A 144179-nucleotide genomic window follows, 5' to 3' on the forward strand; every position below is an offset into this window, starting at 1 on the left:
TCAACTTATTCCAAAAACACCAAGGATACTTTCAGATAGCATTTTAGACTGCACACCATGATTCATCAACTATAATATATGGGATTGCATTGTATGCTAAGTCAAAAATAAATAAATAAGAGGTTTAACAATGTGAATTAGATTTTAATCTGTGTTGTACAATATTTATGTTAGCACAGATATTTTCTCACAAAGTCACTTTAGGTTGAACAATGGAGTTGTGCAAAGGGTAAAGCAACACTATTATTAGCTACGCTTGTTAGTTATCTAAGTGTTATTTATTTTATAGATATTTATTTGTGTACATCCTGTCTTTATCATTTTTTAAAATAACTCAAGTCGGTGAACCTAGCCAACGCACATTCCTCCTCTTATTTCCTTATAACAACAATTCTGTGAGAGTGATTGGCCCAAAGTCACTCAGCTGGCTTTCATGGCTAAGGTGGGACTAGAACTCACATCTCCTGTTTTGTAGCCTGATGCTTTAAGCACTAGACCAAACTGGTTCTACTGTTATAACAACATATTTATTGTTAAGATTTATTCTGGACAGGGTATAAAGTAAAACAACAAAACCACCTCCCTTTTTACAATCCTGAGTTGTAATATAGAAAAGTGTCCTTTTACTGCCTGTTCCACTTGCATCAACTCATTAGTTAGTCTTTTAAGGTACACCAGATGTTTACACCAAAGTCAAGAAAACTAAAACTACCTTATTATCGGCTTACACAAATATAATCTTGCAACTCTGAATGTGCTTCCCTTGTCCCTGAAGATTTAAGACTGAAACACTTTCTCAAATTCTCTTCTTACTTTGAGCTGATTTTTTCCCTTTCTTTTCTTTGATCATGGCTTCTGCTTTTCCTCCTGTTTCTTGAGGTTATTCTCACAACCCATAACAATATTTAACTTGTTGGTTAGCAGAAGAGTTAGAAATGGTCCCCAAACAATCATACCAAATGGTTAACAGATTCTGTACAGATAATGGGGGTTTGGGATAATGGATTTTCAATTAAACTACAACTCTATTGCTCAGAAATATTTTGGCAATCTTTTTTTCTGCCTTAAACGAGATTTTATAGATGGATTTTTTAAAATAGCCCCAGTAGATATAGGGTCTTCCTATTAAATAAAATAGCCTGCATTATATAATGTTTTATACCATATTTTGTGTAGTATTCTGTTCATTTCAATGCGCTCTCAAAAAAAATTGAAAGTATGTCCTTGTGTCAGTTACCATGTACAGAGCACTTAGTAATTTATATTTAGTAAAAATTTTAGAGATTGAAACAGAAATCCAGTTTTTAACATTTAATTAATTCTAATGCAAATCATACTTAACTTTTAAAAAGAAATGCTAAATATTTATTTTTGAAGTTTAAATAACAATGAATACATTGAATGCAGTTGGGATGGGGCATTCACTGCATACTTGGTAATTTCCTCCAATTTTTGTATATACCATTTTGTATATACCATATTCATTCAAGTCTAGGCAGATTTCAACCTTTTTAACTAGAACCCAAGTTCGCCAGCTAGAGCAAGATGAGAGGGAGAGAGGAAAGATTACTGGAAAGGATATAAAGCTGCCCAGAGTTTTTCCAAATAGATGGGTAGCAAAATACATACCTACAGCATATGGTACATACAATACATACTGTAAACTTGTAAAGCATTTTACATTTGGCTCGAGGCTCATAAGTTAATTAAGGCATCTTTCGGAAACCTGACACATACATACATACATACATACATACATACATACATACATACATACAGTACATACATACATACATACATACATACATACATACATACATACATAAAACATAGAATTAACAAACAATCCTATTAGATAGGAGTACATAAGGAGAATGTACACTGGAATAACCTGTTTTTACTCTAGTGCAAATCATTCAGACCTTCACGTTTCTCCAATCCTTCCTTACTACAGCACTCAGAAACAGATGGGCAGGACTGAAGGCTTGATGATACAACATCAGTCATACCACTTCAGCAAAATATGTAACATCGACGTGCTAAAATGCAGTTTTTTCCATCAAAGCCTACTACTTTGCTTATAATCCAGGCACACACAATAATAATTAGATATTTGCTGTGAATTTAATGTTTTCTGAGCTCAGCAGGGAGCAACATGTTTTCTTTGTACATTTTGTGCCCACAGTGTGGCTGCTATCCATTTAAAATACTCCCACTTAACCTAGAGTGTACGTGATAATTTTATAATTCAAGCCAGGAGGAAACCACTAAATTCATGCATCTGACCTCAAGCATCACAAAGCTCGCAAGCATACAGTCATCTGCTTACTGACAATCAAAAGATAGCAGCAGAAACCTCAAGATCTCAAGGAAGGGAAACAAACACAGTGAAAAATAGTCTGTATTTTCCAGCCGTTTTCTCCAGGAGTCTCAGTAATCCAAGGGGCATTCCCATGAGGGCATTACTGACCCTTCAAGGGGCAGCCCTTGAAGAGTATTCGGAGACTTCAACTCGTCCAGAATGCAGCCGCGCAAGCGATTGTGGGTGCACCTCGGTACACCCACGTTACACCTATCCTCCGCGAGCTGCACTGGCTACCGATCGGTCTCTGGATACGCTTCAAAGTGCTAGTCGTAACCTATAAAGCCCTTCATGGTATTGGACCTGGGTACTTGAGAGACCGCCTGCTGCCAATTACCTCCCAAAGACCCATTAGATCACACAGGGTCGGCCTCCTCCGGGTTCCGTCCACCAGCCAATGCCATCTGGCTACTACCCGGGGGAGGGCCTTCTCTGTGGCAGCTCCGGCCCTTTGGAACGAACTCCCCGCAGAGATTCGGACCCTCATCTCTCTCCAGGCCTTCCAGAAAGCCGTCAAAACCTGGCTGTGCTGGCAGGCCTGGGGTTGACGAGTTCCCCTCCCCTCTCGACCTGTGTGGCTGTGTGATTCTTGGCTATTTTAACTGCTTGTATTGTGTTCTATGTTCCCTTTCCCCCCTTTGAGTTGTTTGCCGCCCTGAGTCCCTCCCGGAAAAGGGCGGCATATAAATAAAACAAATCTAAAAAATCTAATCTAATCTAATCTAATCTAATCCTTTATATTGGTCCTAATCCAGGCACCCATTTGTCAGCAGGAGATAAAAAGAAGTGGGAGAAAGTGAGCAGCATGCAGGCTTCCAAGAAAAAAAAAATTCAAGAGAGAAATAAAATCTATCCAGAAGTCAGAACTCAGCAATTGCACATTAAATTCATCCCCAACTAATGTGCTTGCAGCAATGAATCACTGTCAATATGTTAACATCTTTGCAGAGTGGCTTTTCTCTTTAGCTCTGATAAATTCAGTGTCCTTAGGCTATACATGTTTCAGATAGGATAAGAATGCATCTTTTAATTCCTCCATACAGCCAGCCAAAAATCTGTCTTAGGGAAGACCAAGCATTTCTTCCATAAAACTATGGGATTGGAGGAAAGAAGAATCACTCACCCACCACCCCCAAACTTCAGATAAAGCTTCCGGATTTCCAAAAGCAATTGTAAGATTTGTGCCTTTGAAACATATCCAGAGGAGAATTATAAAATCTATGGCAGGAGGGTGATTACCTGAATTGTGTTTGATTAAATGTAAAAATAAGTGATAGGGAATCAACTTTAGTTCTTGTCCTGGCCCTACAAACTGCTATTGAGAATGTAATTCCAGGCCACTTAAATACGGTCCAGAAATAAGACATGATGAATTATAGCTCTGCCTGGAAGCAGATAAGAGCCCCGTGGCACCAGGAGCTTTGTCAATGGGAAGCTGTTGAGGATTCCAGAATGTAATTGAATAAAATGTAATGTAGCTTTTTGAGTCATTGATTGTCCTATGTTTACAACCTTGTATTTTTATTTGGTTTTAGTGTATCTCTTGTTTAATTCATTTTGAAACATTTTATTTTTATCGACTTGACTACCATCCTTTGGCACAAATGTTAAATATGCACCCAACAAGTCAATTAACAACTGGTAACTGAGCTATGGCAGATATTCAATATGCCTCTTTCCAGTTATTACAAAAAATAGGAGGTTGATTTACATAAAATAAGTTCCCATTTTCTTCTTTTTATGGATCAATCTCCTGGATCACAAGGCAAATAGAGCAAATATAATAAATTGGTAACAATTCTTTACAAATAAGAAAATTGCTTCTTATGGGACTCACAGCCCTACCTTCTACTGGAAGTTATTGACAGCTAGTTGCCACCAAATGTATGATTACTATTCACCACTTCCACCCAAATGCTAAGAGCAAATGTAATTTTAGGCAATTATTGTTCAGATGAGGACTGGGTGCACGTACCAGAAGTGAATATATCAAAATCACATGTTTTTGAAAAACATGCCTCAGTTTGCTGCTGAAAGATTTCCCTTTTTATGACCTTAAGAAAGTTTCTAAACTGGTAAACAAATTGATTGATTGATTTAAAGGGTTTGTTTAAAGACTTAACCAAAAATGATGGGGTTTAATTTGGGAACATATTACTTCCAAAATTCAGTTTTGGTACTGCTTGTGAGAAATAAACCCATTTGGACCAACTTAATGGAGTACTTTCTGCAACTGGTCTATTAATATTCTCTCCTTTAACATTAAGAACAGAGAAATTCACTCACTTTCAGCAAGGACAAGATAAACAGATCCACAGTTTTTCCAGGATTATGCTCCCAACTGGCAGTGGAAAAACAGCAGCAGCAGCAGCAACAACAACAACAATGATAATAATATTTTAAGAACTTTATTTTTCTTCTAATACAAGTAACAGCAAAAGCAACTCTGTTGGCTTCCTAGACATCATTTTGCATCGTCCAAAACACGTGAGGTCCAATATTATTCTGGGCTATTGTGGATATAAATGGTCATAAAAACAGTTGATAAAATATTCAAAGAAAATTGCATTAATTTTTTTTTTTTAAATCCTTGGAACTGAGGGGGGGAAGAAAAAAAAACTGAAGTTCTATTAGCATTTTCTTTGAAAATCTAGCAAAACCTTTTTTTTTTTTGCAATTTTGGAAATATTCTTAAACTAATTAATATCTATTAATTTATGCAGTAAAAATATGGTAAATATAGTAACTTCAACATTTTAATCAAGTCTTATGTAAGAAGCCTTCTGTATTCAGAAAGCACACTCAGTAAAGGAAAAATTGGCAGCACATTTGTATTCCCCAAAAAATAACAGCATGATGGCTTTGTTAAGAGAAATGTTGTCCTTCAGTCTGTCACTCATAAGAAACCCAAATACCTTTAATTGTTTTTTTAATGTGAAAGTTTCAAACATAAAAGCTTAAGTCTTCTATAGAGTTCCAGTCTTGCTATTCAGGGGAAAGTCAATGCAGTTTTCCTGACAAATAAATAAAAGTGGTTGGCCACTACCTTCTTTCAACGCATGCATATACTTGCACTCAGCTTGGCATATTCCCCATATTCCCATTAAAAACTATTTAACTAAATTGAACCTGTTTTCTATGTAGTTAAAATAAACATAGAAGGATTCTAGAATAATAATTTTAAAAGATAAAAACATTGCCTTCATGTTTACAATATGAAAGATACCAAAGAAAATGGGATAAGGAGATAAGAGGAATGTGAAATTCTAAGACTGCAGTTCTTACACACATTTTATGGTGATGACTGGTTAGAATTAAATCAGGAAGGGAAGCAAAACCTCACCTCTGGCCTCTAGTATCCTGCACAGAGGTGGAAAATTGTGGTGCAGACTGACTTCATTGCAATTCTCACAATCTTATCCTTGGCCAGGGTAGTTGGATCTACTGAAAGTTACAATTAAAAAGTGTTTAGAAGATTCCCCATTTCTATACAGGTAGTCTTCAACTTACAATGGTTCATTTATCCATCATTCAAAGTTATAACAGCACTGAAAAAAGTGACTTACCATTGTTTTTTGCACTTACTACTGCCACTACTACTGTGATCAACATTCAGACTCTTGGCAACTTACTCATATTTACTCATACATTTGCAGTGTCCCAAGGTCATTTGATCCCATTTTGAAAACTTCTGAAAAGCAAAGTTAATGGGGAAGCCAGATTCACTTAACAAACATGTTACTAACTTAATAACTGCAGTGATTCACTTAACAACTGTGGCAAGAAAAGTAAAATGGGGCAAAACTTCCTTAACAACTGTTTTGCTTAGCAACAGAAATTTTGAGCTCAATTGTCATTGTAAGTCAAGGAATAGCTGTAGTTTATGCTAGAATATGCAGTGTTAAGTACTCATCATTTGCATCATATTTAATGTTACTTTCTCATGCACTCTGTATGCCCCATGTTTCCGGAGGTCCATTCTTCTAGTTACTACTATTTACCGTATCAGATGCACCTCCCCGCCCAAAAAAGAGCATACAAATGTTGGTGCAACTTATACACTGAATACAGGCCGTTTTTCCCAAAAATGGAGGAGTTTTTGCCTTCCCCCAACCCCCCACAAACATTCTCCAGGCTTCAGCGGGGCTGGGGGAACACAAAAAATGCAACCGTTTTTGTGAAAAATGGCCCATTTTCCTTTTTTTCACAAATGGGGGTGTTTTTGCCTTCCTCCAGCCCTGCTGATGCCTGCAGAATGCACCTTGGGGCCAGACAAAACTTTTTTTCTTATTTACCTCTTCGAAATCTTGGTGGGTCTTATACACTGGTGCATCTTATAGTGTGAAAAATATGGCATTTATTCATGTACATTTATTTACCATCCAATTCCAGTTGCAACATTAAATCAAACAGATAACAAAACTAAAATAAGGGGTCCTTGGTGCTCTCTGAGCTTGCTTGTTTTCTTGCAGATGTTTCAGTACCCTAACTAGGTAACATCATCAGTGCTAGTAAGGAGTGCAGTTTGCTGTCAATTTATATTCTGGTGTCTTACTTGTCTATGTGGATGGGGGCGGTCTTAGAGATTCTTTGCTTGGGCTGTTTACTGATGGCTCTTTGGCAGTTTCTTGATTGGGGTATTGCTTAGTTGATTGGTTGGAGTTAACCTATGCTGATCTGGATGCTGATTATTGGTGTTAAGGTGCTGGAATCTTTTTCTCTTTTGGGCTGGTTGATTGTCTCTTTTGCATAATCTATAGATATTGTTAATATTTATGTATCTATTAATGGCTGATTTGTCAGAGTGCCAGGCTTCTAAAACAGTAGTAGTAGTAGTAGTAGTAGTAGTAGTAGTAGTAGTAGTAGTAGTAGTAGTCAGTAGACAGCAAAATCAACAACAACAACAAAAAGCCCAGTTGCTATTAAACAAATAACAACCATCAACCCCAGGCCTGCGATCAAAGACAGATTTTCAAAGCTTTCCAGAACTCCAGGAGAGAGGACACTATCCTTATTTATGGGGAAATGCTCTTCCCAAGGGAATGGGCCTCAACAGAGAAGGCACACTTCCTCATCTCCATAATATATGTAATGGAGAAAACCTGGAGTACACTAACTCTGCTGAAAAGTTGTTATCGTTATTATTCCAGAATTAATGTAAAAACTACAAAAAAGTGATTGCTAAGCTTTTTACTTACATCTTCAATACTGTTTCAACACCAACCTCAGTTCTTTGACATTTGGGGAAATATTTGGAATCAGTAAACAGACATGCTTTCAGTTGTTTGCGCGGAGTCTTCTTTGGGGGCCAGGAAACTTACATACAGATTGCAGAGATAACACAATTTGCCTGTATGCAAATTGCTGTGTACAGGGCTTGCAGTTGTGCCCTATTTCAATGGAGGCAAGAATGCATAACTAATGCCAAGAGCAATTGCTAACACCCACAACTTGGCTTTCGGGCTTGCTTGCTTGCTTGCTTGCTTGCTTGCTTGCTTGCTTGCTTGCTTGCTTGCTTGCTTGCTTACTTACTTACTTACTTACTTACTTATTTAATAAGTCATCACAGAAAAGAGCAATAAATATTAACCATTGCTTTATTTTTGATACTCATGATCCTGCTTCTTGCTTGAAGATCCTTGTGAATGTGTTAACTATTTAGCTGCAACAAAGTCACATTGCCTGCGGTGCACACCATGAGGAAGCTAGTCTACATTGCACCCTGGTTTTCAGGTCTTCCAATGGTGCATTCATTGGTACTGCAACTGAGTCCACCTAATTTGCTGCTGGTCATCCTTTTGTTTCCTTTCATCTTTACCAGAATTATTATATGTAGAGTATACATGTAGAAGATACATTCATAGCTCTTTGCATAATGTGTCAAGCTGATAATTTGAACCTGGTCATTTGTGCCTCAAGTGAAGTCTTGGGTTGATTTATTTGGTAATTGTGTGTGTGTTTTCATGGCTGTACTTTGTGCATTTTGATGCTAATAAACCAATGCAATATGAATAAAATTAAGACATGGCCCTTCATTCAGAATACAAATATATGGGCATACTCTATCTTGGTAAGAGGGTATTTCCACTTACAATGAATTTGTCATTTTTGCATTCTTTTTAACTTTCTGATGGTAAATCACTAGGAAACAGAGCATGTGAAGAGGACAAAGCTATGCTTCTTCAGAACAAAAAGTTAATTTACTTTAAAGCAAATGGAGCAAACCATATAAAGATATTAGCATTTGAATTATGTCTCTCATCACAATATATAACTAAGACACAAAGAAGAAAAGGAAGGAGCTGTTCTTGGTACTGAATCATGAGTTACTGTGGAGTAATAATTGTGCACAGTAAACAAAATGAGGGTAAAAAACAAAATAAAAAAATAAAAAATAAGGGTTTCAAGTCCTTCAGTTCTATCAGAGATTTATTTTTCTTTCTTGCTCAAGATGTTTATAAATTATAGAAGGTAATAATCTTACTTGTTTTTAAACATATAGAAATTTAATTTTAAATGAAGTTAAATGTGAACCTGGCATTCTGCAAACAAGCTGCCAGCATCCAGAAACAATTTATTTTTAAAACTGCCTTGGGGACTATAACATTTTCTCAGAGAATAAAAATGGTGGGCAGCTGCAATTTGCAGTATGTCCACTTGTTCAGTAAAATAGACAAAAGCAAACTGTGTTTTGCAGAGATAATCATTACAAGTTTGGCTTTGTTAAATAGGTGCATTATCACTGACCACAGTTACTGTAGAAACTATCTTTTAATAGTTTAATAAGTAACCTATAGTTTTAATAAGTAACCTGACCCCCAGAAGAATTTTGCTGGAATTCCTCAGTATGTTTTGAAAATTCAAATATGCCCATTAGTCTACACTTTTGTTGTATACACACTACCTGAATAATTTGTTCAAGAATTTAAAGAAGCAGTAACAGATTTTCACTCAGGCCAAAATATTCAATCACACTTTTTTCATAATAAACATATTCAGTGCTTCTTCAGCAGCAATTATCTTTTATGTTTGCCATGTATAGTGAGGTCATTTTAGTGGAATTCTTCTCATTCTAAATCAACAAGAGATTTCAGTGACTCAGTGGTATAACAAAGGGTAATTTAAAGTCTGAAATCTAAAACATACCTAGGAACTGAGGTTTTACCAAGGGTACAGATAAAGATGACACTAAGGAAGGGTTTTGAAGAAGATAAAACTTCCTCTTCTATAAAGCTCATTGTACCGTCACAACCCCAAATTTTTACCCCATTCATCTATAAGAGGAAGACTATTCTCACTTTATTTGAAAGAAAGATAATGATTGTTCTGTTCTTCTTTTGGGCCAGATTAATAAAGTGGAACAAAATAGATTTTCAAGGAACAGAGGCCCACTGCTGAGTCCTTACTGATCAAATGTGAAGGTGACATCAGTTGCCTAAAAATGCATTAGTTCAAGGAAAAAAAGCCAGTTTGGTTTGGTGGTTAAGGCCATCAGTTCAAATCCTGCCTTAGTCATAAAAGCCAGCTGATTGACCTTGGGCCAGGAAGTCTTTCTCAGCCCAATTCACATAACAGAGTTGTTATTGTGGGGAAAATAGGAAGAGGAAGGTACTTTGAATGTTTTCATAGCTTTATTTATTAATTTATTTTAAAAAATAAGTGGGAAAGTCCTAAAGAGCTATACCCAAAGTTTTACATTTGTAAAAAGTTCAAAGTCTGGCTTGACTATTCCTAATTCCAATCAGGGCTGTCAAAATGGTTCAGTGCTCAAAGAATTGTAAATTACTGGTAAATCTGCACTTTGGATTATTTATATCAATTTGTACTATACTATACTGTTCTGTCGTTCCCCCCCCCCCTTCTTGGCTCTTAACAAACGCAGGCAGACAAAACTTAAAAGGAAGTCTTTCTTTATCAGTTCTCAGTTCAAACTGGCTTCGAGCCCAGAAATAACATGAATAGAATTCTCCGACAAGAATGCAAAACAAAAGACTCTTACAAGCACTGCAGTTCTTCCACAGTCTTCATGGATCAGGTTTACATGAAACACCAAAGCACTTATCCAAGTGTAACAGGCATAAATCACGATTAATAAGCAAGCAATGTTGTACAAACCAAGGCACGCACAAAGGAACGACATTGACTCCAGCGACTGGGGCGTGGCAGCATCCGTCCTTTTATCTCCAAACTTCCTCCCACAAGCCTCAGCTGCATACTGAATCTTGTATCCCGAAAAAACTCACAGCAGAACTGCTGAGTCACAACACTATACTATACTATTTATACTATACTATAACTATATATAGTATATCAACTATCTTGTTTCCCTGAAAATAAGACCTCCCTGGATAATAAGCCCAATTGGGCTTTTGTGTGCATGTTCTAAAATAAGCCCTCCCTGGAAATAAGCCCTCTCTGAAAAGATTGCAACAAAGCAGCAGTCATGAGGTGAATATGCTCATCGCCTCCTGCACCTCAAAAATAATAAGACCAAAAATAAGGCCAGGTGCTTATTTTGGGGGGTCAAAAGAAAATAAGACCCTGTCTTATTGTCACAAAAAAACATGGTATATATATATATCAAATTGTCTACCAAAATTAGCAGAGCCACTCTGGTTGGAGGAATTAAAAGCTTTAGCCACAAATTGAAAAATATTTATTACAACAAAGTCTGTCTATAGAATCAAAGCTTCGGACTAAAACTGAAAGTGTCCTCTGGAAATAGATTGCAATTATTCCTAGTGTAAAAACCAAGGGCATAATCTATCTAACATTCAAATCTGTTACGATCTATTGATTTCAATTGGAAAGATTTAGGTAAAAGGTAAAAGTTCCCCTCGCACATATGTGCTAGTTAACCTAGGGGGTGGTGCTCATTTCCGTTTCAACGCCAAAGAGCCAGCGCTGTCCAGAGACATCTTTGTTATCATGTGGCCAGCATGACTAAATGCCAAAGGAGCACAGAACGCTGTTACCTTCCCACTAAAGATGGTTCCTATTTTTCTACTTGCATTTTACATGCTTTTGAACTGCTAAATTGGCAGAAGCTGGGACAAGTAGCAGGCGCTCACTCCATTATGCAGCGCTAGCGATTCTAATCGCCGAACTGCTGACCTTTCTGACTGACGAGCTCAGTGTCTTAGCCACTGAGTCACTGCTCAGATTTAGAATAAATTTCAGATTCACTCAGATTTAGAGTGAATGGTTAATATTTCCTGCTGAAATAATATGGGTTCAAAAGTCCTACTATTTTTTAGGTGCATGGCCAAATTCAAACTTACCTGTATAATACTTTGCCAATATGGTTGCCCAATCAACATGCTCATTTCCTTGAAATATCTCTTTGACAGTCCCAATAGACTCAGCATAGATTATGTTTCTACAAAAAAAAAAACAGCTCCCAGTTTTAGCTGAGATTGATTGATTTAATTTGCAGAAAAAGAGCTATTTCAGCCCCATTACTGAAATCAAGTGGAACGTCAGTAAAACAAGAATTCAACCCAGGAATTTTTGCAACAGAGACAAATAGGAAGAAGCATTTCAAGACCTGGCCTTCTCTAAGAAGGGGAGGATTTACTCCCCGCAATCCTCATTTTCTTCTGCTTAAGGCAATGCTGACTTAATAAAAGCTCACAAATGACCTTTTATTTATTTATTTATTTATTTATTTATTTATTTATTCAGGTCTCCCATTCTTGCTTAAAGCTTTGATTTTTATCACAGCTGCTTGGCCAAAATCATTCATTTCCTCAATTTGGCTCAGTAATTATATTGAACAAGCGCCAAATGAGGCTGTTTTCTGTTCCTGCTTTTGTTATGTTTGACACACGTCTAAAGATATATCCACAGCTGGCCCTAAGGCCCCTATTTTCTCCCTACTGCTCAGAGACATACTTGGGATATTATTTTGGGATTTTGCAATATCAGCACCACTGAGTACTAAAAATAATCCAAACCCCCTCTTCCAGCTGCTTCCCTTTTTCATCAAATTAGAAGAAGGCTCGTGGTAGCCAATTGGCCAGGCTTTCTCTTTTTGTCTGCATGCCAGTGCCTTCTGGTCCAACAGAGCTTCTGGTCTCATATGACCAGGTTCCTAATGTTACCTTGAAACTATCTGTTTGTCCTAAGCATTGATAACAGCTGTGTGGTTGGAAGAGATTCATTTTAATATCATTCTAAAAATGTTATATGTCTGTTAATTGACCTGTGGATAAACTTTCACAGGTTGTCCTTGACTTATGACCCCAAATGACCCCCAGTGATACATTTGTTAAGTGAGTTTTGCCCCATTTTGTAACCTTTTTTGACACAGTTGTTAAGTGAATCACTACAGTTGTTTAGGTAGTTAACAACACGGTTGTTAAGTGAATCTGATTTCCCACTGACTTTGCTTGTCACAAAGTCGCAAAAGGTGATTACGTGGCCCTGGAACACTGTAACTGTCATAAATATGAATCAGTTGCCAAGTGTATACATTTTTATCATGTGACTGTGGGGATCTTGCAAAGACATTATGGACTTTTTGCTGAAAATGGATAAAAATAAATACTGTATTTTTCAGAGTATAAGTCACACTTCCCCCGCCCATAAAAGAGGGTGAAAATTTGGGTGCATCTTATTCACCAAATGTAGCCCTGCCTATCTGCTGTCCCCCACCCTTTGGCCTCAGCCTCACAGAAATTTGCCTCCTTGCAGCAAACAGCCTGTTTCAGTTTCAGCTTCAGCACAGCCTGATTAGCATAAGCAGCTGGATTGGCCTCCCAACCACCAGCTGTTTCAGGCTGCAGGGATTGCCATTGCTTATTGCCGCCTCCATGTGCCCCATTTTTGGCTTCCACATCCAATTTTTGGCCTCTGTGCACCCCATTTCTGACCCATGCCAGATCCCCACCACCCAGAATGGGCAAAAAATGGGGCATGTGACGGCTGAAAATGGGGTGTGCAGAGGCTGAAAACAGGATGAAGAGGCCAAAAATGGAGCATGCAGAGGCGGCAATAGGCTACGGCAATCCCTGCAGCCTGAAACAGCTGATAATCGGGGAAGCCGATCCAATGAACAATCAGCTGCTTGTGCTAAATAGGCTGTGTTGACAATGAAAATGAAATGGGCTGTTTGTTGCAAGGAGGCAAATTGCTGAGAGGCAGAGGCAGAATTTTTTTTCTTGTTTTCCTCTCCAAAAGCTAGGTGCATCTTATACTTTGGAGCATCTTATACTCTGAAAAATATGGTAGGCGATTTTGGGATTTATTGATTACAAAAGCTTGCTAATTAGAAGAAAAGAACTATAATATACAAAGTGGGAGGGTGGAGTTGATCATTTTTATGTTTGTTACAGCTACAAAGAAGATTGTACAAGTCGCTTCTTTAGATATCTTCCCTTTTTTAATCCTTCACTTTTCTTTTACCTCTTTGTAACTTCTTCTATTTGTTTGTCTAAGTTTCTAAAGTTAAATTTAAAAATATTTTTAAAATCTTTCAATAAAACTTATTTGGGGAAAAAAGAGTTAAAGGCAACATTTGAAACCAAATATAGTAAAGGTGAGATGTGTTTTTCTGTAAGTGCTATATTATAGTGACTATCTTGGAGATCAGAGTGCGGTCAAATAGGATGTGGTTAAAAAAAGGTCAAAAGATGGCAGTGTGCCCACTTCTTGGTTCACTGTATTTCATGTATTTCAGATCATGCTGTTGTGGCCCCTTAAATCGACCAAAAGAGGAGTGGTGTATTTGAGTCAGTACATACTTGTATGTAACCTTGCTAAAACTACTTCCATCCTGACAGCTATACAATGGAGAAGCAAAATCTGTTGTTTAGCAGAGCAGAGCTATAAATATCACCTCCCATGTTCCATTAGTCAAGGAACAAAGTCCCACAAACCTGCCATGTTATTTTGGCATAGGAAACACAAACACACACACACAAACACACACACACAAACATGCTTCTCTTTCTAGTCTTGGTAGTAATGGGCAGCTGAAAAAGAATTTCTCTCTGACAAGAAAAGCTATGCTCAGAGATTTACCGGCAGAGATTTCGTCTGAATTTTCCATATCAGAAAGAGGAGCCATTTATAGTCCTTCGGAGAGAGAAAGGAAATTGTAGCTGACTCTTTTGTTGGGATGTCAAATTAATTGAAAATACAACTATATAATGTGGGCATGTTGTGTCTACATATTTAAATCCTAAACATATGGTAGAATTTGAGTTGTTATGAATCCGGAAGCATCTCAAATTGTTTTAGAAACAAGGTTTCTAAGAAAGGTTAACTGTAGTGGAACTAAGATATGTGTAAGTGATGACAAAGTTAAAACTGCATTTCTAATATTCTGGCCTTCTAACTATCCAACCATTTAGGCTGAAACTCTGAGAGATACTTTGTCTCAATGTGGATACTATAAAGCAGGGCTGTCAAACTCGAGGCCTGCTAGCCTGATATGTCATGCACTGGCCACACCCATGCTTGCTTCAGCGAAGGGGAACAAGTCCTGATATGCCATGACGACGCAAGTTTGATATCCCTTGCTATAAAGTTTCTATGTCATACCAGCAGTCCATTAGCAATAGCAATAGTAGTTAGACTTATATACCGCTTCATAGGGCTTTCAGCCCTCTCTAAGTGGTTTACAGACTCAGCATATTGCCCCCACAGTCTGGGTCCTCATTTCACCCACCTCGGAAGGATGGAAGGCTGAGTCAACCTGAGCCGGTGAGATTGAACCGCTGAACTGCAGATAGCAGTCAGCTGAAGTGGCCTGCAGTACTGCACTCTAACACTGCACCACCTCGGCTCCAATGACATTGAACACAATTTTTGACCCATGGATAACAGTTAAACTAGAGTTGGGGGGAGGGGGTGGGGTATAGGGTAGACCAGCATGAGGCAACTATGATCTAGTTCAGTGTATTTCAAAGTTGGTGATTTAAACATGTACAAACTTCAACTCCCAGAGTTGTCCAGACAGTATTCTGAGAGTTGAAGTCCATCTGAAATTTGCCAAGTTTGAAATACACTGTGTTAGCTGATGTTTATCCATTCACTACTAAGAACTGTGGTTTTTTTTTGGGGGGGGGGGGTGGAACTCTCTGACACTTGAACCTTTCAGTGCAGATTGGGGTTTAACACAATAACATTCAACATAAACCAGGGCTGTCCTGCCTCACGTCCCATTGCCACCATCATCATTTTACCACCTATCCATGTTTCATTAAACCAGAGGTGGGTTGCTCCCACTTCAGTTCGGTTCGGCCGAACCAGTAGTAGAATTCAGGCCTGGGTCGCAGAATGCAGGCCTGCCACACCCCTGAACCAGTTCCCTCACCACTGCTGGGCCATTGCCATTTTGGTTTTTAGTGACTGCACATGTGCAGCTCACTGTAAATTGTTCTGTGCATGCGTGAAAAACAATTTACCTTGAACAGCGTACACACCTGCAGTGCATGGAAGTTGCAAACCGGTAGTAAAACTAGCAGCAACCCACCCCTGCATTAAACCATAGGTACTCAACCATAGGTACTCATAAGTACTTAATTCAATTACCCTGTTACTATAACATAGTAAGCCATTAACTAATTCTACAGGCCAACTTTATGCAACATTTAGGTTAAACTACGGCTGAGTAATTCGTAGTTCAAAAATGTTTCTTAAGAACAGAGCCAATGTAATATATACCTGAACTGTGGTATTTGGAACAAAAATATATTTCATTAAAAATGCTAGTTTGAATACCCTTCCAAACTCTATCAGTGCAGAGTCAGAACACAGAAAATAGCCTCAAGAAAACAACAATTTGGCAAAAAAAAACAGGTTTTTGCTTTTCTTCAGCTATCTGCTGAAGAAAAGCAAAAATTAACTAAATGTATCCGCAGACACTGCACTAAGGATTGGTCTCTCCAAATATCCTCCATAGATGATTCACACAAATTTCATCAGAAGCAAAATTGAATAGAATTGTTATGGTCTAAAATCAAATTAGGATTTTTTAAAAATCTTATTGCCTAATATAATCACCACCCTCCTGGCCATATACAACTAGCACCCAGAATGTAACAAGGCTCCAACTGTTTTCGACCAAAGAAACAGGAAAATCAGCTTGTATGAATAGAATAGAGCAGATGTTGGTCATTCTTTACACACCAAGAATAGATTCAGTTTATTTTAGTATACAGAATATGTGTTCAATAAGCTTTTTTCCTTGGATGGGATTCCAGAGCCTTTCATAGCTTAACATAATTGAGAAAGCCTTGTAAATTTGGAGGTGAAATTTTCTGATAGGATATTCTTGGATTACAGTGTAGTGCAAAATATAGCACAACACTATCCCTCACCGCAGGGCCCTTCACCCGGGTCTGATGCTCAGGGTGTGGCCTCAAGGGATATCGGGCATGGTAGACCCAGACCAAAGCGGGGGCATGCACATCCGTCGCATTGGCCCAAGTCCCCCCATCCGACCCATCATCCTTACAGTCCACCAAGTACTGGAATCGTTCCTTTAGCCATCTCGATTCCTCAATCTTGGCCACTTCGTGCGTTAGCTGGTTATCCGCCTCACGTGGTGACGGCTGGGGGTGGAGACGGTTGGCAGAGAGGACAAGCCAACCTCTCAGGGATCAGGAGCGACTGATGGAACACCAGGTGCACTTGCATCGAGCGTGGCAGAGTCAGGCAGATGGAAGATGCCACGTGGACAGCCACACGTGATCCCCCACAGCCAACTCCGGCACCACATGCTGAGACCTATCCACCACCCTCTTGTAGTTCTCCTTAGCTTGCTTCAGATAGTGGCGCGCCACTTGGTGGACTGCCTGGAGCTCCGAGAGGAAGTCATGCACTGCGTGGACTGGAGAGTCGACTGGGGTAAGAGGGAAAAAGCAAGGGTGATACTCGACGTTAGCCATGAAGGGTGTCATCCATGTGGAGGTATGATGCGAGTTGTTAAACACAAATTCCGCCACGGCCACGTACTCCACCCAGTTGTTCTGCTGCTGATTCACGAAGCAGCACAGGTATTGCTCCAAGATCCCAATCACCTTCTCCATCCCCCCGTTGGTTTCAGGATAGTGCGCCAAGGACAAACAAACCTGGACGTCTAGAGCCTCCATCAGCCCTTTCCAGAACTGGGCCATGAATTGCGTCCCACGGTCTGACACGACCTGATCAGGTAGGCCATGCAGCTGGAAGATGTACTGGATAAACATGCAGGCAGTGGCGTGGGCTGTCTCCGACATGGGATGAAATGTACCGTCTTTGTGAGCATGTCCACCACCACGAGAACCGTGGTAAATCCCAAAGACGGAGGCAGTTCCATCAGAAAGTCCATGGACATGGCTCCCCAGGGTCTGTCCGGGGTCGGCAATGGCTGAAGCAGGCCTGGATGAGCTCCCGTCGCTGACTTGGCCTGACAACACTATACACAAGAGGTGACATACATCTGTATGTCGTGTCACAAGCGGGGCCACCAGAAAGTACGGGAGACCAGGTTCAAAGTCTTGAAAAGGCCAAAATGTCCCGCTGCCAGATTGTCATGACACTGGGAGAGAATAAGTCCCCAGAGGGGTCCCACGGGCACATAGAGCCAGTCCCAGTACCTCAAGAAGTCATTGTTGAAGGTCCACAGGGAGGCCAGGCCTACCTCTGCCCTCAGTTGCTCCACACACTTGTCACACCGCTGCTCATCCCGTATCTGAGACCAAAAGTACACGGGCTCCTGAACTGCAGTGAAGGATTCGACGGGCAAAACTGTCCGGGGTGGAGCGAGTCTGCAGTGTCAGAGTACAGGGCATCTGCCCTTTGGTTTTGCACACTCAGGATGTAGGTCACTCTGAAGTTGAACCGGGCAAAGAACAGAGATCACCGGATCTGGCACTGGTTCAACTTGTGCGCTGTTGTCAGGAACTGTAGATTCCTATGGTCCATCCAGACCTTGACTTGATGCCTGGCCCCCTCCAGGTGATGCCTCCAGGCCTCAAATGCCACCTTAATGGCCAGTAACTCCTTCTCCCAGATGGTGTAATTGCGCTCGGAGGGATTGAGTTTCCACGAGAAGAAAGCGCAAGGGAAAAGGCTATCGCCAGGGACGTGAGCCTGCAGTAACACCACCCCCACTGCGATGTCAGACACGTCCGCCTCCACTACAAACGGACGATGAGGATCAGGGTGCTTCAGGAACAGCTCCTTCATGAAGGCGTGCTTCAGGGCCTTGAGTATGTGTTGTTCCATGGGCCCCCAGCGAAAAGACACTTTCTTCTGCAGGAGCCGAGTGAGGGGCACGGTCAGGAAAGCAAATCTGGGGATGAAGGTCTGGTAGTAGTTGGCAAACCCGAGGAGTTGCTGGACATCCTTCACTTGCCGAGGAAGTTGCCAACTGCGCAATGCCTCTTCCTTGCCTAGCTCCATCGCAATTCCTTCAGGGGAGATACGGTGCCCCAGGAACTCAATGGTAGTCTGCCAGAACTGACACTTCTCCAGCTTTGCGAACAAATGATGCTCCCGGAGTCATTGCAGGACCAGGCATAGTCAATCGGGCAGTCATAAGGCCGGTGCGGCGGCATTTGGTCTGCCTCCTGCTTGCTGAAGACATCCATGAACTCCGCTAACTCTGGTGGCAAGGACACCCCAGGCGAACTGAGCACCTGGCCTGCACAGAGGTGATGGGTGTGGTCGACACATTGCAGGGACAGAAACATCACCAGGTTCTGGGACCAATAAATCTGAGGGTCGTGGGCCCACAGCCAAGCCAAGCCCAGGACCATGGGGAAATGCAGGCCTGAAGCAATGTAAAACTGGATGGCCTCCTTGTGATCCCCGAGGACCAGATGCAAGGGCTGCGTGGCGGCCTTGATATGCCTAGACAGAAGTACCTGGCCGTCAATGGTCTCGACCAGCATCGGTGGGTCCACCAGACACAGAGGGACGGCATACTTGTTTGGAAATGCCGCGTCCATAAAGTTCGTGGTAGCCCGGAATCAACCAGAGCATGGTCCGGAAGCCCTGGCGGACTACCAGACAGGAGAACGTGTGCTGCCAAGATCAAGTGTTGGGGAGGGCCACCAATATCCGTCTCCGTGTGCACCCGAACTAAGGTCTCCCTCAGATCTGGCTCCACCTGTTTCCTGACAAGTTGTTCCGTAGCTAAGGGGAGGCCACAGACCTCACAGCCCCCCTACTCTTCTTGGGGCAAACTGTGGCCAGGTGTCCAAGATGCCCGCAATAGAAGCCCAAGACCCCTGTCCATCTCAGAGCGCGACAAGAAGGGTTTGGCGGTGCCAAAATCCATGGGCTCCTCATGTGGAGCTAGGGTCTCCTGCAGGAGCAGCACCCCCCTGGTCTCCTGGGACGCGTGGTGAGGCCCCCGCCTCTGCAACTGGGCGTCTATCCGGAGGTGCAGGTGGATCAGCGCATTGAACGTCGGTGGCCTGTCCACCCGCACCATCTCATCCTGCAAGTCGTCCAACAGCCCATCTTGAAAGGTGTCCATGAGGGCTGCCTCATTCCAGGCCGAATCTTGGCTAAGGAGCTGAAATTCGCTGACATACTCCTGCAAGGAGCCCCGTCCCCATTGCAGCATCTTGAGCAGTCTGGTGGCTGTTTCCTCCTTAATGGGGTTCTCATACATGAGTCTGAGATGCTCGCAAAATCCCCTAAAATTGTCCAGCAAAGGGATAGCCTGGGACAACAAACTAGTAGCCCAATGAGCTGTGGAGCCTGAGAGCAAGCTGATAATGAATCCCACCTTAGCCCGGTCAGTGGAAACGTTCTCCACTCTCAGACTGAGAAAAAGCTGGCATTGTCCCAGGAAAGCTGGAAACATGGCCTGGGTGCCGTCAAACCTGTCAGACACGGCAACTGGACATTTCCTCCAAGGCTGGGTGGGGGAATAACAGGCCCTTGAAGCTGAGCTATCTGGCCAGCCAGCAAAGCCAGCTGCTGTGCTAGTTGAGCGTTTTCAGCACGGAGCTGCTCCATGATGGCTCAATGTAGCTTTTGTTTTGTATGGGGCAGGACAGAAACTGTTCTGACCCCACCCCTCTGACCTGCAAATCACCCAGACACAGCCTTGGCTTTTTGCCACTCTTTAATCATGGATTTATCTGACCTTTGGCTGAAGGCCCTTTGGCTGAAGGCCCAGACAAGACTCACATGCAAGACTAGTTGGCAACAACCCAAAATCCAACAGGCACAGATACAAGACAGACAGAGTATTCCAATACTGTTTCAAATGGTTGTGTCCTGCAAATGACCCCTCCCAACTTCTTCACTTATATACTCTCTTGGGAAGGGTCAAGCCACAAGCTCCTTAATTATCGTCTCTGAGTCTGCTTCCGCAGCTGCTGCTTCTGTTTATCCGCCCTTCTTTGTCTTGCGTCAAGAACAAACTGTCTTGAATCCTCCCCACTGCTCCAGGCCTCAGGCGCCTCCTAGTGGCTAACCAGCCTCTCTGGTCTCTGCTCTGAGTCTGAAACCTGCCCAGGGTCCTCCACATCTTCCCTGGAAAATTCATATGGTTCCTCACTATCTGAGTCCATCAGCAGCTCAACCGGATCCTGCTGGGCCATAATAGATACCTAGCAGGACATAAAAAACATAAACTTTTGAGATGAAAATACAGATTTGGAGAATAAAAATGGTTAGATTTCCATACTAACCCATGGAAATCACATTTGGCCAATAAAGAATTATATTCCTATTCCTATTCTATTCTATTCTATTCTATTCTGTTCTGTTCTATTCTATTCTATTCTATTCTAACCTATTCTCTTCTCTTCTATTCTAAAAATGCTGATTCTAGGTTATTGTTTAACTAGCTTCAGCCTGAAAGACAAAAAGTGGAAGACAAGAAGATGGTTGGATGGTAGCAGCAATATAATGATCCAATACCACCTTGATTCACATAATTTGAGTTGGTGGCCTTCCAAATCTAGTTAACAAATAAAAAACAGCTCAGAAACACACTTAAAATCCTAACTTTAAGTGTATGAAAAAGTGAGAAAGGAAAAGAAGGATGTTTGAAACTAGTAGGTTGTCCAGCCTCCAGTTACAAAGAGTAGCCAGCAGTGAAGAAGGAAGGACAGGAAGCTTTGTATAAAGAAACACCAGAGTGATGATTGACAGCTACATCAACTTGATGTGAAGAGCTGAAAGTTTCACCTGTGAAGAGAAGGAGTTTGAAGATCAAGCCCAAGGAGAAAACAATGCTGAGATGAGAGGAGAGGAGAACAATGCTTTGAAGGGTTGGTCCATAAAAGCAGCCACAAAAAGCATGTTGACATTGGCAAAAATAAGTAGAAGGAGCACAACTGGAAAGGGTGCAGTAAGGATAGTTACTCGAAGCTGCTTGCTTAGTGTAAAACTTCTATTCTGCTGCTGTGCCTGTAGTTAATGTATAGACACTCTTTCTAATGTTATAAATAAAATCTATGAAAAGTTCATCATTGTTTTAAAATCTGATTAGATATCCAAGAAGGGAGGTAATTTTCCCTTAGAGCCCTAATGATGGGAGGTTTAATAGCAGATATGATGAGAATAAATTCTTCCGAGTTCAAAAAGATTTTGAGAAATCTCTGTGGGAAGATGCTTCTCAAAGCCTAGTCACACTACTCACTTCTGCTAAAACAGCGACTTCTGTTTTAGAAGAGTGTACACAAAAATAAAGAGTTTTGGTTTAGCACTGAAACACCATGAAAATATAATGTTCAATGTAATAACATTATGGAAGAAAAGATACAATACTTACACAATCTAAAAAAAATTACCCAATCAAGTTTAGTAGCCATAGGGCGAACAGGAAATGAAAGAATTGTGATTTAATGTAGGAAATCTTTCTGGAATCTGATACATCCCTGGCTATTGAGAAGATAACCATGTGAATTGTTGACCATGGTCACATATTATGCACAATATGCTAAGTAAAATATTTGCTTTTGCTTTGTGATGAAGAGTCATGATTTCCATTTTGCATTTTTGCCACTGACTCCAGTGAGCAAGAAACTATAGCAACATTTTCACCCATAAACCACATTTTACTATCTACCCTGAAAGCTACAATGTAAAAATGATGCAATTAATTATATCTGTCACTCATTGTGTCATTAAAAAAAAGAGAGCTAGATCCAAAAGATGTATTTTGGTCAATTATTTAGCAATGCTCTGTATAGAATGTACATCTTACAACAGTTAGCTCATTTTCCCAAGCTTGAATGCCTTCTTATTTAAATTAGCATTGTCAATTGATATTCATTATGCAAATTAACATTAAAGATTTAGCTGAAAAATTTCCACTTTACAAATGTAAAATATCCATAACCTGGATACCTCTGAAAGAAATATTTCAGTAGCATTAAGAAGTACAATACTGTTAGACAGAATAGTGCAGTGGGATTTCCAAACCTTGTTTGTTAAGCCCTGAAAAGAAAGAGTAGCTGCACAAAAATTGGTTGTGTTCACATGTACATTAAGGCATGATTTATTGAAAGACCCACATCTGCCTGACTATCTTTCGGCTAAAGTACAGTATGATCTATTAGTTTCTGCAGGCTATTGATGTAATAGTGTTCAGGTAAGGTTTCCTTTGAGTCAATATTAAGGTTTCCTTCCTCAGTTCTTGATGGGTTCATAAATATATGGATGTATTTTTCTGGTCATTGTCACTTTTCCCAATAATTTTTTTTCTTCCTACTTTAATTTACAGTTCTGATACTTAGCTTTTCAGGTCAGCCGAAGTCTATTATTGTTAGAGGAATCAAACAGAACTCATATTTATTCCCTCCTACCCTGAAATGCTGAAATGTAATTAGAAAAAGAATGAGCTAGCACATTTAGAGGACATGGCCATTGAAGCCATAGAACATTTGATAAGATACTTTCACTGAATCTATGGAGGCATTTCTTTGCAATTCATGAAAGATAAACCAGGAAGGAGATGGAGTGCTCTGTGCTCCAAGTGATTGGCAACTGCTAGAATTTTTGATGCAGCCTGAAAAATCATAAATCCAGTTGTGAGTATTCTGGCTCGTATCGAGCATAAACTTCCAGAATTCTGCTTCATGAGATTGCAAACCAAGGATTGGATTGTAAATATGAGTATGAATCTCTCTCAGAGAACTCAGTTAAAAGTGCAGAGCTATTTAGATATGGTCAGGCAGATAAGTAAGCATCTACAACCCCACTAGTTTAGCCTTTGTTTGGTGCAGTCAGATATCTCTATAAGGCTCCACTACAATCAAAGTCAATGAAATTGTGAACAAAGAATACGGAGAGATATTCTACAATGACCTAATGGGTAAATGTTTTATAAGCCATCATTTCCAAGAACTATGTTTTGGCCTCTGACTTTATCATATTGCTTTGGTCGTGTTTACAGGTGTACTAAAGGGTATGTGTGTTTGTGTGTGTGTGTGTGTTTGTGTGTGTGTGTTTAGAGAATGTATATAGCTGCCTGTTGTGACTCAGCAGACGTCTCCTGTGAGTCTTTTTGGGATGCAAGTTTAACAATGCAGCTGGGGCTCGTTAGTGAGTCTTCTGATGATAAAAGGACGGATGGTGCCACGCCCTGGTTGTAGGAGTCAACGTTCATTCATTCGTTCAGCATTCATCGGTCCTGATTTGTAAGAGACACTTGGAGAAATGATTTTGCTTTCTGTAACCCTGATTCAAGGAGACACTTGGAGAAGTGAATTGTTTTGTAAGAGTTTTCTTTTGTATTCTGTTATCTTCTCGTCAGATACTTTGTTTATGTTTATTTTTGGGCTCGCAGCCAGTCTGAGCCGAGGACTGATAAAGTTATTCCCTTTTACGTTTGTGTGCCTGTCATCTGTTAACGAGCGAGGAAGGGGGGACAGAACAGCTGCCTATATACATTGACCACAACAACTCTATGTGGCTTACAAGCAATACAGCACAAAGGAACGTGTTGACTTTTAATCCTTGAATCAGGGCACTTACCAGCCAGTGCAGTCAGAAATTAAATTTATAACCTAAAGTAAGGATGGGTGAAGAAGAAGGGTTCTAATAGGCTTCCATGAAAAATCATATAGCTCGATTAAATTTCAGGATTCTGTCTGATTATTCAATTTGTGATCACTAAGAGTCAACCTTGATTTGATGGTAGATATTCAATTAATATGTGATAGTATTTGCAGAATAGTCTCAGGTATAGACTAGGAGCAAATTCCTTATTATCCAGATGGCTGGGGAGCAGCCAACTTGCTTTGCTAGGGCTGGACAGTTTTGTGACTTAGGTGGCAAGTTCTGTGCCAGGCATTGGACTGAGACTGGTTCTCTGGGGAGCCCTTTTACCTCTAGTTGAGAATTGTGCAAAACATGTAACATGTTCAGTGGTTCATGTTAATACTCAAATTAAGACATATTTATATTGTCTTTGAGCCAATCTTGACTCCTGATGGCTGCCCAGACAAGTTCCTGCAGTTTTCTTGGAATGAGGTTTGAAACTGGCTTACAGTGATTTTTCCCCCCTAGAGCTGAAAGAGGGACAGTAAGGTAAAGGTAAAGGTTCCCCTCGCAAATGCGTGCTAGTCATTTCCAGGTCTAGGAGCAGTGCTCATCTCCGTTTCTAAGCTGAAGAGCCAGCGCTGTCCGAAGACATCTCTATGGTCATGTGGACGGCATGACTAAACGCCGAAGGCATTTCCCACCACAGTGGTCCCCATTTTTGTACTTGCAGTTTTTAACGTGCTTTCGAACTGCTTGGTTGGCAGAAGCTGGGACAAGTCATGGGAGCTCACTCCATTACGAGGTGTTAGGGATTCAAACCGCTAAACTGCCGACCTTCTGATCAACATGCCCAGGATCTTAGCCACTGAGCCTCTGTGTCCCCAGAGAGACAATGGCTGATTGTCAGATTTGTCCCTAAGGCTAGATAAGAAATCATGGTGGTTTTCCTGTCTCTTGCCCTGTGTTTTTAAGAAATATGCCAGACTTGTTGTGAAATCAGGAAAAAAAGATGGCAAAATAGCAATTCACAGGATTCATGTTGAAGGGCAATGCTCTCAAACGAAAAGCCATTTAGCTGAAAAGCAAACATAAAATGCTTGATTTTATATTAGATTTGGACTCCATTCCAAAGAGCTGAAACTCAAGTATTGATTGCATAATAATGATTTCCACATACAGCAAGCAGTTACCTTGTTACATAAAATAAATATCAATACAGATGATAATTTTTTTTATTCAGAACAACTCATGTGCTTCTACAAAGGTCGCAGAGGGAAAGGTTTTAGTTAAAATGAATGCAACCATCCAGTGCTTTATTTATTTTTTATAAATAATAATTTATCTCTTCATTTGAAGTATTCAAAATTATTCAGAAAGAAGGGCCTCATAAAATGCCAATACTTTCCAAAGTATCTCTTTGAAGTGATTTGTGTGGCCCTCATAAAGATTTATTTATTAATATTTTATGCAACCATCTCCCCTATAAGGTGACTCTGTAAAAATACAAATGGATATATTGCAGAGATCTTTCTCCATCCAACACAGATACACTATTCCATCATATGGAATATATTTTGGAAGAAAGAATCAACATATAAATGATGAATGGCTATATGCAAGCATTTCATGAAACTGTTTCCCCTCATTGGACAATTTCATTACACTGAACCCTCAACAATATATCTGTTGTTGGGTTTAAAGCCCCACAAATTCCATTTTTAAAATTAGTTATTTTCCACTTGAGTTTTTATTATTTTGTTTCAAAGCCAAGTGTGGAATAGCAGAAACCAACAGAAGCTGAAGGATACTTGCTGTGCCTTAATTGTTCCCTTCTTGCTGGGATTGTAATGAGAGTTTAGGGTTTTGATCATAAAGTTTATCTATATGAATAGTCTTTAACTTCTGTGTCATGTATGCCACAGACTTGGCTGGGTGTGCTGCAATTGCTTTCTTCATCTCCATTGCTTGTTTTCATTCACAAAAAGATAATGGTGGTAGATGCGAATATTCAGACACACATACACATACGCACGCGCGCGCGCACACACATACACACGTGTGCATGTGCTCACACACAGAGAGAAAGAAAAGGGAGGGTGGGAACATATTTTCTATTCACCCCACTCCATTACAATGATTATTTTGAACTACTGTTCAAATCCTTCCTAGCTCTTCAAATATGGCACCAGTGTTTATGACTATTACTCTAGTTGTTCTATGAAGTCAGTAAAACCTCAGCACTGACAATCCTGCAAACATTATTAAAAATAAAATCTCATGCAGAATCAGAAAACTGCAATGCTAAAACATTGGGCAGGCTTTCAAACTATATATTTTTTACAGTTTTTAAGTGTCTAGATCAGTATTTTTCAACCTCATCTGAGAAACTATAAACCAATCAGCTTGACATCAATACCTGGGAAAATCCTGGAAAAAGATAATCAAGCAGTGGATTTGTGAGCACCTATAAACAAACAAGATGATTACTAGAAGCCAGCATGGGTTTGTTAAAAACAGATCATGCAAGACAAACCTTTTTGCCTCCTTTAATAAAGCGACTAAATTAGTGCATCAGGAAAATGCTGTTGCTATAGTATACTTGGATTTCAGTAAGGCATTTGACACAGTAGACCACAGCCTCAGATGAATTCACAGTTGGATGTCCAACCAAACTCAGCATGCCATCCAGAGGTGATATTCAGCAATTTCTGAAAGGTACTGGAGAACTGGTAGCGGAAATTTTGAGTAGTTTGGAAAACTGGCAAATAAGCTGGCAAACTACCTGCCAGCTGATCTTATTTTGTTGCCCTGGACAGGAGAATGGAGCTGGAAAGCAGGTTAGTGGGGTGGGGAGGGAATGGGGATTTTGCAGTAACCTTACACCAGGAGTGGGGAGGGAATGAAGATTTTACAGTATTTTTTCCCTGCCATGCCCACAAAGCCACACCGACAAAGCCACACCATGGCAACAAAGCCATGTAGTAAAAAATATTGATCCCACCACTAATGCAGTCCTCAATGGAAATACATGCAGTGGGATATCTCAAGGTTCTGTCTTGGGTCTAGTGCTCTTCATAAGTGATCTAGATGAGGGGATAGAAGGGGAGCTCATCAAATTTTCAGATGACTGCAAACTGGGGAGGAAGAAAGGATTGCTAACACTTTAGAAGATATATTCCCGATTCAGAAGGCTCTTGAGAGACCTAAGCTTTGGGCCCTGTCTAGCAAGTTGTAGTTCAGTGGAAAGAAAATTAAGCTTCTGTATTTAGGCATGAAAAACCAAATGGATAAGTATAGAATAGTGTGCAGAGAAGATAAACAAAGACAATAAAATGTCTGGAGATTAAATTGTATCATGAACAGTTGGGTAACTAGGAATATCAAGCCTACCAAAGAGAAGGATTGTGGGGTACATGACAACTGTCCTTTAGTACCTTTGGGGCTGTCAAGAAAAGATTGGGTCATTTTATTTTCCAAAGCATCCGAGGGCAGGACAAGAAGCAATGGGTGGAAGCTCATTAAAGAGAGATACAATCTGAAACCAGAAAAAATTTCCTGACAGTGAGAACAATAACCGTATTCAATGGAGTTGTGGGTGCTCCATTGCTGAAGGTTTTCAAGAAAAGATTGGATAGCCATTTGTCCAGGATAGTATAAGGTATCTTAGCTTAAACAGAGATTTGGGCTAGAAGGCCTCTGAGGTCCTTCCAACCACTCTATGATTCTAAGATGTGTAGTCTGATGGTTTATAAAACCTTTAGCTCTTAGTCATTGAAAAATAATTCATCTGAATATTCTTCACTCGCATGTTATTTACTGTATGGTTGTAGTGGAGTTAGTAGCTTTATGCAGACATTTGAGTACAACAAATGAAGCCTGACCTAATGGGGGTGTAGGAGCCCACTCTGATCTGGTACTTCTAACATTATAGAACACTGTCTCCTTTTTTGTTGTTACAAGTGAAGCAAGCAGTTGAAGAAGAAAAACATGCACTGGCTGATTATTTAAAAGAAAGTCAAGAACATCTATTAATCGAAGTAAAGAACAAAAATCTACTGAAGGTCCAACAGACGAAACAAGAATACAGAAAAGATGCGATAAAATCAAGAATGGAGAGTTGGCAGAACAAAGCACTGCATGGCCAATTTCTGGAAAAAATAAAAGATAAAGTGGACAGTGAACAAACTTGGTTATGGTTAACAACAGGTACATTAAAGAAAGAAACAGAGTCACTAATCCTGGCTGCGCAAGAACAAGCTATCCGCACAAATGCCATTAAGGCCAAAATCGAAAAATCCTCTGATGATGCCAAATGCAGACTTTGCAAAGAAGTTGATGAAACTGTTGATCACATACTCAGCTGCTGTAAAAAAATCGCGCAGACTGATTATAAATTGCGGCACAATTCAGTAGCACAAATGATCCATTGGAATTTGTGCAAAAATTATAATATTAAAACAGCAACAAACTGGTGGGAACATCAGCCTGAAAAAGTCACCGAAAATCAGATGGTCAAGATCTTGTGGGATTTCCGTATACAAACCGACAAAATACTGGCGCATAATACACCAGACATCACACTGGTTGAGAAAAATAAGGTCACAATCATAGACATCGCAATACCAGGTGATAGCAGGGTCGCCGAGAAGGAACTTGAAAAAATCGCAAGATACCAGGACTTAAAAATCGAAATTCAACGACTATGGCACAAACCAGCAGTGATAATTCCAGTGGTAATTGGCACACTGGGTGCTATTCCAAAAGCACTGGAATTACATTTAAAACAGTTAAAAATTGACAAAATCACCATCAGTCAAATGCAAAAAGCCGCACTGCTTGGATCTGCACGCATATTACGAAAATACGTTACGACGTCCTAGGCCCCTGGGTGGGGCCCGACTAGTAACCAATGCCAAATCCGGCGAAACAACTGGCCGCTGTGATACAATTGTATAATAATAATAATAATAATAATAATAATAATAATAATAATAATAATAATAATAATAATAATAATAATAATGAAGCTGATGAAACTGTTGATCACATACTCAGCTGCTGTAAGAAAATCGCGCAGACTGATTATAAATTGCGGCACAATTCAGTAGCACAAATGATCCATTGGAATTTGTGCAAAAATTATAATATCAAAACAGCAAAAAACTGGTGGGAACATCAGCCTGAAAAAGTCACCGAAAATCAGATGGTCAAGATCTTGTGGTATTTCCGTATACAAACCGACAAAATACTGGGGCATAATACACCAGACATCACACTGGTTGAGAAAAATAAGGTCACAATCATAGACATCGCAATACCAGGTGATAGCAGGGTCGCCGAGAAGGAACATGAAAAAATCGCAAGATACCAGGACTTAAAAATCGAAATTCAACGACTATGGCACAAACCAGCAGTGGTAATTCCAGTGGTAATTGGCACACTGGGTGCTATTCCAAAAGCACTGGAATTACATTTAAAACAGTTAAAAATTGACAAAATCACCATCAGTCAAATGCAAAAAGCCGCACTGCTTGGATCTGCACGCATATTACGAAAATACGTTACGACGTCCTTTAACTGCTTAGCCATCCCACCCCCTTATATGGGTCATATCTACTTTGAATTTTATGAGATGATGTTGCTAGAATTGTTAATATTCCTCTCTTTTCAGATGCTGTATGAGATCACTTTATGACAATATACACTTTTATTTGGAAGAAGAAGAAATCATTAATTTGAAAACTCAAAAGAGGCAGCAGTTGCTAGTAACAATATTTTTAAAAGTATTTTTAAAAGAAGAACCGAGGTGGCGCAGTGGTTAGGGTGCAGTACTGCAGGCCACGTCAGCTGACTGTTATCTGCAGTTCAGCGGTTCAAATCTCACCGCTGACTCAGCCTTCCGAGATGGATGAAATGAGGACCCAGACTGTGGGGCTATATGCTGACTCTGTAAACCACTTAGAGAGGGCTGAAAGCCCTATGAAGCGGTATATAAGTCTAACAGCTACTGCTATTGCTATTGCTATGTGTCTATGTTACCGTAACCTTATATTAGTTTCAGGGAAATGGAAATCATGTTCCTTCTATTTTAGAGTGGAAAAATTACACTTGATATTATAAGTAATTATTAAAGGTAATAAGTGCTACTTTGAAGGAAAATCTTTCTGGAAAGATAAGTTGAATTGAATCAGAGTTTAATCTTCAGAATCAGCAATATTCTTGTGTGCATTGTAACATCATGTATATATCAAGACAATAGCACTCAATCTTAATCCATTTTTTAAAACTTTGTAATGAAGAATTCCAAGAGTGCCAGAAAAAAGGACAACATAAGAAAATTCAGCATTTTCTCTTGCAGAGCATTCAGGTTTCTAAGCAGAATCTCATATTTTAAGAAGAAGATTATGGGACAATGCCTTTATCCATAATTGTATTTATATAATAATGATTGGTTTACAAATACAAATCAAACTATAATACCCAGATTAATCTCATTTGCAATTCACAGTGATAAGAGTTTTTTTTAACCCATTCATATCTGGCATGAAGCACTGTAAGCAAACATTGTCTATCATTGAGTTAAATTTAGACATAAAGTGAAGATCAAATATTTGCCAAAATATTGTATCCTTGATTTTCAATCAGCCTCTCACATTCAACGATATGTTTTGCCTTAAAAAACCTTGGCCCATGGTTAAACTGAACCATTGTTTAGCACAGTACATTAAACTACCTATTCTTATTTGGAACTGTTCAGAGAAATTAGAGCAAAGGCTTATACAAAAGAATTATTTATAGCCTGACACATATGTTCTTTACAAATACTCATTAATAAATTGCTTAAAATCTAATAAAATCATCAACATTATAAGCTTTTTGTTGATGCACTGGGTAACAGCTTCAGATGCATGGGCAGTTAACTGCACAGTTATTTCTCATCCAACTTCTTGTTGGGGGAAATTACCAGAAACTTAGCAATTCTCCAACTGGAAATGGCATATATGATTTATGCCTTTTGAATTTCAGTCAGAGCTGATTTCTTCGACTTGGCATCCTTCAGATGAATGGGATTGTTGCCTAGGAATGCTAAGAGGCTGCCAACTGACAGAGCAAGGCAGTGCCAGTCTGAGAAAGACTGAGTTGTGGATTTAAGAGAGGGGGAAATAAAAATAATATGAAATCAGTTCTGAAAACTGAGGCACAACTTTCAAATAATTTATGGAATAATATGCCCTGAGGAGAAAGACAAGGGCAGAGGCAAATCATGACTAAAATACCAGAATGCCATATTCAGATGAGAAAATGTTGTTGATAGAAAGGCAGCTATGAGAAGAGGAGAGGAGAGGAGGAAAGGGAAGGGAAGGAAAGGGAAGAGAAGATGCTACCAATTTAGCAGGAAAATTGCCCAACAAGGCACTATATCTGCTGGTAGGAATCATAATCTTGTTGATATGGGCTGAAAGTGGGAGCAATAAAAACAGAGCCACCCTGAGAGCCTTTACAAAACAATTTCCTTCATTTATGAAGACCGGCAACAGGGTGGAAGAAAGTACTGACAATTTTCCCCATCCTTGTCCTTCAACAAAACCTTGTTTTAAGTAGAGAAGTGATGATGAGTCACTTCAGCAGCAAAAAAAAGTCTTGAGTGAGTATATTAATGGCTATCCAGAAATTTCAGCTGTCATTCTGATTTAGTAATTTGAGTACACATTATACCAGGAAAAGAGGTTCACTGGAAAAGTGCTTAATACACAATAAGATAGTTGGTCCAACTGGCTCAAAAGATCTGTTCTGTAAAGATTAAGGAGGAAAAACTTCAAACTTGGGATCCTCCACCTATCTTGTGCTGATTTGTGAATCTGAAAACCCATTATTATCTCCCCTATAGGCATTGCCAATCAAAAACTGGATATTAATCAAAAATAGGTTGAGTAACCTAACCACCCTCTTCATCTTTTCAAGGGCCTGCCTGTTGTTTCTGCTTACATTCCTCTTTCCTTCTTTATGAATCAGTATCATACTTATATATAAAACACTGTTTTGTTTTCCAAGGATGTCTTTGGATGCCTTTCCATTTGAAGCCCAGAATTATTTTTGGAGACGCAGATTTTGCTTGGAAGTATGTAAGCTTCCCTTATATTGTTCCTTAAATGAGATCAAGACTGCAGAATCATCTGTGACAGAGGGCGAGGTGAAAATTGAGAAAGGGGATTGGACTTGTTTTAAGATATAATTTTCCTCAATAACTAAATGAACAAGTAAAATGTTTTTATTCCTATGTTTAATTAGAGTCTTTTTTATTTTATTATTTATTTATTTATATCCCACCTTTATTGTCTTTACAAATAATTCAAGGCAGCAAACATATTCAACACACCTATTTCCCCCACAATGAAAAATCCTGTGAGGTGAGTTGGCTGAGAGAAAGTGTGACTAGCCCAAAGTCACCGGATTGTTGGGGGCAGTATGCTGACTCTGTAAACCGCTTAGAGAGGGCTGAAAGCCCTATGAAGCGGTATATAAGTCTAACTGCTATTGCTATTGCTATGGCTAATGTGGAACTTGAACTCCTGATTTCTAGTGTGATATGTACTAGATCAAACGCTGTATCTAGTTTTAAGATTTGGGTAGAGAACAGATCTTGTTTTAGGTCATACTTGTGCAGACATGATGAACATTCGAAAGGGTTCAAGAACTTTTAAATGCCTCTGTAACTTTTGAATTTCTTTAAATTGCTGGAAGGTTAGCAGTAAACCATTTTTGGTGTTTGAGATCATGAGGTGTCTCTGTTTATTGTACATGAAAGATAAGAAAGAGAATGACTTTTCAGAAGTCACCACCTTGGGTGAAGCCATCCACAGTTATCATGTTTGCTTGAAGAAACCAAAAGAAACTGAGGAGTATAGTTCTTAAAGTAAACCAGCTTAGGACCCTAAATGTAATAGCAAATCTACTACAGCTTCAAGACCTCGTTATTGACTCTGTAGTAACCATATTTTGGCACACAGTCTGCACAGGTTTACTTGTTAATAAGTGTTTATCAAGCTTTTTGCAAAAATAAAGTGTTTAGGATTACAACATGTATTTATATTTCATGTTTCTCAACCACCCATCTCCCTCAAGTGTAATATAGGAGATCACAAATAGCAAGGCAAATATGAAATGCTAAGAGCATAGCTCCATGGTAAATGTTTCTGCTACTCTGCTTTTGGGGTTAATTTCTGGAAAATTTAATCTCCCTGCCATCTTTCAGACACCAATGCAAAGCGCGGGGAACATGATTGCAGCCATTATTTAATTACGGTATGCAAATCAGCCCAATCTCCTTCCCCATTTACCTTGCTTGAATTAGCTTCCCATAAAATAAAGTTAAATACTATTAAAGTTACATAAATTATCATGTATTATACTAATAAAAACAGTATGCCAGGAGCTAGATAGTACATTTTTTTTCTAGGAGTTTGTTTTGTACTAAACTTTCTTTCTTTGACATGTCGTTCCTATGCTTGAACTCCCGACATCATTTGGTTTCCCACTTCCCACATACGAGCTTCAGGCTTAACTATCAAGGTTTATAGGATTTTAGGATGATATTAGTATTCCCTTGATGTTATATATGCAAATGTTCCCTGTTACCAGCTCTCTGATTGGCTGGTCATTTGACAGTTGCTTTGGGCTCGAGTATAAATACCCTGACAGTTGCAGGGACGTTTTGAATCGCTTGTCATCTCGCAATAAACATCTTACTCTCTGATTCCATGGCTCCTGCGTCTCTGTCCCTCTCAAACATATACAACACTTGACAATAAGAAAGTAAACACAGTTTGATACCCTTTGGTTTTCTGGAAGCATTTTCCATGAAGGTGAACTCATATGAACACTAATGAGGTCATTTGAGTGCCTTTGAATATCATACTTCAAAAGCAGTTTCCAAGCAGCTTCAAACATTTTGTTCTAGTTCATATAGGACAAGGGCAGGTTTTTTGGATATATTCAAAAAAGCCTCAATGATTTCCCATGTAGCATAGCTTATTCTAGCTGGTTGCTAACAATGTTGCCCTATGTATTATTTTTGCATTCTTTTCAACCTTGCCTTTACTTTGTTAATTATTTCTAATTTCCCCAAGCAGTAAGGATGCCAGGCAGGATTGTTGGTTTTTAGTTTCCTTTGGATGAAAGAAATGGGGTGACTACAAATTGAAACAGTATAGATACCTTTAGTGATCTGGTAATGCAGCAGTTGAAGTGGCCTCACAAATTTTCCATTTCCAAAAGCAAAATGCAAAAAGAAATTTCGGATCCCAATCCCTACCATTAGAATGGTAAAGTAGAACTGCCACATTATACAATTGTGGGAAAGTAAACTTGATTGGATTTCACTTGAATGCCTCCTATCATCACCTAAAGTGGGTGTCAGAACTGCACAAGAGTTTATCTGAACAAAGAAATTTAATGTGGAATTTAATTTACTTTTTATTTAAAAAAGTAAAACAAATTACTTATTTTGCCAAGAAAGCTACATGGACATCATTATTACCTCTTGATCTGAGAACATATTTACCTTTTGCTCAAATTCTCTGCTCCAGTGTCTTTGATGTGTGGTTTGTTTTATCCATACATGGAAACCAGAGGTGGTATTCAGCAGGTTCTGACCAGTTCTGGTGAACCGATAATGGAAATTTTGAATAGTTTGGAGAACTGGTAAATACCACTTCTGACTGGCCCTGCCCCATCTATTCTCTGCCTCCTGAATCCCAGCTGATCGGGAAGAAATGGGGATTTTATAGTATCCCCTGCAGTGGGGTGGGAATGAAAATTTTACAGTATCCTTCCCCTGCCATGTCCATAAAGCCACATCACGCCCGCCACGCCATGCCTACAGAACCGGTAGTAAAAAAATTGGAATTCCACCACTGGTAAAGACCTAGTTTTATAATTGTTTGTGATCAACTGCTGTGCTAGCTGTCTAAGATAGCATTAAATCAACCCATGAAGAAAAATTACATCATCAGTCCAAATGGTCTCCTAATCAAATGGGTTATCTTTGCCCATTACTAGCTCATCCTTCTTGTCCATTTCTAGATAGATCTTCTTTTATTTCTTCCTTCTTCCTTTTTCAGAGACCATAGTCATTACTCACCAATGACTATTGGGAATATTGCATCAACCTTCTTTAAAGGGTTGTTTATGTGTTTCCAGTAGGAAGAGTTTGTAAGTATCACAATGTATTTGTGTCCAATGTGCCAGTAATTAGAGAGATCTTAAAAGGAGCATATTTTAAAAATGCCTTATTTGAATAGTTTCACATAAGTTTCAGACTTCATGCCAGACACAGCAATCAATTTCTACTTTCCAAAAACTCATCTGTGCATTGTGTGATGAGCTAACAGCAAGACCAGCAAAATTAACTAAGTGGTTAACTGCAGAGAACAAAAAAAGTAATGTCTACTTCTACTGCAATTTACAGCAATCAAACCTTATAAGATTGTGTTCAGGGTTATAAGTTTAAGCTTTTCCCTTCCACTTTATGAGTCAGTGGATATTTCACTGGTTCTTTCAAACACACTGGAGATTGTTGCAGCTGTCAGTCTGGGCTGAGAAGTTCTGGTTCCCACCCCTCCAGCTTCAGTTTTGTGATGACCAGATTATGTTTCAACAGAAAAAGGAAGCATTAAACAGACTGTATGTTTTTCTTTGTGAAAATTTAGGCACTGCCTGAATGGCTCACAGTGTCATTTATGACAAATAAATAATAATACGGGTAATGTAAGTGTGTGAGAGAGTTCATGACGTGGCAGACACCTGGTAACAAGGTCAACCAATGAATAGGCATAGCAACTAAATCAGCCAATGAAGGCTGTTTGGAAACTGAAAAAGTATTTGCTGTGTGAGCAACGAGGAGACAGCAAGGAGCCTGGGCGTGGCTTAGCTTAACTTCTGTACTAAAGCTGCATACTGTGCTGAGCTCTGAACTAGTCTGCTGCTCTGAACTGAAACTGAAACTGTTCTCTCCTCTGCCTGTGTTTTGTTTGTATTTGCTACCATATTGGAAAACTTGCTTTTGATATTGTATATTTACGTCATGTGTTATATTTCATATATAAAGAGAAGGTAATGAATCCTGCTGAATCAGTTACCTGTATGTGCTTTCTGGATGTGATTACTGCTGCAAACTCTGATAGATAGCCCTCAACTTAACAATTGTTCATTTAGTGACTGTTCTCAAGATACAAGAGCACTGAAAAAAGTGACTTACCATCATTTTTCACATTTACAACCTTTGCCGCATCCCCATGGTCACATGATCAAAATTCAGACGCTTGGAGACTGGTTCATATTGATGACGGTTGCAGAGTCTCTGGGTCATGTGATCACTTTGGGGGATCTTCTGACAAGCAAAATCAATGGGGAAGCCAGATTTCCTTGACAACCATGTTACTAACTTAACAACTTCAGTGATTCACTTAAAAACTTGTCAAGAAAAGTTGTAAAAGGGGGCAAAATTCACTTAACAACTATCTCCCGTAGCAACAGAAATTTTGGGCTACATTGTGGTCAAGGCTATGTATAAATAGTAACCAGTATAGAACAAAAGAAGCTAGGATCCAGTCATTCAATACAAAAGCAGACAAAAACATATCACCTTAACATGTTCATCTTAACTCAAGGTCTGAAAAAAATAAAAACTTCAAGGCTTTCTGGCATGCAATGGAGAACTCCAGGCCCCTAGTGTTAAAATCTGACTAGTCAGCTTATCTGCTGTTCTAAAAAATATTAATCTTTATTTTTTTATGTGCCTTGTCGCCATATTTTATTTTTTTAATATATATTTTTATTTATTTACAAACATACAAAATACACACAAACAAAACTTAGACGTACACTACATTTACACAATACAGTACAAACAGGAACTTCCTGTTCTTTTTAAATAGCAATTACAAGTTGATACAATTCTCCTTATGTTATTTCCCCTTCTAGTATATTTCATTTACATTTCACCATTTTTAACCCTCTTATTTTAAATATTAAACTTTAGATTACCCATATAAAAACTAGCATTGACTCAATTCAACATACAGAATGCAGATTGTCTATTAGATTTAGGGTGCTTCCATTTTTTGGTTTGGTTGGTTTTTGTAGTGTTGAATTTTGGATTGGAGCCTAAATAAAACTTATTCTGGCATTTTTAATTCCCAGGGACTGCATTTTAAGAGTGGCCCAGCACAAAGGATGTGAGTTGTAGACAGAAGTTTAACTCCCAGTTTAGAAATTCACTCACTCACTGAAATTGCCCCATAGCTGTTTTTAGCCACATTTATTTCCTTTATAAATAAAGTGAGGAAGCATTTAATGATTCAGAAAGTGTATAATATATAAGCTATATTTTATTTCTAAAGGATTTTATCTAGCTCAAATAATTCCCCGTGGATCGGAGGGATCTCTTCTATTCACTAATAAGAACAATGCTGTTAAAATTGAGAGAGTTGAGTGGCTGTAAGGAAAATAACTCAGTGGGGCTGCAAGGGGGTCTAAAAAAAAGATAGTAGAATAGAATAGAATAACAGAGTTGGAAGGGACCTTGGAGGTCTTCTAGCCCAACCCCCTGCTTAGGCAGGAAATCCTACACCACTTCAGACAAATTGTTATCCAACATCTTCTTAAAGACTTCCAGTGTTGGGGCATTCACAACTTCTGGAGGCAAGTTGTTCCACTGATTAATTGTTTTAACTGTCAGGAAATTTCTTCTCAATTCTAAGTTGCTTCTCTCCTTGATTAATTTCCACCCATTGCTTCTTGTTGTATCCTCAGGTGCTTTGGAGAATAGTTTGACTCCCTCATCTTTGTGGCAACTGTGGCAGCAAGTCAACTGAAACTTTGTCGCTTTATTTTATTCAGTTTGTATGCCACACATTCTTTTAAAATTGTTTGCTGGGCAAAGAATCTTAAAATAATTTCAAAATGATTAAACAACAATTAGAAATTAAAACTTCCATCATAAATACAAAAATTAAGATATGCAGGAGCCACGGAAGATATCACAACCAATAGTCGTTAGCACAGCCAAGAGATGGGACCCTTCACACACTCAGGGCAATGGGCTGGGGAACAGAACCAGAATCTTTTAAGATCTTATGAAAGATCAGAAGGGTCAGAGCCATTCTAACCTTTTGTACATGATGTGTGATATTGATCCATTACAAAAGGGACGGGGATTCACTTGTGTTGAACAACAATGGTTATCTTGGCTTTTTGGGATCTCCTTGCAGATTCCACTGTAATAACCCCATATCTGAGTTAGTGTGTCATGGTGAGTTAGTTATTTCAAACCTGAGAACTGTGCAGCTTGTGATAAGAGGTCAAATAATAAGTTAAAAAGAGTTCAGACAGCTTCAATGGTGGAAGGACTACAGGAGAACTAAGTGAGTAGTATTGACTCTTTCATATGGCATGAAAAGTGAACATCACTCACTTAATCCTTAAAAAGCCAACATAGATGGCTGTGCAATTCATTTTTATCAACGCCACTAAAAAGAAAAAAAAAGTATCTGCACTGGAATAGACTAGAATTCTTGACCTACTATCCTACTGGTACTTACTACTGAGCCGAGGTGGCACAGTGGTTAAATGCAGCACTGCAGGCTACTTCAGCTGACTGCAGTTCAGCAGTTCGGCTGTTCAAATCTCACCAGCTCAGGGTTGACTCAGCCTTCCATCCTTCCGAGGTGGGTAAAATGAGGACCCAGATTATTGTTGGGGGCAATATGCTGACTCTGTAAACCGCTTAGAGAGGGCTGAAAGCCCTATGAAGCGGTATATAAGTCTAACTGCTATTGCTATTGCTATTATCCATTTTTCTCTGAAGAAACCTACACAAAACATATTTGTTTTTGACAGATCAACGCAAAGAACACTTATTTCTAAACACTGTTACTGCATATATTTCAGAAATATACACTGGTAAATATATAAGTAGTCCTTGACTTGCAACCATTCATTTAGTTACTGTTTCAAGTTACAACAGCACTGAAAAAGTGATTTATGACTTGTTTTCATATTTATGACTGTTGCAGCCTCCCCATGGTCATGTGATCAAAATCTGGGCACTTGGTAACTGGTATTTATGACAGTTACATTGTCTGGGGAGGTGGGGGGTGTCATGTGATCACAATTTGTAATTTTCCCAGATGTTTTCCAACAAGCCAAATCAATGGGGAAAATCAGATTCACTTAATTGCAGTGGTTTCCTTAATGACTATGCCTTTAAAGGTTATAAAATGTGGCAAGCCTCACTTAACAAATGTGTCACTTAGTCACAGAATTTTTGGACTCAATTGTGGTTGAAAACTTGCCAAATGCAATGGGCCCATCAACGAACACATTGACTTAGAACCAGCATATGAATCAAAAGGAAGTGGACTACCACCTCACCAGCTGAATTTCACATCTCACAGCAACCCGTCAGAAGTCACAAGACCAGAATCGGTCTTGTGATTCAATTAGTCTTGTGATTCAATTCGACTTATGTAAATGAACAAGACACTTCACCTCAGGCCCACTGAAGATGTTACCTAGTTTGGTAAAGAAACATTTGGGAGCCAAGCTTGGAGGACAGATCTCTACGTAAATCTAGAACCCGAGCTTTGAATATTCTTTACAATTTCGAAAACCATCTGTATATTACATAACAAAGAATAACATCAAATATTTTTTTCAATTTTAAAAAAAAACTTAGATAATTAACTTTTATGAACTACACAAGCCAAAGAATTGTATGCAAGAATTGTAACATTAGAAAAAGCTACAAAAGAAAAATGGAGACAGAGTTTTAATGAATTTGTTTTCATCTATTTTTCAAAAAAGAAAAAACTCGAGGTCAAAGATAAAGAGGGTATTCTCCTAAATACCTTTGCAGACAAGGAACTGTGGGGACTCAATATTTGTAGAAGGCTCTCCCCCTCCCTCTACCTTGTGACAACACGTGTTTTGCAAAGCATGTGTTTTGCAAGTTTTAATGCTGAAATCTTCCTCATTCAGATTATGAACAAGTCTCATACGTATGTGAGAAGACTTGAGTTTGACTGCACTCTTGTGGCAATGCAAGGCACTACGTATTATTTATTTTTCTATTTCTTGGTACGAAAGAGAAATAAAAAGATCATGTTTAAATATAATTATACTATTTTAATATTCATAACTGTAACATAGGATGAGTTAAGACATGTAACTTGCACAAGCATCTAATGGATGCTAACCCAGTTGTTAATGTAATTGTGAAAACAGAAATCTAGAAGAGATCTACATAAAGTTTTTTTTAATGTACGTTTACATCATCCAATAATAAACACAAAGAACAGTCTAGATTTAATGATCCCCCATTCTATTTCTTTATTATTATTTTTTCACATCTTTACTTTGCATTTGCATAGCATGGTGCACAGTACTTGAAAGATATTGGAAGACTAACTGTTGAAGTTGAACTGAATGGGCATTTGAAGGGATGGAACCAAAAAAGTGGAAAATGGAGCTGCAGTTGTACAATTGTGGTTTCTATCTTTTTCCTTTTCCTCTCTCTTCCTCCTCCTCCTCCTCCTCCCCTCCCCTCCCTCCCTCCCTCCCTCCCTCCCTCCTTCCTTCCTGACACAAGTCCTTCCATTTTGTAGCAACATGACATTAGGATGGTGTCTTTGAGACAGGCATATTTGTGCTTACATCTTTGATTACGCTTATCCATTATACTGAATCAAAATGAGCTGAGTGTGATCTGAATCTGGGATCTTTATTTACAAATCACAATTTCTAGTTTAAATGTTATTTCTTTTATTTGTTATTATTACTGTGAAGCCAGATCATTGTGGCTTATTCAATAAAGTTTCAATAAATAAGACTAGGCACATTCAGTGGATCAACATAATCTTTCAAATTATGCACTTGATCTTTGGCTATCTTTCAACTTTGCTAAAGAACTAGTCATACAGTATTTACAAACTGGGTCTTGTCATCCCAGAGCAGGATGGTTATATTAATTATAAGACAAATGTCAAATTTTGAAATGCTATTTTACATATACAATAAATTTCATTCAAGTGATTCTGAGAGAGAAACAGAGGAAAACAGATTCTGGCTTCATTTCCTATTGTTATATGTGATTCCCCCCTTTTTTTTCTTTTTTATCATGAATACAAAAAAAAAAAATTCCCATTCTGCCATTTCAATATGTTATCATGTTCTTTCCCACAAAGTCACCGACTCCCCCAGTTGTGTTGATCCCTAGCTTTTCACATTTGAGCAGAATGATGAAAATACATTACGTGATTTTCAGACCCCACTTTTGCAATAATGGAATTGAACCACCTTGTTTTCTTATTTATGCATTTAGATTCAGAAAAGGAAGTGGTGAAACTGAGCTGCTTGCTGACAGGTTTTCTGAGAAAGAGACTGTTCAGCTCATACCGGAAGCTTTGCTGTCTTCAGTTGCAGCACACTTCTAAGAAAAGCCCAAAGCCAGGAGTTCAACTTATTTTAAATGAATTTCATGGATCTGACACATTTTTCCTGTCTCCGTTGCTGCTGAGGAGGTTTCCTACAGTGTGTCACAGCCGAAGATTAACATGTTTTGCTTCCTAACTAACTAACCAGAAACAGAAATGGATTTACGAAGCACGCCCTATCGCTCCGAAGTGATCCGCTGGTCGCCCAATGACTTGGCTGACTACTTTAGGAGGGTAAGTTTCATTTTAATTGAACAGTATCATCTTTAGCATTTCCGATTAGCATTCCCAATTTTCTTCATTGGAAAGCCTGAGCTTCTTCTGTCTGTTTTCCTCGTATCCAGAAAATATATTTTTCTGTACATATATGTTTTTAGGTAATTTTAGCTTTCCAAAGTGATCCTTCCCAAAGAGTTTTAGATCTTAGCTTGTATCTAGGTAGAAATTGATTTATTTTATTTTATTATTATTTATTTTATTATTTTATTTTATTTTATTTTATTTTATTATTTTATTTTATTATTTTATTTTACTTTATTTTATTTTACTTTATTTTATTTTACTTTATTTTATTTTACTTTACTTTATTTTATTTTACTTTACTTTACTTTATTTTATTTTACTTTATTTTATTTTACTTTATTTTACTTTATTTTATTTTACTTTATTTTATTTTATTTTACTTTATTTTATTTTATTATTTGTTGCACTCTCTCCACTTATCTGTAATAAAAGCTTGGAATTCTACAAGTTGGCAATAAAGTCATCTGGTTCCTCTGTAAAGTGTGAGTGAATGTCTGCCATTCCAGATTCAAGTTATGAGGGGCCAGATTATTTACATCCAATTTGTCTCCTGATCTAAATCTATCTATGCTTGAAGGCAAGACTAATTCTTTTTTTTTCTTGGCCTACACATTCTTCCGAGAGAGAGAGAGAGAGAGAGAGAGAGAGAGAGAGAGAGAGAGAGAGGGAGGGAGGGAGGGAGGGAGGGAGGGAGGGAGGGAGGGAGGGAGGGAGGGAGAGGGAGAGGGAGAGGGAGAGGGAGAGGGAGAGGGAGAGGGAGAGGGAGAGGGAGGGAGAGACGGAGAGGTGGGGGGGACAGCATTTCTTCCTCAAAGCAAAGCTTGGAGCTTAGCTGACACTTGATTTGGAGGGCCATGATTAAAAGCTTTAAAACAAAAGACACATTTCTCACCATTAATTTCCTGGTGAGAAAAAGAAGCATTTGGTTGTGCTTTCTTTTCTTTTTCATAGCCTGGTGTTTTAGCTTTTTAACTATTGGAAGAAAGATAAGAACCAAATTCCAAAGACAGTGGCGGATTAAGCTCACTTTGCCCTAGCCACTGACAAATCTTGGTGCACCCCCTTTGTACATACTGTACAAATCTTCATTAGTTTTTTTCTTTCTTTCTCAACTTTGTGGTGCCCCCTTTGGGCCTGGTGCCCTAAGCACATGCTTAGGGGTTAATACACCACTGTGCAAAAAGTTTTTGCTGTGCTCCATTTTGCTGTACTACACACTGTGTAGCCAATATGGAATGCTGCTTGTGTTTGCCATAAAATGCCATCTCCCCTTCCCCCAAATTGAATTACAGGGTGCATAGATTGCGTAGTATACTGCAGAGCCTTGAACATGGTTTTTAGAGCCAACAGTGGGCAGCATTAAAAACAGTTTAATTCCAGAATTGTTTGTAGTCTCACTAGGTTTCTTCCTATTTTTCCATCCCTTTCTGTCAATCACTCTCTGTTTAATACCATGTTAACTATGATAAGTGACGAGGTAATACATAGACACCCCAAATAGTAACCCCACAGTATTAGGGCCAATAGTTCAGGCTCAGCTTGATGTAGCTTTCAGGAGACATAGCACTTCCTGCCTTGACTCCACTATGTGACTACGACAGCTTAATTTATTTTTCCTACAACTCATAGCAATGTGCTTTTGCAGATGAATACCATGTTAGCAGTCAGAGAGAAGTTAAACCAAGTGGCAGACTTCATTAGAGTGGAGTGGAGACAGCAGGAGCACTGACAATTACACTACCTTGGACTTACAGGTCTTCTAGCCTTGACAGATTCAATTAGTCTCTTTCAGCTTTATTATACCCCCAGGCAATAGTCAAGAATAATCAAGCTCGAGTGACAACTTTGCAGTGGCCCAGCAGCAGAGTACAATTCTGTGTAGTTCAAATGAATGTACCGATTAAGCCCTTTGTAAAACTTGAGGATGGATTTTTTGTTCTTCTTTTTTTTTATTAATTGCTTTTGTGTTCTCCAGATATACCCTTCTTGCATTGCCTTTTGTGGTCTATACTGTTTTTATGAAAAAATCTCAGCAGACAACCAGCTTTTGCACATTCTAGTTTTGCACAAAAGATTACACAAAGCCACAAAATATTGTGTTTGCTGAAAGAGCTTGATTTACATGCCTTCTGCATCTTAAAAGTCAAATTTCTTTCATGTGGTTCTCCATTATAGTATGAGCTGACAATATTAATAGGTGATGGATCTCATCTTCTTTCTCTTACCTGTTTCTTTACCTGGAGGTCGCTGGCGATTGAACTTGGAAACTTCTGAAAATAGCATATGATCCATTAGCTTCTTCCAAGTGACCATATTTTCTTGGAAAACACAAAGGACAAATCTAAAAAGAGAACAAATATGAAAGTGGTTCATAAGCATAAAAAAACCAATTGTTTATATTTATAACTTTGCCTTACAAAGGACAAGCCAAGAGCAAGACCAGGATTTTTTTTAAAAAAATACACAAATCTAAAACTCAGCTTTCTGAAATAAAGGACTGTTCTTCGTAATAAAGGATATCTGGTCACTTATCCCAAATACATCCAGAATTGTAAGAGCCAAGGTGGCGCAGTGGTTAAATGCAGCACTGCAGGCTACTGCTAGATCAGCAGGTCAGCGGTTCAAATCTCACTGGCTCAGGGTTGACTCAGCCTTCCATCCTTCCGAGGTGGGTAAAATGAGGACCCAGATTGTTGGGGGCAATATGCTGACTCTCTGTAAACCGCTTAGAGAGGCCTGAAAGGCCTATGAAGCGGTATATAAGTCTACTGCTATATTGCTATATTGCTATATAATTCAGACAAAAGTCTTGTATTGGTGTTTTGTTGTTGTTGTTAGTTGCGAAGTTGTGTCCAAACCATTGCGGCCCCATGAACAACACCCCTCCAAGCCTTCCTGTTCTCTACCATCCTCTGGACTTCATTTAAGCTCACGCCTACTGCTTCAGTGACTCTATCCAGCCACCTCATTCTTTGTCATCCCCTTCTTCTTTTGCCCTCCATCAAGCTCTTCTCCAGTGAGTCCTTCCTTCTCATTAGGTGGCCAAAGTATTTGAGTTTCATCTTCAGAATCTGGCGTTCTAAAGAGCAGTCAGGGTTGATCTCTTCTGGACTGACTGGTTTGATCACATTGCAATCCAAGGGATTGTACTTGATTTTGATTAATTTAACATTAGTACATCGATGTTTACTAACATTAAATCAGTCAAATGAGCAGCTGGTGATTTGCTAATTTTCAAGACCTTCAGGTTTTCAGAAACGAGCTCTGTTATCATTTGCACTTGGCTGTTCCTTTGTTTTGAACAGTACTGTCCTCAGCAGAATTTAGGATGATTTCAACAACTTCTCCTTTTTTCCAGAATTTGTAAATATTTATCTGATGAAAGAGCTTTATCATTCTGTCAGTAAATACTGTAAATGTGATTCCAAAACCAAAATTACACAGATAATGACTATTCTATTTCTAGTGCTCTGTTACACTTTTTAAAGCACCAGTGAGTACTTCTTATGACAACACCGACTTGCACTTCATAAACAAAAACTTTTTCCCATATTTCTTGGGGCAATTACTCCAAATGGCTCTGCCTAGGTGGAGTGCTTTCCACATGTATAACTTTATGCATCTGGATTCTCACTCTTTTCGTTGTAGGAATGTGAAGTATGACTAGGAGCTTGACTGCCAGATGGAGACTGATATAAGGAATTTATTTTTATGGATACATGCTCTGCTTTTTAGCAGAGTGGATTTCTAGAAATAGAGTTGTTTGTTGTGGGGTGCAAATCTTATAGTTCAAATATTTTTGAAAGTGGTTTGTCCGAATGTTACCCATGATAATTTAGCATCAGGTAAATTAGGGGCTGACTTTTTCAGCACATTGGTGTTTAAAGCATTAGAGAATTCTGAATTAATCAGCAGTGGGTTGCTATGCAAAGTCCTATTCAACTTCTGGTCTTCCTGCAGCTTTAGTTGCCATATTTTCAATTTAGTGGTTGATCATGCGATCAGCAATAGAATAGCATAAAATATTCTTTATTGGTCACGTGATTGGACACACAAAGAATTTGTCTCCGGTGTATAAGCTCACAGTTTACATACAAGTAACAAAGTGATAGATCATATATCATAGGTCATAGTTACAATCATTGATCAAAAGATACGACAGCAAATGATAAATTATAAGATACCAATAGGAAAAGGCAGTAGGATAGATGAGAAAGATGAGAAAGATGAGAAAGGTGAGATAATGATAATAACAATATAACTTCCTACATCGGTAAATATATTTAGGCCTAAGACAGTGCTGTGGGAATTAGGTGTTCAGCAGAGTGATGGTGGGGTGTGGAATTATCTTTGTGTTTAATTGTTTTGACATGCAATGCCTTATAGCGACGGCCTGAGGGAAGAAGTGGAAACAGTTTATGTGCAGGATGTGAGGGGTCTGTAAATATTTTTTCAACCCTCTTTCTGGTCCATGCAGTGTAGAGATCATCAATGGAAGGCAGGCTGGTTGCAATTGTTTTCTCTGCAGTCCTAATTATCTATAACTAACAATGTGGAAAGTTGTTGCAAACCCATCTTAGTATTTTCTTCTTGTGTCTAGCGCTAGATCATCTTTTGTATAACTTTAAAGAAGTAGTTTCTTTAGATGTCCTTTTCTTGGTACTACTTTTCAGTACTTTTCAACTTGAGCAACATGTTCAGTCCTTACAGGCAGAGGTCAATTCAATCAATCTAATTGCTGCTGCAAGAAACAAGGATATAAGTGAGATGTTCTATGTTTTGGTTCAAGAAGAGAGATTTCAGTGAGTCAGGAAACTCTCATGAATTCAGTGTTCACTGTATGAATATAATGTAACCTGTAATGAAGTATACTGAATTCGTTTAAAAGTGAACTTAAATTTAGAAAAAAAAAGAACATTGTTTCCATCAGTGGTGGATTTCAAAATTTTTAGAACCTCTTCTGTAGGTGTGGCCTGCTTTGTGGGAGTGGCTTGCTGGCCATGTGACCAGGTGGGAGTGTGTTGCCAGCCATGTGACCAAGTGGGAGTGGCTTGGCAGTCATGTGACTGGGTGGGCGTGGTCAACTTGTAAAATGTGGTGAAACTCACTTCACAACGCTCTTGTTTAGCAACCGAAATATTGGCTCAGAAACTCTGGCATTTGAAGCACATAAGTCTTAAAGCTGTCAAGACCCTTGCACCCCGAACCCTTTAGAACCCCCCCCCAGGGGTTCTAAAACTTGATAGCTTTAAGACTTGTGGACTTCAACTCCCAGAATTCCTCCTCCAGTCATGTTGGCTCAGAAACTCTGACATCGAAGTGTGCAAGTCTTAAAGCTGTCAAGTTACAAGACCCTTGCACTCCTACCCCTTTAGAAAAAAAACCCAGGGATGTTCAAACTTGACAGCTTTAAGACTTTAAGATTTAGATAGGACTCTTAGAGGCAGGTGGGGTGATTGGTGAGCCAGCCAATCAATGAGCGGCGGGCATGCGTCGGGAGGAAGCTGGAACCAGTTCTAAACGGCATGGTAGATTTGTGGAACCTCTTCTATAGAAGAGGTTAGAACTGGCAGGAGAGAGAGAGAGAGAGAGAGAGAACACATGGCTGGCAAGCCACTCCCACAAAGGAGGCCACACCCACAGAGTAGGTTCAAAAAATTTTTGAAACCCACCACTGCTCTGTAGTGTGACACACCTCCTCTGGTTGAAATCACAGCCACTAGCAATGGCCTAATGAGACTGTTCTGCACCCAGATTTGTTTTTGGGTGGTTAGGTAATGTCTATGCACAGGAGAAACCATTAAAATATTATCAATATTTGTAAACTTTTGCCATCCAACTCTGGATAGTATACAGCGAGGAAAACAAGATGACCCAAACTAAACCAAATTGCAATATTAATTGTTTACCTATTAATATAATGAATTCCACTATTACTCAAAGGCATATCAGAATAGGACAGTTTTTAATTGCCTTAGAGAGAATCGGGAAGCAAGGGGAAAATGCTAGCTAAGGAATTCTGGGAGTTGAAGTCTACACGTCTGAAAGTTGCTGAGTTTAAAAATACTGCTTTAGAGATATTACTGAAAACAACTGGCTTCCTGGCCCACATTGGGTAAACCTCTTAAAGCAATAGGAAGCTCAGCAAGCCCTCACTAGATATTTGGACATGATGGGTAGACTCATTTATATGAAAAGTGGTAGGTTCCTGATATCTCTGAGTGTTATGTCATTTGCAACTTTATAAGTGATACTTTAATAACTCTGCAGTAGCAAGCTCCTGACAGTGGTTTAGCAGTTGCATTCTGTATCAGCTGTGAGTTGTCTCCAAAGCAGAGGTGGGTTGCTGGTCCGGATTGGGCAAACTGATAGTAGCGGTGATGGGAGGTTCCACCCAACCGCCCGGATGCATGTGCAAGAGCATGAGAGCGAACCCATAGTAAAAAAATTGGAAATCCACCACTGCTTCAAAAGCAGATCCACATAGAATGCCTTGCAGTAATCCAGATGTCTACTAATCAAGGTGGAAGTTATCTTTGTTGGAGCATCCTGAGTGAATTTTAACCAAAGCTTATCATTAATAAAGTTTATTTTCATTTACAGTTAAACTTCAAGGATTGCGAGAAAGTTGTGAGGAAACTTAACATAACTGGACAAAGATTTCTGGTAAGTTTTTCAATACTTTCATAAATTTACAGAATATAGAGTTGGAATTAAACATAAGGATTATTTAATCCAATTCTCTAGAAAGTCCAGGAAGACCATTTAAACCTTGCTACAATTTTCAGAAAGATATGTCAAAAGCTACAATTTTTAGGTATGCAATCAGTTAATCAATCAATCAATCAATCAATCAATCATTATTGATGGATAATAAGTAAGCTAATAAAAACAAAGAGTTATCAGTGAATAATTAGGAAAGAAGGTGAAGGAACGAGGAAACAGCATGTCTTGCAAGTTACATTTAAGCAAATATCACTCTCATGTGACCATTGCAATTCTATTTTTATTTTATAATAAGCATCCTCAGTAACCAAAATGATGGCATGTGCCTAATTATAGCATGCTGCTTTTTTTGTGTGTTTCAGAACATGTCTGAAAATGATATTCAGAAGTTTCCAAAGCTAAAAGTTCCGTAAGTAAATCACAAGCATTTTAAAATCTGATTCTGTCACCATTAAGCTGATGCTAAATATGTGGAAAAGAAAACCATCACAATCTAATTAAAAGGAAAACTAATTCCTTGAATATAGGGATGCAGTGGCTCAGTGGTTGAAACACTGAGCTTGTCGATCAGAAAGGTCGACAGTTCGGTGATTCAAATCCCTAGGACTGCTTAACGGGGTGAGCTCCCATTACTGTTCCAGCTTCTGCCAACCTAGCAGTTTGAAAGCACATAAAAAAATTCAAGTAGAAAAATAGGAATCACCTTTAGTGGGAAGATAAGAGCATTTTTTGTGCCTTTGGCGTTTAGTCATGCCAGCCACATGTCTACGGAGACATCTTTGGTCAATGCTGGCTCTTCAGCTTTGAAACGGAGATGAACACCACCCCTAGAGTTGGGAATAACTAGCACATATATGCGAGGGGAACCTTTACCTTTACCTTAATTCCTTGAACTGGACTCACTTGAGAAGAACATAATGCTGGGAAAGATTGAGGGCAAAAGAAGAAGGGGACGACAGACAATGAGGTGACTGGATGGAGTCACTGAAGCAGTCAGTGTGAGATGATGGTAGAGGACAGGAAGGTCTGGAGGAACAATGTCCATGGGGTCGCGATGGGTCAGACACAACTTCGCAAGTAACACAACAACTATACCTTGAATACAAGTTCTGCTTATGCTCACTAGAGGCTTTCCTCCACCACTCCCTGGCTCAAACTGTCTTGCCCTGGATCATATAAAATTAATTTCCTTTCCATGACAATGTAAACATGAGGGCAGAAACCGATTTCTGAAAGAGATACAGCATTGGCCCAAACAGGAAACACTACTGGAATCTACTCAAGGAATAGATACAACCCATACAACCTTTTCTAATTTAAACAACTTGATCAGAATACAAACTGAGTTTATTTATTTATAAATAAGTATACCTAAAATAAAGACCTTGGGTAAAATCTAACTTGTGTTGGATTTAGATTTCATTAAAATCGGTAAGAATAAGTCACGGCCACTTTTTTGTCCAAATTACTATGGGACCATAAAGAAGTTGAATTAGATGCCATTGATGCCATTAGCATTTTCTAACACTTATTATAGAATTAAATGTAGAAAGGAATAGAAATAATGATATTATTTTTATAGCTAACTATAATATCATTTTTCTTCCTTATATAAAGCTGGTCCTAAATCTCCAATTTCAATTATATTATAAGAAATGTCAGGAACATCTAAACCTTTCACAATTTTTTTTTTACTTTTCACATCAGGAAAGGATAAAGGTGTATGGAGAGCAATTAATTGTGTTGGTATAAACTAGATTTACTGATGCTTCCTTTTCTTATCTGCTTCCTTTAATGTTTTCGTTTACTACTTCTTTCTTCAGTGCTATGTATTATGCCACTTATTACCCCAAAAGGGAGCAACATGTTTGGGTTTGTAAGAATGCATGTCTGAAATTTAATTGTTGTCAAGCAAAAAATGTTCATTCCTGTCTTCTATGGTAGGCAATTGATATGAATATATAAATTACATAATCCAGTGATATTTTGACTCACAGGATTATGGCTTTTAAAAAAAACACTAAATCATCCTGACACTATTATTGTCCTTCTTTAATTGCTTTAGAAGTGATATAGTTGTACTGAAGTTCTACTACATGCATTTTTAAAACCTAAATTATTGCTCTGGGATCTTTGCAAATGCATGCAACAATTTATTGAGGTTGTTTCGGTACATTTAGGAAATATAAATAATATTCTGGTACAAATGCAACACTCTGTAGAATTCCAATTTCTGAAATATGTCATAATTGTTCCTGGCTGCTCCAAATATATCCCAGAACTTTTCAGGCATCCTAGGCAGAACCCTTCTGCGTGAGAATTGTGAAATATTAGTATCAAAATATATCAAGGGCTCCAGGATGTAGAGAGCCGTAGTATAAGAACGCTTGCTTGATCTTTTCTGCTATATTTTGATATGGTTTTTCCTTTCAGTAGCATGTGTTTTCCTGTCTCAGCTTTAGTATCCAAAATAGCTTCAAGATCACATGTTTTACAACACACAATATCACTTTTTTAATTCCACCCACATAGTAGTTCTTGAGGGTTTTTTCCCCATTTATAGTTCTTTTGCTTTTTTTCTCAACCATCTCAACAATGGCAATGTTAAGAGTAGGAGGAAGAATGTTGGTCTCGTAATTGATAAAGAATTACTGTTTTTCATAGGCATTATACAGGAATTATTCAGACTGGCCAACCAGAGGCTCAGATTGTTTTGGATAATGAAAAAAAAGCACCAAGAAAGTTTTGTTAGTGTCTGCCCAAAATTGAAAACATAGCACCTGAGTCCTGATAGTCATACTTCTGCCACAAATATTCTGCGAGATTTGATTAACATGCATGAACTAAGTCAAAGAGAAAAGAGAGAAGACTTATAAGAAGCCTGTTTATTGCATGAGGTTTGGATCCCCTGTACATACATGGCATAGCTTAAATCTTGTGAACTCATTTTGCATTGTGGTCACTGTTTGTTCTCTGATTGTGTTCTGCTTTATTCCAAACACAGAAAATACTTTGCAAATGCTAAAAAGTGCATTGTGTGTGGCCTTAACAAATAGTGTTGCTGTTGCTCATTCAGGTTTCTTTATTTGCTTAAGAAAAAAAAGACTCCCAAACCAATTGCCACTTAGGTTTTTGTTTATTGTTCATGAGATTTGTTGAAATATATCTGTTGCTATTGACATCTCTGCTAAATTTAGTTTTATTGCTTTTTTCTGCAAGCAGAAGTTTCAGAAACCATCTTTAATGGTTGCCTCCACTGTTTGCTAGGAATTTTTGTTTTTAATATTGTTTAAGTTATTATCCCCTTGGTCGATTTTATATGTGTGGCTAATACACAACAGATACCTATCTCATGTTGCTCCATTAATTTTAAATACCCAAAGATAAGAGCTCTAAAAATGTTTTTAAATTTTATTCAGTTGGAACACAGAACGTTCAAATGTTATTATATTTCACTTTATTGCACTATGCATCTGTCCACCCATCCACCCACTTACATGTTTGTCAAGACCAATGAGTATAAATTTGTGGATATAAACTCCATATCACACAAAAAAGTAGACAAGATAATAAAAAGCAATGAGAGTCATATACAATTCCAATCAAATGTTATTATCTCATTTCCCATGTCCATTCATTCACATCTTATACATACATGTAGTGGCTGAATTAATCCATTGTACTAAGCAAGTAAAATAGTTTGTTTTGTTTTTGTTTAAACTTTATATAATTCTTGTAATTTATCAGTTGTGATTTGTGACACAGAGCTATAATTCACTTTGGATTACTTAACAGACTGTGGTTTAAACAAAATATGTGCTAATACTATATGTGGAGCCAGCATCCTTCCTTCCCTTTCTTAAATGTTTATATGAATATACATGTGTCAGGAGACTTATGCTATATTGCTTATGTGCCATTAAGTTAATGTTGACTCTTAGTGACCACATAGATGGATTTTCTCCAGAATATTAGATCATCTAACATGGAATCTAACCACCTTGCTGCTGATTGTGCCTTTTCTTTTTCATGTCACCCTTCTTGGCATTATGAACATCTCTAGAGAGTTACGACTTTGCATAATGTATCGAACATATAATAAATTCAGCCTGGTCATTGCATGTCAAATGAGAACTCTGAATTGATTTGTGCTATGATATATTTGCTTGGTTTCAGGAGTCTTCTTCAACACCGAAGTTCAAAAGCAACCAGAATTCTTTCTATTTTACAGTTTCAAACCCTAATTTTCAATTCCGTAAAGTTTCACAGAAAAAGCATTGTTTGCATGATTCTGATCTTTGTTGGTAAAAACACATCCCAGATCTGAATATCTTTTTCAAGGTCTTTATCACAATTCTACCAAATGCTGATATGTGGCTTTTTAAAAAAATGCCAGTTCCTTTAATTTTTCATGATTCTAAACCAAATACTATTCAATATTTCAGTAACTTGATTATCAATTTTAAGGCTGGTTGCTATATATATACATACATACATATTATCAACCATTCTTTTTTCAATCAAAATAACAGAGACTTAAAATTGTTTTACATTAAAAAATACAATTTGCTACAAAGAAACTACTCAGAAGAGGAAAGTTCATGCTTCAAGTAACCTTGAAAAGGCTAGTGCCCCTGAAAAGCCTTGGAGTTGAGTGTTCATTAAGTTGAGCTCAACAGCTTTTATCGTCTTAGACACATCCTTGTAGTTTTCTTGCAACAGTAGGGTTGTTTTTCAATTGTTCATTGTTTTTCATTGTTTTGCCTCCAATCCTGAAGTTCTCTATGATCTCCTATCCCAATGTTAATCACTGTTCCTACTTAGTTCCCAAGCCCAAGTGAGCATATTGTTGTTGACTTAGGATGTCTTGGTTTCTCTACTGGGAAACTGCTAAATGGCTAGATGGCAACTACTAGATGGATGTTTCTCCCTGCTTCTCTTAGGAAATGAAGTTCCAAAGTCAGGCTATCTGGAGGGCAGGAAAACAAATAATTGTAAGGTCTGGAAGCACAGACAGCTGAGTTGTTACTAATCCAAGAGGCAGAATCTGAAATTTCTGTGCCTAAGGAAGCCAGGGGACATCAGCCTGCCCCATTAGATCTCACGAAGAAGGCATGCTATGGCACCTTTAGCTAAGGGACCTAAATTTGCAGAAGACATGCCTTCTTTGCTGCGGTGCCTGTCTTATAGAACTTCCTTTCCTGGGAAACTATACTGGTCCCATCGCTTTTGAATTTTCAAAAGACTGGGTATGCTGCTAGGCCTGGACTTCTCAGGAATCAGAGATTTGTCTTGATGGCTGATGAGGTCATTTTTTTAATCCTCCCTTAAGTACTTTGGTTTTTATGATGTTTATTACTATGGCTTTTTATCTTTTTATTTGTTTTTATAATGGCTGATTCATTAATTTTTATGTGCCAAGTTGCCTTATAGCAGTATTGTAAGTGATAGCATAGTTAGAATGTAAACACTTAAGCCTTTGTTTCGTTATCCTCGCTCTTCCCACACCACACACACACACCCCCCGTACCAAGATCTGCAGACATACAAAAAGAAAGGAAGTAGAGAATAGAGGAACTGGAGGAAGGAAGAGAAACTTCTCCATTGAGCATTTCTGTTTTAGTGTGTTTTAACTTTAGAATGTTAAGTGAATTCCCTCTAGTTTAAATCTGCTGATTCTAAAATTTTGCCAGATAGTGCTTTCAATTAGCATCGGTGAAGAATCATATTCTATGTGCAGTTTTTAAGTCTGAGTATTAAGAACGAGCTACTGAACTGTTCAAAAAGCATTGTTGCCTCTTTCATTAGACCACTGAACTGTTCAAAAAGCATTGCTGCCTCTTTCATTAGACCATCCAGCCACTCCAAAAATTCAAAGAATCTCTGCTTGGATTCAGTAAGTGGTTGACCCTGACAGCTTCCTCACCAGGGATTTATATTAATTTACAACTTCATCCAGCCATTGCTGTGGTGCTATCAAGTCTACCTTGATCGATAGTGATTTATGAAATGTGACCTATTTGGGGGGCATCTGTTATCATTTGCTTTATATATATATTGTGTGCGTGTGTGTTTACTTACTTGATTTATATAGCCACCCACCTCACTTTTATATGACACCAGATGGCTTACAATAAAACAAATAAAAAAATAAAACACATAACATAAAACAACATACTGTAAAAACACATAGCAGCTGGGCATGATATAAACTATCATGTTATAAATCTCTTAGATTTTCCCCCTCAGGGCAAAAGAACTGTTGAGAAATGAAATGAGAGATACAATGTAAGAGAAAAGGGATGGGAAGTTAGTGGGAAAAGAACATGGCCACTATTTATCTTGCTAGAGGAGAGATTAGAGATTGTTTCTCTCTCAATGGAAAATATCCTTGGCTGATCTTCAGTTTTTTTCAGAATCAGGAAAAGCAAAAGCACATCTCCTTCCTTTGCTATTCTTCTGATATAAACCCTTGATTTGGATTCCCCCACATGACTCTAACAGAGGTAACTTTCAAACATTGTTGCTTCTCATCAGTCTCTCCAATCTCAAAAATCTTTTTTAAAAGCCTCAGTGAGGCCAAGTGACTTTTGCAAGGCAGGAAATGCAAGTAGAAACAACACCGGTTTTCATTTCATAACCACATTGTCTTGCTGATCGGGCGAAGGCCCAATAATGTGAATTCTACATTACCTGACTTTTGTTTGAAATGCTTTTGGATGGTGGCTTTCTCTCAGGTAAGAGCAGAAAAGAGAGAGATTGCCAATCCGGTAAGAACATGCAACAGGATGCAGTGGGCGTGCAGGTTTTTGTTTTAATTCCCTCTCTCCCTCTGCTCTTTTGTGGCTTGTTTATTTGTTAGTCATCTAGCCTCAAAGTTCATTCAGCCTTTTCTTATTGCTAGTAGGAGACTGTTTTCCATTACCATCTTTCCATATGGTTCTTCTTCCATATGGTTCTTCTATCTTCCATTACTGCTATGATCACAGTATCCCCATCATGTGACCAAACCTGGACAAAGTACTCCAAAGTTTTACCAAAGCAGGATAAAGTGATACTAACACTTTGTGTAATCTTGATACCCTGATTCTGTTGATGCAGCCTAGGACTGCATTGACATTTTTGGCAGCTGCAACACACTGTTGGCTCATGCTTAAGTGATTGTGTACTAGAACAGTGTGTAGATCCTGTCACAGTTACTGCAGTTCTATACCTGTGCCTTTTTTCTTTTTTGCTTAAGTATAAAACATTAATTTCTCACTACTGAATTTTGTTGGATAGGGCCCAGTGATTAAGTCTGTTAAGATTCTTCTGGATCTTGACCCTATGTTCTAAAGTGTTAGCTATTCCTCCCAGATTTGTGTCATCTGCAAATTTGATGACTTCTCTTTCTATCCGATCTAGTCGATCTATCTCCATAAATCATTTATGGAGGTGGATGGATGGATGGATGGATGGATGGATGGATCAATCAATCAATCAATCAATCAATTCCAAGCCACAGTATAAAACTCCTTTTGCTGTTTTTAATTTGCATTGCTAATGTTGCATTTGTATTGCTTTTTTTCCTCTGCATTTTGAACAGGATTGCTTCTTTTCCCAACTGAAAATTCTAGATTTGATTGTGTTGTTGTTATATGCGGTATCAGCCTAAAATGATTTGAATCCTTGGATGTTGAGTTCTTTTTGTTGACTGATATGATTTGGGGTGGGGGAGTTGGGTGTGTGGTATGGGCAATTGTGTTTACTCACCAAGATTAAATTATTCAATCCTTTAGATGACTTGATTTTGAATTCTGAATACCTGTAGTACATTGATCGGGCTGAAGAGAGTAAGGGACAAGACTGTTTTCTTCTTTTAGTCATCTAAACTCCAATGTAGTTGTGTCAATCTACTGCTGAGAATTTTCTGCAAATGTGCCTTACTATTTTTTTCCACTAATGTTAAACCATAATAAGACCTTTGTCTAATATAACAGAGATAAATAGATGGATATATAATGATCTTGGTGTACAAGATTTCATGCAACATATGATGGAACCTTTGATCAAAACCATATGGAATGAAAGAGAGCAATGAAGTGATGTGTGGGTTAGAGAGCCAATTTCTTGAAGTTCAAATGAAGTTCTGACAGGGAATGTTGTATTTTTCTCTGTAGATGCCCAAGGGTAAAGCATTAAGGAAGGAAGGTCTGTGATGGTTTAAATCCATATAGTCATATGGGTACTTTGGCAGGATGAATAGTTTATGAATCCCCAATTTATCAAGTCTTGCAGAGTTGCAGTTGCTCGATTTCTTTTTTTGAAGGTCTGAATCTAGATTGCTAGCAAAAATTAGCTTGAAAAACTACAGCAACATGTATCTTCCAGGTTGCAAAATCAATAAGCTAAAGGATCTCCCAATAAAACTCAGCTTAAGACAATAATTAAGTTGATAAATGCAAACACTTGTCATAAGAAAAATTAGCCCAGTTACAAATCCCTCTACTTGGGCTATTTCTACATGAATCTGGACAAGTCTATTTTCTGGAGTCTAACTCAAGAGATAAGTGGCACTGAACTGCAAGGGTAAGAAGTTATTTATTCACCATGTACATCTCCTAAGCATTAAGGATTTTTTTGAAAGTGTGAAATATACTGCAGTGGTAAAAACTGAACTATATAGATAACCTTTGTTGTTGTTTTTTACTGCGGGCACACTGACACACATTAAAAATGAAATTCTGTTGCCTACTCTCAATAGTGTACACATACATAACACATATATACACGTTATTACACAGACAAACACACACAGACACACACACACACACACACGTATCTACATACCTCACACACAAACAAATATGCATACATACATGCATGCATGCATACATACATACATACATACATACCCACCCATACACCTATATATCTATCCATGTATCCATATATCTATACCTTTACCTATATCTATCTCTATCTATCCAACCATCCATCCACCCACCCACCCCTCTCTCTCTTTCTCTCTCTCTCTCTCTCTCTCTCTCTCTATCTATCTATCTATCTATCTATCTATCTATCTATCTATCTAATCTATCTATCATCTACCTATCTACACATTAATCACTGCCCATCTTGAATACATGTCAGAAAGAGGAAGCTTGAGAGGTTGTAAGATTATAAACAATAATTTCTTGACCCGTCATGTTGCAATTACACTGCATGCATAAATGTATAGTTCTGCATTTATGACCACTTTATAAACCATCAACAAGCTAAAAGGAAAAGAAAACACTGAAAGGGAAATTTGGTCTTACCAGTTCCTTCTTTATAAACATAATTTTTAATTTAATTTAAAAGATTACTTAATGCATTTTGAGTAACCTTCTCCCTATGCAAAAATAACATTAACCCAAAATCTGAGAGGCTTCTTTTAAAGGTGACAGTGGTTTTTGAAATAGTAATTAGTTTAATGGACAGGAAAAGAAACTTCTAAAAGCTCAGTTTCACATATACAGTAGATATAGATATACTGTAAAACGTTAGTGAGAAGGTAAGAGGGCTGACCTTTAAACTGCCTCTGCCTCATTTTATTTGACACCATTTCATTTCATTTAATAGACATTGAAAGCTTACCAACTAATTCCAACTATAGATCCTTGCTTGTTACTCTCTTTACAAGCCAAGATCGTATCCAAACACAAACATTAGTTTGCAATCCTCTGTAGAAACCTGATTAATTTTTCAAAGAAAAATAAACAGTGAGCCCTTCAGAAAAGTATTGCATTAAATCAACGTACATTTATGAGGCTAGACTTTGCAGGATATTGTTGGGCAATGGCAGTTAAAAACCTTTAATTCAAATATCTTCTTAGGGAAAAATAAAAGCACAAATATGTCTACATGGAGTCAAAATGTCAACATCCAAAAACAAGTTCCAAGGAAACTAAAATTGTTGTCTCAGTAAATATGATGTTTCTTGTTAATGCATTCTGGAATATCTAGTTAAAATATGATTTCATTTCAAATTTAATATCAAATATATTGAGATACACATTTACAACTGTGAGAATGAACTTTGTTGAATATTGAAGGAAGATACAACAGATATTTTATCTGGGAACATAAACTAGGAGAATATGCAGCAATGGCATAATTAAACCACAAAGATCCATAACAGAAGTTTAACCAGAGCCAGGCAATAATGGATTTTGTACATGTAATCCATTAAGGAACAAATACAAACATCTACAATAAGCTTTCTGTCTAAATGTTTATAAATATTGAATATTGGTTGTAGTATAAAGAAAGGGAAACCAACAAATGAAAACTACTTTTCCATATGAGCATAAAAATATAGATTGTCACTATATATTACCCACACAGAGAGAGTGAAGACCTTAGCATTAAGCATTAAACTCTCGGTTACAAACCTTTTTTTATATTTTAAATTGTTTCATTCATTTTGCAGTTGTACATCAACACTCAGCTATTGGGCATCCTTATTAACATTTTAGAATCCATATTAACACTGACATAAATGTTTTTCTCCTTATCTTTAAAGGTTTAACTTATCTAAATTCATCATAGTTTAAACATTTAAACATATAAACAGTTCTTTTTCTTTTTAAGTCTTGTTTTGCACTCCCTTCCCCTCATTGTTGTAAGCCGCCCTGAGTCCCCTCAGGGAAAAGGGCGGCATATAAATCCTCAATAAAATCCTAAAATAAAATCCTAAAGTTTATATTGGATACCACTATTTCGTGCTAATATTTGTATTATGTAATGTAGTAGCAGCATCTTATAACAATTACTTGTGGAAGGAAAATTATGTTAATGTAGTTGTTAAAAATTTAGAAGGCCAATGTATGCTAACATACTGAGAAAAGGATTCTGCCTCTTAATTCCTTTAAAACTCCTTGTGGACCTACTCTATTGTATCATAGTTATATCCTAATAGACTCACTGACCTCATTAGGCATAGGATACATTATGAAATACCTGGCTGCCATATATAAGCACATGTGCCACCACATTGCTTTTGATGTGTATGTGTGCCTATTACAGTCTTGTAATCCCTTGCTCTGTTTTCTCTGCAAGAGGGAAAAAAGAAAAAAAAGTGTGACAAAGACTTATGGCAATCATATGATTGAAGTAGTCTCCAAAGGTCATGAACGTGGGCATTGGTGGTAAAGTTATTTTTTCAGCAACATCATCATTTGGAATGGCACTGATTAAGGCAGTTGCTAAGCAAAGAACACCTATATTTTAATTTACAATAGTCTTCCAAGAAAGACTGTAACTTCTTCTCTTGTGAAGCCTATTTTTGCCTCTAGTGCTATCAATAAATTATTTTGCACTTCAACAAAATATGCCTTGCTTCATACATACCATGTATGATTACATGGAACTTTTATGTGTTTATTATTTACTTTTGTTTGTTTTCTTTCCTTCTTATTGCGTTAAAGATTTAAGCTTGCCTTACTATTTAGTAAGTATTATAATTGCATGGTATGTATATGGTTTAAAATTTAATATAATACAATACAATATAATACTTTGACTCTTTTGCTAGGACTCATGTAATTGTTCTGTTCAATATTATATTTTTTTTTAGAAAATGGAATAAATCCAGCTGATGTTGAGCCAGTTACTGGATATAGTATGTTAAACCAAATTTAACATATTATATCCAGTTTAATATAATGATCATTATATTAATAGCTCCTTGTTTCTTTTCTCATCTCAGCATTCTAAGCAAGTTAAGTCAGGAAATAAATCGACATGAGGAAAAAAGAAGCATCTTTCCAAAAAGGTAGGAACAGTTTAGTACATTTCTGTTGTAACAATAGTAAATGAAAACTTTCTGATTACTTGCTGCCATGAGAGGGCAGGAGAGGATGCGAATCCAGCTGTTAGGATGAATGGAACCGCTCTCAACTGTTGTCGCTTGATGCGATATTGTCAAACCACATCCAAGGAAGGAATAGCAAAAGCAAACTTAGTTCAGCCCAAATCATCCAGCATGGATCAAGAAATTGAATTTTAAAACTCAATATGAGTGGCATTAACATATTACAACAGACCACATTTTATTAAACACCAGCAGAAACTATTATGTTAATGAGTGTATGACTTCACACTTACCTTCTCTTGAATAGATGCTGGGTTTTTTCACCCAATTCAGCTGTGCAACTATTGCTGATAGGGACAAATTATCAGGCATTTCATTCTTGGTTAGCACACTGAATTAGTTAATCTGAAAGTTCCTCTGAAAGGCTTTAATATTTTCAGTTTCACCAGCAGATTCCAAAACCAGTTCCTAAAACAGAAACTTGATACCTTCTTTTTCTTCATTGGGGACAGCCTTCCTTTCCAATATAATTTTCAGTTCTACCATTTTTGGCCTGATGCCTTGCCCATATCCTGCCATAAAAAACTAGGTAGGGAGGGGGACCAATGGGGGGAAATAAGGTGGGGGGGGAGTGACATTGGGAGAAAGATCAGAGATGTACAGAACCAGTTTGTCCCAGTCTTCAAGGCCATGACACCTGAGCAGCCTGGGAATGGAATATGGATTGTTCTAAATATTCAAGTGATTGTCACAACACCTATGCCGCTTGCCATTGGCCAAACTTGTCAAAGAGGAAGACCTGGTTTGGCTGGTGGTAGTGGAATATATAACCCTTTGCATTGGGACATTAGTTCTAGCCTGACTTTACTGCAGCCAGTAACCTTTAGTAAAAGAACCTATCAATTCAGCCAAGTGGAGTTGAAGGTCTTTCTTTCCTAAGGGAGCTTACCAGGGCAGGTCTGACACTATATGTAGCTGTACTTGAGAAGGCTCACTTATGAACTATTTTCATCTGTGAATTTCTTTTACAACAAGAGCTTAGATTCTTTTTCATACAGAGGCAGGAAGTAGACATTGAAAGTCAGTAACATGTACTTCTTTGCAAAATGTTAATGCAATACTCAGAATGCTTCTGAGTATTTTTGGCCTCTGCAATTAGCACCCAACGAGTGAAATGAAGTGTTAGGGAGTTTCACAATACAGTGTTGTTATGTCATATATTGTATTGCTAATTAGTAGATCTTCTTTCAAGAGCAAAGGACTTAAGGCAGAAATAATATGGCCCTCCATTTGCAGCAACCCCATTCTGACTCTAGTGTTGAACACATTTCTTGAAATAAGTATCATTAATTTCAGTGCCTCAGGCTTTTAGTCTCATTAGCTTCATAGCTGATGCCAATGGTTTGCACTAAAAAGACAGCAAAAAAACCTCCTCTTTAAAGAAAGCTCAGCTTGTGAGAGTGTTTTTTTAAGCATCTGAATACTTAGTCTGAGAAGAGACAAAAACTGCACAAATACCTGAACAATATATCTGCACATAAGAAAAACTTGTACAGCTGATTGGATGTAAGAGGGTGTTTCCGTAAAGGCAAACACTATCTAGGAGTGTTTAGAATGGGTTGTGCTGGCAAAAGCTGGAAAAGGTACCATTTTTTGGATGCAAAGAAAGAGAGATGGAACTGCCCTTTAGCCAAGGCTGGATTGGGAACAACATCACATATTCATATCCTCCATAAATGGTAATCCAGAGCAATCAGGACATTGGAATTAACTCGGGGGTGAAATTCAGTAGGTTCTGACAAATTCTGGAGAACCGGTAGCAGAAATTTTGAGTAGTTTCACTGGTCTCAGAGTGGGATAGGAATGGAGATTTTGCAAGATCCTTCTCCTGGAGTGGCATGAGAATGGGGATCTTGCAGTATCTTTCCCTTACCACACCTACCAAGCCATGTCCACAGAACCAGTAGTAAAAAAAATGTGAATTTCACCACTGAATTAACCGTCAGGTGCAAGCAAACAGAACTGCTCATGAATTGTCTCGAACAGACACTTTATTGTTAGGCAAGTACGTTACGAGAATTTCACCAGACTGAGTGCATTCCCTTAGGAATAGCAAGACAAGGCTTCAGGAATTAACATCTCCCACCAGTTTAGTTGGAGATTCCACCATATATAACCCAAATTTCTTATCATTGTCACCACCTAAAACACTAATTTGCTTATTTACTTTTCTAACAGGACGCAGATACAGAAATCTCCTGAACATACAGGTAAAAAATTCATGCTTATAACCAGTTTTTAAAAAAATATATTCCTACTCAGTGGTATGGATTTATGCTATGTTGGTCATATTTCAGTGTTACAGAAATCAATGCAAAATGTTAAAACATGGTGTTTAATTTAAATGATTTCCAAGAGAAATAAATGAAATCAATTTACCTTGAAGCCAACAGTTTGATACATAATAATGGCATTTAAAACAATGAAAGTTGAAGAGCAGAAGTGTTAAATAAAATTTAGCACAAGCACTACTTCTCCTTCGATGCCATACTAAAAGAAAGAATTGGATTTCTATTTTACAGCTGTAAACCCATTCATAGTTTAGGCTTCCACCAAAGCAATGTAAATTGAACAGATAAATAAAGCAGGACTGTTTACAAAACTTACATATTGCTCATGGTTCAGACTTATCTTTCTCTTCCATTCATTTTGATTGGCAGGCCTAGGATTAAAGGCTTTCGTTCAAAAAAGATAAAAACAGCTTGCATCATTGCAATGCAAACTCCACCCCTTTCATACTTGGGTGTGATGCCACAGTACACATTCAGAAGGGGTGGAAGTCACAACATAGTGCTACATTTGTTATTTGATCTTTTGAAACTATGATTACCCAGAATCAAAACAAAACTATTTAAGAGGCTTAGTATTGTATATTGTTTCGATACTGATTAATCATAGGCACTCTTTTCACTTCAGTGTCAACTTTCTCCCTTAACCACATGATTTTGCTCTAAAATCCCTCCCTCTAGCCCAATGAGACAATTGTAAGTCATGTTGAGTAAGAATATAAAAATTGAATATAATTTTTAAAAAAGCATCAAGGTGTGTGCAATACAACTTCTCTCCAGGCTTCCAGCTAGAGATATGAGAGTAGAACAGGCATTCACTATTTTATTTAAAGAAGGAGAAGGATCACTTTAGCACTTCTCTATTTTAATAATATTCTGAAATGTATATTTAATTGAAGATGCAATAGTTCTGTTTTTCCTCATTGTGTGTCCAGAAAATGATGAAGGATGTAAACCGGATTTTCATTACTTATTTGTCATTTTACCTATATCAGTCCATTTCAATTATTTCCTGGGACAGTAATGGAAATAGTTCTCTTTACAAGTTACATATTCAGCAGGATTTGTCTTCTTTCTATCTGGGTCTTCCTGGGGTCTTCCCATGTGTTTCACATATTTTAACCATTGAGATGTTCAAACATCTCAAGATGTAGGAGGGACTTCCTAGAAAGCCAAGCAGAATCCTGATAAGAGACTAACTATATTCCTGCCTCAATGATTATCATGATCCATGATTATCTTTATGACTGGCTGATACCATTCTGAAAGGGAAGAGCAGTAAAACAGAGGGGGGCGGATAGCCATGCCTATACCAAATGGACGTTCATAAGCCAAGAAATTAAAAGATGCTTGCTCCTGGGGAGGAAATCTATGGCAAATCTAGACAGCATACTTAAAAGCAGAGATATCACCCTGCCAACAAAAGTGCATATAGTCAAGGCTATGGTTTCCCCAGTGGCAATGTATGGCTGTGAAAGTTGGACCTTAAGGAAGGCTGAGTGCCAAATAAGTGAGGCCTTTGAACTATGGTGCTGGAGAAGACTCTTGCAAATCCTTGGACTGCTCTTTAGAAGGCCAGATCCTGAAGATGAAGCTCAAATACTTTGGCCATCTAATGAGAAGGAAGGACTCACTGGGAAAGATAGAGGGCAAAAGAAGAATGGGACAACAAAGAATGAGGTAGCTGGATGGAGTTACTGAAGCAGTAGGCATGAGCTTAAATGGACCCAGAGGATGGTAGAGGACAGAAAGGCCTAGAGGAACGTTGTCCATGGGGGTTGCGATGGGATGACTTCGCAACTAACAACAATAAAGTCAGGATGACACTATTCAGTGGTGATGCAGAACAGACATAACACAGGCAGGATAGGGATTGTCATTGTAAATTTTTGGGGTAAAAAATAGAATTTTTTTTTTGCCTGCATTTTCTCTGCCAATATAAAAGATAGATATATAATATTTTAAAGAATCTTGAGGGATTAACTGCAACATTCTAAGAATATGGGAGGCAAGAACAACAAGGCAAGACATTTTCCTGCCTGAGGTAAAGACAAGATAGCATTCTCTCTGTCCCATGTACAGATAATGAACAAAAAGGCAGTTCAATCTTTGTTTCTGTCTCTCACTCCCACCTAACAAGAACAAACTAATGATGGGATGCAGGCCATATAGCCTGATATGCACAATTGTGTTTTCTGCTTCATTAACACTAATCCATTCACTCAAGTTACTATTCCTTCAGACACTTCTTTCTAGAACCGTCTTCCTGGCAATGCAATTGAGTTGGAGATGACATGGTCTGTTTTTGTTTTTTTAATGCAAGATAGTGAGTTCTTCTGAAGCCATGCTCTTAATTTATATGTTCTCCTAAGAGGTGTAGTAAGAGTGCCATGATCATAATTAAGTAGGAAACACATAAATATAATACTCATTCTTGAACTGATAAATCATTGATAATTGTGCTTACAGTTAGGTCAAAACAGGAACTACTGAATGACTCAAAGATTTTTGCCATCCTAGTGAGCAAATACTACTTATTTATGTACTTCCTGCTGTATAAATTGTGAAATTGTATTTTTTTAAAAATCAACTGAGCTTATATCATTTCATCATTTTTACAATCCATTTTTTGCACATATTACTGCTTCAGTTAAGGATGATTCGAGTATACATTTTCATCACTCAATATCCACAATACAATATAAGCAGGATCTCCACTAGTGACTTAAAACATTTTTAGTATTATTTAAACATGATTATGCTGATATAACAGAGGAACCTTAACACTGACTTAACAATGACAAGGTGAAACCAAAAGATGCTGTAAGTCATTGATGGAGAAAATGTCCATAACCTCATACATGAAATGTCAAAAGAGAGCTCTTGAAATTTCACGCTCTATCATTTTGAGTGGAATACATTCAAATATTCAACTGAGACAAATAACATTGTGGAGGGATTATCATGACCTATCAGATAATATATACATGACTTTATTAGCTCTGGTTCCTCTACTAAGCTCTGCTAACTATGCATTAATGGTTAACTGGGGTTAGGGTTATTCCAAACTTTGATGTTTATATTCTTCTGTGTATTAAGAAATATATTATTTTCACTGTTATTCCACAGAATATAAACCAGAGGAGGGTGATGGCTGGTCCTCCTTTGTAAGTATATTTTGAGATTTGAGGCAAGAGTTGCATTTGTTTTAAAGAACATCCAGGCAAAAAAATAAAGTTGGTTAACTGAAAATGTATATTAATTAAATTTAATTTACAAATTAAATTAGCATGATTGTTCCGCATATATAGAAAAAAAATAACCAATTTCTGTAACTATGAAAATGATGATGGTTTCTCAGTGGTAAATTTTGATGAAGCTCTAGATAGACATAGATTGTGCACTTAAATCTTAGTTTTAAATAACCACAATAGATATGATTGAAAGAAATGGAATTGTAGCAAACATGACAAGACTGCCACTGCACTTTTTGTTTTACTTTGCTAACAGTTTGGGGTTGAACCTACTATTAAAAAGTGACAATGTGTATATTGTAATATTGTTTTTAATCTTTGTAAGCCATTCTGAATTCTGCATGAATCCATGAATGAACAGTCATATAAATTAAAATCTATATACTGTATTTTTCGAAGTATAAGACACATCTCTTTCCCTCAAAAAAGAGGATGAAAATCTGGGTATGTCTTATACACTGAATGTCAGCGTTCCAAATATCATGCAGACAGAGTTCAAAGCAACACTCCTGGCATCCAGTTGAAAGTTCATGATCTTTCAACTGGGTGGAATCCCAGGAAGCTTTTATATTTGGGATATAAAATATATTGTGCCAACATGTCTGTCTTATTAAATTGAAACTTTAAGGATAGCTGTGCCTTAGACTCTGATTTAATTCTGAATGATATTTGGAACACTGACATTGAATACAGCATTTTTGGCCTACTGAAACCCTGCCCATTTTGCAAAAATGGATGTGCAGAGGATTTGGGAGACTTGCAAAGTGCTCCTGGGGGCTGGGCAGAGCAAAAATGAACAAAAACAGCTTGTCTTTGCACCCCCAGCCCCCAGGAGCACTCTACAAGCCTCCCAAAGCCTCTGCCTTCCACTCTTTTTTTTTTTTTGCAAAAAAAATAATCCGTTTTTGTAAAACAGACCATTTTTGGTTCATTTTTGCACCACCTCCCCAGTCTCTAGGAGCACTCTACATGCCTCCCAAAGCTCTTCATGCCTTTTTTTCAAAAAATGGGCATTTTTTTTGTTAGTTTTGCTCCCCCCCAGTCCCCAAGAGCATTCTACAAGCCTCCAAAAGCTCTGCATGCCCTCCCCCCACTTTGCAAAAAACAGGCAGGCAGACGGTTTGGGAAGCATGCAGAGTGCAAATGTTTTTTTAAAAATTTACCTCTGCAAAATTATGGTGCGTCTTATACTCCAGTGCGTCTTATAGGCCAAAAAATACGGTATATAAAAGCAAAATGCCACTCATGCAACATCACAAAACCTCCAGAACCGTAAAGCCTACAAACTTGAAATTTGGCACATATTCTTCTTGGCTTCTAGGTGCCCGTTGAGAAAGATTTTTTTTGAAATGACCATCAGATCATTAGTATTTTTTATATTATTATTAACACACATTGATGCTAAGGAGTTAGATATTCTACTCCTCCTCCTGAAAATAACTCTGTCCAACTGCCACTTGGGTGTGGCCAGAACATGACAAGGGCACAAGATAGGAGGGACCTCTGTGGAAGAAGCCTGAGAGAGAGAAGGAGAGAGGAGAGGCCAATCGTAACTAATCATTAATTTTCAAGCTGTAAGTGTTGATTTATGAAGCCCGATCACATCATTTCATAGCGGAGCATGGGTATTCAGCTAGTTACAAATCCAGTTTTTTTGAAGAACATTATTTTGTTTCAAAAAACCCAAAACATCAGAAATAATTCAACTTTCTAATGAAACCTATTATGCAGTTATAGAACAGATAAACATGTTTGAACAAAGTGAATTTAGTGTATCACCTTTTAAGTTAAAAAGATAAAGGTTCCCGTCATACATATGTGCTAGTCATTCTCGACTCATTCTCGGCTCATCTCCCTTTCATAGCCGAAGAACCCTTTAAATTACCAAGTTTCTAATTGTCACAGATTCTCTAAGCAACTTATTTGCCTGACAAAGCTAAATGGATGCATTTCAAATTTCAGTCCTTGGGAATAGAGCAGTATAAAAATATCATATTTTAAAAAATGTAGTGCCACAGCAGTTAGCATTATCTTGAAAATTAAGGGCTACATTATTAGCTTTTCTACCACCTTATCAGAGTAATCACTATAAATAGAATCATTTGCTTCTAGAGTAAGTGTACATGTTTGTGTATTAAATGTTACTCTTGGTTGTGGCTTGTGATAGAATTCATTCTGTACTCTGAAAGGTAATCTTAAAATGATAGATTGTTTTGGCAAAAGGACAACATCTGTTCTGACAGGATGAAAGTGATGATTATGAAAGCCCGGATGACGATCAGACTAGAGATGATTATGTTGATTATGAAACGCCCAACGATCAAGATGGGTTTGAGGAAGAAAATGATGCAGATTATGAACCTCCTCCATCAAACGATGGCATTAAGCCCAATGCTATATTTCCTCATAAACCAATTCCAGCCGGTTCAGACTACATAGGTAACTATTTTAAATCTGATTTGAAGCAGCTCACAGTTCAAATAATTGCAAGGGGAGATGTGGTATTTCTCAGAAGAGATGTGGAGAACTTTTCCCATTGAATAATAATACCAACAATTTTCTGATTTGATTCCTTAAAATAATTCCTTCTAATTCACTCCTGAAAATGTTTGCATGCTCTGCCAAGCTGCATTGTGGAATTCATTGATGATTTCTGAAAAGTCAACCTAAATATAAGTATAAGTATATAAGTAAAATAAAGTGTTGATAGATATAAAATTATTCATCCTGACCACTACTTATCTAGATTACTATAATGCACTCTACTTGAGGCCTGCTCCTAAAGGATGTTCAGAAACTATAATGCACCAGTCTGCATGCTCTGGGGTTCTCAAAATTGTAGTACATATCACCAGTTTTGAGGGCTTTTGGATCTAATTTAAGGTCCTGTTTTGAACTCTAAAGCCCTTCATGGCTTAGCAGCTATATCCCAAAGGTGCTTTGTCAAGAGGCAACTGGACTTCCCAGTTCCAGTTGCCTCTTGAAAAAGCATCTTTGGGACAACCATGACCAGCAGACTGAGAATCTTCACAGACATATGTATGTGCACAATTGCTGTATCCAAACAGTTTGGCCTAACTCTAAATCTAACAGGAAGAAACAGGTACAAACCTCCTATTTCTGGAGGATCAGGCACTGCTTTTCTATTGCAGTGCTGTATCTGTAGAAAAGTCTTCTTGTGGAGATCAGGTTTGTGGCTGCTTTTGAAAAGCTCCTAAAGTCCAGGATGTTTTAGAGAGCTTTTCCCTAATTGATTTTGACATTGCTATAATTTTATTCTATTTTTTATATTGCAGCACTATACTGTTTTTATTTTTATGTTGGATGTTTTTTTATATATCTTTCCCCCCTATGGAAGACATTAAGAGTCATGTTCATTGTGGAAATGTAGAAATATGTTTTAAGAATACCTATCTCACTCAATAAAAAGAGCTGAACATATTCTGTAAATGTCCTTGCTTTTGTTAGACAGACCTGCAACAGAGAGAAGTAAAACATCACTCCAGCCTCCTGTTCCCCCACAGAGGCCTGCCCACAGCCCCATACCAGGAGCATCTCGAAGCAGAGTCCCGGGGGTATGTTTCTTTGAAGTTCAAATAGATTTTTTTCCATATTTATTTGAAGGATGAAAGCTACCTACTTCAGTGGCATGAGGAAATGGTGTATAGCAATGTACGGATGTCTGTATAATTTTCCTCACAATGTTTAATCAAACTGTCTTGAATTGTTTGCTTTGAGTATGCTTTAGGTATATTCCACATCTTGGAGTTGAAGAGGCATTCTTCACGAAAAGTATTCTGAAGTACAAATACATCCAACCTTGGTTAATCTTGAAAAATAAAACAGGATTAGGCTAATATTTGGATGAGAAACCAGCTAGGACATAGTCTAGATTAGGAGACTGGAGACTAAAACATATGAACAATGGTTACAGGAATTGGGCATGGCTAGTCTAGTGAAGAGAAGGACCAGGGGAGACATGATAGCAGTGTTCCAATATTTGAGGGGCTGCCACAGAGAGGAGGGGATCAAGCTATTTTACAAAGCACCTGAAGGCCAGGCAAGGAATAATGGATGGAAACTGAACAAGGAGGCATTCATTCTAGAAACAAGTAGAAATTTTCTGACAGTGACAACAATCAACCAATGAAACAGCTTGCGCTCAGAAGTTGTGGGGGCTTCATCACTTGAGACTTTCAAGAAGAGATTTGATTGCCATTTGTCAGAAATGCTGTGGGGTCTCCTGCTTGATGACCTATAAGGTTCCTTCCAACTCCGTTAATCTGTTTTTTTAGATGGGGATGTAAAAAAAAGTGTGGAACAAACCAAAGGCAAATATTTTATATGTTATTGTCAAAATCCCTAAATAAGAATATACATGAAGTCGACAGAACTCAATCTTAACTTAAAGGAGAGTTTTTCTTTATAGTTTAACCTACTTCAATATGCATCAAGACATAAAAGATAATTTTAGAAGGTAGACGATAAGTATATATTACTTGCTTGATACTTTGTTGACACCTCTGGATAGCACCGAAAATTATTTCAGCAAATTAAAAATCAAGTTAGGTACCATATTGTTGAATGCACTCGTATTTGCTTATTCGTTTATGTTAATGTGCTTTGGCAGGCACCTTCCAGTTCTCCTTCAAGCAATAATGACAGTAACAGAAACAAAAGTGCAAATTTCTTTAGACGTAAGTATGCTTTCTTTCTTGCATTTAATGGCTTTCCACTCTTAAAAACATAAAATATTCCTCCAGCCTTCCCAGCCTTTCCACAATTCTAATGTGAATTTGATTTTTTTAATGATAACATCCTGAGTTTTTAAATTAACTATTTTGTAAAGGGTTGTTGATTTATTTATTTGATTTATTTATTTGATTTATTTATTTGATTTATTTATTTGATTTATTTATTTGATTTATTTATTTGATTTATTTATTTGATTTATTTATTTGATTTATTTATTTGATTTATTTATTTGATTTATTTATTTGATTTATAAGGAAAAAATGGAATATCAATAGCACCCAAAATTGTGCTATTCCACCCAGACAGTTAAAGCTTTTCTTTAAGTTTAACCAATTTTTGAATGGAAGTTGTTATTAGAATTCTAAAAATAAGTAAGATGACTTTGAGTTGTGGAAATAGTGCAGAGAAATACTAGCACACTATCTGATCCAATATCCTTTTTTGGGTTTCATTCCAGCACCAGTTGATCGAAGCAAAAAACCACCAATGGATCGACCTGGGCCAAACTTTGAGAGAGAAAGCCTTGGATCTGGTGAGCATGTATTCATAACCATCATTTTTAAATTCTGGCCTTCATTCAGGTCAGATTTATTAATTGCCTGAAAAAGAGAGGGCACTGGACAAATATATGGTGCAGATTATTAGAAAATAGAATAGGAGTGAGATGAAATGTATAGCTTCAGAAGAACACAATGGACAAGCAATAGCAAGATTATTTTTTTCAACCGAGGTATAATTCTGATGAGTCTACCGGAAGATTGTTAGGAATATCAGAGGTTTTTGTAGTGCATGATTCAAACCAGAGAAAAATTAGATAAAGGTCAGAAAGCAAATTTAGACTGGGCTTATAATGCTGAAGATAAAAAGTGTTATGTCTTTGCAAGAACATTTTAATGAGACTCCATAATTTTGTTTTCAACAAGGAAGAGGTTAGTTGATTGATCTATCAAATAAAAGAACAAGAAACACACCATGCTTAAGGCACGTTTAATGGACTTTTAACATTAAAGCAGTTTCTCAAAGGGCACTTTCCTTTCTTTGGCATTCCATAAAGAGAACACTTCTATCTGCAATATCAACTTTCTTTACATTTAAAAATGAAGTCAAGTTAGTGCAAATTTGCAAGCATGGCTTTAAAATGTTCTTATTGCCTTTCTGGAGAATATTGTATCATACATACACAAACGCACACACACACTCAAAAAGGAAAGATTGTATTAAGATAATGTACTTGTCTCAGACTGGCCAAATTTCAGTTTTATTTACTCCTACATTGTCATCAATGTGAAACATATGATGTGAAACAGTTATACAGAGTGTTTGTGCAGGGTGGCAGTCCCATTCACACAAAAAATAAAATGTGAACAGGGATGTCAAAGATTTCAGAAACAGTAGACTACACTAAAGGTTCAATTCTCAATGCTGTGCCCTTGAGTTATCCTGATTTCAGGTCCACCATTCAATTGTTGCTTACAGCAAGAAATTCCTTTAAGAGATTTTCTTTTTAAGGCCTAGTTAGGAATGCAACATGCAAGTTGTCCACAGAGCAAGATGGGAGTGCTCTACAGCTAAGTAAAGCACAAGTGCAGGTAGTCCTCAACTTACAACAGTTCAAAGTTACAACAGCATTGAAAAAAGGGACTTATGTCCATTTTTCATATTTATGACCATTGCAGAATCCCCATGGTCATGTGATCAAAATTTGGATGTTTGGGAACTGACTCATGTTTATGACGGTTGCAGTGCCTCGGGGTTGTGTGATCTCTGTTTGCGACCTTATGATAAGCAAAGTCAATTGGGAAACTGAATTCACTTAATGACTGTGTTACTAATTTAACAACAGCAGTGGCAAATGTGGCAAAAAAGTCATAAAATGAGGCAAAATTCACAACAAATTTCTCATCCACATAAATTTTGGGCTCAGTTTGGTCATAAGTTGAGAGCTACCTGTATTTTAACACATTCTAGAAGAGATAAAGGCATTATTCGATTTTTGTTTTCTTCACAATGACATGGTAATATCCTTCAGCTTTCTTTTAAAGTTAATGTAACCTTAGCAGCACTGTCTAGTTTTCTGAGTCCAGTGATGAGTAACTAACTGTTCTTCCCTCTTTTCATTCATTTTTATCTCAATTAAGGCAAACGAGCTTTTCCTGAAATGGTAAGAGATGGCTTTATTCTATGAATAAATACAATATTTTAGCTTGGTTTTTTTCCGTTTTTTAAAATATACCCTTGCTTTTCCTTCTTTCCAGGGTCTAACACCAAAGCTCAGGTAACCGTTTAATTTTCTGTAAAGTAAACTATCAGAATTAGCCAAAGAAACACAATATGAAGAAATTCTCTTCCAAATGCTCTCTCCTTCTCTCATAGATCTCTGGCAGATGATTTGGCAAAGATACAGAAGCCTCCTCTGCCACCCACTGAGAGAGTCGAAAAAAACAGCCCTTCCTCTAGAAGAATGCTGCCACTCATAAAGTAATTATATCTGTAAAGCATAAATAATTCAGCATTAGCCTAGACAAGTGCTGTGCACTGATGGGCTACATCTCTGGAAAACAATTCTAGAATGGAATAGCACAGCACAGCACAGCACATCATAGCATAGGACTACAAATAAGCAATCAGGAAACAATCAATATCAATATAAATCGTAAGGATACAAGCAACAATGTTACAGTCAGGCAGTCATAAGTGGGAGGAGATGGGACTTCTTGTTAGCAAAGTATCTTCTAATGTTCTTTTGAACATGCTCTGAATATCACATTTTGATTATTAATTTTACTTGTTTTCTAGGAGCAATCAGATGCTTGAAAGACAGACAGAAGTAAGTATATCTATATATAATCTCCCTCTTTTTGAAAATATCATTTGTAGCATGTTCTCAATTTAACTTAACTCTTTTTTTTTTACATTTTCTAATTTTGAGTCTCACTAATCCTTGAACTAGTTTATAGGATCTCTTTGCTGCCTTAATATACTACGTTTCAATATGGTTAACTTAATGGATAAATGAGCAGTACATTTAACCATCTGGTTTTTTTAACAATACATTTAATACATGTTTCCTACCCAAACAGTGGAAGATTTAAAAACAGAACCTGCCAAAATTACACTGCAAGTGTATAATAGAATAGAGAGTAGAAGAAGGTGTCCATCTTGAAGATGATAGAAATGTTTTAGCTGAGCTGGTAAACATTAGGCTCCTTCTACATGCAATGGCTAGTCTGACTTGAGATCAACACCAACAATGGGGAAAATGCCTATAATATAATTGCAACCTAAGACAAGTACTGAGTAGACCAGATCAGGAAACCAATTCCCCAGGAAGGCTAGGGTGATACTTTAATGGCTAAAAAAGGAGGATCTTGGAACTCTCATTGGGCACCTCCTTTCCTCCCTGATCTACATAAGTCAGAGGGGAAATTTCCTGAGATTCCACTTAATACAGGTAGTTCTTGACTTATGACTACAATGGAGCCCAAAACTGAATGAGACATTTGTTAAGTGAATTTTGCCCCATTTCACGACATTTCTTGCCACAGATGTTAAGTGAATCACCTTAGTTGATAAATTAGTAACCTGGTTGCTAAGTGAATTTGACTTCCCCTTGGCTTGTCAGAAGATTGCAAAAGGTGACCACATGACCTCCCCCCCCCCGGGGTGCTGCAAGAGTCATAAGTATGAACCAGTTGCAACCAAGCATCTGAATTTTGAGTGCATAAGATTGTAACTGTGAAAACGGTCATAAGTCACTTTTTTCAATGCTGTTGTAATTTTAAATGGTCACTAAAGGAACTATTGTAAGTCAAGGACTATCTGTACTATCCCTCATCCTGGGATTTAAGAAACATTTCCATCTTTTATGTTTAATCACAGCTTCTGAATACTGTATTTGCATCAAGGCCCTCTCCCTGGCTCTCTACAAAGAAAAGTCCTGTAAAGACAGATTTCTGGTGTTTCTTTGAGAGTCTGAAGACAGATGTGTTCCAATTGGCAGGGATTCCCATCTTTCTTCCATTCAGGATTGCCCTTCTGCACTGCAGTCAAGGCTCTATAGCATCTTGGTGATTTTCTCCCAGTTCCTGAGTCCTTTGGGATGACTATGCTGCTACCATGCATAGGAGATACCTGAATTCTCTCCCCCCCACCACCATTATAAGCAGATGTAATGAGGGAAGAGTAATAATGGGAGCAGATGCTTCCATCTGGGCTAGTTGGAGAGAATAGTGATAATTAAATGGGACAATACAGGCCAGTGAAGTGGGTAACAAAGTAGTGTAGAAATGCTTCAGAACATATTGGGGCAAAGCTCGTGTCTGTTTGGAAGTATCTTCCCTTCTATTGCTACATAAATAGTATCTAGGCAGAATAACTTTGGGTCGCTGTGCTTGTTCATTCTCCAGTTACCCTTTGAAAACAATGATGTCCCAATCAATTTGATACCAAAAGCGTTTGAAAAAGAGGAAGACTGATCTTAAATATCCATTCTTTCTCAGTCCCTAAATAGAACGTTTCAAAAATCACCTTTAGCAAAACATACCTAGACCTAAAACTACGCTTAATTAAACTACTGTATGTAGTTTTAATTATAGAAGTGATGATTTATTGGATTAATGTCTCAATTCTGGCAAATTGTTGGTTTTTATGACAATTATTGAAGGAGGGAGGGAGGGAGGGAGAAAGGAAGGAAGGAAGAAATTAGGGAGGGAGGGAGAGAAGGAAGGAGAAACATAGGATACTACTTTAAAAGATTTATTTCGTCTTCTAATTCCTAGAGAATTATAGGATACTTATAGGAGAAACATAGGATACTACTTTAAAAGATTTATTTCGTCTTCTAAGAGCCAAGGTGGCGCAGTGGTTAAATGCAGCACTGCAGGCTACTGCTAGATCAGCAGGTCAGCGGTTCAAATCTCACCGGCTCAGGGTTGACTCAGCCTTCCATCCTTCCGAGGTGGGTAAAATGAGGACCCAGATTGTTGGGGGCAATATGCTGACTCTCTGTAAACCGCTTAGAGAGGCCTGAAAGGCCTATGAAGCGGTATATAAGTCTACTGCTATTGCTATTGCTATAATTCCTATTATGTCATTCATATGTATGCATCTATGGATGGATATGCACATACATATGCCTATGATATATTATTTTGATTTCTATAAGTTTTGTACAGATTATGTTGATATTATAAATAAACCAATTCAGTTAATCAATAAAGAACTGGCAACACTAATATTGATTTATGTTATATTTCTTTCAGATGGAATCTGACAGTACGTAATGTTTTATATTTACTTTACTATTGTCATACCAAATGAATCTGTTTTCTGTTAAATATTAGCAGTAAAGAATGAGACCAAACAGTTTTCAAGAAAGAAAAGAGCTCTGGAGAAGCAATTGAAAAAACCTTCCATGGGAAATAAGCAATTTGCACTGAACCACTTACAAGATTATGCCACTAATGTACATTGCTAACATTAGTGTATGTTAGGATTGCTATCAAACTACACTTGATATGAAATTAGTGAGCAAATTTGGAGCCAGTGGTGGCCATGCAATATGGATTCAGCTTATTAGAAGTCTTATTAGATGTTCATATGGAAAGCATGAATAGGACTTACAGCCTTTGCATAATTATTTTGCTACAGCATATAATATAGCTCATATGAATGCATTAAGAATATACAAAGAGTCTTCCTGGGTAAGGGCAAACCCAGCTTAGTTCAGCATTTTGTTTTTCATAATACTAAACCTGATGCCTTTAGGTTGCTCAACAGCAGATGGATATATTCCTCAGTCATACCATTGCTCCCATGCAAATTCTATTTGGATGCAGGCTTCCCTAAGTGAGAATTAATCTTGAACCTTCCTAGACCAATAGCTCCTAATAAGCCTGTCCTCCACCATTTTTCCAATTTCTTTTTAAGACCATTGAAGAAGGTGATTAGTATATTTGTGGTTATTTTTATCACAAGTTAACTGTGCATGATGTGAAGAAGTATTTCATTTTGTGTGTTTTAAATCATCTTCCAATCAGCTCCACTCTATGGGTTTTTGACAAATGTTTGGAGGTAGTGACAAAACCTCCCTATTCATGTTCTTTATGCTATTTACATCCCTAACTCATGTCTTCTCTCAGTTGCCTATTTTCCAAGCTAAAAAGTCTCACATGTTGTAGCCTTTTCTTGTAGAGGAGGTCTTTGAGCCCTCAGATAATTTTGTTGCCCTTCTGAGTAGCTAAAGATGGCTACCAGACTGCCAGGCCCATAACCAATATTCTAAGTGAAGATGTACCATAGATTTGATAAGAGTGTTATAGTGTTAGCATTTTTATTTTCAGTCCCCCTTCCTAGTGATCCTTAGCATGAAATTGGCCTTTTTCACAGCCAGTGAAATCTTTTTTGTCAATGGTTTGTTTTTGCTCTTCTCTCTAGATATTCCCCAAAGGCCAGTTCCACAGCCATCACCTCAGCCCTTCAACACCTTTCCTTCCAGAACTACTAAGTCAAATTTAATTCCTTTACCACCCAAAATGAAGAGTGATCTACACGCAGAAAGGTTGGTTGAATGAACTTTGAGTCAACCCAAAGTACACAATTCACTTATGCTGCAATTATTATTCATCATTTAATTCTATGAATAATATTCTTTTAATAATGATGTAGTATGCTAGTACTCTAGATTACTATCCATTTTAATAGTTAAGAAGTCTGAAACAAGAAACTTTCATAATAATATATTTAATATTTTTAATCTAAAGATATTCCACTGCAATGGAAATCCCACAGGCAAATAGCAAAAGTTATAATAATTTATTATTTGTTTATAAAACTAACAAGCAAATTAAAATGTTTTAGCATTGGTCTGAGACTGCCAATTATTCCTTGTTTCTATAAATAACACAGAGAAAGAATGGAATAGCAACAGGAAAGGAAGATACAGCCTCTTTCCATATTCTTTATAGAAAGGGTTTGATGCTTCTTTTAGCCACAGATCTACTTTACTTTCATATTAAAAGCTTCAAAGCACATTTGAAAGGTGACCAATGGAAGTATAATTTTAATATTTATTCACACTATAAAATTTCACTCTGGAACAAAAGCCATTTGAAAATAGTGGCTATACTCTTATTTTGGAAATCAAAAGTACCAGCTGCCCCAGTAAAATGGTGAGGCCATCTTTGCCTAAGATCATAGCAATGGTTCCCCTTCATTCATCCCCTTTCTTAAGAAACCAATGTTGGACCCAATCTTTGGACCAGAAATTGGGCAATTTTGTTCTTCTCACTAAACTGCCCATTTTAAGGAAAGGCATTCAGAAGTTGATCATAACAAAGCTTAAAAGAGTCCAGAATACATCTGGATTTATTTCAGTTGGATTACATATTTAGCTATAGTATTGAAGCAGATGTTATTGCATTTATGGATTATCTCTACTGACAACAGGATGGTCCTTCGTGAGCTTTCAGTGACTTTTGATACTATCAATCATGATATATTTCTGGGTGGGTTAAGCGGGTTGGGATTGGGGACACAATGTTGTGGCGATTCTCCTTTTCAGGTCATTTCACTCAATGTTGTTTGAGTGGAAAGGTTTTATCATGGGCCTGATTTTGCACAGATCCTTAGGAAATTGGATATATTTTTTAAAAAGTTTAACCAACTGTTTGCCAATCATGTCTCTAAATTAATTCAGTTATTATAAAATGTCTATTACCTAAAACTGAAATGATAATGTATCCCATTAAAACATGTCTTGTCTTTCTTTCTTTTTATTAATTTTTTTATTTTTTGAATAGACAAACAAACAAAATACAACAAACACCATAAAAACATATTCTATTACACATTATAAAAAGTGTGTTAATTGGTTACAAAGAACTTTCGTGCATCCCTTCCACAGTCATCACCTATAATCCATATCAAACTATATATTTTACACAAATATATTTATCTATATATTACTATCATCATACCTCATCCTTCAAATGACTATAGTTGTTTTAACATCCCTTTATAACAAATATTCCAAAATTCAAAGCAAAACCACCTAATGGCATTCCATTGTCTATTTTCTATATCATCCAACAACTTTCTATCTTTGTGAAACGTTTTAAATAAAAATTAATTATGTTTGATAACAAAGTTTCTAAACCTCCTTTCTTTACAATTTATATCCAATTTCAATATTATAGGCTTTCATACATAACAAAATTTCTAAACTTCCTTTCATGGTCACCATTTAAAAAATTATACCAAATTTTCTCTTGTCAAACCAATACATATGTATACATTATATCATTATCAATTATCTATCTAGCTATATCCATTATCACTTCATTTTTAACATAAACCTCTAATTTTAACTATTTAACTAGTATTTTGTTCACAGTTTTCTTGTCTCAACCTGTGTCTTTCCAGTAGTAGTACAGTCTTATTTCTTTTGCCTTATGTGGGATTAATCTTTTGGTTATTTCCTTAATCAACTTTGTGTGAACTTCTCTTCGCACCTTGTTGCTTGTTGCATTTCGTATAGATTCTCGAAACCCTCCATCAGCTTCTTTAATCAGCTTGTCTTTGGTTATCAGTAGTGCTTTTGTCAAAGTTCCTCTCCTTAAATCCATCAATTCTTCTCTTTTTTCTCCTTCTATACCTTGAAATCTGGGGTAGAGCCACTTTCCATCTCTCTTCCCTTTCCATGTTCTATTCTTTCCATTTCCAACCACGCACAGATCACTGTCAATATCCACAGTTATCTTGCCTTTTTGTTCATTTTTCCCTTGGGTTATTGAGACGCTAACCTCCACTTTTTCCATTAGCTGGCTATCTTCAATTTCATCAAATTTTGCTATATTACCATCTATCTTTTCCAATTTCTTCTCAATTCTCTCTGATGTTCCTAATAATTTTTGAATTTCAAACATAATCTGTTGTAATGTTATGGTTTCTTCTTGGTATTGTGCCATTGTCCAATTTATAAACACTGCCACTCTAGTTGGAAAACAAAGCTTTGTTTTTCACTTCTCTTTCGCTGCCAGAGAGACATCCAAAGGGCACCTGCATAAACAACCCATCTTATCTCTTTGCAAGCTAAAACCTTTGAAGTGCAAGGTCAAAATGATGAAAGAAAAGAGAGAGAAAAATATTTCCAGAACTCAGCCTCCAACCTCCAAGTGGCAGTGTAACTTCTTTTCCTTCTGATGTTACTGCTCTCTTTATATTACTTTTATATCCTCTTCATATTCCATGCTTAAAAGAAACAAAGCTCTTAAATAGAACAAAAAAAAAAAAACCCATCCAAGCCAATATTGTGAAAATTAAAAAAAAAGATTTAATCCATAGGTAAAAAAAAATGTACAAGAAGAAAAGCCAATACTTTTACTTTAAAAAGTAGGAAGTGTTTGCAAAACTTCCATCCATAGAAGACAATTTAAAAAAAGGATAACACACAGTCCAAAATAGCTTAAATTCACCGCTTCTTTTCTTTTCTTTACAAGTTTGATTTGGTTTTAATCTTTTTTGGGCAGTCTCTTTTGTAAAAAATAAATTTTCCACACCCGATGGACACACTTTTTCTTTCCGCTTTCCTCTGGTTGCGGAGCTGTTCCGACTTCAGAGGTTTGGGGCTGCACTTCTATCACCGGCTAGAAGAGATTCTCTTGGATCAATCAGGGACTTTGCGATGTCCCTGAGATCAGCAAGACGTACTCTTCCTGTCACCATCTCTTCGGGATGGTTTAGCTCCAGATGGACCAATCAGCGGTAAAAGTATTGGCTGCGATCTCGGAGCTCCGAGATCGCATGTCCGTATCGTCGCAATGTCAGTTCCTTTCTCCATCTCTTGTCTTTCTGATATGATCCAGCTGTGTCTAAAGCTCCTAAGGTACTATTAGCATTAGAATTTGCCTTACATTACTCTAAAACTACATTTTTTAAATAGAGGTATTGTAAATATTCGTTGCTTGCAAGAATTCTAGAATAAAGGATTTCAATAAAGGCAATTTCTGGTTTACATATAATGAAGATTGTAAAAAAAAGGGACAGCAAAACTTAACTTCTTGATAACGCTACTGTTCACATAGCTGTAGATTAAGAGGGTACTATATCAGAATTCATCGGTTTATCCTAATCAGTCTTTGTTTTCATTATAGCATTCCCTCAAGTGCATCATTACCACCACGTCTTCTGCCAAGTATGTATTTTAGAACTATTTTATGAATGTTGAGCTTGCATTTTGAGATAATCTACAGATACTGAAATCTAGTATTTCATTAAATCTTATCACTTGGCGAACCATAAAATATTTGTATTAATACAAATGTATAAAGCATCAATGATCTCTGTGTCACAACAAAGGAATAAGACAAATAAAGACATGAAATTGAAAGAGAAATGTAAAATTTACCCAACAACTTTCACTATTCTTTTTTGTAGTTTCCCATACTTGCCAATCAGGCACAACTTCATGTATTGCCTTTTGTTCTAGATTTGTAGAAAAAAAATCTAGATTTGTTTGTAGATTTGTAATTATATCTAGTGATATAATGTCAAAGAGATGGGGATACATATAACACGAATATGTATATATGTACATATACATACATGACAATAAATATGGGTATTAAATATATGAGAAATTAAGGTGACCCTTTAAAATATGGGGGGGCATTTTACATATATAAAGAGTGATGAATCATAATGTAGAGTAATATAAATAAGGAGATGCACATGTACCAGTGGAAGCCAAGATCAACAAATAATATATCCTGTACTATATAACTAGTTAGCACTGTACATGATTTATCACAGATCATTACCTACTATCTTTGCTGCCTCCACTCTGCTAGCACCAGATAGAGGAGTAACATCTGTAAATACATTACAGTGAAAGAGAATATCTGTGGTGGATTTTACAATTGGAAAATTTGGGGATTTTTTCCATCTCTAGAAAGCTATCAATGTATTTGTGAGTAAAAGTTTGTGGGTGATGTAGTCTGCTTTTAATCAGTTTGTATACTGGATTTACAGCAAAACAGCATTAATCTAAATCTTGGTGTCAATATAAAGTACATCTGGTTCATTCAAAATAGATTCCTTAACTATATTTCAGTGTGAATTCATGGGACTAACTTTAATTTCTAAACACATTTAATGTTTCTGAAGGTCATATCTCCAGAACCTTTTCCAAAACTGCAGCAGATGGCAGACCACCATTACCAATTCCCAATAAACCAAATACAGAATTTCCTAAAGCTGATAATGAAAGAGTGGAACAAAGTCATAAGGTATACAAAAGTTAAATACTGGAACATGTAAGTGATTTATTCAATAGAATCTCAGACCCAGCTGATACATATGAAATCAAGGGAGCAATCTATGGACATAAGATGTTACGTAAGGTAAGTTGAGGTCAATGAAAATTGAAGTCAACAATAAAGACCAGCAGGAAGGTATCTGCTTTTATTATTTAAATAAAATAAAAAGATGAAAACTTTTGAAGAAACTTGTCATATGATCTCCTCTACATAAAGCAGAAGCTTTTTAATAATATCTGTGGCCTGCATAAGTGGGAACTAGATCTGTAAGAGAGCCCTATTTAAGCCACACGTCAAAATATGCCTTCTCCCAAAAGCACATTCCCATCGATTCACATATTCACTATCATGATTGGTAGATAGGTTCTTACTCCAGAAGCAAACACACCAGATTTAACTTATCATTTTTATCAACGTTGCCTTGCTCACTTGAAATCAGGATACCATCATTGATTGGGGGTGAGGTGGGGACTAAAACACAGGCAAAGGGAATCAGCAATGGAGGAAGGAAATTCCATGTTGGTATAGAATTATAGCAATCCAAAAATAACTGAATATTTTAATTTAGTAATTAGCTAACAGATTTGATAAACTTCAAGTAGTCACTGGTATTAGAAAAGGAGAAAAGCTAATACAGTTAAGAATGATTTGACCCTGCCTAATCGTGACAAAGAAATTTGGACTGCAAAGAGAATACACAATCCAAACTCAGGTCAAACTAAGATCCCTCTTGGTTTAAACTACAAGTTTTTAAACATAGATTTTCCCCATTGTTTCTACTGCTCACCTCATTCTTTGCTTTTATGAACACTATAATATTACTGTATTTTTCGGAGTATAAGACACACCATTATTTTGAAGAGCTAATTTTTTTTAAAAAAGATTTTGTACTCTGCAGGTCTACCAAACCCTTTGCAGGCCTCGTTTTTTTTCACAAAAGGGGGGGGCGGGTGCAGAGCTTTGGGAGGCTCTTAGAGTGCTCCTGGAGGCTAGGGGGATAAAAATGAGCAAAAAACAGCCATTTTTTTCGCAAAAATGGGCCATTTTTTGCGAAACAAAATGGCATGCAGAGGCTTTGGGACGCTTGTAGAGTGCTCCTGGGGCTTGGGGGGCAAAAATGGCCCATTTTGTGCTGTTTTTTCCTCTCCCCATCCTTCAGGAGCAGTTTGCAAACCTGCCAAACCGTCTGCACGTCCATTTTTGCAAAGGGGGTGGGGTTTTGGTAGGCCAAAAGTGCTGTATTGAGTGTATAAGACGCACCAAGATTTTCACCCTCTTTTTTGAGGGAAAACAGTGCATCTTATACTCCAAAAAATACTGTACTTTACAAAGAAGAAGTATTATAAATTATAAATTGTATTATATACAGATAGTTCTCAACTTACTACAATTGATCCCAGAATTTATATTGCTTAGTGAAACATTTCTTAAGTGAGTTTTGCCACATTTTACAACTTTTCTTGCTACAGTTGTTAAGTGAATCACTGCGTTTATTAACTTAGTAACACGGTTATTAAGTGAATCTGTCAGAAGGTTGAAAATGGGGACCCCGAAATAATGCAATCTTCATAAATATGAACCAGTTGCAAAGCATCCAAATTTTGATCTTGTAATCACTGGGATGCTGCAATTGTTGTTAAGTGTGAAAAAAACATGTCCCTTTTTTCAGTGATGTTGTAAGTTTGAATGGTCACTAAATGAATTGTTGTAAGTCGAGGACTACTTGTATTACAAAGAAAATGTGCAGAACATCTGTATAGACCCTCATGCAAGGACTTAAGACAAAGCAAAGCAAAAACAAAGGTCTGGCAAAAGGTGGGAAATATGGGAATTGTTGACTAAACTACATACAGGTACAAGAAGATTCAGAGATACTCTGAACAAATGGGGCTCTCTGGTGGAATCTGCCCTTGCGATTGTGATGACAGACAGATAACAACACATATGTTTATCTGTGCTTTGTTTCCTGATTAGTGTACACTTGAGGATCTCATGGCACTGTAATGTAATTAATGTTGCTAGTTTCTAGGCAAGATCTGTTTAACTTGTACATATTTTAATCTTGCATTTTATATTTTAAATGTTATGCTGTGTAGCATAACATATTTTAATCATGATGCTTCTGCCACGGGGTGGGTTTCTGCCAGTTCTAACATCTTCTATAGAAGAGGTTCCACAAAACTACAGTGCCGTTTAGAACCGGTTCCAGCTCCCTCCCCCAGCCTGTCCGCACATCATCAAGATGAAGAGCGAGAGAGGAATTCTGGGAGTTGAAGTCCACAAGTCTTAAAGCTGTCAAGTTTGAACACCTATGGGGTTTTTTCCTAAAAGGTTAGGGGTGCAAGAGTCTTGTAACGTGACAGCTTTAAGACTTGCACATTTCAGTGCCAAAGTTCCTGAGCCAACATGACTGGAGGAGGAATTCTGGGAGTTGAAGTTGACAAGTCTTAAAGCTGTCAAGTTTGAACACCCCTGGGGTTTTATTTTCTAAAGGGGTGCAAGGATCTTGTGGCTTGATAGCTTTAAGACTTGCGTGCCTCAAATGCCAGAGTTTCTGAGTCAACATTTTGGTTGCTAAGCAAGAGCGCTGTTAAGTGAGTTTCACCACATTTTATAAGTTGGCCACCCCCACCCAGTCACATGGCCGGCAAGCCACTCCCGGATGGTCACATGGCCAGCAAGTCACTCCCACAAAGCAGGCCACACCTACAGAAGAGGTTCTAAAGAATTTTGAAACCCACCACTGTTCTGCCATGAAGAAAGAAAGCAAAGAAAAAATGTAGCAGTGAGAGGAGAGAAGATAAAGGAAATACCACTGGGTATGGTGAAAAGTTCCAAATACTAGCTGGTAATTCTATCTTAAGACAGAATTTGGACAATTGCATAGAAGTATTATTAAGTAAATACATGGCAGGTGCAACATATTTTAGAATGGCGTCCAAAAGCCATGAAGAATAAACAAAACTTTTTAAAGAAGTTGTAATATAATTTGTTTATTTACATTAAACATATATATATTTAGCAACATAAGCAAAAAATCAACTCCTAGAGGTTGAATACTTTCGGGGCTTTAAATGATTTATATCCTTTCCTAAATACATTTCAAAATTCCACCTCCATGTTTGTGATAATAAACATTTTTTTTTCATATCTTTTTTCATTTGGCTGTCAACAAAATCAGAAGTGGTATGCTGCTGATATCACCCGGTCAGATGCAGAAGTTGCACTTAGAAATATAAACCAGGTAAAGATTTCAATGATTATTGTCTGTATGGATCAGTATTTTTCAACCTCAGCAAATTTAAGAGGTGTGGGTTTCATGCCAGTGGGGCATTCTGGGAGCTGAAATCCACACATCTTAAAAGTTGTTGAGGTCAAGAAACTCTAGTACTGAGATGGCGAAACTATGGCATGTGTGCCCAAAGTGGCACGCATAGCTATGTCATCTGGCACGCGTCACGTCGCCCTTCCTCTTCTGGGTTTCTGGCGCGCCAATCAGCTGGCCTTCGTGCATGCAGCAATGTTGGAAACTGAAAGAGCTGGTCTTCCATTTTCTAGCGCGAGCATGCACACCGGACAACTTATTTTTGCATGCGCATGCATGCCAGTAACTGGAGGAGTAGCTTGCCAGAGGTTCATTTTCCGACGAGCGTACATGTGCACGTGCTCCCTTTTCAGCACTCAGTGCAGAAAAGATTCTCCATCACTGCTCTAGTACACACACACACACACGCACACACACACTCTAGTACACACACACACACACACGCACACACACACACAAGAAAATTGCTAAATGCTTTAAAATACAATCAAAATTTACCTCAGTTATTTATGTATTTTTGATTCATAAAGCTGTTGCAATCTTTTCTCAAAAACGTTTTAATGTGTTACTTTTTTAGGATGGTTCATTTTTAATAAGAGACAGCTCCAAAAAATCAGTTGCGCAGCCGTATGTTCTAATGGTGCTTTACCACAACAAAGTTTACAATATCCAGATACGTTATCAGCAAGAGAGTCAGGTCTACTTCTTGGGAACCAGCTTGAAAGGAAACGAGGTATGCTGTGGCATCATTCTCTTAACTCCATAACCTTTCCACTGTGAAAAATTATTAAATATAAGACTTTCTAAGTCAGTCAAATTGCTCCCTTCCTCAGATGTTCTACAAAATCTGTATATATTAACTGAGCAAAATCAAATCTATAAAAACGATGATGTGATCCATTCAAGGATATCCAAATCTTGGCCATTGAATGGGCCAGGTCTCTCCACGTCTTCTATAAAAATATTAGTAACTAAATAAAGATCCATTGATCTGTCCTCAACTAAATAGTTCTATAAAATATGAATATGAATATAACAAAGGTATTTTGCAAATCACACAGGACTTCACGTCGGTGACTGACATTGTTGATTACTTCAAACGAATGCCCCTTCTGTTGATTGATGGAAAAGACCGATGTTCAAAGAAGCAATGTGTGTTAACATATGCAGCTGGAAATCTTTAGAAGAGAAAATGCATGAAGATCAAGTTCAAGCTCAACTTTGTCTTTTCAAGTTAGAGGAGTAACTGATTTGTGTTGGATGAACTCTAAATTCATAGAGTTATCATTTTGTATTGGATGAACTGAGATAATTTTTTTATCTGTTTTTTCATATTATGCCATGAAGGTTGTTAATATATTATTTCTCCCTCCCACCCACCCCCTTGGTATGAAAGCCATTAAGCACGTCATTTTTCACTGAAAAAATTGTATGTGTGATATCCATTGATTAAAATATACTCTTATTATTACTGGATATTTTTTTTCAGGATGAAGAAGTCTTCTAAACAATAGTTCTATATACATTTTCCATATAAAGGTTTAGTAACAGATACATTCAAGAATAGCTTAACAGATATTTCCTGATTTTATCAAACCCAGCATGCCTGCTAATGTTTGTTCTTAGTGAAAACATCAGTTTATTGAGTTCCATCTACGATGGCACTGGTTAATTGTGATCATTAAGAGTCAAAGGATTTTTGTGTGTGTGGTCATTTTTCTACTTAAATATTTGTTAAAGAACTGATTGCTTCTCTTGCAGTCTTTATTTGTATCTTTCCAACAAAGCTATTGAATATTATGACTTCTCATAATACAAATGTTTTTATTTTTTTTATTGTTCTTCGAACTATAAAATGTAAATTAATTTCTGTACCAGTTCATGGGTTTCATTCAAACTGAGTATAGGAAACCCTACGCCTAATGGCATAGGGTTTCCTGCAAGAGCAGGGGATTGGACTAGAAGACCTCAAGATCACTTCCAACTCTTTCAGTCTGTTATTATCATGATCTAAATTACCTTTAATTTTAGATAATTGCCAGTCTGACCTACTAAGAAGTATATTTTTTATTAAACTGTCATTGCAATTTGTCTGGATTGTATTTTTTGGTCATTAATATATTATATCTTGGTGCCCAAGTTAAACTGAAGAGCCGTTCTTATTTTTTATATTATTAAAGAAGTTGAAATGACACCAAGTACTTAATGTGGACATTTCATAATGTATCTTACAAAATGCAAAGATGATGGAGTGGGTAGAATCCGTCAATTTCTTGAAAAAAATATTTTAGTGACTTAAATTATTTAGTTAACAACCATTCAATATATTCTTCTTGAACATTGTTTAAACCAAGTTAATGGCCTTTCGGGCTTTCTGAGTAGAGTTCACTTTTTGAGGAATTATATGTCACGCGGGTCAGGATTTTAGAAATGCTTAGGTGGGGCATACCCCCCCCCCAAAAAAAGATTGGGAACCATTGATCTAAATGAATAAACTGGAGACAAATGCCTCCAAATGTCGTTAAGATTTTCAGATAATCATTATCAAGACCAACCTCATAAAAAGTTATAATTGGGGGGGGGGAGTAAAAATTTCTAAGCACAGGAGTAAAAGAGGGAAGGGGACTCATTAGTGCAAGCCCTCAGTGGTTTGGTCACATTGTCCCAAGCAAGAACTAATCTGATATTTCAGATGAATGGTGAATGAGCTCCTTTCCACCTCAACAGAAAATATTTCGATGAAATTGATGGAATGCTAGTAGTTTGCTCCCCCTCTCCAGTTAAATAATTATGAAACATTTACAACAGTTGCATTTATACAGGTCAATTTTATTTAATACACAATTGTTTTAACAACTAAACTTTCCAAATTAAGAATATAAAAATCAAAATATTTTATCATTCTTATTGAAACAATATTGAATATTTATTAGAATATTTATCTAAATAAACAAGTACATAGCAAGAAATGTATACTGATGTTTATATTATCTGAAAATAGACATGGCTTTTATGTTCAGAAAAAAAATATTATTGTGCTACAATATATGCTGAATCTTTTTCACAATACAGAAATAATATCTTAAACAGACGAATCAAGTTTTTTTTAAAATCTCTTTTTCTCTCTGCTCTTATACAATCCAAACTCACTGCTTTCACATAAAATGTTGGTAAAAAGAATAAGAAAATGCCAAAAGCATTCTATGTGATGCCAGCTTACCGTATATATCAATATTTTACTAGTTCATGCTTAAAAATCTATACTTATAACTTCTGATACTCAATTATAAACAGTCACAGAAATATTTTAAAGGACATTATGATAAGAGACCATTAAGAAATCAGTAAAGTTCCCTTTTGCTTAACCGTTTTAATTATTGATATTTTAGACAACAAAACATCTCTCCAGATGCTAGCAAAAATAATACTCAGTTTTTATTTTTGAACTCTTCTTGACTATTTTCTTCATTTTCTCTTGAAGCATCTGTTTGAACAGGATGACTAAAGTTCAGAAGAAGATCACAAAGCAGGAGTTCAGTTTTTACTGCAAAGCAACATTTGATTTTGTCTTTAAAAATCTGTACATTGTGTTGTTTCTCTGTATTATCTTATGTGCATTTATTGCTCTAAGGGATAATAATATGACTACTTCCACAATGCAATTTGGATAAAAAGGATGAGAAAGAAAAGCAATCACTTTTAATGTTGTATTGTGATCAGGTATGCATGACAATATTGTATTACATAAGACAATATTATAAAAAACCCGAAAGCAAGAAAGAGGGGAAAATCTATTTACACTACTTTCCATAGTGTAAAAAATAGCATGAAGAGTAGTCGAGCAAGGACACCATCACATTCCAGTTAAACTCTCAATTATTAAACTCCCAACTTTAAAGTTGGGGATCTTTAGGAAATAACTGAAGTGGAAGGGAAAGCTAGAGGGAAATTGTGAAATTGGAAAGAAAGTAGTTCTGAAAAAAAATTCTTGAAATGCAGGTGAAAATATTGTGAGGAATGCTAGGGACATTCCTCTGTTCCTACAAAACATTTAAAAAACAAACAACAAACACCACAATTAAAATGCTTTCTTGTAGTTTCTAGTCATTTTAAGGCCACCTACTGATTTATATAAACTGGGTACAGTATATACAGTATTCTTGATTTCACAATTAAACATTTGTGTTAACATCAATAATGCCATGGTTTATTGGCATTATCATAGGATTTATGTAGAAATTGCTAACACTATGCTGCAAAATGGACTGGAAGGATCCACACGTTTGGCAAATGAGTTATGCTTTGAAGCAGCTAAAGATAAATTGTAACTAAACAGCCCTCTCCCATTCCTTATTGCTATTATTGCAAGGAGTGTTTGCATTAAGTAATGTTTTCTGCTGTAGTTCTGAAACCACAACCAAGATTCAGTGATTCCAATAGCACGCCTCCCCCCCCTAGATATTGGTGACCTAGATGCACAACTTTGCTCAACCACAGAAGCAATTCAGCAATTGGAAAATTGGCATATCTAAGACTAATCTAGAGCCAGAATTCAATCATAAATTGTGTTAAAACTGTGTGTGTGTGTGTGTGTTTATGGCTGTTCATTAAATAAAAATATTGACTTAGCAAGTTTTAATAGCAGAGTTTCAGCAACAAAACATTTAATTTACAGCTTCTATTCTCTTGCATTATAAAAAATATAATTTTTAAAAAACTACTAGATGTTTAGAGCAGGGTGGGCCAAAGTGGTCAGTATCGACCCAAGACTTGATGGTACTATCTATTATTGTTATTATTAGTAGTATTACTATTAGTTAAAGTAGCATTTATTAAATTATTTTCATATAATAAATGGTTTAATGAGCTGAAGACTTTTGGGACCCCCAATTTAAAGAAAGAAAAATATTCATATTCATATCATTCTTCATTTCATATCTTTATTCTGACTGTAGCATTAGAAATTACCAATAAGCTTATTCATTTCAGATGATACTTCATCCAAAGTTCTTATTGCGTTATCAATAACAAGCAAGTGATTGTTATCATTCATGGACATCTGAAAATAGAAATAAAAATCAGAATGAAGTGCAACAGTTTTCTGCAAACCTTTGAAACTCTTTTGGTAACTATAATGGTATAGGAATCAATTCATGTAAAAAGTAAGCTAAGAAAGTTTGTGGCAATTTATTTGTACCTCACACACACACACAATAAATTGCTAATTAAATGATAGGTGGTTAAGTTTGATTCCTGGTTATTTTCTAAGCAACAGAACTTAGTTGCTTAGAATAGTTTACAATTGCCTCTGCTTCTTACGGTTTCCATGAAACTTGATGGGAAAAAGAAGAAGAAATTGACTTCAATGTAGCCAGTTAGTATTAGTAGAGGTCTCTTGAGCAAGGATTGTAGAATAATTATACTAATAACAAGATGTTTCAAAGTTTGAAAACCCTTGTCCTACTTAATACTAATAGGTTCAGTACTGTTCAGTTCTTTCAAGATTAGTAAAAATTAGCTAACTTCTGCCACCTAGCTTTCAGATAAAAGATAAATACGAAGAGAGATTTTTATTTACAACTGAAAGCACAGTCATATAAATATTTTATCTGAATATGGCTTAAATCTTCCTTGCTTGACATAATATTCTATTTATGTGAAAATGGGCTGAAAATTTTAATAGTATGTGCAATCACAACTGAGGTAGTTGTGGAGCTGAACGATGAAATACACTGACAGTCTCGATATAAAGCATTCATCATGAAACAGGCAGTTCGTTATCTACTTCTTTTACCATAAATGAAAATAAATGGTGTCCTATTGTATCTCTCTCTGTGTCTCTCTCTCTGTGAATTTGTATTACATGTCAAAAACAGAAGCAACTGCTTTTAATTCCCTTAACCACACGGGGGCACTATTGGTATTTTAAGATATTAAAGTATATTCATTCTGTTAGCTTCATTTTACTGTACTACATCATGGAAATTCAAAATGTAAATAGACTTGTTTTATTAAGAGACGAATCATGTGATAAATAGTAAACACCATTGTGCATTTTAACTCACAGAAGCTGTTCTTTTGAGTCAGGTTCTGCTTAGAAGAAAAGGCATTTAATTAATTTAATCATTACATAGCTAACCCGCAGGTTTTCTTGTATATGAGTAAGATGTAAACAATAGTGTTAATCTAAAATATACTAGATATGTTACATGATAGAAAAGTAAAGGTACTCCGTTTTTAAGTTATGTATCAGGTTTTACGGATTTCTGTTTGTTGATGGCAGCTTTAGTTGTGATCTGGGCCACTATCTGCATTGTCCTTTGTGATCTTTTAGATGGAAAATACATATATTTAGAACAAAGTGCCACCCCACTCCAGCCCCCAGCCGAGCATCCTGTTAAATAACTTTTGAGGAACCTGCAGGAAATAGAAATCAAGATAAGAGCTGCAGGTCGAATTTGCTGTTTGCAATTCGTTGCTACTATTGAGACAAGCCAGAAATCAGATTGTAGCAGTGGTGGACAACGAAGTTCTTAGTGAAATAAATTCTGAAAAAGATGTTTAAGGCTTTTCCATTCCTTCTGGGGAAGCGAGGGCAAATATATGGCCTGTCTAGGTGTATTTTAACCCCTCTTTCTTTGCACACTGAAAAGCGATAGCGAAGAAGAAACGCGGTGATAGAACTCAGCCGCGTTAAGTCCTCCGTTAAACGGCTTCTTTCTTTTTCTCCCGCTGTTGTTCCAATATTCGGCCACGCGAGGTCGCTCGAAGCCAAACGCTTTTTTTCTAAAAAATCGAGCGCGGGAGAAAGAGCGAAAAATCTTTATAATTATTTCGTTAGACATTAAGCTATTTCCACGAATTGGATTTAAAGCCAAGCGTTATTCCAGCGGAAAAGGAGTTTCCCGGTGCTTTTATGCGGAGCGCACGCTGCGGGCTGTAAGGTCGAAACGACACGTGGCAAAAGGGACACGACCCTCTGCGATGCCTAAAGGGTTGGGGCGTGTAAAACAAACAAGCTTTTAACAGATACATTTCGGTAGACTAAGAGCACAGGGGAAAGGCAACGGCCCACCTCGGAGAAAGCGAAGTCGGTGACCCACAACGAGGGGGAAGGAGGAGAGTGGCAGCCGGAAGGGAGATGAGGTGGAGGAAGAATCGCGAAGGGGGGGAAAAGACTACACGAATGGAGGAAGAGAGAGAGAGAGAGAGAAATATGTCCCTTCTGCAGGAAGAGAGCAGGAGATAAGTAGCCGTGTGTATTTGCATTTATCTATGGCAACGTTTCTCAACCTCATTTTTAAAAAAAATCTGTAAACTTCAACTCCCACAATTCCCTGGCCAGTGGTTCCTGAGCAATTCTGCGAATTGTAGTCCAAGCATCTTAAAGTTGCCGAAACACGGATCAGTGGCAAAATAAGAACTAAAGGCCCATTTCAACCATTATTGAGTCCAGTGAATTTACCACACGCTTTCAGCAGTCCCAAAAGTTTCCCCTCATCATGTTGACAGTGGAGATATTCCAGTGGATTCAATCTCAGATGTCTGAAGCCAGGACAAACACTCAAGCACCAGACACCATTTCCATTCCCTGCCTGGTTTCTGGGGATGTGCAGACCAGCCTTTTTTTGCCAGCATCAGAGCCTATTCCCAAATCCAGAGCCTGAACTGGCTGTTGTTTACAAGGGCAGACAAGTTAGGGACTAGTACCAGTGAAGAGGGCATTAGAGGACTAGCATACAATCAAAACAACCTGCAAACTATTCATGGAGAACACTGAAATTTGAATATTTGAAAATATATATTTTAAAATATATATTGGAATGTGCTGCTTAGATCTCAGACTCCTACCTTCTGCTAATCAGAAAAACAAGTATTTCCAGTACCAAAAATATTTAGTATTTTAATCTATTCCAGTCCCCCTCCTCAGCCCTCCTGCAGTTTACTTTGAGCAAGTAAAACAAAAAAAAGGCTTTTTTGTCTTCTCAACTTTCTTGCCTCTATCTTTTTAAACTTCTCATTCTTTTTTCCTACTTCTGCAGATTTTCAGTGGCTTTGATTCCCTTTTTTAAAATTTTCAATAAAAATATGTAATTTTTTTGTTTTACTTCTGTAATAAAAATCAAATTTCTTGAAAAGTTCTGATTTTAACTTGTTGCTTCTGGTTACTCCCAAAACTGTACTCTGTATTCTAGAGTAATTTCATAAATGTCCATTTTTAAAACTAGTTCAACTTTACTTGCAGTTCATTTCTTTTGGTGGAACTGCATTAAGGTAACAGTTGGGAAAAATGTCTCCAAACATGAGCCAGATTTCCATTCCATTCTTTATAATCCAGAAAGTCCCCTACATTCTGAACCCCAAAGCAGTTTACAGATCTAAACCAGGGTTCATATGAAAAGCAAGCTTGCTGATATATCCTTTCTGATTTTGAAAAAAAAAATGAAATGTGCTATTTTCCTATGTACTCAACATTTGAGATAGAGGAAACTATTGAAAAAAATATTCTTATAGAAAATAAAAATAAAATGCAAACTAAATGAATTCCTCATCTTTCCTAGGCATGGAACAAACTGAGGAGCAGGGCATACAGAAAAGTTTACATTAGAATAATACATATCTGAACTTAATCATTAGAATTTCAAATTTCGGGGGAAAATGAATTACACCTTCAAGCCAGATCAAAACCAATGCTGCTTGCGTAGAATTCATATAATGTTTTAATATATTCATACCAGTTAATAATCAAGAGGCTGTGTTCTGAATCACTGGAGTGTTTATATAGAGTTTTCAAAGGACATCAAAATAAATCAACAGTAATCACATCAATGGTTTTAAAACAAAGATATTATATAGCAAAGACATTACAAATTCCATGCATTTTTAAAATCACTAATAATGACTGAATCCTTTGATGAAACTTGGTATTGTATTTCTCATTAAGAATTTCTAGTACATAAAAAACTGCATCAAAGAAGTTCATTCACATAAAGCAACCATATTTGTATAATGTAGTCAGAGATGTATTTTATTGGGTGTCTTGTTTCTTTGTTTTCATATGTAAGAAGATAATCAAATTTAAGCTTATCTTAAAAGCATGTTAATATTTCTCCTTTCAAAATAAGTAAGTGCTTTCACATTCTAATAGCATCTAATTCAACTTGTTAATACATAAGATATATCATTTACACACAGCAGTACTTAAGCCCTCTTCATACTCACTCATTATATTGCCTTAATCAGACCATGACAGAAAAGAATACAAAGCAGGATTAGTTCATTTTGCCTCAAATTATTCTCCCCCAATACTTGATGGAACATTCAAATCACTCTTCCTCCTGAAGCTCTTGAAGTTAAATTAAACCCATTTTTAAACTAAAACAAACAGCACCAGTAAGAACATTTTGAAGTTAATTACTAATTTGTGGGTAATACAGCAGCTTTTTGATGCCGGTAACTGTAAGACCTAAATCCATATAAACAAAATGACCTCTTAAATTCAAATGTACTTTATATGTGCAAATATTTGTGGTCTAGTTTATATTATTTAGAGTTCCCGGCTTGCAGTTTTACCTTAGAGGTGGATTACTGTTTTACATTGCAGTTTTGCATGAAGATATTAGGTTTCTGTTTCTTTTGATATATTCTTTTCTAATGTAGGGATTTATATTAAAAAGATAAACTGCCTAAGAAAGCTATATTCCTCCTGTTTAATCAATGCATTCTTGGTTTTATTAGCTCATGGAGATGATAAAATCATGCTTCAGTTAAACTTATCTAAAGACAGTTCGGTTAGGCAGTACAGCATAATTTGCACACTTTTTGTGCCAATTATACTTTGAAAGCCTAAGTGTCAACAGGTAGGGGTGATTTACCACTACCAGCAACCAATATTCCCACTATTCATTTGCTATCTGCAAAGAAGTAATCAAGATAGGTTTTTTTCCAATGACAACTCGTATACAAAGATTGTGTCTTTTTTCTAGCAGTGTTGTTAGTTAATTTTTAACAATAATTTATTAATCTTGTATACTGCCTAAGTCTCAATAGCTTTAGATGAATTTATGTTCAATAAATTCATCAGTCCAGTTTATGGTTGCAATATATTATAGCGATCCTAAGAGACAACATGACAAATTTACATTATTATATTGGCATATGCTACATTATTCACTAGTAAAGGCTAACTTTACTAGTGGAGATACATGCTTGAACTGGCATTATAAGATGATTGAAAATTTTCTGACCTAAGAAGCAAAAACCAATGTGAAAGACCTGTATTCATGCCTTTTATTTTTTTCAATAATAAGCACACTATAGAAAATATATCATGTCTAATGCATCTCTTCAAAACAAAATATGATACTTTTGAAACATTATATAATGTGGAATGAAAGCTACTGTAGAACCCTAAAAAAATATTTGATATATTAGATCTTTGATTTATGTGAATACTATACACGTTAAGAAAATACCCACTTTGTCTTATCCAGCCACATAGTCCTTCCATAGGAATATATCCAGATCTGCATGGAATTTGGCTCAACCAATATTTCATGATGGCTAAAAATGGCTTAGATGTAATCAATAGTATCTGTTCCTAATTAATTACTGGCAATAGAAAAGAAAGTTTGTAATGATTAATTTTTGAAATCTTCTCAAAAATTACCATTTATGTGCCTTAAGCTAACCAGAGGCAATACAAAAGCAGTGGTTTTCTTCATTCTTGTCTTTACCCAGCAAATAATTGAATGTGAGAATAGCTTTTGTATTATTATAGTCCAGCCAGATTTACCAACAGGATTACACTCACAATTGTGGATATATAAAAACCTACATAATACTATTTTGTTCGTGAGAGGGATAAAGCTTATCTATTTACTATTGTTCGGAGAGATTATGGAACAACCAATTATTTCTGGATTTATTCCTACAAACTAGGTTTTCTTCTGAGATCTTAAAATTGTTATGGCCTATTATTGCTTTGGTAATAATACTATCAGTTATTATACCTCACAGGGATACAAAGCCTTAGAAAAAAATATATTTATATATGGACGAATGGGTGGATGATTTCGAATCCAAGGTTTTCTTAAAATTGTTAGGGAACAAAAAAAAGCAACAACATACCGTTCACTTCAATTATGAATATTTAATTGAATCTCCCATATATTGTATCTACATGAGGTTCACAAAAGTCTCTATGGCAGCCCAGTTTTCAACATTCAGAAAGATGAAGTACTGACTCATATTTTATTTATACAATATTTATGTAATGAGGTATAATGGGTATGAGCTGCCTTCTGGTTCAAAAGTAACATTTTATGAATGCTTGTTTCTGGGAAGTAGATATATGTGAAAGATTTGCCATTATGAACAACATGAAGAATTAGATTGCTTTTTTTTTTTGATCCAGAAAAGCTTTTCTTATGCACCTATGTTTATTTTTAGAAGGTTATTTAAGAAGGTAGCAGAGGCATACAACTTTCTGGTATTTACAAAATATTTGAAGTTTAGGTTAAAGTTTCAGTGTATGGAAAATTAATATTATTTAATATCTCTAATAACTTTTTATTGCAAAAAAACTCCCAAGGTAGTTTTTTTAAAAAAAAAAATCTAATAGCATCAACAACAAAAAATTCTAAAAATATAACTACATACTATTAACCAGAAGTTAGTTACTTTACCTTGAAAACCAGATTTAAAAAAAAAATTGTTGGAAAGCTACTAAGAAATTTATAATCAGCACTGCATGCCAATGAGACTCACTGCGCCATGAGCTGCACTGTTTAGTAGTTGACTTCTGGCTAGCATTCAAAATGCTGGTTATGACATATAAAGTCTTTCATTGGACTTTGTTTAAGGGACCAGCTGCCTCCATTGTTTCTGTCTGTCCGGTAGGATTGCATATGGTGAGGACATTTTGGGTGCTGTCTATTAATCATCATATGGCATTCAGGGTGCCTTAGGTGTCATGGTGCTTGCCCTCTAAAATAATATCCTCTCAGGCATCTGGATGGTTCTCAACCTGATAATATTCAAGAAGCTAATACAAGTAGTTCTTGACAATTTTCTGTCACTAAGTGATGCGGTCAGAAAGCTAGGCAATGCAACGTCCTGCCAGCTTCCTGCCACAATCATGTCAGTTGAAGTGACTCTAAGGTTGCAAGTTTCAGGTTGTTCCAAGCATGCTGGCAGGTAGAAAAGTGGATGCTGACAGAAGGGGAAGAGTGCAAGTGTAAGAGGAAGGCGTGGCAAGGCTCAGGTAGGTGTAAGGTGGTGCACGAGGTTTGGAGAAGGTGTGGGTGTGTGCAAGAGAGGTGTGGAGAGGCTCTGGGACAATATGAGTGTGAGTGCAGAGGGGCATGGGGAGATTGCACAGGTGGAAAAGACTTACCTCAGTAATTTGCCACATTCTTTGCCAGCTTTCCCATTGACTTTCTGGGGAAACCGGCAGGAAAGGTTGCAAATGGAGATTACATGATTGCAGGATGTTGCAACTATCGTAAGTCTGAGCCGGATATGAAACACTCAGATCATGATCAAATGATGGGCTGCTGGGATGTCCAAAACTCCAAGAATTGGTCAAAACCACCATTTCTTCAGTGCCATCATAACATTGAATGAAAAAGGATAGAACATTATTTGTTGAGATAAGATGTTTGCTTATTTTACTTTAAAATGTTTGCTCTTTTTTTTTAATGTGTAAAAATGTAAACATAAGCTGTTTGACATATTGGCGTAGAATCATTCTATTACTATGTTTTACATTAGAAGATATTTTCTCAGATATGATCCTGGGCTAATCTTTTTTCAATTAGAAAGACAAATAACAGGATGTATGTATTCTAATTAAATCTTTTAATTAAAATATGATTTTTAAAGAGCGATAGTGTTAACCCGTCAATATAGGTTAAGTCTGGAGATAGACTCCACAGATCTGAACAGAACAATTGTTCTCACTTTGGGAGAACCAGATGTTAAGTTTTTGAGCAGTTTGGTGAAGTAGTTGTTGGAAGAAATCATTAGGGCAGAGAAACTTGTTAAATTATTCGAATCCCACCACTGCCCTTTACGGTATTAAGAAGGTAAAACATAGCACAGATCAGCAAAGGAATCAAAGTCCCCCCAAATACCAAGGTACTTAATAGAATCAGAATAGCTAATAATGAGATAAAAATGAGAAAACAGAAAGGAATACATGGAAAACAGTGTTGAAGATTACTGGTAATTCTTCAAATTTATCTGATATTTCAGCCAAGACATGATTCAAAACTAGTCACAGTTTGAAAATATTCATATAATAGGATGGTTAGAAAAAAATCCCAGTGAATTACTAATAATTATTTTCATTTCTAAAAATGACATAGTTTGGTTTTCTTAAAAGAAACACACTTTGAATTATTGAATATTTTCTATATAGACAAAAATTAAACAATGTAGACTTGCAGAGAGAAAATATTTTGTGGCATATCTTGGCAATGTCAATATCATCTTTTCTTGTCTAGATCTAATCTTTTTAATAAATAAAGGATCAAGTTACAGTACTTGACTGTCTATGAAAATAGCATTTACTGAAATAAAAGAAAATGAAATTTGGAAGAATTCAGATGAAATTTTCTTTTGCTTGATACTGTTTGTACGTGCTGCCCCCCCCCTTTTTTTTTAAAAAAAGTCTGTACTGTATTACTTTTGGAAACCCATAAAAACATGAACAAGTGTTTCTTGTAAACACAAAGCTTATATGAGATCACAATACAGTTTTTGCTGCACTTTGATTCAGAATAGATTCTGTTAAAAAGAGAGAGGATGTTCTTCCAAGAGTTGTTTCCTTAAATGTCAGTGATTATTTTGAGAAAACATTTTATTTCATGTAAAAATGTGGTAAATAAAAATATAATTTCATCACAATAGAGATATTAGGAAAACATGCATCTGGGATCCTTCTGATAGAAATCCAACCATCCTATTTTCATTAGATGGTACCAGAGAATTAAATACACTGCAGAGATGGGTACCAACCTGTTTGGACTGCTTCGGCCAACTAGGTAGTAACTCGGCTGGCCACACCCCCAAACCGGTTCTATCGGCACCGCCCTAGGCACCGCCACCTTGTTTTTTGCTTCTACGCATGCACCAGTGGTGGGTTCTGGGAGGTACGGCCCGGTACAGGTGTATCGGTGGTAGCTGAGAGCAGCAGCCACCAGAACGAACAGTGGGCCGCTTGCATTCTTACCACTTTTTGAGGCAAACGGGCAAATTGCGCAAGCCACACAGCGTGTGGCGCCTACGTAACCTCCATCGAGCAGCTGAGTGCCACTGGGTGGTGGCATGCGCATGTGTGTCCAGCGTGCATATCCACAGAGGACGCCCGGCTCTGTCACAGCATACCGATTGTGACAGGATCCAGAACCCACTAATGACATGCACGTGTAGCACACATCAAGTGTGCGCAAAGCACCCACACACTCAAAGCACTTCCCTGAACGAACCGACAGTAACAGGAGTCAGAACACACCCTGAACCACTGCACACTGGATATATCACTGTGTTCCACTTTCAAAATATCACTGACAAACTGTTATGGGAAGGAAGGCAACTATCTTTTTCTAAGATATTATTCTCAGTACAGCAAGAATGTTTGTGCAAATCTCTGTTGACTTTGATGAAGTTTCCATCCCACCCAAACTACTTTCTGATAATGTTGTGATAATAGAACAGAGTTCCCCAACTGTTCCAGCTTTGTGGCCTAGCCAGGAAGAGGAGATGGTTCTGTGTGAGCAGTAGGTGTGTGTAGCTCTATTTGCATGAGTGGTGGACTCATGTGCCCACTGCTTGCATAAATGGAGCATTTGTGCATGCGCTCGCCCACTGCTACTGCAAGTGGAGATGCATGTTTCACTTTCCCACCACTTCCACGGCATGGTTCTGAACGACTCAAGACCCCATAGTGGACTGCAACCCAGAGGTTGGGGACCCCTGTAATAGAGGAAGACTTTTTCTCTATTATCCCATTATTAAGAAATAGCTTTTTCATTGCACCGTCAGGATAAAAAGAAAGATTCAGACTGCTGATCGGAACTCTGAAGACTCCACTTTGGCACTATTTCACTGTACATTTCAAGATGGGCCAGTCCTTAACTTTTCTGTACTACAGTATGAGAGGGAAATCATCAAGCTTCTAGGGTGATACATTGCATGAAATTGAGTGCTATGTTTGTGCATGTGTGTTTGAATAGCATTGTCCATATTTAATGTGATAACACTTAGGGTTTCAACCCATATTTGTATAAGTGTGTCGGTGTGTGTTGGGAAGGGCTGACAGTTCATAACTGAATTTAACATTTTCTCTATTCTATCTACCTCCCAGCTGCTTATTAATGAGTTTTTAGAAGTAAAATGTTGATCATCTCTTTTATAGTGCTTGTGCCATACTAGATTAGTTCAACTTTGTTTTTGAATTCTCTGGTGGTCAGTTGGAAAAAAATATTTGGCATATGATGTTAATAGCCTTGGAATTTTCAGGTCACCAGAAATGAAGATAATTAAAATCAGCTCATAACTAGTTGTTGAGGGATTGAGGGGGTCCAAGCAGAATGAAAACTGCTACACTAAGATGTCATACTCAGTTCTCTTTTTTCTGTCTGTGACTTCCATTAGGGTTGGCATAATTAGGCAGAGCCAAACTGGTTGCATGTACTGGTTTGCTCTTCATCTCTTAGTTCTTCTGCAATTTGAAAACCACCTAATTGATTTTTGTAAAGCAGCATAAGGTAAAAGTATACGAGAGGATCATTCTATCAGATTTCCAAGGAGCTATTATGATTAATGTATTTAGTTCCATAGGTTCTATAGGTCCATATATATGCATAGGTAGGAACTGGAGTGCAGGTATTATGGAGGCCTTAGTGAAAGCATTTATATAGTTAAACATGGATTATCATGACACATAAGTGGTGAGTGGTACCACTAGAGTGGTACCTCAGAACTCATGCTTAATTGGTTCTGGGAGGCGCAACTAAAAAAGGATGAGTAGCAAAAAATGTGATTTACCATGTGACTTACCACAGGAAGGACTTCGTATCTGTCCCTTTTCCTATCTCAGTGACCTTCCCAGCATGTCTGCTCTCTGCGGCTGTCCCCCACTTCCTTTTGCACCATGCTGAGTGACAAACAAAAATGGGTAGCAAATTTGATGAGTTTTAAAGCAATTGAGTACCGAAGTACCCCTGTGTATGCTATTTTTCATTCTGCCAGTTTGTTTTATAGGCATCATCTTGAATTTCCTTAAATCACTTTTCCTTTTCTATGTATTATCCAAAAGCAGTAAGATGGACCATCAAAACTCCTTGCTTTAGGTCAGGCTACAACACATAAGATTCTTTGATTTGTATGCATGTTCTTAAAATTACTGATAGTTGAAGTAAATTTGCCTGTTACTATAAAATATTTAACACAACAACACCTGATTTAGAAGGCCTGTAAACTGACTTTATGGCCAGTTTCTCTGATGGCATAGATGTCTACATAGCAATCTCCCAGCTCAGCCGTTCTCTGCCACCACTTGTTCTGGAGGTCTCCAGTCCTTGTTCTTTGGAGTGTAGGTGTTTAAACTTCTTTTTCTTGAGACAGATGACAGGGGCTTCTGCCCATCAATAGCCAAGGCCTGAATTGTTAGAAGCTTTAAAGCTTTACACAAAACTCTTAAACCCAAAGCTTGAATGGCTATAATGCTTAGAGCTTTTAAGTAAAATGTGCATTGTCTAATTTAATGGCATATTTCACATTACATGAATAAGATATAGAAGCTACAGCAGGTTTAAATTGTCAGTATGTCTCCTTACCCCACATTACACCTTTGTTTTGCAAACTGTGTTTGTTTTAAACAGAATAACAAAGTTGGAAGTGACCTTGGAGGTTTTCTAGTCCAACCCCCTGCTCCAGCTCAATTCAAGTTCAATTCAAGCTGCTTGGTAGTTAGTAATAATTCCCCATAGCACGCAGTCTGGTAATTTAGGGACTGCTTCTCCCTGATTGTATCTACTCATCCAGCAGGAGAGGCATGCTATAGGTCCTATCTATCAAAGTGTGTGATTTGATAGGATGTGTTTTCATTGTTGTATTCTCTCTTTGGAACACTGTCTTCTTTGAGATTAGATTGGCCATGACTGTTGGGCTTTCTTATGGGCTTGAAGATGTGGCTGTGCCACTGACAATAAGTGGAAGAATTTGTAAATGGTTATGTTAGATGGGTGTTGTAGATTATGTCAACTGTTCATTACAACTGGTCTTGATTTAATGACCATTTAAAGTTATGAGGGACTCCCCAAAAGCTAATGATGACCCAAACCCCAAAGGCCTGCCACAGAGAAAAGGGGGTCAAGTTATTTTCCAAAGCACCTGAAGGCCAGACAATAATGGATGGAAACTGAACAAGGAAGATTCAACCTGAAAATAAAGAGAAATGTTCTGACAGTGAGAGCAACCAACCAATGGAACAACTCGCCTTCAGAAGTTGTCCTAGCTTCATCACTGGAAGCGCTCTGCTCTGGCAGGGGGTCTGGCAGGGGGTTAGACTAGATGACCTACAAGATCCCTTCCAACTCTGTTAATCTGATCAGTTTCAATTTTACAGCCACTACAGGATCGCTGCAGTCATTTGCCGTTACAACCAACTACAGGGATACTGTAGCTCCCCCCACCATCTATCTCTGCTTATTCCATTGCACAGAATCCCTGCAAACCTTGTGCCTGCTTCCCCCAAACACCAAGTCCCTTGCAAGCCTTTAAAGACTAAAATCATGATTGTTAAAAGTAAAAGGAAGCGACCTGATAACTTTCTCATATTGGATTTACAAAAGAGATTTGTTAAAGCTTTGAAGATTTTTGAAACAAAGAAAAATTAAATCCAGTTCTAGGACATTATTTGAAGGGACTAAAAATCAAGATGATTAAAAGTAAAGGGAGGAATATAAAGTTGGTTTTTTTATAAGGTTAAAATGAATGTGTTGTTATCTGGTAACATTTAATGGACTTTTGCTGATCGCAACTGAACAATGAGAACTTAAGGATTTATTTATAAGATAAAGAGATTAACTATGCGAAGAAGAGATCATTTGCTGCATTTTAAGAGAAACTAATAAGTTGCTAAAATTATTTATACTTATGAGAAGGGCAGGGAGTAATTTTTCTTTCTTTTTTGTTTCTTTACTGTATTTTTTATTTTTGTTATTTTCTCCACTTTCTGTTTTTTTTTCTTTTAGTTTGCATTGATTTTTATATTTTATTTGTATTTTTATGGATTGTTCATGTTGAAAATTCTTCCAATAGAAAATAACATCCCTGACTCCATGCTATTTACCTGTTGTAGCACATTTGAAATTTGCAGCATGCTCGCCACATATTTCAAAGAAAGCTCAACATATGTGCAGTCCATATAACCCGGCTTCGGTTGAGATACAAGAGCTCTTGAATGCCCACATTGGAAAGGGGAGAACTCCTAATATGTAGCATTCCATTGTTTCACTTATGTGATGGAGATGAGGTTAAACTGATGTGCTAGGATCAAAAGGAGTGATCCCCTCCTGTCTTCTGCTCCCTGTGTTCTGTGTTTGCTTGGGCTATAAAAATAAAATCAACACATTCAAAACCAACAGGCACTTTTTTAGTTAATGACCTTCGTCTCCTTTTTTACAGGATTGTTTTCAAGAGTGCACGGATACAAGTGGGCACAAACACATTTGATTTCAACACCCAGCAAAGGCTTATTTTGCAAAGAAACATCAAGTGTTAGTTGTTGAAACTATGTTGTGCATTCCCACAAACAAATGACACTAATCAGAATATTTCCTCTCTGACCAGTAGATAAAGTCTGCCATGTTGACAATGCTAATATTATATGCAAAAATATATTTTGTCTTTATATCTTTGCAGATTTTTATTGCTTTATATAAATTGCCCAGCAGGGACTCATTTCCAGAAAGAACCGTATTTCTTAGAAGGGCCCTGGACAGGGTCGGGATATTAGTTTTGTACCATGCTTATGGATGGCTTAAGAAAAAGGATCTGAAAAGAAAACAATTTTTGGTGCACTTCATGCATTAATAGGAATCAGGCGGGAAGATTTTTAAATTGTTTCTAGTGTTGCTTCCAGGGTGACATCGTGCATGAACATTGAACAAAGATTTTACTGTTATCTCTGCTTTTAAATAGAGACAGATATAGTGCATATATATTTCAGCTTTGCCAGATATTGTGGTATCACGGTATGGAGCCTACCAGGAAACCAAACCCCTCATTTATGGATAATATATATTGTGATGATATGCCTTTACTACTATTATAGACACCTTATTATAGACACCAGCTTTGGAAGATGGAATTTATGGTTAACATCTGAAAGTTAATGAAAAATATACTGTTTTTAAGGTAAAGTAAATAAATGCAGCTTCTCCTAAATTTGATGCTGTTCTTGATATTTCTTTTTTGGCTAATGGCTCACCTTACATATTTTCTTTTACTCTGTGTGTGTGTGTGTGTGTGTGTGTGTGTGTGTGTGTGTGTGTGTGTTGGGTCTATCTCATTTGAAAATAATTTATTCAATATATATCCTTTAAATTATGAAAATATATATATTTTATTTTTATCGTTATACAGTTTATAAGTATGTACTTTTGTCATGGAAGAACTATCTATAAGTTATGCATGATCTAATATCAAATAATTTGTCTAATATTAATCAGTGTTTTGATTGGAAATTTTCTTTGTTATCTGTAGTTGTCACTTAGGTAATTGAACATAGAGAAAGCACAAAAGTTAATTATTTGGAACTAATATTTACGATACCTTACTTCAGCTTCATCAATCTGATGATGCAAATGGGAATTCCATTCCATTCAACGCCACCAGTTGAGATGCAAACTCAGCTGGATTCACTAGAGCAAAATATTGCCTTTCATTTGTTTTCGAGTATAGTTTGTGGGTAGTTGTCTTCTAAATATTATTTTTAAGGTGAACTGCTTACTTTCATCAGGTTTAGATATTTTTAGAAATTTGTTTGTTGGAGTCGTGCAGCTGTTACCTAGAATAGAGACATGTTAGAATGTAGGCATTCCAACCTGCAACTAAAAATGTTGTAGTTTGGGCTGCCTTTATAATACCCTTCATAATATATGTCTGAATGGTAGTGAAAATGTTTGTGGTAAATTAGACAATTACACAGTTCTTGACATTACAACTTTACTTATTATATTCCCTTTTACCATAGAAAAACAATTCTGCTATTTCCTGCCATTGTTTATTTTCCCCAGCTTTTATATTGTTCAAGCAATACTTTTTACCCATTACTGGTAACTTGTCACATCTTTGTTAACCAACATGAATGTATTTTTAAAAATCCTTTTGAAAATATGTTTATTTACAGACATTTAGCAGTCATTGCAGGTGTTGTTTTCCTGTTTTGCATTCTCCACAAAATTGTCTTATACTCTGTTCCTGAAACTATTTTTTGTCAAACTTTGTTCTCTTTCTTCTACATTGTTTTGTATGTCACATCACATGTGGAACATCCACTATTGAGATAATCTATGATATTATGAGAGAGTTTTGTTGTTGATGGAAGAGGCTATTGAAATATTTGCTGTCAAAGCATAAGGAACACAAATTTGCTTTAATGAATCCTACATTGTTTGGAAAATGGGTATTTCTCAAAAGATTTTGACCACCTGCTCTTTTTTATTTACTGACTTTGAAAAGAAGTATAGGCATGAAGATTATAGTTTTGTCTACATATCTTTTTTTTAAAAAAACTGCTGGAAAGTACTATTCCAAGGGATAATAGACATGTCTGTTTGGTGACTAAAAATTAAATATTTATAGAAAAGCAATGTACAATCTGCAGGACTGAAAGAAGGTGTTCAGCTTGTCACTGGTTTTAGAATTTAACTACCTAAACTCTTCAAAAGGTATTGGGTATCTTTTTCAGAAATATTTAAATAATTTTGCATTCAGAATATCCAGGAATCAAGATTATGTCAAGACAGGTGAGTGGCTAGATTATTTACTCCATACAGCAGGAATGCTCAAATTTCTGAGTTTGATGAAAAGATGTCATTAGTTCTACTAGGATAGATTGACAGACAGACATTTGATTCATGTTTGCTCATAAACTTTAAAATGTTCAGCTGGGAAGCCAAAAATATGTTCCAATTGCGAAACTCTTTATTCTATGACCCTTGGAAACTGATGAAAAACTGGAATGGACAGGTTACATTTGTGGGCAATCAGAAAAACAGGTAATCCAAAATAAATGTGAGTTGTCTTGAAAAGTGTGAAAGGAAAACTATTGGGATAACTATTTTTTTTCATTTATTTTTTTTCATTTATTTTATATTAAGAAAAACTATAGGACATTATTTCTCATGTTCTTGGAACATCCTAATATTCCAATCTCAAATCACAGGGATATAGGAGGTAGGGGGAGTAAGAGATGCATAAATTATTTTCTTAATAAAATCCGCAAAGTTCTATTACCTTCATTTTAACCCAAGGTCTTCTCTATACTGTGAAGTACGCTTTTCCAAAAATAGTATGAAAGGTCACAAAATCTCTTTTTTAAAAAAAATTACGATTAGAGGTTTGATATTCAGTTTATTTACAAAATAAAGAGGCTAAAGCTCTTACCATCTCACCTTTCTTCAGTAATTCAAGTCTACTTTCATGGAATGCAGTTTTGTTTCCATTTATCCAAATAAAAGCAGGTCTTGCTATTTATGAGGATTTTTACTTACAGGTGATTTTCCCCCCATTTCCTTATTGTGCATTTGGAGAGCTTTGTTTATTTATTTATTTCTCTGAAACAATTCCAGGTTTCAGTTGTGCAGATGTTGGTATACTATTGTATTAATAAAGGAGGGGAATCGTTAGATAAAAATAGTTCAAATAAATTTTAATTGTTATTAATTTTTCTGCAAAAAGAACATTCTGTGCATCAATGCTTTCTAGATCAATAGGAGGCTTGACCAAAATAGAAATGTTCTACAGTGTATCACTGCAAAAATACATTGGAATCACCTGGTGTTAGGCTATATTGGTAATATGTGATAATTTTTTACCTCTGATATATTTTTAGTAAACAAATGTTTGTTTTAATTATGGGATTGAAACACATTTTATGAGCATCTGTTCATCTGTTGTAGAAAACTGCAGAATAAAATAAAATAATTAAAATTTGACCTGAATGGAAAAAAGCGCCATCAAGCAAAATACAGAGGTGTTACAGTCAAAGGTAGAATATTCATTTCAGGGTCTGCTTAGTCTTTTAGCGAATTATGTCTACTAAAACATTCAGAAACAAGTGTTTACATTTAAATATTATTAACAATGTGTTTTAAATGGATATAAAACACTAATTAATACAAGCATGAATTGTTTAAAAAATAATGTCAATTGTTTTTAATTATGTGCATACATGAGAAAAAACAGAAATATTTGGGATTTAAAGAACCATGTTTCTTTTACAAATATGATCTGAACCTATGTTTCCTGAATAGCTAAGGTTAATGAGATTGAATCAGACCTGGTCTTTATTATTTATTATAATAAAGTTATATTTTGTGGTATAATGGTAAAAGTTTTGGACTATGATTAGGAGATCAATATTCAAGTTTACAGATTCAGTCACTGAATGATTAGGAGATCTGGAAGTTCACCATTGACTTGACTCAGTGCTCTCTCTTATTATTGCTATGAGGGGGAAAATCTGGAAAGAAGGCTATTATAAATGGAAGGAAGGAAGGAAGGAAGGAAGGAAGGAAGAAAATTTAGTAATAAATAAATAAAATATTTCAGTTTGATTTGAAATGATAACACTGTCTTGGAAACTAACTTTGAATACCTTAGGAAAGTGATCCAGAACACTAAAAATGTAGATAGGCATTCCTTGTTGGGGTGTCAAACTCTTAGGCCTCGAATCAGATGCGCCACATGTTGAACATCCCCACCCCCATTTTATTAAAGTAGGAAAAGTCGTGATACGTCATGTGATGACAGTGTTACATTGTTACACATTGAGTTTGACACCCGTGCTCTACAGGATTATATTTATATATTTATATTGACTGAAATAAAGTTCTGGTACTAATTATTAAATTAGGTCCTGGTAAATTTAAGCAATTTTCTCCCATCCTAGTGTGTCCTTATCTTCAGATCTGATGGAGGAGCTCTTTTTTTATATCCCAATTGACAGGAATTTGAGAAACAGTTTCAATGCCCATAGTTAAATTGTGGAACTTTTGAAGTAGGGAACTCAGCTGTTAATTTAGTCTTGATTGCTATATGCTATATGACAAAGATCTCCTTGCTTCAGATATCATTTTTATTGAGATAAATGATATCCAGTGTTTCTCTATTGGCTGCTAATTTCACCTTTTCTTACAATTCTTTTTAGGGGGGAAGGAAATAACCATTGCATTTATTAATGGTTTTCCTTATTATAAAATACTCTAAATGATGCATATTTCCAGAAAGGCAGAATATACATTTTATTGGCATGTGTATATTCTTGCGCATAGATCAAAGAGATATTTCAATCCAGCCAATATTCCATAATATCTAATATCTGACTCTGGGATTTTCCATTACGTGCATTTCTGACACCCCCTTTTGCCCTTCAAACTGTAGAAGGTTTATACTTATTTACACAAAATATGGATGGCCTCATTTCATTGTTCCAGTTCTTGCAACCAATGTAATATACCATCCATTTGCAGTTTTAGCAGGAAATAGCCCTACCATAGATCACAATTATATGACTTGTGGGTTCATTCCATTCTGAAAACTTCAGCAAGCATGTTGTCTCTAACAACACAACTGATGTAATATTTACAAAAGTTCAGCCTGTTCTGTTTTCTACTTATTGGAGATATGACTGTTATCAAAACATGCTATTACAGGCACCATTGACCTTGATTTTCAGAGGATCATACCAAGGTGATATCTGAAAGTTAAATCAAACTGACCTGCATGGATACTAATTCAGTGTGCCACTTCTTGCTTTTGATCACAACTATATTGATATTCTGCATTTTTTACTCTTCATTAAAATAAAGATAAATTCTAAACTGATTAAGGATGACTGTCAAAAGTTGCTGTGAATATTTTACTAGAAATGTACTCTGCTTGTTTTTAACTTTGTAAAACTTTGTAGAATACTGGTATTGTGTCTATCAAGAGATCAAAATGGCAAATATCAAAATTAATAAGCAACAGTAAACAAGAGAATTCATGACAGCTGGAACTTCCAGAAGTCCTACTTATAATCAATGCAAGAACCATATGGAACTTCCAAAATAAAGTTTCAGCAAAGGAAAGCACTTGCATGTGTTGTCACTTTATGAACATTTAGAAGGTTAATAAAACAAAGATCTTTTTTAAAGAGCTGCTCCATTCTTGGGATAGAATATAGAAGAAAGTGTTTGGTTAAGTAGAATGAAAGTCAAAACAAAACTCTATGGAAAAAGAACCCAGGCACTTTACTAATTCTGCCAGCCTAATCTAACCCTGGAAAACTCATATTCAATAATTGGTTCAACATATAATAAAACTATAAAGCTTTATTGAACTATCAAGAAAGTGTAACAGATTTAAACAGAAAACAATTCCCACTAATCAGAAGACCGTTTGCCACTCAGTTTCTGTGTCTGTACCCAAAACTATGAAATGAGTGTTTGTTAATTTTTTGTTTAAATGTTTTGCATATATCTTTAGTATCTGGCAAATAATTTGAGCTCGCAGACACTGGAGAAGATTTTAAGGAACCTCCCAAGTTTCTTAGATCACACTTTGAGAAATGCTCTGTTACATATTTCTTCTGCAACAATCACACAGTGATTCACTATCACACAGTGGAATGGTTTCTGATGTAGGTTGTTGAAATCATCATGAGTATTCAAGTACTATTATGCCAATTGTTGTCTTTCAGTTTATTATAGTGACTCTGGAAAAAACAATAAAAGTATGTTAATGTCCCAGTAATGGTGGAAAACTCCAATAATTATTCAGCTGAGTCAACTCCCAGTGGAAATTTTCTTCTCTTCTAAAACATTCTATAGTGTTGGGAGAATCCATACAACATATGAGGTGGGTGGCAGAGCAGGCAGAAAGTTCCTATTATTAACCTGGTACCCTTGCGCTAATTGTGCAAGATTTATGATTTAGATAAATGTAATGAGATGCATTACAAATGAATCTACCAATCATCCCATAATTGTGAACAAGAATCTTGAGAAATGGCAACAAATGAAAGGGGAAAAGATGGGCTTGTATCCTACTAATACAACAGTAGTTTTCACCCCTTGTAAATACTGTTTTCATTCTTTGTATAAACTGGATTTTATCTTAGTACGGATATTTTGAATTTTTACAAATTTATATGTTGTTATTAAATTTATAATATTTTTGTTTTAAAAATTAACGTGGTAAAATTTTGTCAATTTTAAAATTCTTTTCCTTTCTATTTGCTTATATAGAATAATAATTGATCCTGTTCAGGAATTGTTTTAGATTACATGCATTTATTAATTAGCTTATAAACTGCCCAAATGATAGACAATATGAAGCTGAGTGTCAGGCCTGCAGTTATATTCCTTTTAGGATTTTTGGCCTGCCACACTCTATTATTTTCCTATGCTGTTTCATTAGTATAGTAATTGGGAGGGGGAATAGTAAGGAGTAGAATTGTAGAATGTGTTGTCATTCCTTTCTAGAAATCAAGGTCATCTTTCGTCTCTGCACCTATGCATCTGACCGGAACTAGATGGGTGGAAATGCCAGCGTGGCCGAAGAAGATTGGACCATGTGATGGATTTATGGGTGTGGGGATAAGATCATGAACTTTCAACTGGTTGGAATCCCAGGAAGCTTTTAGATTTGGGATTCCACACATGCCAACATGTCTGTCTTATTAAATTGGAACTTTAAGGATAGCTCTGCCTTGGACTCTGATTTAATTCTGCATGATATTTGGAAAGCTGATATTATCCCAAATCTGCTTTTAAAATAAATCACCAGCAACCCCCGCCCCCGCACAGGGGCTAGCAACTGACCGGGTCAGCGTAAAATATCAGCGAACAATTAAGAGAAAGCCTTTTGAGATAAGAAGCTGAGATGAGACGCTTCTCTACATCTCTCCCAAGCAACAAAGGAATTTGTGGGGGAAGAAATTTTCAGATAAATAGCTTCTGGAAAAATGCAGGCGGAGAGTGGAGGGGCTGGGAAAACTAATTCACCGTACAGCTGGAGAATGAAAGTCCCAGATCAACTTGAGCAGCTAAATGTGAGTGATGCTCCCCCTCCTTCTCCAGCTAAGGCTCCAAAAAAAAGATGTGTGGAAATAATTACTCCTTCCAAACAGCAATAAATGGAATGACCCATTGCCCTGCAACTGAGCTGAAGACAGATTCCCTATCAAAATAGGAAATTCAACCCAGCCAGCAAGAAAGGATTGGCCAGCATCTTTCACTAGCCAGCTACCGGAAATTGGGCTGCAGCTTGTGAATCAAGCACCACCAAATTGGGCTTTCTTCCCAGAGTATGGATGGAAAAGATGCCAGTGGGCACCTGCTTGGCCATCAACATGGGAAAATCCTCCAAGCTAGCACAGGGGGCCTTGGCACATAATCACCCCCAGTCAGACATCATTGGTTGAACTGCAACCTGTGAATCAGGAACCCCTGGGATGGGTCTTAACCCGAGGTCATAGATGGAAGGGATGCCAGTGGGCACTTGCCCTCCCTCAGCAGATTGCACCATGGCAGATAACTGGGCAGTGGCCAACCCAGGGATTGACCTCCCCACTGGTTCCAGTCTTCTCTGCAATGACCCAACAGGTTCTTACCCCACTTTCCTACAGAGAAGGGTTCTCGACAATGGAAGAAAGGATGAATAAGGGGAAAGCTGCATGATGGATAGCAGAACAATGTGATGAGGCGGTTCCTAAGTTTAGAGGTGTAACTAGGTTCCTTCCCTTGTGGGGGCCAATAAAATGCCACCGTTGCTGTCAACTTGGCCACAGAGCATCAGCGTGCTTGGCTCCAGCGCCAATGCCACAAACGTGCACACCAACCACCATGGTGGTAAAGAGAAGGCCCCAGATGCCACCAGAAAAGAGTCATCTGGGTCAACAACCTCTGGAAGAGGATCCCTAACCTAAGGTGATGAAAAGTCCTACCAATGGGGAGGCCTCGGGGCAGGAAAATGCCAAAGATGACCCAATGGTGAGTGCACCCATCCGCCTCTTTGCCTTCCAAGCCAACCTCCAAGTACCCGAGACGGGAGTGGAAGGGGAAGTTGAAGCAGTTGTGGACACCGGTTGCACTTGATGCTTTATCAGCATGTCAATTGTAAAACAACTGGGTATACGCACAAGACTTCTAGCCTGTCCCAATCGGGTTGAGCAGGTAGATGGAACTAATTGGAGGGGGCCCAGCCACGCTAATAACTGAACTGGCAAAGTTACAATTGTGCCGCCACTATGAGCTTCTCAGATTCATTGTAGCTCCAGAGATGCTGGAATATATTACCTTGGTGCTTGCATGGTTTGACAAGTGGAAGCCTACGATAAAATGGGGAGACGGTGGTAGGAAATTGATGATTGCGGTTTGGCTGCTACCACTGGTGGAAGAAAAGAGCCATACAGGGACGATTGAATCCAGGAACCCAGAACTGCAACACCTGCAGCAGAGACAAAAACCCCAGGGATCCAACAAGTACCCAAAAACTTGTTGGGGGATGTTTTGTCGAGAAAACCACAGTACGACAGTAAGAAGGGAAAAATTGTTCACCCCATCATTTCTTCCTCCCATCAAAAGGCAGCCCAAGTCACTAACCAAAGCCAGGATAAGTTGATGACAGCTATGAAATTGGTGCCCCCAACAGACCAGTGGCTCAACAATAAGCAGGATATCCTAACAATGGAAAATGGATTAGCCTGGAAGGGGTCAAAACTGTACATCCCCGCAGGGTTGAGGCTGGACGTTCTATAGCAAAGCGGAAGTAGGAGGCCACTTTGGATTCCTAAAAACTCTCCACCTCGCCAAGCATCAATTTTGATGGCCAAAGATGAAAACAGAGGTGGAAGATTATGTAAAAAGCTGTGCTACTTGCACAACGATGAAACCACTGCCGGAGAAGTCCCCTGGACTACTACAATGAGTGGCCAGCCCTAACCAACCATGGGAAGAGGTCGCAATGAACTTCATCGTGGAACTCTCAGACAGCAGTGGAAATAGAATAATCTGGACAGTGATTGATTTGGTTTCCAAGCAGGCACACTTCATCGCTTGCTCAGGGTTGCCATCTGCAAAGAAATTAGTGAAAATGTTTGTGAAACACATTTATCGGCTGCACAGACTGCAGAGTCCAGTTCACAGCCAATTTCTGGAAAGGTGTTCTGATGTCCATTGGATCCACACAAGAACTCAGCTCAGAGATTCAGCCCAGCATGAACTGCATAGCAGAGAGAGCCAATGCAGTAGTGGAACAATACATCCGGTATTATGTGGACTATCAGCAAGACAACTGATAGGACTTGCTACCCTTCACTGAGGTGGCGTACAACGATGCGATTCACAGCAGCACGGGATTAACGGCTTTCCAGATTACCAGTGGCATGGAATTTGTTGCCGTGCCTGAGCTGCCTAGAGAACCTCCCTCCTCTATGTCTCTGAATGAATGTATGGACACCCTAAAAAAAGTATGAAAAGGCTCTAGCAGATGCGGCAGAAGCCTACAAGAAGCAAGCTGATAAACACCACTCACTCCAAAACCCCTTTTGTGTGGGGGACAAAGTTTTTGTATCTACCAAATACATGAGATTAAGAATGCCTAGCCAGAAATTTGGTCCAAAATTTCTAGGTCCATTCCCAATAGTGAAGATAGTTAACCCAGTTACAGTTCAACTCAGTCTACCCAGAAGTCTAGGGAAAATTGACCCAGAATTTCATGGTAGCTTGTTTAAGCCAGTAATTGGGTCCAGCATAAGAGTATCCACCCAAGCTTTCCCTCCTCCTGTAGTGATAGAAGGAGAAACACATCTGAGGTGTAAAAAATTGTAGACTCCAGGCTGAATAGGGGTTGCTTACAGTATTTAATGCATTGGAAGGGTTACTCTTTGTCTGAAGCTACTTGGGTGAAAAGTTGGAACCTAAAAGCGGAGAAGTTAGTAAAACAATTCCATGAGAAGTTTCCCAATAAGTGGGAGAGAGATGGTTAATTTTGTTATGTTAACTTTTATGTTATTCTCTTTTCAGGAAACATTTTTCTTCTGAGGAGAGGCTGCCTGTCAGGCCTGCAGTTATATTCCTTTTAGGATTTTTGGCCTGCCACACACTCTATTATTTTCCTTTGCTGTTTCATTAGTGTAGTAATTGGGAGGGGGAATAGTAAGGAGTAGAATGTGTTGTTGTCATTCCTTTCTAGAAATCAAGGTCATGTTTTGTCTCCGCACCTCTGCATCTGACCGGAACTAGATGGGTGGAAATGCCAGTGTGGCCGAAGAAGATTGGACCAGTTATATTCCTTTTAGGATTTTTGGCCTGCCACACTCTATTATTTTCCTATGCTGTTTCATTAGTATAGTAATTGGGAGGGGGAATAGTAAGGAGTAGAATTGTAGAATGTGTTGTCATTCCTTTCTAGAAATCAAGGTCATCTTTCATCTCCGCACCTATGCATCTGACCGGAACTAAATGGGTGGAAATGCCAATGTGGCCGAAGAAGATTGGACCATGTGATGGATTTATGGGTTTGGGGATAAGATCATGAACTTTCAACTGGGTGGAATCTCAGGAAGCTTTTAGATTTGAGATTCCACAGTTTGTGCCAACATGTCTATCTTATTAAATTGGAACTTCAAGGATAGCTCTGCCTTGGATTCTGATTTAATTCTGCATAATATTTGGAATGCTGACACTGAGCTTGTATATTTTTTTAAAGAAAAAATATATGCATAAATAAAGTATTTAATAATACAGTACCATAGATGATGCCATAAACATTCAGGTGAATAGAGAAATGAAGTGCAACATATTAAAAGAACACCTTAAATAATATACCTAGATTTTAAATGTATTTTTCAGGATGCAGTGATCTATAATAATTGTTTTACTTTACTAATATAAAGGAATCAAATAAAACTCTCATAGAATGGGTAAAATATTTTGATTCTTTGGCCTGCAACCACCTCCAATATTTTCTTGAATTAGGAGAGTGAAATTAATTGTGGCACCAATTTGGGAGCTCTTTGGGGGATAATGGGAATAAATTGTTTAAAATTAATAAATGTACCAAATGTTCTAAGCTTTATTTCTATCTGTATGAAAATTCTGTATAATGATTTTAAAATTATAAAATATTTCAGGTACTCTAAACCCCAAGAGGTGACATCATACAGCATAAAATATATGGCATCTGGATTCTCTGGGAGAAATTAAAGATTTAGTTCCATAGGAATCAAAGACAAGCAAAAGATACCAGTTCTAACATGTAACTTATTGTATTACCTTGACCACCAATGGATTTAATCAATGCAGATATTTGCAGCATTAAAATTAATGTTGCAAAAACTACATTTTGAAATAGAAACGTTTTAGTATGTAGCACAAAACTACTAAGTAATATGTTCCTCATAACACAACATGTTTGCATAATCACTGGTGGAGAATATTTTGATATGTTCACCAATGAAGGAACAACCTTACCATAAAGAAGTATTTTCACAAAGGTGGTGGAATGGGACAGTAAAATAATTGGAGCATGATTTGAGTTCACACACAAAAAAAGGTTGATTAACAGTTTGGTCCTATACAACTTTACTCAGAAATCTGCATGAGTTTAGTACTTCAAAACATATGTTTATGGAATCGTAGTACAATAACCTTTCAAACGGAAAAGGTGTAGGCAATTAAGAAGAGTTTGCTGGACAGCTGTTGTGGTGAGGGGATTTTCATGTGATCTGATGTACAATAAAGAAAGTAGTCAATAGCTTATAAACTACATGCAAATTCAGTAGCAGGAAGAAAGTTAGCAGGCTCTTGTTTCATGAGCCACCATTTATTCAAAAACAGCTTTGCTTCTTAAATAACTGAACTCCACGATCTTTGATAAAAGCCCATTAAGCTCTTCCAGTGCTACTCAAGGCTAATGTGTGTCATAGATCAGTTTTCCTTAATGAGTATGGATTCAGATACTCAGTCTTCACATTGATCTAAACGTATCGAATACTTCATAGCAGGTCTCTAAATTTGGTTTCAGCTGTAGATACTTCAGTCAAATCATAATGTAATCTTACATATACAGTATTTGTTACAGACTGTACAAACTTAGTCATTCAGTTTAACAAATATTTTAAAACGTAGTTCTAAACATACTTATTAGGATGTAAGTCTCATTGACGCTTATTCTTATAGTCAAAGTAATTTTCACATAAAGCTGTTGACTCCATTGCAAATAGTTGTTTTGAACCTCCACGTGATTTATACTGGGGCTTACAGTTACCTTTCTTTCAGCGGTGGAAAACTCTGAATAGGATCTGCACCTTTCATGGAATCTACCAAGACTCTGTTTAAATGAGGGAGAGTATCCTCCTCTGAATGTATCTGGGATGATCCAGACCCTGACTCATATAGTGACTAGCCATTTAAGAGCTTATTCAGGACGAAAAGCAAAGTTTCTCCAACTAACAAATACCACACTTAATTAGATAAATGGCCTAGATATTAATAGATAGAATAGTTATTCTATTCTTATGAATCAACATATTTTAAAACGCAACATGACATATCAATATTTGAATTCCTCAAACCTTACAAAATTGATAACATATTTCCCTCGTATACATACCGTAGTATTATGTGCTCGTTCTATATCATTGTATTACTGTTATCCATGTGCTCTATGCCATATGTTAAATAATAACCTGCAGAGGTCTCTCTTGTGCCTCTTTCTGTTTCGTCACATATCTAAAACCACTCACCAAAGTATCAAAAAAAAATGGCATTAAATATACTAAAATCTAGTTGTCAAAGCCTGGCCCTTTCTCCTTATCTACCCATGATAGAAGTCTCCATAAATCCCAAAAGAAAGAAATTGAAAGAAAACTGAAATGCTAATAATGGCTATTAAGTCCCACTGAAACACTTAACTGAGCAGGTACGGATTACTGTCAGCACTCAGAATCATAATCTTAGAAAATGTCTGGATTTACCATTATATTTAGGCTTATGCCTAAATATTAGCTACAAGGAAAATCCAAAATTAAGTTTTCCAGAGAATTGTGCATTTGCAGCATTTACCATTGCCTTCTTGTTCTTTTCTGATCACAGTGATGCTTTGGACTATGCAAGGTGGGAGTTAATAAAACAATTACTGTTCATATTTTGGATTGTATTCTGTCCTAGGAAGTGGGGTGCTCTTGCTGTGTTTTAGCTTTAATCTGTCCTCATCTGATTAAAAATAGCTATCCCGAAGATTGCATGGAAGATTGTCTTCCTTGGAAGAGGAGTTTTTGTCATTATTTGGCTGAGTGATTAGATTCACCATTATCCTCCGTATTCCATCTGCCAGCCAATGTCGGCTGGCGACTACTCGGAGGAGGGCCTTCTCTGTGGCTGCCCCGGCCGGAACGAGCTCCCCGTGGAGATTCGGACCCTCTCCACCCTTCAGGCCTTCCGGATGGCCGTGAAGACCTGGCTGTCCCAGCAAGCCTGGGGTTGAGTTCCACCCTACTACTCGAATTTGTTGTGTCTGTTGTGCTTTTAAACTGTTTGTTTTGTCTGATTGTCTTTGTTTTACTTTTTGTAATTTCCCTTCCCTTGGCTTTGTTCAGCCGCCCTGAGTCCCTTCGGGGAATAGGGTGGCCTACAAATTGAATAAAATCCAAATCCAATGTTCTGACTTTCCCATTCCAGTTTCAGGTGAACAGGCCAATTGAGAGGACAGAGATTGTCCTATGGTTCTGCTCCTCTAACAATATTTTGCTTTCCCCAATCATGTTTTCTAATGGCCTATAGGTTTTACCCTTTGTTCAAACGGTGGAACCCAGTGGCAGTAATACACCATTGGGTGATATTTTTCCACCTAAAGTGAAACAATTGGGGAAAAAAATTCCATGGAACACATTTTGACCTTTGAGATTATTGGGATATTATTGCTGCTGTTTGTGCGATTGTTTGCTAGAATGGCAGTTATTAGATAATGATGCGAAATAATTTTATTTTTATGCATATTAAATAAAACTCAGTAAGAAAATGGCCCAGTCTGAATTCAAATGAACTAGTAAAGTTAATTCGGTGTTATGCTGCTTAGATTTTCTGCACTGCACTTATTTACACTGGGAAAAAAACCGAGCTCAGCAACATCAGAAGTTTCTACAAGCAACTATTTATTGTTTCAAGAGGCTGGGAGGGGGAGGCATTATTTGTTTGCTTGCTTGGCTTTTTAAAAATTGTACATGTAAACTCATTTATGCATCTCCAAGAAGAGTGAGGGGAGACCATAGCCTCATTTAAAATCAGTAAGTAAAAGATCTGTTGTAAAAAATGGACCATATGAATAAGTAAGCATTTAAGACAGAATGATTGTTTTTCGCACCTTCTTTTGCTTATGCTGCATTTGTGAAAAGCTTCCTTTAGGATGTTGTATCCTAAAGTCCCCTTAGGGACTCAAGGTTACTGCAGCAAAAGGAGAAGAGCAATACGTGAAAGCTAAAACAACTATGTCCTATCAGAACAAGTTCTGCTGGTCTTAGTCCAGAGCAGCAATGCATTGAAATGAATCCAGCAGAAAGGTAATGTTTGTAATCCTTCCCTTGTTTATGATAAGTCTGTTTTACATAACACCAAAAAGTTTGTTCTCTTTTATGGGTTTTTTTTTTTTGCCTTCCTGAATTTGTAATCCTCTATTTCATCTCCCTTTGCTCATCATTCAGCCAAACTAGGCACATCTAACCCTTGTAGCACATCTTCATTCTTTCCCTGCAGCAGCATCTCTGGAAGAAACTGCCAGCCAGATATATAATTGCACTATAGAGTGAATCAATGCCTCCCCAGCCTCACTCTATATTTTACACTTGCTTGTTATAGGCTAGTGCTGTGTGTAGCCTCATACTTTGCCAAGATAGAACATATTCCATACTCTTCTTGTCATTTAAACTGTAGAGGGCAGTGGAGCATTTTAGGAAATAGATGTTAATACCTACAAGCAAGCACTTGGTCATCTACGCCTCTTCTGTGGGGGGAAAATATTTAAAATGGAGCCATCACAGTAGCTGCTTTTTCTATCTTTCTTCCTCCTCGAAACCCCAAAGCAATTAGCTAGCTTTTATGTGCTTTTCCTAAGTGATAATTCCCAAATGTATATATGCACAGTAACAAAAGGAAGATATGTGGGTTAACTAGCACTTTTTCTAGCAAGTCACAAAGAGAAGAATATATCTCCCACATACCCAATGCTTATTTTCCTGTCTGAATTATGTTAATACCAGAAATAAATAGTTAATAATGTTAATGAACTGGATTATATGTGTCATTCATGTAAGTGGTAAAAAAAAAAAGCTACAACAGTTATTAAAGGAACCTATGTTGGGTCTGAATGTTTGTTTAACATCAGGTCTTATTTATAGAATTGTTCATTGTATATTTGTACATTATATCAAATTTAGAAAATTATACGTTTTGATGTACCACAAATAGTAGCCAGTTTGCTCTATTGCTAGTACTACTTGCCTGGCCACCACTGAATAGCTACAATCCCGCATTGAGACAAAACCATCACAGATAAGCAGTTCTCTTTTTCCTTCCTCCTTTTTTCAGAGATCCACTTGCACACATAAACATTTCCTCTGTGATAGAAAAGAAAGTGCTCTTGGGAATAGAATATTTGTATCTCACGGTTTAACTGTGGGGTCCTTGATGCTCTCTGACCTTGGTGGTTTTCTTGCAGACATTTCATCATCAAACTGCGAATCAAAGAATACCCAGTGCTGATGATGTTGAGCACTTCTGATGTAAGAGCCTTGGTGGCGCAGTGGTTACAGTGCACTACTGCAGGCTACTTCTGCTGACTGCCAGCTGCCTGCAATTTGGTAGTTCAAATCCCACCAGGCTCAAGGTTGACTCAGCCTTCCATCCTTCCGAGGTGGGTAAAATGAGGACCCAGCTTGTTGGCAGCAATATGTTGACCCTGTAAACCGCTTAGAGGGGGCTGTAAAGCGGTATATAAGTCTAAATACTATTGCTATTGCTATTTTACCTAATTTGCTAATGGAACATCTGCAAGAAAACCATCAAGCTCAGAGAGCACCAAGGACCTCACAAAGTGCTCTTTGCATAGCCCAGGTTTTGGCCAGGTTAGACAGAACTTCCTCTGAGGCTTTACTGAGAAACTTAACTGCTCTTTAATTTGTTAATAGGGGTAACACGGATAGAGCCCTTTATGAATAGATAAGGGGCATGCAGATCAGAGTTCTTGTTCAGACAAGAATTGCCTGGTTCACCCCAGTTGTGTCTTTTTTTTTAAAGTTACTTTTAAAGAATGCAAAAAGTCTTGAACAAGCTATATAGCTGCAGGAGGAAAGAATAAGTAGCCTTCTAGCCTTCCAAATAAATGGGAGGGGGGAAGGATGTTTGTGTGTGTGTGTGTGTGTGTGTGTGTGTGTGTGTGTGCACGCGCGCGAAAGAGAAAGGAAAGGAGAGATAGGGACAGAAGGATATTCACTAGGCAGTTAAAAATGCCGAGAAAGGATACAAGTATTCTAGGGTGTCTTTTGACTGGGATATAAAGAACTCATGACAACCTTAGGCTAAGACACTCAGCACGAAATGCATTTGGCTTTGATAAAAAAATTTAAACCTTTTGGTGACTTGTCATTCAACAATCGTTATGGACATGATATTTGACCAGAAGAGCGAGTAGAACTATGTGTCTTCTAGCAACATATATAACATATATTTATATTTTTAAATATACTTTCTTACAAGGAAGGGAAAGAATCCCTATATAAATTTACAAGCAGAGGCAAAGTTCTCCAACCTCTGTCCAAGTTCTCTACAGCTTCCTGTTCACTTTTTTTTTTTAATTTCATTTTTTTAAGCCAAGAGCAGCTGCTTGCAGCATTCAGTCTGTATTTTATTTCGCTTGAACCGGCTGAACTTCCCAAGGTCATTGAAAAGGCTCCTATAGAATCGCCAAGACTGAGCAGCTTGAGAGCTCTGCCTGCTGGAGCAGGATTCCTTTACACAGTAGCAAATCCAATGCGGGAGGGGGAAGAATTTGGAGCAAGGTCAAAATGGCAATAGCTTTTATTTTATTTATTTTTTGCTGCTGCAGCTGCTCTCTCTCACTACTTGAATTTTAAAAGTGCTACCTGAGTTCAGGCAGCGCTACAGCCACTGAAACTAGTAGCTTTACTATGTTTCTGGAAAGGTATTATGTTTCTTCATAGGCACTACGTTTCTTTGTACGTTGCAGGAAAGCAGGGTATAATGGTCAGCAGAGGTAAACGGGAATCAAATTTGGTTAATATGGGGAAGGGATTCTGCCAGAGAATGACAGAATGCAGCTCCCAATGGAAAATCAAAATATCCTGAAAAGAAGATGAAGAAGAATCATTTGCAGAAAATGCCCTCGTCATTGGTAAAAGTCAATCATTCAAGAATTCAGTTGCTCTAAATTTAAGGAAATATATTTTTGTAAATATTATTTAGTAAAATATCTTGAAGTTTCAGTTTTCCTCATGGTAGAAGATTTCCAGTAGTCAGGATCTATAGGCATCTCGAACCTGAACCTAATCAGGGTTTCTTCCTTTAACTTTTCTGTATTTGGGTGAGTTGTCTTTCTCCAGATCAATTTACAGTGCCAGCAGTGGTGGGTTCCGGATACCAGTGCAACCGGTACGGTGCAACGGGGCCTGGCATCCACCACATGATTGCACACAGCGCGCGCACATGCATCCTTACTTCTTACAATACCTCCACAAGCCTCCACGATGCTTCAACTGCTTGGCAGAGTGTTGCACAGGGGCGGTGCACTCAGTGCGCATGCGCGGCAGCATTGAAGAGTTCAAATACAGGTAAGGAGCTCGGGTGGGCTCTCCGGAGCACCGTACCAGAACGATACCCAGTGCTCTGGGCGGGCACCAGCTTGCAACCCACCACTGAGTGCCAGGTATTCCATCCACTGTCATATTAAAGAGAAGCACAGGGAAGCCACTTTCCAAGACATTAAGTTAAGGTTACCAGTATGCTCCAACAGTCCAATTAGGTGATACAATCTAGCTGGGTTGACCTCAAAAGCCTTTACACCCTTGGAGTTTATTACCATTTGAATGAAAGGGCACCAGTAAACCCTAGAGCTATCTGGAAGTTTAAAGAAAGAAACCTCATAGAAAACACAAACTACTATTGTATGTCATTATCAAGAAGACAGACCATATTTCTATGAATTCACATATAAAGACTTGAACTCAAATCGAGACAGAGATGTTCAGAAAAGGACTATGTTTTGTAGTGAATGGAAATGGAATCAGAACACAATAATTCACAGTATTTTACTCCTGCCTATTTTCACACCCATTATGTCTTTTCTTTTAAAATCTATCTTGTCCAATGTTTGTAGAAAGGGACCAAAACCGAGAAATAAACTTAATCCTTGTCATTTTGGCTCCAGATGGTGGTCAGCTGAAGGCATGTCCAGAAGAATATTGTGTTGGGATCTAGATGATGGCAAGATATTTCAATTTAATGTTTGATCAATTATGGATGCTTTATGAGTGTTGTTTAACAGTACAGTTCCAGAGAGAGAAATTTGTAACAAGGAAGGAAAGACAGCAAAAGAAATACCAAGTAGATTTATGGTTGTCAACAGACAATGCCCTCAGGCCCCACTATAGCCCTACAATGGACAATGGGAACAGAGCATTTTGTGTAGTTCAGATAGGCCATGCTTCTTATTAGAGAAGGAAAGAAAACTTCCCAGGCTCATGGCCAAGATGCTGCCAGTAGAAATATTGTCCTATGCCAAAATCTGGCAAGAATGTAGACCTTCAGAAGCCAACAGGAATCATCCTATTCTCCACAGATTTCACATTAGAAGAACAATGGAATCGATTCAGCTATTGATTCCCTGTTTAGAAAAACATTTACTTCTCTGCCGATGTTCAGATGGCTCCTCAAATCATCAAGTATATACAGAGTACTTACTTTTCTCATGAAAAGATTCCCTATTACCCATTATCCCAAGGATTATAACATTTAACCCTATAAAGACATCTGTTTAAACAAGGAAATTCATATATCTGTCCTCACAAAAGGCAATGAGAAATGTCTTTGTAAAGTGGAATTTCAGCCCAAGATTAATATTTCACCCACCAGATCAACTTTCCGCTCACTTTTTGCATTTAGTAACATTCAACCATACCTCAATAAATAAGTATATACCTAATTTCTGTTCTTCATGTGGGAAAATCCTATCTCATTCTGGTTTTAAAAAGAGAAATAAGGAAAAGTCAATGATTAAAAAGTTATAGGAAACATTTATGGTTTCTTCATATTATTTTTCTGTGTGGTTTTACCACCAAATATCAGCAATGAAGTCTTTGTGAGAAGTAATTGGTTATGGCAGTACTGCTTAGTTTAAGTAAATATTACCAAGGGAGTATACTAGAGAGAGAAAAATCATAAATTCACTGCAGGTTTACACACAATGCCTAAATTTTATCAAGTTATAACTACCTTCATTGATTCAAGCTCAGTCTGATCTCAGATAGAAAATAGAGAAAATATACAAGATTATTGTCCAGAAAGCGGGTTTATTAATGGATAACATCAAACACCTTTGGTAAAATATAATTTCCCAACAGTCAAATAACATTTGGAAGCAGTTCCAATAGGAACGTCCCTATGTCACTGAACTGTAAGGAAGTACAACACAAATAGACTTTCAAAATTTGGCTAGTATAGTCAATTTCAATAAAAGTAGTTTTACCTTTCTGTGGAGTTGATTTTTGGCCTTTGTAGAAAAGTTGACATCTGGTTAAAAGTGTTGCATTAATCCAAATCAAATCGTTATTCTTTAGAACAGCTACACAAGGAGTGCATTAGAGGGACATGATCCTGCTCTTAATCTCAAGTAGTGCAAGGAACATTATTCAACTGATTGCAAAAGACGCCATTGCATTACATTTAACTTTCACACAAGGGGATTATTATACAAGCAAACCGTATTCTGTTTGATTTCAAAGAGCAGGCTTGCAAAATGGAAAGTGATTGATAACTGAAAGTGAATCATGAACATCTCCAAAAGTAATCTTAAAAAGTAAAGCATATGTATAAGAGATTTTTAGTTAGAAATTATATTAGATCATTGGGTCTTAAATTGGGTTTTGGATACAAGTTGGGGGTAATGAAGAAATTTGTTATTGCTTGTTTGTGAGCTGAGAATCTGATTTGGGACTGCTGTGGCCAAGCAGTGTCTTTTTTGGGGGAGCAGGTAAGGAAGGGAGTAATAACATCATTTAAGACAGGCAAATGGGGCAGTTTGGACAGATATCAGATTAACAGAGTTGGAAGGGACCTTATAGATCATCTAGTCCAACCCCCCACTAAAGCAGGATCCCTTACACCATTGCTGACAAATAACAGTCCAATCTCTTCATGAAAGTCTCAAGTGATGAAGCTACCACAACTGAAGGCAAGCTGTCCCATTAGTTGATTGTTCTCACTATCAGAAAGTTCCTCCTTATTTGTAAATTGAATCTCTCCTTGATCAGTCTCCATCCATTATTCTCTGTCTGCCTTCAGGTGCTTTGAAAAATAGCTTGACCCCTTCCTCTCTGTGGCAGCTCCTCAAATACTGGAACACTGTTATCATGTCTTTCCTGGTCCTTATTTTCACTAGTCTAGTTCCTGTATCTGTTCTTCATAAGTTTTAGTCTCCAGTCACCTTATCATCCTGGTTGCTATCCTCTGCACTTGAACAACTGAACCACTGTCTTAGATCAAGGAAGAATGTCACAAATTCAAGACAAAATGAGAGTGCTCAGAGTAGCTTTCAAAGACATGCAAGCTTCCTTCATAAAATGCAAGCCTTACTCAAATTAAGAAGACCTGTCGGGTGTGAGTCCCTGCTGGTGAAGCTGGACATTGGGGGTCAAGTGACTTTGTTGTTAACATACCTACCTCCCAGCTGCGTTGCAACAACCCTGCCTTCGCTCCTGGAGTCAGTAGCCGGTTTGGCGGTTGAGTTCCCCAGACTTATAGTACTGGGGGACTTTAACCTGCCATCTCTCGGCGAACGCTCTGATGGGGCGCAGGAGTTCATGGTTTCCATGACAGCCATGGGCTTGACCCAGGTAATTCAGGGTCCGACTCATACAGCGGGACACACTCTTGACCTTGTGTTTCTCTCAGAGCAGTGGAGAAGTGATCTGGAATTGAAGGGCATAAAGATCTTGTCCTTGTCATGGTCAGATCACTTCCTACTAAGGCTTGATTTTCTGAAACTACTCCCCCACTGCAGGGAGGGGGAACCGATTAAACGGTTCAGCCACAGGCGCCTGATGGATCCTTTGAGATTTCAGATGGAGCTTGGGGAATTACCTGATTCCCTTGCCCACAGTCTGATGGAGTCCTTGGTCGCTGCTTGGAACAAGGGGGTGGCTGGGGCTCTTGATCGGATTGCGCCTTTGCGGCCTCTCCGCGGCAGTGGATCCAGTAGTGTCCCTTGGTTTACCGAGGAACTCTGGGAGATGAAGCGCCAAAAGAGATGCCTAGAGCGATGCTGGAGGGCCAGTAAATCCGAATCTGACCGAACACAATTAAGAGCCTTCATTAGGACTTATCTAGTGGAGATTCGGGTGGCTAAATGTTCGCATTTCTCCGTTCTCATTGCGTCCTCAGAATCACGCCCAGCCGCCCTGTTTAGGATAACTCACTCCCTTCTGAAAGGGAGGGATGCGGGCGAACCCTTGCAGGTAAGAGCTGAGGAATTTGTTCAGTTTCTGTCGGACAAAATTGCTCAGATTCGGACGGACCTGGACTCCACTTGGACAGTAACTGCTGAGATGCCGAGAGTGGGCCTTGATCGGATTTCCTGGAATGAGTTCCAGCTCGCTACTCCTGAGGAAGTGGACAAGGCCATGGGAGCTGTAAGTATCTCCACCTGTTTACTGGACCCGTGTCCCTCCTGGATGGTTTCGACCAGCAGGGAGGTCAAACGAGGCTGGCTCCAGAGGATTGTTAATACCTCTGTTCAGGGGGGTTCTTTCCCTCTGCCCCTAAAGGATGCAGTGGTGAGATCCCTCCTGAAGAAGCCTTCTCTGGACCCAGCTATTCTTAACAACTATCGTCCAGTGTCCAACCTCCCCTTTGTTGGGAAGGTTGTCGAGAAGGTGGTGGCCTGTCAGCTCCGATGGGCCTTGGATGAAGCTGATTATCTAGATCCCTTTCAGTCAGGTTTCAGGCCTGGTTACTCCACGAAAACTGCTTTGGTCGCACTGACCTATGATCTCTGGTGGGCCAGGGATAGAGGACATTCCTCTATCCTGGTGCTTTTTGACCTCTCAGCGGCCTTCGATACCATCGATCATGGTATCCTTCTGCGACGACTGCAGGAGGTGGGAGTGGGAGGCACCATGTTACGGTGGTTCTCCTCTTACCTCTCAGATAGGTCGCAGTCGGTGTTGGTTGGTGAACAGAGATCGACCCCTAGGCCCCTAAAATACGGGGTGCCATAGGGCTCGGTCCTGTCCCCCGTTCTATTTAACATCTACATGAAGCTGCTGGGTGAGATCATTTGTCGGCACGGGATCAAATATCATCAATATGCGGATGATACCCAGTTGTATCTGTCTGCCCCGTGCCAACTCAGCGAAGCGGTAGAAGTGATGTGCCAGTGCCTGGAGGCTGTTAGGGTCTGGATGGGAGTAAACAAGCTGGCACTCAATCCCGACAAGACCGAGTGGCTGTTGATGTTGCCCCCCTAAGAACGGACCACATATTCCATCTCTTAGCCTGGGGGGGCCCCTCAGAGAGGGTCTGCAACTTGGGTGTCCTCCTGGATCCTCAGATGACATTAGAATACCATCTGTCGGCTGTGACCGGGGGGGCTTTTGCCCAGGTTCACCTGGTGCACCAGTTGCGGCCCTACCTGGACCGGGAGGCACTTCAAATGGTCACTCATGCTCCGTCACCTCTAGGCTTGATTACTGTAATGCGCTTTACTTGGGGCTGCCCCTGAAGAGTGTTCGGAGACTACAATTGGTCCAGAATGCAGCCGCGCGAGCAATATCAGGTGTACCTAGGTACACCCATGTTACACCTATCCTCTGCGAGCTGCACTGGCTTCCCATCGGTCTCCGAATGCGCTTCAAGGTGCTGGTTGTTACCTTTAAAGCCCTACATGGCTTAGGACCTGGATACCTATGGGACCGCCTCCTGCCACATACCTCCCAACGACCTCTAAGATCCCACAGATTGGGCCTCCTTCGGGTACCGTTGACCGGGCAATGCCGGTTGGCGACTACTCGGGGGAGGTATTTCTCTGTAGCTGCTCTGGCCCTGTGGAATGATCTCCCCGCAGAGATCCGGACCCTTCCCACTCTCTCGGCTTTCCGTAAGGCCACTAAAACCTGGCTGTTCCTGCAGGCCTGGGGCTGTTGACCCCAAAATATGGTCCAGCCCCACTTAGAATGGAGTGCATGGTGTGTTTTTAACTCTATCTTTTCTTTTTTTCCATGCCTTATTTGATTTATTTGTATTGTGAGCCGCCCGGAGTCCTACGGGATTGGGCGGCATACAAGCGTTATTAAACTTTGAAACTTTGAAAACAATGAACACACTTTTTGGAAAAATATATACACATAGTAAATAAATAGTATTCGGAATGATTTTCAAGAACCTACGGCAAAGAAGATTAAAGTGAACAGCAAAACATTTATTAAGTATATTATAAACTGGAAATGGGTTGAGAAAGCTATTGGATGTCAAAAGCTGTGCTAAAAGAAGAGAGCCAGAATTATATTATTGTCTCAGGAACAAAGCCAGCTAGGTGACCTTGAGCCATTCTCTTTTGGCCCCAAGAAGGAGGCAATGGGAAACCAGTTTTGAAGTCTTGCCAAGAAAATTTCAGGGACTAGTCCATGAGTCAACATGGACTCAAACACATATAAAGACAATTGCAGAAAGATGAACAAATACTTAGTTTCGACACTGAGGATGCAAATCTGATTCTTGCGGTTGTCTATCTTTTTCAGAAAGGGAGAGACAAAGAACATAGATGGTGGATTAATAATCTATCTGTTTAATTAAAAAAAGAAAAGAAATGGATGGATCCAATAGTATCTACCCGAAGTTTTTAAAGAACTGAAGTGTGAAGTTGCTGATCTTTTGCTGAAAATATGCAGCTTCTCTATAAAACTTGATGTGTTCTGAGGGATGGAAGTGAGCCAATGTAAATTTGATTTTTAGAACAAGGAACAAGGGAGGGGACAGAGAAAATTATAAGCCAGGTATCTTAATGCCTGCTTGGAGTAAATAGTACAATTTATAATTAAAGGGAAAGTGGCATATAGAAGACTGCCTTGTCAAAAAAATACCAGCATGGCTTTTATCAGAAGAACCTGGGATGATTGAAGAGATATATTGTGCTTGTTTAAAAAAAAATCTTTGATAAAGTCTCTCATTTAATGACTGAGCAAACTTGGCAGCCATGATATAAAAGGTCAAGTGCTTTCTTATATTGATAAGTAGTTTAAAGAACAGAAAGCACAGAACAAGAATAAGAGAAATGCTTAAATTAAAGAGGCAATCAAAATGGAGTCTCCTTGAATATTACTGTGACCGGTTCTTTTTGAATTATTTGTAAGCAATTTGGAGTTTATAAATGTAGAAAATGTAATGAACAGGTTTGCTGATGATACCTAACTGGTTGGCTGCTAAAATAAAAAGGGATTACAAAAAGTTCCAAAAAGATGTGTTTCCAGACTGGGTGAAATTACATCAAGATGGCACATATATTTTAGTATCAGCAAGAACAGAGTGATGCACGTTCATAATTATCTGCAAGGATGTCAGAATGTCAAGGAACAGCAAAGGACAACCCCCCCCCAAAAAACCCGCCTATTTTGGAGCCACAACAACTCCATGTGCCTGTTATAATTGTTATGCCACCATCATTACCTGCAGACATGTCAAAAAGAAAACAAAAACAGACTTTGCATACTTATACAGGTAGTCTTCAACTTACAACTACAGTATAGGTTTAATAACTGTTAGAAGTTTACGATGGCACCAAAAATGTGACTTATACACCAGTCCTCATACTTACAGCCATTGCAGCATCTCTATGGTCACAAGACCCAAATCCAGACACTTGGCAACCATCATGTGTTTATGACAGTTGCAGTGTCCTAGAATCACATGATTGTCATTTGTGACCTTCCCATCTGACTTCTGACATGTAAAAATCAATGGAGAAAGCTGGATTCGCTTAACAATTGGGTGATTCATTTAATTACTGTGACAAAAAGTTGCAAAATCAGGCATGACTCATTTAATAACCGTATTGCATAGCAATAGAGATTCAGACCCCAACTGTCATGCATCAAGAATTAGCTCCAAATGGGATATGAGTAGGCAAGGTCTGATGAGAAAAGGGAAGATGGTGAGTAGCTCAATGAGAGAATCAAAACAGTTAAAAACTGCATTTTAAAAAGTCAGATTTCTACTTTTTCTGTGCTTGAAATAATTCAGGAAGTGATGTGAAAATAAAATGAACAATATAAAAACACACTTATAGTATTGCACATAGGTTCTTCTGACTATCAGTCTTGAAACAGCATTGTGTTAAATTGAAAAGGTTGCAAAAAGGCAAAGAAAATATTGGTCCTTTTTGAGGAAAGATTACAGAATTTGAAAATTAAAAACAGAGAAACTTTTTTTTAGAGGCTAGAGGAAGCATGACAAAAACATATAAAATCATATGAGGAATGTAGATATGAATAGAATGATGTGCGTGTGTGTGTAATTTAAATGTAAAAGTCCATGCAGTGGAAGGTCACTAAATTTGAAACACACACACACAGCACACGCACACACACACACACACAACAACATATATTGGGTGAGAAAAATGCAATAGAAATTTATTAAAATCATTTTCAATGTACATGGAGAAATTATAATATTTCTCCTAAAGATGTACCGATGCACCACCAAAGTGTGGGATTATCCATTAAATTAATTGGCAGAAAGAGAGAGGAATTGTTTATTCAAACAATGTATCATTAAGGTATAGAATCCATGAAGGCAGAATATAATGATGGACATTATCGCAAATGTATCTTTAGAAACATTAGGTATATGTATTAACAACAGTTATATTAATGCCATATAGACATTTAATGGCTTAATAGTGCACTTTTGTAATTATTATATTCTTGTAAATTCCCGGCTGGTTGTAGTTTAGGTGGCAATACTGGGTCCCTTTGCCAAATAGTGAAGTGTCCATATATAGGAATGACTCCCACCCCCCTTTGTATTGATGCTACTTATTACTGTTTAAAAAAAAGAAAGGTACTAGGGAGAGAGAGGGAGAAGGGAGGGAGGGAGGGAGGGAGAGAGAGAGAGAGTGAGTCTAGGCACTGCTTTTTCGCCTTTGTGGTTGTGCAAGAGTGCAGATTTAAAATAAACAATGCTTAGCTATTCATAGTTGCACAATGAAAAATAGCCTTTAAAAAACACCACCATGAACTTACTACCTTCAAATCCCTTCCCTCTGCCCGAGGTGAAAGGAGAACTTGGGAGACAGTGTGGCAAAACAGGTTGTACAGCTTTCAAACCATTCCCACTGGTAACTGTTATAATAGAACTCTATGAAATGCACATAATTACTTAATGCAGAAAAAAATTGCAATTACCATAAAAACAATCGTAAAAGTACTTTAATTATGTAGTAGGGGATACACAGTGTCAGGAGACCTTGTAAGGAAAATGCATTATGTGCAAAGTGAGTGAGCTAGAGTTTCCATTACTCAGGAAAACACTACTATAGATTACTAGTTCAACAAAGAGGAACTGGACTTATTGTTCTCAGCTCAGCTGGGAAATCATCAGCATTTTTCTCAAGGCTTAGAATTTTGCAGCAGGGAATGAAGTGATAGAACTAGAAGATTAACAATAATGTATTCCAAAAGGAGAGCATAATGCTGCAAAAGGAGACTGCAATGAGGTAGCAGTGCATTTACTTAAAAGAATGCAAAGATTTGTATCATTCCTCAAGTTAATAATTGAATGAACTCTGGTCAGAGTAAGATAACCTGTACTTCAAGGCTGAAAAGACCATCTGAATGTTGAGTGTATCTTCAGCATATCGCAGATGGGGTTTCTCCACTGGGATGTATCTTCAGAATAGTGGGATTTTTATCGACTTGATACCTTGAAGAAGAAGACATTAATATTTCTAACCTGGTATTTTCCAGATCTGCTGGGAGAAATTCCTAATCTGAAGGAGTGAAGTGGTGTTTCTGCCTCAGAAGATCTGGAAGGTCCCAGGGGAGAAAAGTCTGCATTACCCAAACTGAAAATAGTTTCAAAAAGGAAGTTCTTCCACAATGTAGACACAGAATTTAAAAGAGATATGCAGATGCAAATCAGCTAGAGAGGAGAATAAATAATGCCACAAAATCTAGTTATGAATGAATCATTTTCAAAAGCTGGAGTATGTGCTCTAAATCCGTGATTTGGAAAAGAATGGAAGTAAGGAACTATGGGAAAATAACGTTAGGAAAAAGTGTTGAGACAATCAGACTTATGACTTTTTGGACAGGAGTGGCATACTCAAGGTCCATGACTATCATGAAAGGCTGTCCACCATATACAAAGCTTAGGAATGTATATCAATGTATGTTTCTTATTTTCACATTAGCATGCTATTTAAGCTATCCATAAGTAAATATTCAACCTCAGTGAATGTCAGCATCAGCAGGAGCCAGAGAATTGTGTGAATGTTGTATTTTTAAGATTGTAGCCTTAGCTATTGCAACTTGCTTGAGTTGCTAAAGCAACTATAGCTCCTTCATAATGAAGTGATGGAGTGCAAAGAAACAGATATACCATTTTGCTGCCTTTCTCTGAGTCTTCCTGATTCAGTCCATTTTATACAAACTTTGAAGTCTCCAGAATTTAAAAAAAAACAACCTAACTGTTGGATCTCCTCATTCAGATCTTTACCAACATAGGCTGAGAGGCACTGGAGGACTCATAAAAATAGATAGACTGAGAGGCACTGGAGGACTCATAAAAATAGATATATCTTTGTTTCTTGTAACTTTTTTTTTCATCTACTGCTTTAATTCAATCCATTCTGCCCTTAATAAGTCATGGCTTTTGTTTCTGAACTATTTATATTCTTAGGCTTAGCTTCTCAGGCCCTATCTTTCTTCACACCCATTTTGTTTCCTTCTTGACCTTCTGCTATTCCATTAGTAGGATGTTTGAATGCTTTGGAATCAAACACTTTCTGCCAATCATTTTGATAAAACTATCTTATATCATATCAAAATTATTTATGAAGCTTATTTCCCCACTACATTATTGTATAAAATCTGCTGTGCATGGCTTCTGACATCACTAGCTATGCTTGGAAAAGATCTTTCCCCAAACCTTACGTCAGGCCTACAGCTATCTTTTCTTTTGGATCATTGGTGTGCCACCCTTTCTAATATTCTGCTATGCATTTTCTATTGTGGGAAAATGGGAGGAGGGATTGTAACTCCTTACTACTATGTAGCCATAACAAAATTCTTTCTTGAAATCCAAGATCATCCTTTGTCTCTGCACCGTTGCACCTGACTGGAATTGGATGGATGGAACTGCCAGCATAGCAGTGGGAGATTGGACCTTGTGATGGACTTGTGGGTGTGAGGGCAAGATCTTGAACTTTCAGCTAGGTGGGGAAAACCAGGAAACTTTCAGATTTGGGTTTTCCCAGATGTGCCAACATGGCTCTCTTAATAAATTGGAACTTTGAGCAATATTTTGCCTTGGACTTTGATTTACCTTTGGATGCTATTTGGAACCCTGACACCTTGGAGAAGTGCTGTTGGTTAGTTTAGACCACATGAAGCTAAAGAGATGAGCATCTTGACTTTCTTCAGCAGTTAAGCTAAGGCCAGCATGAAATTTAGGTTGCAAAAAGTGTTTTTTCTTCCTCTGAGAGTTGCCTATCGAACTCAACTTCTTTTAGAATGCCTTCCTTTTTTAAAAACACTGACATAACAAGAAAAGTAATAACTCCAGTAAACTTAGATATAAGAGATACGGCTGTTGTGGTAACAGAAAAACAAAAACGCTTTCTGTCATTTTCCAAGAAGGAAACTTCAGGGAGGGTAGGACTGCCTTTTACACTATGCAAATACATGAAACTGATGACAGAATAAGATGGGGGGGGGGGTTGGAGGGAAATGAATAAGAAAAATAGCATGAATTATTATTATTTGTGTTCTATTTTAAATCATGGCTTCTATGATGGATTGATCCCATCTCAGTTTCAGAAGCATATTATGCTACCTGCATGTGGAACTAGGCTTCATTGTTTCATTCCTCAATAACTTATATAAAGTATTGCAGTCCAAAGCTATATTACATTTCAATCAAAACAGGTAAATATGCATACTTGCTGTCTGTCAGGTTACACATGAAGTTTGGTACATCATATATGTTAATCAAACAGTCTACTGATCATCTCCTCAGTCATAACCTCTAGAATATACTGGCTGTCCTCACAGCACAGAAGTTAAAATAGATTATTTTCACAGTGCTCTGCCAAGGGCTGCAGTGAAACACAACACAGCATGGAATCATGGCGTGCTGACTAGGAAATTCTGAGAGTTGAAGTTCATAAGTCTTAAAAGTTGCCAAGATTTGACAATCCTGATTTAGAGGAATAGTTGTCTCTGCACCATCTCTTCACTTCCAGAGAGCTCTGGAAAGTGATTTTTGCAACTCTCCAGGGAGATCCCCCAATGAATGGGTGGATTTTGCTCTGTTTTGAAGGTGGTTTCTATTCCTAATAGGTTTTCTCTAAGAAATGTGGGAGGCTTAGATTATACATTAGATTACATTTTCCTCAAGTTTCTTCCATTATCTGTTATCTTTTGCTTAAACGAGTCCCTAACAATGTTCCTTTTTAATGTTTTCTGAGAACAACATGAAATCCACTATTATCCCAAAATTTTCAGCAAGGGATGTCTCCTGATTTCATTTGCTATATCTCATTATCCCTGAGAATTTTGGTCAGAAAAAAAAACAAAGACATGTTTCCAGCTCTAACACATTAGAAGATATAATTATTGATGGAAGACAGCATGGTAGAATTTACACACATAGCTTTTAGAATTGGCATAGAGAAGCCTATACTTAGCATTCCTTTGAAATGTCTTTGGTGTGCATTTTTCCCCATAATGCTTTGGCCTCTTTAACTGACAGTAATGCTCCACTAGATGTCCATGATTTATTTCTCTGTATTTCTCATCTCTCCTCCCACTCCAATAATGGATAGCAGAGATAAAGGAATCCCCATACCATGTAGGCAATGCCCATGTGCTTTTGGCAAATTTGAGGGACCATCTCACCTCAATTAGATTTGCCAGTCCCATCAAAAACAGCAGAACAATTATGTTGTGGGTCTGGGTTCCATTTGCTGAATAGCTACATCTGGTGGGACTGATGAGATGGACTTTTTCTGGTGCTTTGCCCACCTTGTAGAAAATAATCTCTCCTGAGTGAAGTTGGCTACATCTTGTTAATTTTTGTAAGTCTCTCAAAACTTAGTCATGTCATCAGGTCTGGGAGTCCCAAAGAAACAGACAATTGCTAAGTTGGTTCAATTATGTGTTGCCCTCATCCCACCTTTCATATTTCATATTTTTAACATCTTGACAAGTTAATTGCTTTTATATCACATTGTTTAGCTTTTTTATTGTACACCACCCAGATTCCCATTTTGTGAGATGGGTGGCTCTAAAGGTAGCTATATGAATATGATGAATCAATCAATCAATTTGAAACCCTAGAACTTGTTTTTCTAGGGTTAATTAATTTTTCTCTTTTCTTCTCAATTAATTCACCAGCTAATAGAAAGATTTTCTGGCCATTCATTTAATGACAAAGTTACAATGACACTGAAAAAAGTGCATTGTGATCAGTTTCAGACTTATGACCATTGTAGCATCTCAATTGTTACGGGATCTGGCTTTGGGTGCTTGGCCATCGGGATGTATTTATGATAGTTGGAGATTCTTGAGGGCCTGAGATTTTAATTTACAACCTTCTTAGGGAGCTTCTGACAAGCAAAAAATAATCAGGGGAAGCCAGATTTGCTTAAGAACCCTATGATTCATTGAACAGCTGTAGTGATTCACTTAACAACTATAAAATGGGTCATGACTCAGTTAACAATTGTCTTGCTTAGCATCTGAAATTTTGGGGTCAGTTGTGATTGTTAAATCAGGGAACATTATTATATTTTGAGATTGTACTTGGAATGTTTTAAGAAATGTTGCACTGGTCTCAGACTATAATAAAGAAAAATATGATTAGATCTATTTCCCATTGACAATCAAAGATCTTTCCATGTCAATTCCAGAGAAGAATAATTTGTTTGAAGGAGTTCCTGATTTTCTATCAGTTTTCACCAGACATCAATATAAAGTGTCTCTTGCTACTTTTAGGACAGTTGCACCTATTTGTAACTATTCTCCTTCAAGAGGAACATAACCCACATTTTTCTCTTTCCTTTAGGTTAAAAAGAGATGTTCTCTTCCCCAGGCTACCACTTTATTCCCATCTTCTGACTCTTAATTTGATGGAGAAAAGCGATCTGATTTTTAAAAAGGAAGGCTTCTGCTTTAACTGGAAATGAGCCTATACAGCACACATTTTGATCCTGGGATTTCACTGAGCCTTTGTGAATAAAATATAAAAGCTGGCTTTTGAAAAGATGCCATACATTCAAGTTATGTTCCTGCAGCTGGAAAAGAGGCAAATAGCCTAACCGGGATATTGTTCCAAATATACCTGGCATCTTGTCTACTCTGACAACTTAAATATTGTTTACCCATGCAAGTAGATTGCAGTGTAGTTCTTCAGAGGGAGTTCGCTCTGGAATTTTTGCATTCTGCACAATGTTATGGGTTGGCAGCCACTCCTTAATGCTACACAGATACACTCCATTCCTTGTGTTTATCCTATAAACAAGAAAGTGCTCCACACTGTTATCCTAAAAAAAACACACACAAAAAGCTGAAACCTGAAGCAGACCAGTCCTGTTCAAACCATCCTTAGACATGCTGCCTACCACGCGTATTTGTTTTTCTTCGTAATTGTTAGTACAAGCTGGCAGCAGATGCTACATGTTCATGGATATCACTCAAAATGAAAGAAGAAGAAAAAAACATTATATCAATACATGTCCTCAAGGGATTTTGTTTTAATATTCCCCCTAATGTATATGTATCTTTATATAAACAACATGTGGCAATATAAACTGAAATTTAATGATACGAGATGATAGAACTCTAGTTCCTTGTGAAGGACTTGTATTGGAATTTCAAAACCAAGTGTGACATCCAAGCAATTGGTCTCCTAATGTTCAAGATTTCTTTGTTCAGATTAATGAATGCTCTGTTATTGCTTATGTAGGAACATCTGAATCAGTGGTGGGATACACCTCGGTATGGGCATACCGATGCCTGGTGGGAGCACCAGGCACTGTTTTGGTATGGTACTCCAGAGGGCCCACCCATCCGCTTGCTCTCCTTACCTCTATTTGACCAACCAGGGCATTTGCGCAAGTGCATGGGGCGTATGGCACCTGTGCGACGCTCCGCCGAGCAGCTGGAGCATCACAGACAATGGATGCACATGCACATGCTTCACGCATGCACATAGTGGATGCCTGGCCATGTTGCAGCATACAGGTTGCAATGGGAGCCGGAACCCACCACTGATCTGAATGAATTAATGTAATATAAATTTATTAAATGTCTGTCATATTGAAGAAATATGAGATAAATTATAGTTTAATAAATCAAAGCCATTTATTAATGGAAGGAATACCATTTTGGAAATATGTTCTATTTGAATTCTTAGCCAGCATTTAACATTAAAATTATATAGAAATACATAGAAAGAAAACTTACAAATGAAAATAATAAATTTGATCCTTGTTACAACTAATTAAAATGTGTCTTTGTTTATTAACCTTCTTTGCAGATAACTTCTTAGATTATTTGTTAGTTTAGACTTTAAATTTGAACAAAAGCAGTATCTGGCCATCATTGATACATCTCTAATACATTAATACATCAATGAGATATGTTTTGTTCTGCTTTGTAAACATTGGATTAAGCAATTTTAATTTAATGTAAACAGCATTGTGGCTGATTCCAAAAAGCTAAACCCAGTTACATTTGATTAAACCATGGCTGATTTCATAAAGCCAAACCCAGTTAAATTTGATTAAATCACTAAAAAGCCCAGGCTGTGGACTATTCTGGGAAGCTGAGAAATTTATCTGAAAAAAACAACAGCAATGCCTACACAATCCATAAATTCCCTAGAATTGATTTGGCTTTAAAAGCAACTTTCCTTTGTGTGCAGACAATTTAACTGAAACATTTCCCCATAATAACTGTAACAGAATTCTGGGATTCCCAGAAAACTGGTATTTTCAAACTTAATTTGAATCACTGGGCAAAGATAGTTGACTGTATAAATCCAATAAAACAAATAAATTAATAATAGTTTAGATCAGGCAATAACAAAAAGCAGGCTTTTGAAATCAACATAGTCCAGTGTGTTTGAATCAGTATGAATATTTGTCCCCAAAACACATTTAACTTTTACCAAAATATTTTTTCTTGGGATTTGGTGAGAGGGATTCCTGCATTGTTTCCATAGTGAAATGATGATCTGATTTGACAGCTAATTTAATAAATATGCAATATCATTTACTGCAACGTGCTCTACATGGGGCAGCCCTTGAAGAGCATTCGGAGACTTCAGCTTGTCCAGAATGCAGCCGCGCGAGCGATTGTGGGTGCACCTCGGTTCACCCACGTAACACCTATCCTCTGCAAGCTGCACTGGCTGCCTATTGGTCTCCAAATATGCTTCAAGGCGCTAGTCGTCACTTATAAAGCCCTTCATGGTATTGGACCTGGGTACTTGACAGACCACCTGCTGCCAATCACCTCCACTAGACCGATTAGATCCCACAGATTAGGCCTCCTCCGAATTCCATCCGCCGGCCAGTGGCGACTGGCGACAACCCGGAGGAGAGCCTTCTCTGTGGCTGCTCCGACCCTTTGGAACGAACTCCCCGTGGAGATTCGAACCCTCACCACCCTCCAGGCCTTCCGCAAAGCCGTTAAAACCTGGCTGTTCCGACAGGCCTGGGGCTAAAGAGCTGCTGCCCCCGTTTTGAATGGTATGACTGTTGTGTGTTTTTAAATTATGTATTGTTATGTTTCATTTTTTATTTTTTGTCTGTACCCCACCTTCCCTGATTTCAACTACAGAACTGAAAAAATAATTGTGCACCACTGTTGTTTTGGTTTTTTTTAAAAAACAGATTCAGTTGATGTTGCTCAAGAATTAATGGAATGACTATCCTAATATCTGTAAAGGATAAATTTGGAAGAAGTTTTACTAAATAAAATTATCAAGCCTATAGAAGACAAGGCTTGATGAAGATAACCCTTCAAAGAAGCTTAATGACTGTAAGCCTTTGATACAACGTTTAAATAAACTTAGCATTAATTATATAAAAAGGCAAAGAAAAATAAGCAAAGTAGGGATAGTTGTAATTCCTGATCATGGGGGTGGGGGGGGGAGAGAACTTTACAATCTTCATTTATTCAGCATCTATCCATTGCCTTAAGTTTGTTTTTGTTTCTCCTGATATATCCCATTCTCACTTCTATATAATAACATGTGCAGGAAGCATTTTTATTTCCTTCCAGAAATGATTCCTAACAACTCATTACATGCATTCCACTACCATGTTGCAAATATTTTCAGGTCTTAAAATTCCTCCACTTGTTTTCTCATCTTTATAAAACATTCTGCAAAGGTATACAAATTCATCTACCTTCCCTATCCTATTTGGTGTCATTCACTCCATTAATCTGTCACCTTGATATTTGATATATTAATTTTCAGATCCTTACTCTTCATTGCATCATACAATCCAGCATTGTTGTAAATGATTTAGGTTTTCAGTCAACACAGCATCATCATCTATATGTAAAGCAGAACAAAAAGAGCTGTGGCAATGCAGTGGTTAGACTGAGTCCCCTTTGGGGAAAAGGGCAGCATATAAATGTAATAAATCCAATCCATTGCAGGCTAATTCTGCTGACTGCCGACTGCCAGCAGTTTGGCAGTTTGATTCTCACTGGCTCAAAGTTGACTCAGCCTTCCATTCTTCTGAGGTTAGTAAAAGAAGGACCCAGATTGTTAGGGGCAATATTCTGACTCTGTAAACCACTTAAAGATGGCTGTAAAGCACTGTGAAGCGGTATATAAGTCTAAGTGCTATTGCTATCAACATACAAAAAGAATCCATATATGTGTATATGCCATATCGATATTTTAACATTTTCCCCACAATGCCATCTACTTCTGCAGACTTGCCATCTTCAACGTTCTTCCAGCATATATGACAACCTTTCATTTATTTTGACTTAGGTAAGAACATTTATGCCCATTCCATTTGTAATTCTCATACAAATCCATAATAATCTGTAAACCTTCCAATAAATCCATCAGTCAGTTTCATATGAAATCATTTCATTGCTTTAATTTTTAATTCATTCATTCTGCCAGAGGCTCATCTACTTTCCCTTCATTCTGTTAGGAGGTTATTTTCTAATACTTTCATGTAGAAAAAAGTATTCATTTTTCTACATAGGCATTTTTACATTATTATTGTTCTCTTTTTTCTTGAGTCTCCAAAGGGTCCAATGACTTTTTAAGTGTGCTTTTGTCTGATACTCATGTTGCTTAATACACTATTGTTTCTTTTCCCCCAGTTGGTGTTCATTCAGCATGTTAAAGGACTTTTTCCAGTGCCACCTTTGACTTTTAGTTTCATGTAGAATTAAATATCAACCACCAATCTACAAATCCTTACTTTCAAGTGACCGACAAATCCTCAATAATCTTCTAATTGTTTGATAGAGATTTTAATCCTTTAAATCATAAATTAACTTATATCCTTTCTTCCCTGCGTGGATTCATCAATTTTACTCTACAAATTCAGGCTCCTTTACAGAGATCTATTGCCCTTCTCCTTTCTCTAAACTTCAAAGACACATGTCAATTTTATTTCATTGATTTCATTAGTTAATTATGGTATTTTTTAAACCACCTATTCCTCTTACATCCCAAGTCACAATCTTCCATATGTTACCTGATGAGACACTACATATTGACCTCTGCCTTAGCTTGCCTTGTGGCTTTGATCTAGCAAGTATTGACAAAATGTGATAGTTAGAATTGTCGTAGACTAGGTTACTAGTGTTTGTAGCATCCATCTTATGTGAAGCATTCTGTCATAATAATACAGAGAGTATTCATCAGCAGGTATAACCGAAGTCCAGTTTTATTCTAAGCATGTTCACACTATTCTATGCAATCTGGGATCTCTAACCTAGAAAACTTTCTTGAAAGTCAGGTTGATGTTGACCTTTATACAAATATGAGATGTAGTCGTCGTCATCATCATCACCACCACTAGCACCATTCCCATGGCTATACTAGTTATAATAGCAAAATGCAATAATCCTGGGCTGGTAAACAGTAATGGGAGAATTTTCTTGTCCCTATTTCTTCTACTAGACATCCAGGGGCCATCTGATTCATAACACAAGAAACAGGATCCTGTATTATATGGAAGCCTCCATTTGATTCATCCGACTTCTTTCTATAGCCACATTTACCTTTTAAACAAAAAACAAAACCACCTAGATGAACCTTCACCGAATTGTGCCTTGGCTGCACACATGCCAGTACCGAACATTTGTGTACTTTCTGTTTAAAACACTGAGTCAATCAAACCGCTTTTATAATAAAATGAACAGCTTGTAAAATATCCTGGCAGTTTTTAAAGTAGGTGACATGGCTAAACAAATAACAGACAAAGATCTTACAATTTCATTAAAATAATTTGTTTCTCACTCAACCAGAATATTGAGGTGTGAATTGTCCTTTTTCAGTTATTCATTCACAGGCCTATCATTAATCATAAAGAATGCAGAAGTCCCCTATTATGTAAGGTCCTACTCTTATCACTCTAGTTTGCTTCACCTGCCTCTTCTTTTGTGTTTTTTCCAAAGCTAGTTTTTGGGGCAACTGAACTAACTTCAAAGACCTGTTTTTAATAAAGGGAGGGGGAGCGGAGATTTCATCTTGATTGAGGCTTTATTTATCCAGATCTTTCATATTTAAAATCAACTAAGCAACCCATGATCCATTGGGTCATCATTTCAGAAATACAGTATTTCTTTATCTAAACGGAGAAATGACCATGCGTAGGCAAAAAAAAAGCACTGGCAGCTGGAGGAACTTATGACTTCCTGCCAGCTTTCCCATTGAGCTTCTTTGTGAGATGCTGTCAGGGAGCATCCTAAAATCTTCCTTCTTCTCCACTCCCTTCATTTTACCTCCAATTTTCTCATAGCAACAATCCTGTGAGGTAGATTGGGCTAAAAGTGGGTGACTTATCCAAACACATCAAGCCAGCTTTGGAGGATTAAAACTCTCAGTAGGCTTGTTCCTCCACCATGACACTGAACTTGTTCTCATCCTTCAAATATAAATGTATATATGAATGTATATGTCAGTGTTCCAAGTATCATGTAGAATTAAATCAGAATCAAAGGCAAAACTATCCTTAAAATTCCAATTTAATAAGACACACATGTTGGCATCATGCTATGAAATCCCAATACTGGAAATGACACCAGAATTCCACCCAGTTAAAAGTTCATGATCTTGTCCCCACACCCACAACCATCACATGGTCCAATCTTCTTCTTCCACGCTGGCATCCACACCCAGCTGCTTCCGATCAGGTGTAATGCTGCGGAGACAAAGGATGACCTTGGCTTCTAGTAAAGAATGAAAACAATACATTCCACAATCTCTCTCCTGTCTATTCCCCCCTCCCATCAACTATACTAAAGAAACAGCATAATGAAATAAGAGAAAGGGTGGCAGGCCAAAATTCTAAAAGGAATATAATTGCAGGCCTGACAGTATAATGGAGGAAATCTTTGATGAAACTTGCAATGTGTTCTCAGAGGAAGCACAGAGGCACATTTCTGTAATTGACTTGTTTTTAAAAAGGAAGCTGAACAATATCTGATCATGTCCCCCCATTCCTATGAGACATTTTGCAGGAACAGGTGAAGATCATGTTTGGAATTTGCTAAAACATCCTTAAAATACAGACCAGTCTTGTTTCATAGGATACATTCTGTATAAGGCACACATGCAGGGGTGAAATCCACTTACCTTTGCTACCAGTTCAGTAGCAATGTAAGCGCACGTATGCGCAGAGTGTCAAAATTAGATTTGGGTAAGTGGGCAAAGCCTGCTACCGAGCAATCCTGGCAAGCGAGTAAGCCAACAGCAAGATAAGCGAACAGTGAGGAGGAGATCCACTGTGCCACGCGATTTAGATAAGCTAGAAAGCAGGGAATCCTGATTTCTAGCTAATATACAGTAAATCATGTGGCACAATGGATCATCAGAAAAACCGGTTCACCTGAACTGGTAGCATTTTTTTTTACTACTGGTTCAGGCGAACAATTGACATCTTTGCTACTGATTCAGGCAAACCGGTCCGAACTGGTAGCATTTTACCCCTGCACACATCACACGAATATCTCACGAATATCTCAAGCAATCCCTTTTAAATTGTCCCTTAAATAAGCAATTTTTTCCATGGTTTCTTTTTACTTTTTAGCCTGCAAAATTGAACCCTGCTGGGGGAAAAAGCACTACAAGTAATGAAAATTTATTATTGTTAGGAGGTTCTTTCTATATGAATAAAAAATCCCAGCCCAGCTGAAAAAATAATTCCTTATTTTATGTTATGCTAGTGATAACTGTATAGGTTAATACATATTTGACATTCAAAAACCTACATATTATCCTTGCATTGAAATGCAAAAGGAGTAATAAATTCTGTTTTTTTTTCCTGTCCAAAGGAAAAACTTCTGCTTTTAATATTTCACTGCCTAGAGCAAACCAAACCATCTCCCTAGTGCTTTATGGCAATTCAGTCATTATGAATTACTCATCATTTAATTTCATGGCTTCTTCATTTCAAACAAAATATCTCTTCTGAAAGTAAAGTTAGAACAGGCAGTCACCAAGTGTAGGAAATCTGCAGTGA

The 144179-nt window shown here is 37.6% G+C and overlaps 2 protein-coding genes across 2 annotated transcripts; one reads left to right on the plus strand and one right to left on the minus strand.

The window, feature by feature from the left end:
• Positions 1-41754: 41754 nt before the first annotated feature.
• LCP2 (lymphocyte cytosolic protein 2) lies at positions 41755-87755 on the plus strand. Its single transcript, XM_087708236.1, has 20 exons — positions 41755-42036; positions 48709-48771; positions 49194-49240; positions 60563-60628; positions 62906-62937; positions 66145-66182; positions 68513-68708; positions 69738-69844; positions 70900-70966; positions 71482-71556; positions 73163-73185; positions 73280-73299; positions 73398-73502; positions 73821-73851; positions 77351-77583; positions 81176-81216; positions 82188-82309; positions 85521-85583; positions 86242-86397; positions 86726-87755. Exons 1-20 carry the CDS (start codon positions 41959-41961, stop codon positions 86846-86848), a joined length of 1686 nt encoding a protein of 561 aa, XP_087564362.1. The 5' UTR covers positions 41755-41958; the 3' UTR covers positions 86849-87755.
• Positions 87756-88340: 585 nt separating this feature from the next.
• CUNH5orf58 (chromosome unknown C5orf58 homolog) lies at positions 88341-98238 on the minus strand. The gene is made up of 3 exons (XM_087709664.1): positions 98062-98238; positions 90633-90723; positions 88341-89208 (listed from the first exon to the last, which is right to left on the minus strand). Exons 1-3 carry the CDS (start codon positions 98077-98079, stop codon positions 89093-89095), a joined length of 225 nt encoding a protein of 74 aa, XP_087565790.1. The 5' UTR covers positions 98080-98238; the 3' UTR covers positions 88341-89092.
• Between the last annotated feature and the right edge of the window lie 45941 nt (positions 98239-144179).

This window comes from Thamnophis sirtalis, unplaced genomic scaffold (assembly GCF_051295495.1).
Source record: "Thamnophis sirtalis isolate CommonGarterSnake01/CBP01778 unplaced genomic scaffold, rThaSir2_p1.2 scaffold_3, whole genome shotgun sequence".
Lineage (NCBI taxonomy): Eukaryota > Metazoa > Chordata > Lepidosauria > Squamata > Natricidae > Thamnophis > Thamnophis sirtalis.

Bases quoted from the DNA above. Each gene is read 5' to 3' on its own strand.
- CUNH5orf58 (XM_087709664.1), bottom strand. The intron at 89,209-90,632 runs GTAATTTCTAAT...GTTGCTTTGCAG, and splicing joins TGAAATGAATAAGCTTATTG to TAAAAACTGAACTCCTGCTT.
- LCP2 (XM_087708236.1), top strand. From the start codon at position 41,959: ATGGATTTACGAAGCACGCCCTATCGCTCCGAAGTGATCCGCTGGTCG. The intron at 49,241-60,562 runs GTAAGTAAATCA...TTCTCATCTCAG, and splicing joins TTTCCAAAGCTAAAAGTTCC to CATTCTAAGCAAGTTAAGTC. The intron at 66,183-68,512 runs GTAAGTATATTT...CTGTTCTGACAG, and splicing joins GTGATGGCTGGTCCTCCTTT to GATGAAAGTGATGATTATGA.